Here is a 143,792-nt window from a genome sequence, read left to right on the forward strand (position 1 = left end):
AGACACTAGATTGAGCCAGGACTAATCCACATTTATACATCTTCCATGCAGAAAATCATATGCGAAGACGTTTTTCGTTTAAAATAAATCAATTTTAAATCAATTAAAACTGGCATTTTTTCTACGACACATCATTCCTATTTTCATGACTGTAGAACCACCTTTACATACGATACACACATACATATGTACTACATGTACGTACATATATGCACTCTCACAGAAACGCAAATGACAAAGAACAACTCCGATCAGCCGAGGAATTCAACTGAGAGCAAGTCTTGCATCGATGCGCGGCTTAGGTGCGCTCGTTAACCGTCTACCGATCGCTTTCGTTATCTCGTTCAAAAGCTCTCTTCGCTTCGCACTCGCGCTCGCTCTCGCTCTCTATTGAATATGTTTGCTCACGAGCAGATTAACCAGATAAGAAGCTCATGCGGCCCTATAATGCTCACGCATGTTAATTTTTTTATTTATTATTTATTTATTATTTATCACCACAAAACTCTGAAAGTAACTGCACTTTTATGCATCACATTGTGCAAAGAAATTAATTAATTATAAATGTATTTATAACATTTTCACAGATTTTCTCAGACGCGGATTAACACAACCTTTGGCTCTTTTTATTTGGGAAGTCTCAGCGAATAGTTGCATTCATTTTTGTAAAAATAGTTTGATATTTTTTATTTTGTCATCTCTTTAATCCTTCTTCTGCACATGGTCGAAACCCCACCATTGAATTTTCAACACGAATGAATTTTGCCTGCAGCTATGAAATTCCACTGCAAAAGAGCTTCATGAAAATTCCATTTACAGCATCAAATTATGCAATGACAAATATGAGGGAGCTCTGCGAAAAGCTAAAGCAGGAGCAGCAACAGCAGATCTCCCACTGCCCCCCAACCTCCCATCACTGCTACGACCATCATCATTGTGTCCTTCTGTCCTGCTGCAGTTGGAAAAGTGCCATGTAAAAGGTTAATTTACTTGGAAAATTCTTGAATGCTTATTCTCAACAAATATGCGAGCAATTGTTGAGCTTACTTTTTGAGGGGCGGAATGGGGGTTTGGCTGTCGGTTTTTGGGGGGTACAATGAAAGGGAGACCCCTGGAGTCGGACCCGAACCCGGACCCGGACAACTCCGCTGATTTATCTGCACAAATTGCCAACTGAAATTAATAAGAGAAATCAGTTTACCATTTCCTGTCCACGACAACGACGAAGACGACAACGAGGATGGGGATGAGGACAACGAAAACGACAAAAATACTAGAAAAATGCCAACTAATAGTCCATTGTCGTAGTCTCTCTCTCTCTCTCTCTCTATTCTACGACTGTGGTGGGCTGAGGTCTGGGGGGATTGAGCAGACATTCCAATAACTGTACAACATCCGGTTGCATACACACACACACACAACCAGAGATACAGGACACGGGACACAATGGCAAAAACGTTTCCAATTTCAATGGGGAAATATTTCTATTTCAACATGAAAATATTTTTTAGCAGCCTTTTGTGTCGGATATCTAAACGACTCTTCACCTGACGAGAGAGAGAGCCAAGGAGCGAAGGTGGTGCGGCGTAGGGTGGATTGGGGTGGCTTGGGGTTGGGGAATAACCTACGCCAAGAGAAAAATTCAATCTTAATCCAGTCCGCTCGGCAGGAAATTTTTTATAGACACAAAAGTAACTAAAAAAATATATATATATGTACGATATATATGTGGCAAGGGGAGCGGGCAAAAAAAAAAAATTGATGCCATGCACTTAGACCTGGCTGCTGGCTGCTGGGGACTGGGAGCTGGTAGCTGGAGACTGGAGACTGAGTCTCTCTCTCTATATAATGGAACCAGTGACGTATGCACTTGACTTGACTTGCACATTTGCGGTGTGTGGCAGAAAGCCTCGAGAACTCAATTCGAGCCAAAGCCAAATCCCAAGAAAAATAGTTATTGTTAGAGCAGCGACGACAACGAGGATGGGGCTGAGGGCTGAAGGCTAAGAGAGAGAGCGACTACGGCAGTAAGTAGCTTTATTATAGGATTTTAAGTTATTACAACGAAGGCCCTGGAGGACCTGGCTATATGACACTGCTGCTGCTGCTGCTGCTGGCTGGCTGTAAGGGGTGTGTGGCGGGGTGTGGCTCCACTTTTTGCACTTGAATGCAAGAGAGGCTTAGGCTGCCTTCCCCATGCACAGATACAGATGTGTGCCTGTGCCTGGTCTACAGTCGAATTTGTCAACATGATTTGTAAGGAATTCAATTCGTTTGCTGCTGCTGCTTTTTTTGTGGGATTTCTTTTTTTAATGGACGAGTATTTACATTGAGGTTAAGGCTGGAAGAATTCGAATTACGAGCATGTGGGTCAAAGTTGATAAAGGCACGGAAGGTAATCAATCGGCTACTGAGTTTTACTTATGCCATAGAAAAGGCTACTGGGTTTCGGAGAAAAAATATTCTTCACTTTAATTTTTTGCATTTAATTTTGATGGACTTACAAGCACAGTGGAGCACAGCTAACGACGCCGTTGATGCTGCTAATGAAATACAAAATAGAACCTTTATTTCGCCATTGTAAGTAAGTGCTAGCCGCTCTTTTTACAGCTGCCACCAAAGCCAACATTTTGGACAGTTTGTTGCGCAAAATGTTGGACACTTTTTAGTTGTGCTGCCACTTTGACCCAGTTAATAATTTAGTAGGAATACATTAGCATTGAGCGTGAGTTTTGTTGGTGTCACAATTTGACACTAAGACTAATTTAATGGAAATTCGTCCGAACAGGGAACTTTGGAAAATGTTTTTACGCATATCGTGACACGCGAAGGAGCAGGAGAAAAAGAATAAAAGTCGTCGAGGCATCGGAGCATAGTACGAGTGTTTGGATCATATTTTATCTGACATATGTATCTATTTATATGCAAATGCCACTCCCCCCCCAGAGAGAGAGAATGCCCCTAGAGCTGGCGTGTGTGTCACCTGGACTCTCGACTCAACGCAACTCAACTCATTCTGTGGCAAGTGTGTGCGGCGTGTTCGTGCCAAAGTCAAAGTCGAGCCGAGTGAATTTTCCTTTTGTTGTTTCGACATTCCATGAGCAATAAATCACGGCACATACGCTGCCGCAGGTTGGGTTGCAGAATGCCTGGCAGGGGGGGGGTGGGTGGGTATATTCGGGTAGTAAAAAACTAATAAATCTAAGGCCAATTAATTGACTTAACTGCTGCTGGCAAACCAGACTCCAAGGCACACGGGCACGGGCGCACACAGACTGCACAGGGGCACAGCCAAAGGCGCACCAAAGGGTCGCAATTTATGGCCACACCATCAACTTGAACCCGCACATAATAAATCATAACATTTTACAGATAATAGAAAACCTCACACATGTCCAAGGAAACTTGCTCCGACTACTTCCCCCCCACCCCCACCTCCACCCACACTACGTCTTAACCTGCTACTTCCTGTTGTTGTTTTTGCAATTTTGTTTGCCCGCCGGCCTCAAAAATTTTAATAAACCGCAGAGAGAGAGAGAGAGAGAGAGAGCTGTTGTACCCATGGCAGTGGCAGTGGCAGTGGCAGTACTGGGAATAAAAATTGTTTCACATAATTTATGCCGCCTAAGAGGCAAACTTAGGCAACCCACACCCAAGCAAGGCCCAGTGCCAGGACTAGAGCCAGAGCCAGTGCCAGTGCCAGACAGAAGGATGTGTGTTTCCCAGGATGCGTATCCGGCGGCGCCTTTAGATCAAATCTAACTTTTTCGGTGTGTGTTTCTGTTGGTGCCTTGTGGGTTTTTTCTCTGCATGTTGGAGTGTCGTAGGTGGCCCTGACTTGGGACTTCATTTTAGTTTCATATTTGATTTTCGTTCACTTCATTTACAATTTGTTTGTTTCGTTATGTTTACTGCTGTTTTATTTTTATTTTTGTGCTTGGTGTGTTTTTTTGTTCGAAGTGTTTTAGTTACCGCACAATTTATTCGTAGTATATATACTAATGTACATATGTATATGTACACATTAAGTGTTTCCTTTTGTCTGACTACGGCGAGATTCCTAAGGTAAGTCCATAAAACCGAAATAAGTTTTAAGAGCTGGTGTAGAAAATGTGCTAAAAAGATTTATACCACTGAAAAGTACTGTGAAAAAGCATTCCCATTGAGACTTACGAACAAAAGAACTTTACAAACCCGCAAACTATTCTCGAGAGACAAAAATGACGGGACTAGGCATATTCAAATAGCTTAAGCCAGCTGGTGACGTTTCCAACACTATTTTGCAACTAACCAACACTGAGTAGAATTTAAGACACCTCCCAGGTCATGGAATAAAAATGAATGAAATTATTTGCAGGTCCAAAAACGTATATTTTGAAGTCAAGGAGTGCTAAAAATTAGCGAGCGGTATTCATGCACACTGTTTTCAACCTTAACCAACACTGAAGCATAAATATGTTGGATCAAAAATTAAATTGGGATTACCCTTAACTCATAATTATTTTTGGTGTATCGTTGAGGGGCACTGACTGAGTTGGAACTTATTTTTAACTGATTCCATAATTTTCTATTAATTATAGAAATTATTAAAGAAATTATAGAAATATATAGAAATTATATTCAGGTCCAAATTAGCTAGAAATTAGCTAGCGACATTCATGCACAATGTTTTCAAACCTTAACTAACACTGAAGCACAAATATGTTGGAGTACAAATTAAATAAGTCATAATTATTTTCTGTGTATCGTTCAGGGCCACTGACTGGAACATTGGAAAATATTTTTAACTGATTTCGTAATTTTCTTTCAATTATAGAAATTATAAAGAAATTATAGAAATATATAGAAATTATATTCAGGTCCAAATTAGCTAGAAATTAGCTAGCGAAATTCATGCACACTGTTTTCAAACCTTAACTAACACTGAAGCACAAATATGTTGGAGTACAAATTAAATTGGGGTTACCCTTAAGTCATAATTATTTTTGGTGTATCGTTGAGGGGCACGGACTGAGTTGGAACTTATTTTTAACTGACTTCATAATTTTCTATTAATTATAGCAACCTTTTTTAAGTGCTACTAAGATGCTAGTACTAATAATTAGCTCCAGCTACTGTTGGTTTTGATTCGTTTAGTTTTTAGTTTTTGGTCCGAATTCTTGATAGGTTGAACAAAAACAAAAAGCAAATACAAAATCAAACTGAATGAATTGCAGCAGTGAATCAAAGTCAAATCGAAAGTTTTTTCGGGGGCGTTGCACGAAAGTGTTGCAAGTCCTGGCAACGGAAACTTCCCGTTACGCCTTCGGGGCTGGCCGGGCCCCGCGTGTTTGTCTAGTGGTCTACTGACTCGCTCCTCTTTTCGTGACTATCCTGTCCTATGTCTGGTTCTTCCTCTTTTCGCGACTATCCTGTCCTATGTCTGGTTCTTCCTATTCTCTACTCTAATACGGTGGGCAGCCCGTCGTCCGTCGACAAACCTGCCACGCCCCACGTCTTGTAATGACGTCATTTACATGCTGCAACAGCATTCATTACAAGCGAATGTGGCAGGGTGTCTGTCTGTCTGTTCGTCCGTCCGGTTTTGGAGGTCTAGGCCCGGAGCCTCTGGGCTGCAGAGCAGCGCGGCAATTACATAAATCATCTGAGGGAGGATTTGTAGGCAGACAAACGGAGTTTACATATGATGAAACCGCTCCACGATGTATAAATATAAATATAGATAGAGATAGAGCTATGAGTGAGGATAATAGGGCCTGGAAAGTGATCTAATTTCCGCTTAATATATATTTATATCTCCAGGTAGATAAAACCTATCTAGTACTTTATATATCAAAAGGGATGGAATGCTGGGAAAATATGGTTACATATCCAGGATATAGCCCCTCTATGATTGCATTTCCATTTGGAATTTTCTTTGCAAATTTTGTGCACGGATTGCAATTTGTGTAAAAACTTTTATAGACAGACACATAGACGGGATAATCACTGGCGGAAAAAGCCATCAAGTTCTTTCATTCGTTCGTTCGGTCGTTCATCGAATCGTAAATAAATTATTCCCCTTGATTGATCAACTTTTTGTCGCTGACAACCATAAAGGGGCAGCAGGGGCACAGGACAGAGGGCAACTGATGGGTCGGGCACAGCTAGTGGTGGTGGCAGGGTGGTGGGGGGCTAGTGTAGTGTCATTGTGGCCGAAAATGTCGAGGCAGCCGCTCGTAAACATAAATCCAAGTGACGCTAATTGTTTGTTGCAATTACTGCTGCAGTTGTTGCCACTGTTCAGTTACGTGTGCTGCCCACACAGAAGCAACAGCAGCAGCAACAGCAGCAGCAGCATCAGCTGCCACAGGGATGAGTCGGCATGGTGGCAGAAAGGAGCTGAAATGGGGCATCAGAAGGAGCAGCAATAGTAGTGGCGGGGTGCAGGGAGGAAGCTGTGTTTGCATGCAAATTTTGTTGCATCTGCAGTTGCTGCTGCTGTTGATGCGCTGCTGTTGCTGTTGCAACAGCAAACAATTACTCAAACATTGTTGCAACTGCTGCTGTTGCTGCTGCTGCTGCTGCTGTGGATGCTGCAGCTCGTTGTGCGTGCTAAATGGCGACTACTCTGGCGGCTAATGATAATCACTCAACGCGCCCCCACACCACCCCAGGCGCCACTCACTCACCTCTACTATAATCCGTCAGCCTCTCTTCGGTACATCTCCATCTCTTAATTCCAGCCTTAATTTAGCCGTCCGCTTTGTCAATTGCCTCAGCTAGCAGCTGCCCATAGAGAAAAGAAATCAAAGAAAATATTTAAAATATATTATAAAATATTTAATATTAAATTATTTTTATTATTGAATATTGAAAATTTTAAATATTAAAATATATTAAAAAATTAGAGTAGTGCCAGTAATGCCAGAAGTCCGTTGGCAATGTTTACCCACACTATTTTGTAACTCTAATCAACACTGATTTGATTTAAACATGGCAACCGTTTGTATTGTGTGTCATTTAGTTGTGTATTGGATTTCCCACAAAGTTTTAGTATTTATTTTACGTTCGTAGAGTCAACAGTTTTAGTCAGTTTTCCTTTTTAATATTTCGTGTTTTTTATTGGAAGTTTTCCATAGAGTAGTGTGCAAAGCGTTTTATGTCTCGTGCAGCATAAAATTATTGGTAAGTCAAAAAACAAAGGAATCGAACAAAAATAAATGCCGTACGAAATCAAAGTCGCATTGAAAGTTTTTGTTTGTTGCAAGTCCAAACGAAAACTTTACGTTACGCCATCGAGCTGGCCACCGCGTGCTTTTAGCCATTCTAACCAGCCACAAGGAAACATTTATTATAATTAAATTTATTTACATTTATTTATAACATTGTTTATTATTTATTATTATTATTTATTTATTATTATTTATTATTATTATTTATTTATTTATTTATTATTATTTTTTTATTATAATTATTTTTTTACATTATTAAAAAAACCGTTTATTTCTTATAATTTATTACAATATATAATATTAATATTATATTATTATTATTATAATTATTTGTTTATATTTATTTAAAACATTTACTGTAGATTTTTCTGGCCTAATTTTTAATTTTCATTTCTTTTCAGCTATCAATTTGGAATTCTGTCATTTAAGTCTACCAGACCCTTGTAATCTTAGAGTCATAGATCCAGTAAGTATTGCCTTGTGCCTTTTCGATTCTTGGTTCACTTGACGAGTATTATGCTCCGCCATTCGCTTTTGATGGGATGGTTTATTCCTATTTGAGTTCATTGTGGTGCAATGTTGCCCCCATTTCGTGCAGATTCCTATATCAAGCACATCCTTGAGAGTCTCTCTCTCTCTTTGTGAAGCTCCTTCTGTCCGTCCGTCCGTTCTGCTGTCTTCTCATCTGTCAGCAGAGCCATCAAACAGACCAACAAATCTCCTGCCAGGCCGAGCATAATACTATTTATATGCCATATAATTGGCACTCCATTCCCCCACCTTACCTCTCATCCCCTGTCCCTGTGCTGGTCCTGCCCAGGCCAGAGCACTTGGCAGGCAGAAGATGAATTTCAAGTTTGCATGCCACAGCCCCCAGTCCCCCAGCCCCAGCCCGAGCACGAGCAGCAGCGGCACAGTACAAGGGGCGCCACAAATGGGGCGCATAATGCTCACAATGTGGTGGAGGGAAACTCCACTGCTCCACTGCTCCAACTGGCTGGAGATACACAGCTGGATATAAATCAGAATTAATGCATGGCCATAACAATATCAAATTAATATTTTTGGGAAATGCATGCGACACACACAGAGGAGCAGCAGAGCAGCAGAGAGACAGAGGCAGAGTGGCAGCAGTGGAGACGGATGAGTGGATATATATATATCTATACTATATAGTATATATATACCTAATTATATATAGAATTTATGCCTACCAAATGGCCATTGAATAATTATTTCTAGAGCTCTAGAAATGCCCCCTAAAATAATCATTGGTATACGGAGACAATTGAGCAGTGGCCCTGAACTAGTTCTTTCGCATCATGCAATATGACAATTAAATCTACTACAAAATGCATGGCCATATAAAGAACCCACCCCTCCCCTGTGGTTATTGCACCTTTTAATGCTATACCCATTTAAATTATATGCTCTACGCCCAAATGCTGATGGTGACTAATTTGTATTACCCAAAACCGTACGAGTAACAGACATGAACATAGAGAGAGAGGAAGAGTGTGAGTATGGCTGGGCTGGGAAGTGACTGGCAACTGACTTCCTCGACAATTAAATAAACAGTTCGTAATACGTAACCCACTTGGACCCCCGGAGGAGGCACAACCAACAGCCAACAGAGACCTGCAACAAACACACACATACAGAACTGGGATTGGTACTGGATCCTGGATCCTGGGTTCCTGGGTTCCTCGGCTTTCGTGTGGCAGTTTGCAACTGGAAAGTGATATTAATTATGGGCTTTTGTTGCAGTTGCAGCTTGCTGCTGGCAGCCCAAAACCGCCTGACGCCTGTCGCCTACAACCCAGTAGTCCATGGACTCTGGCCTGAAGGCAGCTTCAAGCCTGGGTTTGGGTTTGGGTTTTGGGTTTTGGGTTCTGCTGCTCATTTCTGGCTCTATGGCTCTATAGCTCGTCACTGATTAAGTGACTTTTGGGCATGACACAACTCTGTGGCTGCTGCTGGGGGGCCGGCACTTAGTCACACACTCAGCCCTCTGCCACAGCCTTCTGTAGTCAAACAAAAATTTTGTAGCAATTAATGGTAAACAAATGTGTGAGTGCACACACATGCAACGAGAGACAAAGCACTTTTAGCCTCATTAGCCTGGCAAACTGATATCGATTCGATGCAATTTTCAATACCATTTTTGTGCCTGTAGCAACGTAAACAAACAATCTGCTAGCATGTGCACCAGCAAGCTCAAGAACAACGGGAACTGCGTGGAAGTGGATCAAGAGAGATCCGTATCCAAGCCAAATTTGGATGAGGCTAAGGCATCAGGATCCGGTGCCGTCGCGGATGCTGGTTGCCCACAAAAGAAGACGTCGATCAAGCGCAGCAAGAGGAGGCTTAAGCCGGTGCCACATATTAACAATGGCTACTTAAATTTTATTAAAAAATTTAGACTGACACACGGAGATTTGCAGCCGCTGGAGTTGATACGGCAAGCGGCCAAGGCCTGGTGCAGGCTGCGCGAATCGCAGAAGAACATTTATCGTCGCATGGTAGGTGGCCAAAAATAAATATATATAAAATAAATAAAAATATCTTTCATAGGCTTGCCCAAAGTCAAGGAATTCCCGCCACAAGAAATGTGGAACAAGCAAGCGCAAAACCAAGAAGCGCAGTTGCAAGCCGGAGAAGGAGGAAGAGAAAAAGCATGAAGAGTAGAAGGAGGAGCGGTTGGGTTACGAGTGGTACGAGGAGTACGAGAGGTACGACGTGTACGAGCAGTAGAAGAGTTACGAGGGGAACGCGTTCGAACGAGGAGTACGAGAAGTACGGGCAGAAGAAGGCCATGCCCCCAAGTTCCGATTGTTCCATTGTGTGTTTCCAATTCCACAATGGTGCGGGAGATGATGCCCGTGAAACGATTTGAAATTTATCAACGCTGTGTGTGTGCCAATTCCATGCAGTCCAAAATTCAATTCGTATTTCCATGTATTTCCCAACAAAATATATATCAAATTATATGTAAAGCTTACAGTTTCTGTGTGTGTTGGTTGTTGGCACGCTACCGGGGGGCAGGCTACAAATGAACAGCCTCAATGAGCCCCAAGTAAAAATGAATGAGCAGCAAATAGCCAATGCAAATGGCGATTTTTATGGATTTATTGCGTAAACACAAATGAACAGAATTATTGGTAGGTTACAGCCAACCAATTCTAGGCGCCCAGGGCTGTGCTTTAGTAATTTTAGACTCAAAGATATGACATCTAGCAATGCCCAAAAGTAGATGAATGATGGAATGGAAAGCTTTTCTTTTCAAATAAAACTACAACATATTGCCCCAGTTAGCGAGTCTGCCCTGAAGTTTCGATCAGCCCACCGAAACTTTCTCTCAACGTTCCAATAATTATTCGCTGCTAATCACTTTGTGGGTGAAAATTGCACCCCAGAGTCATAATGAGTACGAGAAGAACCAGAACCAGAACCAGAGCCACTGGCAGAGGCAGAACCCATCGCGTGAACAGAGTTTGAGTGGCAAGCACTCTGGCATTCAACGTTCAACGCTTAGATACATTTGTATCCACATACATATGTACACGTAGCTGGGTAGTTAACGCGGGGTCCTTGGTGCTCACAGTAGTAGGAGGCAGCAGCAGCAGTCAGCACACGTGTAACGTGTGTTTATGCAGTTGTACGGCTCGGCTCAATGGGCGAAATTCAATTTATTATTCCACTATATGAGCTTTCGCACTTAACTTGCATGAATATATAATGAGCTACGTAGCTACCTACCGTTTCCCCTGTATGGAAATGCTATATGGGAATGGTGCTCTATGGATGATGGTATATAGCCTGAGCCTGAACGCTGAACGCTGAGTGGCTGCTATGCGATAGGCGGAGTAGGCTGGGATGGGGTAGGGGTAGGGGTAGGGTGCTGCTGTTAACGCAGTTGCGTGTTCGAAGCTGTAGAGGGGTAGGGGTACGATTATGGGTGGGTTCTCTGACCTGGCGGCCTGTTGTGAGACGGCTAAATTGAATTATTAATAACACGCAGCGCATTCAATGGAATAGAACAGAGCAAAGCAAAGCAAAGCAAAGGCAGACTCAAGGATGCCTTATATATATCTATAAATATATATACATATACATACATACATATATGCAGACGTGCAGTCGTTTATTGTGGCCGAGACAACCTTGTGGGACCCCACACAAGAAAAAGGGCAACCAAAAGAAAAGGGACTAATCGTAGCCACTTATGACCATAATTTGTCAATTTTCGAAACAATTCCCCAAACTCGCATAAATTGTCTGGCACTGGGTCTGGGACACTGTCATCTTTTGGCTTTTGGCACCCATTACGGCTCATTTCTCTTACTCTGTGGGTGAAAAATGAAAGTGAAACTCCAGTAAAAAAAAAAAAAAAAAAAAAGCATAAAAAAGAAAAAAAAACATCCAAAAGAAAAAAAAAGAAACGCATTTAAATGCCGTTGTACGATGCATAAATTACGCTGAAACGTTGACGTTTTTCACATAAATGTTTAAATGAGTCTCGGAGTTTTTGGGCAGCGCGGAACGGACTCTTTCCGTTTTGAAATGAAAGCCCCGAATGGATTCTCTGGTTTTTGGGGACTTGTTGCTCACTTGCTCTTTCCCTCACCCCTTGAGCCGTGATTGAATCGAAAGCTAGGACCCCCACAAAAAGGAAATTGTATACGTTACGTGGCGGGAGCAGCGTTCTTCGCTTATTCGATTTACACAGATTTATGATGCTTTCAGACAAACACACACAAAAAAACTAAAACAAAAATAATAAAAAAATAAAATGAAATGAAATAAAATATAGTACATTAAATATACCGATAAATGTGCACTCGAAACGAATAACGGACACGTTGGACATTGACTAAATGCTACGGCAAATAAAAATTCACTTAGCTAACAAGAAAGCAAAGACGTACCACAAAATTCTACTCCTCTCTACTCTTCTCTTCTTTCTTTTTTTTTTTTTTTTTTTTTTTTTTTTTGTTTTTTGAGGTAAAAGAAAATCTAAGTAAAATTACCGCCCCCTTTGTGAATTTTGGGCCTGGCAGGCAGATAACTGCCTGCCCAAATGACACACATTAGGGGCCAAAAGGTATATTCGATATGGGCCGAAGGAGCAATATGGCTCCTGGCAAATGGTTATGTGTGTGTGCCGATTCAATTCAAGCTCAATTTCCTTTGATGAAATGTATTTGTGAGTGTGCTGTGGTGTGGTCGTGGTCTGGGGAATCCGTGCCGTACGTGACAGTTGTTCTTAAATAAGCCCCATGACTAAAAATCAGTAGCAGCAAAATGCAGCATGAAAATATGAAAAGTGCGCCACAAAAGTGAGCTCCGAGAGAGAGTCTGCTGGGTTTATACTCCGCTGGTATTCATACGGAAAATTGTTCAATTAATAACAAAAATCCTTTATGGTCAGTTAACCGGGGAACAGCCGACTGGCCGTTAATTAATGCACTTGTCTGTCTGTTCTACTGTCTGTCTCATGCTCCTCCAATCGAATATTTGCCCTCCACTCCTTCCACTTGGTGCTATGATTAATGTTTAATTAAGTTTGCTGCAGACAAAAAAAAAAAAAAAAAAATTGTCCCGCATTGGCAGCCCAGGCAAAAAGGATTACATCATATTTAATCACAGTCATTATTTATAATGATATCGCTTGCACGAGGCATTAAAGGCAGAGCCTCTCAAATATGCCAAAAGTTATCAAAGAGCTCTCTCGCTCTCTCTCTGCGAAGTAAGTTAAATATCACATAAGCGTTATTAAGTGAATTTCATGCGACTCTACGCGCGGATGTTCCACAATTTAATTTCAACGGAAATTCACTAAAGTTCTTACGTAATAAAATTCACTAAAGATGGAAGAATGGTTGTAGCTTGCAACTAAATATGATTTTCATATATGTAAATCAGCTGCCGAGCCATTGAAATCTTCCAACTTGGCAATAGGTTCCCTTTAATTATATTCTTAGTTAACTTACCCTGTAAATACCTTTCCCTTGATACTTCCACTTTCATTTCATTAATTTTATCACATTTTGCAGATCAACAATACTATAAGCCAGCCCTTCCTTCAATCATTTAATCGAAATGGTACCATATTTAATGCCCATATTTGGGAATGCATTCCTGCATTATCCTCCAATGCCCTTACGCAATTTCTGTGTCTGTGTGGGTCTGTTTGTGTGTGTGTGTGCAGAGCAGCTTAAAGTCATCCTTATCGGTGGGGTAAGCCAAAGTGCAGTAGCCGTCGCTCGAGTTGAAGTAAATTAATTAACAATGTTTATTGTTTGCACAATATGCACGAATATTCCAGTTGCAGTTGCCAGTTGCCAGTGTGGCCGTGCTGCTTGTTGTTGCTGTGTTGTTGGTGGTCTCCTTGTTGCTTGCTGTTTCCATCTGTTTCCATCGGTGTTCGTTCAGTTGTGGCTGGCTGGCTGGCTGGCAGTTGTATCTGTCGCTGCTCTCTGCCACTGTCTGTGGCCGCTCTCTCCCTCCGCCTGACTGTTTGTTTGACTGACTGACTGACTGACTGACAGTCAATTTGCAATGGCACTTACATGTTGAGAAATGTTTTACATTATTTGCACATGCTGGCAAATTAAATTAAATCAAATTATTTTGTTTTGTTTCTACAGATGTTGCTGGGCAAAGCAGTCTTCTGATGCTACTGCTGCTGCTACTGCTGCTCATCATCATTATCATATCACGAGCCACAGCCCAAGTCCTTGGGCTCAAATGCAACAATCTGGTTATTGGTAATTGTAAGCTGTTGGGCCAAAAGAGCGAGACTGAGCTGGAGCCGGAGACGGAGACCTGCGGCCAGTTGCATTTAATTATAACCATAATAATTGAGGTTGGCCCTTTGGGAAAACGTTATTGTTGCCTCTTAATGAATAGGAATGCCATAGCTATGCCACAAGCTGATCAATTGGGAGGGACTCGACTGCAAAATATAACATGACAAACCTTAGAAAGGTGAATGACTAGTGCCTGAGATTTTTAGAGTCAATGATGTCATCATTGCGGAGGCGGCTGCCAAAATATAAGCCATGGAGATAAGGCACCCGCTCAAAGCCTGCAGCAGATCACAGAGAGCGAAGCAGAGAGGTGGCTGCTATTAGCAGAGCGAGCCCCGAAGAGAAACCAGAACTAAAGCCAGGGAGAGAGAGAGCACGCCAAGCTGGCTGATAACGAAGACGAGAGAAGAGCGAAAAGTGCTGCCAAGCCACGCGGGCAGAGCACGCACCCGACAGCGAGAGAGCGCGCACCCACATGCATACTTGTGAGCGAGAGAGGCCGATACGAAGTGCCAAGAGCACTAGAGAGATACGGCAGAACTCTACGCGGCAGTGACTGCGACACTAAGCGGACAGAGACCGATCTGGAACAGCCGCCAGAGCGAGAAGGAAGAACGACTAGAGAGGCTTGGCTCTCTAGTGCTCCGCCTCTGTCCAATGGAGCAGCGAAACGAAGAACTGGAAGCAAGAGAAGAAGTCAAATAAACAGGACAGGAATCGACATGCATCGACTTTGCTACATTCGACTTAATCAACATCTAACTAGAACCAAAAATATATTTCAAATTTTCTTGTCAAAATTGCACATTTTTAGTTCGAAAATTCTAAATTATATATACAAATTTTTTGATAAAACGCTTTCAGCACTATGGCCGATTCTGCATGAAGTGATTATAAATTTTATTGTTTTCTTCTATCAGACATTTTTGTTATTCGTAAGTCTTGAGAAGCCACAAAAACAAATGGAGAAATCTTCTTTAAAATATGGAAATCCCTCTCCTGCCCATTCACAGCGCCAAATCCATCCAATCAAGAAGTTGGCCGCTCTGCTTGTACTGCACAACATTTTCCTCTACTATGTGATAAATATGTTTAAGCATTTGGCGCAGGGTAAGTGTTACAGATGGCTTCACTGTACCCACTGTACTTGAATTACCTAACGGAGTTCTCTCTCTCGTTTTGGGCAGCTTCGATTGGATCGGCGGGTCCGGTGAACACCTTCTACTATGTGCCCTTTGTGTATGAGACGCCAGCAGCAGCTGTCGAGTCTGGCGAGGATTGGCATGTGGTGCTGACAACACCCCAATGGCAGTTCTTTGAGTCACTTTTCCGGCATCATTTGGCCCTGTTGCTGCCCTTCAATCTGTCCCTGCTAGTGCCGGTAAGGAAATGCTCTCTCTACTCACACACACACACACCTTCAAACACGAAGCGACACCAAGCAGCGCCAAGCGACAGGCGCCAAGCGGCTCTTCATGTCAAAAGATTTTCTCTCTCTCATTTCAGCACTGCAAAATGGCTTTAATTAGCACTTTGGTGTTGGCATCCAACCTGCTGATGTTCATTTGCTTCACCTCGGCCATCTGCCAGTGGCTGTTGATGTGCGGCCCCTACGGCCTGGTGCCATTGATGCCCATTCTGTGCCTGGGTCCAGTATGCCAAATGCTTGTGTTGGGCTTTCTCCTGGCCCGCATCTGGGTAATGTCACTGGTGCTAATCAATTTTCAAGATGGCAGGCACTTGATGTTTAAAATTTTCATTTCTGTGTACTTTTAGCGAAGTCCTTGGATTGTTTATGATGAAATTTGATTGAGCAAATGCTGATTGTCAGGCAGGGCCTATCTGGCATCGATGCAACCAACCACCTTTGAGGCCAGCACCCATCATAATCAGCACCACAAAAGTTAGCAGCAGCAGCAGCAGCAAATCAAACCAATAAACCAACTGAAGCGAAGCGAACTGATTCCACTCCTCTCAATCTTTATGCCATGCCGAAAATCACTTTCACTGCACAACTGCCAAAACTGCAGGCATTTATGACAGCAGCAGCAGCAGCAGCAGCAGCAGACGAGGAGTACCCAGGGTAGCCCCTTGGGGCAAGCAGCAAAATCGCATAACAAAATTGTTGCTGAAAAGTTGAACAAATATTGAGGTCAGCAAAATGTCGAGCCTCACAACTGCCAGGCAGCAGGCAGCAGGCAGCAGTTGTTGTTGCTGTTGTTGTTGGTGTAAACTGTTTTGTAGCCTTTGGCATAAACTTCTGACACGCTCGGGCACAGTCTGGCACAGTCTGAAGCCTGAATTGAATGCTCCTTCTGCTACTGCAACTGCCACACAGCTACAGCAACTGCTTCAGCTCGAGCTACTGCCCATGACTCTGACTCCGACTCTGGGACTGTGAGGAGTTCGTCCTCCTGCTGTCCTTCTGTGTGGCGGCGGCCTCTTCTGGGCTCATGCAGACCCACAAAAAATATTCAATGAAAATCGGCAGTCGACAGTCCTCTCTTTGTCAATAATAACAAGAAAGGCAAAATGGACTACGCAATTATGTGACGAATTTTGGATACACTTGCAGTAACATTCAACTTAAATGTTGGCTAACTAGCAATGAATATTAAATAACACTATATTTATAGAGGAATATTAGGAGAATTTTTTCAGAGAAACAGAGACAGAGACCGATCCATGATCCGTGCCCTCTGTCTGTGGCAAACATTTTGACATAATCATTATAACCATTTTTCCAGGATATTTTTAAAAAATGAGTTGTTGCTTTTAGCCCTCTACGCCTCGCCACACTACCCGCCGCCTACCCCTGTGTGTTGCATGGCGCATTGCAGACGTCGTTGTTGCCTACGGGCTCCGGTTTCGTTGCCCATGCCCCCTCACCCCAACCGACAGCAGCACTCCGGCTGCCACTATACGTTTTCGGCTCTTATTGAGAAATTGCCGCAAATGCTTTTCGATTTTTCGTTTTTCCTCGCCTCTCTGTACGGGACATGGCTTGGCTTTTCATATTGCATAATTGATTGTGTGTGTGTGTGTGGGGGTGTGTAGGGGTATGTGCGGGTTGCATAAATGCCAAGCAGACGGCATTGTCACCACCCCCACTCAGCAGCTCGAAACCTGAAACCCCAATCCAGATCACCGGCCCCGGCAACCCCAACCCCAACCCCATTGCCATTGCCACTGCCTACATTTATGTACATTTTCAATATGCATTCAGATGCATTTACCATGCATTGATTGCCACAGTTGGCCAGTAACCAGCAACCAGCAACCAGCAACCAGCAACCAGCAACCAGTAACCAGCAACCCATCAACCAGGAACCGGGAACCAGAAAAGAGCATTGCATTTCGCAACAGAACAGGAGCAACAGCATTGCGTGTTGTGTTAACGATTTCTTTGGTAATAATTAAATTGCACAACTTGCTGTGAATTAAATCCACAAAAGCATACAGTGAACACATGCTAAAGTGGAAGACATTTTTTGAAGGTTAGGGGGAATGGAGTTGGGAATGTGTACTATGCAAAAACTGAGCAGATCTTTCCTTTTTTCCATTACTAATAATATTATTATAATATAAATGGGATTTGGGAGAAATTGAGGTATAACAAAAAGCTCATGAAATCCTTTTAAGGTACAAGTTTTACTACTGAAATGCATTGAAGAAGAAATAAAAGACTACCAAATACTCAGACTGCAAAAATGCTAAAAAAAAATAATTTTTTTTAATTTTATGCATACTTTTTAATGCTTTTTTCAGAGGTAGCGCTTCGTTTTTCACATAATGTCCATAATGCGCAAATAACACATCTCAGTCTAAAAATTAAATTTTTAATTAGCTTTCTGCTATGAACCGAACACTCGTACTCGCATATACTGCACTCCATTTGGTCAGAGTAATACTGAGAGGCAAAAGCCAACGGCCAACCCAAACAATATCTTTCATATTTATGCAGAAATTCAATTTTAATGTTTGATTACCGCAGAAATGGACCTGAACTTAAGTTTATTGCAGTGCCATTCAGACAATTGAAGATTGATAACGATTTTTCGAACACTCAGATCAAGGTCTTAACAAATTAATTGATTTTCTATGGAAATCAATCGAACCAAGGCTCAAAGTTTAATCTTAAGATCATCAGTGGGTATATATTGAGGCGTATAAATAGGGAGCCATTTATTCCTCCATCGACAGACTTTCAACGACAGCCTCGAAATGAAATTGCAATTATTGGTGAGCGCAGAGAATTAAATCGCGAAAGACTCTTAATAATTCTAATAAAATATTTTCTTCGGCAGATATTATTCGTTTGCTGTTTGGCGACCACTGCTCTTGCGGCACCAAACTCTGAGGAGGATGAGGAGCAATCCATTTTTGTTCAAGTGTTTCACGAAATATGGAAAGCAAAACTTAAAATTTGTGGAATAATCGGAAATAAATTTGTTGACATGGCCTTTGGAATGGATTCTGATTAGTATGCTGGCAATACGAAAACTCATTATGAAATTCATTATTGATTTTGAGATTTTGTGATTAATAGATCATCAAATAAACATATGTCTACGATTTAAATATATGAATAATCGTGAGCTGCCAAGTAACTCAGTACGGGAAAGATTATATTCTTTATTTGATACACGATTTGTGGCACAACAAAAGATAGTTTTATTTTAACTATAGGCGTCGTTACCTGTCATAATTGTTGCTTTGGCGCCGAATAAAAAATTAAATAACGTTGCTAATTTTTTTATATTTTATGTTCTACGAGTATGCAAATAAAATTCCTTTCATTTGCACACTTGACAACCAATGGACATGGAAAATGCACACGCAGCAGCAGCAGCAGCAGCAGAAGCAGTACTGCCATCGCCTACACACATATCGATGGATATGTGGGTTAACATGCAGATGACACATCAGTTGTGACACTTTTGTTGATTTCCTGTGCAAACTCTGGCTGCAATTTTAAATTCAAATGCAATAATATGTTGGTATTACTTTATAGCAGGCATCCAGATGTATCATCATCATCCGGCCACATCACACTCCACACACACACACACACACACACACAGCCCAAGTAGAGGTCGAGTACGAGTACGAGTGAGAGTATATACCCCGTTATACGTACATATTATTTGTATTTATGTGCATTTTCATTTGATATACATACGAGGAGTACGACGTGCACTATGTACAACAAAAACGGTGCTGGGAGAGCAAGAAAGATTGCAAATTGCTATGTGGAACTCCCACGCGTCTAATAACACGGGGAACAGAACAAGAAACAAGCAGGAAAAAAAAAGTGAAAAGATGTAACTCAGCCAAGTAGACGGTTAGTTGCTCTTTGCTTAAGGAAGTACAATTTAATATAATATAATATAATATAATATAATATAATATAATTATATTATAATATTTTATATATAATTAATGTAATATATTATATAATATATATATATTATATATTTTATATTAATTATATAATATATAATATATATTATTTAATAATTATATAATGATTAATATAATATAATATAATATACATATATATAATATAATATTATGTACAGCATAATTATTTGATTCGGTTAGAAATTAAAATTTACAAGAATGGGATTACCTTCAACAGCAAATAATTTATAATATAATTACATATAAATTACATATTACATAAGATATTATGTTTTATAATTATTATTATTATATTATTATTGTTATATTACTTGTTACAAAATATATGATTATTATTATGTTATTACATTTTAAAAGAGTTTCCTATAGGTATCCTATTTGTAGCTCATCATCATTCTTTTACTACTCTCCCTGACTATTCACAATTCATTCAGATTTTCTTAAATAATTTTAAGTTATATTTCTGTCCATTCCCTATACAAAACTTTATACACTAACAGCTCTCTATTTTTCGCAGTGATTGCACTTCGGTGCACTCTATCGCATGGTTAGTTTACCCTCTGCTGACTGATGTACTCGTAGTACTAGAAAGAGAGCTCGGCGAAAGCTCTCGACGAATCTCAAGTCGTGATATGGCCGCATAGTAACGAGCCACAGCCGTGTCCATAGCTCCCGTAGCCCCCGAAGCCACCGTAGCTCCATAGGCCCCGCCGCCACGTGACTATATAATAATGAGCAGGAGAGGTAGAGCTGGTTGGCAGAACCATCATGTCTCTAAGCAGGAGAAATTTAATTTCTAGCCACCCATACACAGTACACAACCCCGCAGAACCCACTGGTTCTGCCATGCCACACTCCACTCCAACCCACACCTTCGTGCCACATAATTGTGTATTCAAGTAAGAGATATGGCAGTTGAAAGAAGCTCTATCAAGGCGAGACGAAGCGACAGGACGCGACGTGGTGGTGGCGTGGGCGGTGGCGGTGGAGTGCCTGCCAAGAGCTGCCTTAAATTAAGATAATGACATGTGAGGTATCGCCTCCTGGGGTTCTGCTTCCAAATAGAAGTAGAAGGTAAAAGGTAGCAGGCAGTGGAGCTGGTGCTGGAGCTGGAGAGAAGTGCTTGGTGCTTGCTGCTTGGTAAATTGCGATAACATAGAAATGGCCTGAATGGTGGCTCACTTTAAAACACTTAACCCTTGACACAGGAGCGGAACCCAAACCCAAACCAAAGAACACCCATTCCCCAGCTGGCTGGGCCACTGGGGTGAGTCTGGGCACGCACTTTTAAAGCGCAACTTGATGGCAAACTGCCAAAGAGTTTGACTTCCTTGATGGCGTGCGGCGGGGGGGGGGAACTTTGGGTTTGATCGGGGGTGGGGGTGGTGGTTTGAGGAGCACAAATCTAGGACATGCCAATGAGCTGGGCTCTGGGAAATTGAATTTTGTGTGCCTTGGCTCCACGTACATAGTGAATCCACGAGGTTGGATATCAGTGGGGAGTGGGTAGTGGCGGGTATTGGCGGGTAGTGGCGGGTACTGGAAATTGCCTGCATCGGCTTACGGCATCATTATTGGGCTTCTCAATCTGAATGCAAGCCCAGAGTAAAGGCTCAAGTGCTGAAAGACTTGCGCCAGTGCAGTGGCAAAGCGCCTTAACTTACAGATCCCTGTGGAATATTTTTCTTTGCTGTTTAAACTAATAATAAACTACAATAAATTGCATTTAAAAAACTGTAAAAATAAAACTACTTTAGAGATATATTTCTATATTGAATTGTTTGTTTTTTCTGCACAAAACTTCCCATGTTAGTTGTACCTATTGCCGGCTCAATCAATTTATTTTGTAACCTTCAACTGGACTGCTATTTTTGGCCCTACAAAGCTCATCCTACCCATGTGGCCTTTTGGCTTTACTCATCAGAGGACGAGACATTCGTAGACAGGTAATTGCTGTTGATTTCGGGTGGAATGATTATGCTGAATCATTTCCCCCACTCCCCATAATTGACAGGCGACCAAAAGCCCCAAAAAAACAAAACCAAATGTAGCGAAACGAAACGAAAACCCAACGGAAGGATATTCAATAAGCAAATCGATGAAGAACTACGAATATCTATGTATGTGTATATCCTTTTGGCAATCCTTTTCCCCTACACACATGAAAGTAAAACTTAAACAGTGAAATTTTCTTTTGATTGATGCGCAAATCAGCAAATCAATTGGAATGACAAACAAAATAGGGTAAGCATGAAACGAACAGCAAAATGTGGCAAAAGCAAGGGCAAAAACGAAAGAAAATAGGGAGAAGAGTATACAAAAAAATTTGCATTTCAAATGCCCGCAAGGTGGGCAGGGGCATGGGCATGGTCTCCTTTGCTATAAAATATATTTTATGCCACGCAAAAGAAAAAAATGCTTGATTTGTGCAAGAAAAGAAAATATATGCAGACGAGAGCCTGACGTTGTATTACGCATAGAATGGCCAATGTGGTACACCCAGATGCGAGTCACGACAAAATGGTGTAGCCCTGGAGTGGGCTCTGGGGAGACGAAGATTTACTTATTCTCCGGGCAACCTCTGGGTGGGCATCCACAGGGAGTTGCGCGCATACGAGGGACGGGACAGGACGGGACATATACACACAGTCACGCAACGCACTTCTCTGCTTGGCAAGGGGCTGACGAGACACTCAAAATCCTTGCCACGGAATTTACTGTGATGTGTGTGTGTGACGCACAGTGGTGCCGCAGGTGATGATAATGAATTAAATAAAAATTCAAAATATATATATTAATAGTTATAATTATACATTATAGTATTTGCAATATTAATCATTTGGAGAAAACTTTTAAATGTAGAAACAAACAAAAGAAAATAATTTAAAAGATCTTTTCGCATCATCGTATTTTTGAGTGCCTTTTAGAATATTTGTGGGGGAAAATCTGTTCACAGAAAAATATATTTAATAGAAGTCCCCCCGAAACTCTTTAATTTGCAATACCTTTTAATTTGAATAATATTTTAAGAATTTTATAAATAAAATAAAATAAAAAATAAAAATACAATTTAATAATCTCTGATATTTAAGCTGGAATATATATAATGATCCCTTAGTCTCTGATTTAATACAAAAATTCTACAAAATCCATTACCGTTATGGAGTCTCTCGTGCCACTGTGCAGTCGCTGCTTTGTTTTCGCATGTAATGGCATTTTAATTGCACGCTACAGCTCAGCGCAAGTGTCTCTCAATTAAAAGTGTCTGCTTGGCTCAAAACGACATGCTGCCTCCTGCCCTTCAGGGCCCTGGTCCTGCCCACACACACACACACACGCCCACCGCAATCTTGGCGGGTTGGCTGCGTGCAAGGAAGGAAAATGATGTCAGGCCACATGTCGTAATTTGCGCGAACCCGTGGAACGGTTGAAGATCAACGCTCCACGATGGCCGCATCCCGCGAGAGCTCAGTCGTAGGAATCCCATAAAACTGTTAATTATTCAGAGACTGGAGAGAGAGAGAAAGAGAGAGCAGCGTGTCATGCAAGATAAGCAGTCCAGTCAGTCCCTGCCAGTGCCATACAAAATGTCAACATTTTTAAGATAAATTTTAGGCAAATCCCAGAAATAAAAAACTCTCCAATTCTGCTATGGGTGAGAATGCAAATTTGCTAAAAAGCGGCGGGGCGGAGGACACTGCGCCACATCAGCAACCCTTGAGCTTAAGGCAGGAATTGCGACGCGAGAATTGCGGCCTGCAACATCATGCCCCAGAAGACTTTCTCCGTTCCCAAGTGGGCATACGGGCATAATTCTCTCTACTCTATTGGTTTTATTAATTAATTTAATTTATTTCATTGCAGTGGCAATCGGGTTTGACCTCCAGATGGTTCCTGGGCTATCGCTGGCTGCTGGGCATCTTTTTTGGCACGGGCGTCATCAGTTGCTTGGCCAAATATCATCACAATGGTCGCTGGTTCATATATCTGACCGATTGGGGTTTCCTTTTGTGTGGCATTACCAGCGTTAGTGGTGCCATATTGGTGACAATCCATCACTGGCATCCACAGCGAATGGGTGAGCTCGAAATGATATTCTTTGTATTTTGCTATTGCTACCAAATTTTGCTGCTCCTTCAGTACGAAATGGCACAAAAATAAAGGCATATTGGGTGTGCTATTGGATCAATTTAGTATTCGCAAATGTGATTGCTCTGGTGTATTGGACGTGCATCTATCCCTTGGATCGTGATCCCACCAATCCTGCATACTTCACCGATCTCTATAACATCTGGACACATGCCATGCCGCCGATTCTGTTCACCATGGATCATCTGATAGTGGCACAACCAACGCGTCTGCTGCATTTTGTGTATCCCTTGGCCTTTGGCTGGTCATACACGGCATTTACTTTGATATATTATGCCATGGGTGGTTTGGATATGTAAGTGGGATATATATTAAAATGTTATTATAAATAATTCCAGATATTTTTTTTTCTTTTTAATTTACAGCAAGGGTCATCGCTATATCTACAACGTTTTGAACTACAGCAAGCCCAGGCAAGCACTGCTGACCATTGCTCTAATTAGTGGCTCGTCTGTGGTTGTGTCTACCCTGCAATATGGAGTCTATCGGCTGAGGACCTTGCTGGCCCGCAAGCTGGGCAAACTTCAGTGATATTTGTGCTCCCTCAATTCATAATTGCATTAAAGTGAAGCGTGCCAAAACTTAAAAAACACTCTGCACAAAATACCACAGAGAGGCAGGGAAGAAGCAAAAAAAAAAAAAAACATAGATACCCAGTGGTAAAGATATGAAAACAAAATTTTGCTTATTTGTCCCTCTGATATGTCGGTCTTGTTATGTTGTTTACGCCGCTCGCACGTGTCTGGAAAATTAAAAGCTAAGCTCCCACTCCCACTCCCACTCCCACTCTCTCTCTCTCCCACTCTCTCTCTCTGACTGCTTCCAACTTTAGCTTTAGCTGTTTTCCATCGCCGCTCCATGTATCCGCTCCACGTATCTGTCCATCTATCTCTGTGTTTGCTGTATCTAGCTTCAGTTTTATATGCAAAGCTCCAACCTCTCTACCACGCAAAATTTGTTTTGATTAAGTTTCATTCTCATTTCGTTTGACTATTTTGTGTGCATGTTTGTGGCGACGCTTTTTTCCCGGTCATCTTTTTAATATGTTGTGTAATTTGTTTTGATATTCGTTTGGTCTCTCCTTGCAGTTTAGCCCTTGGAGGGGCACACAAAATGATTTCACTGCATGCAAAATTGGTTAACATTTTACAATTCAAATTAAAAGAAATTTTTGTAACATTTTCAGATTTGAATTTAACATTTTTTCAGCGCAGCTTCACACATTTTTTGTTGCTTTTTTTCTCCCCCCCAATTATTCATACACGTTGCCTGCAATTACATTTGCGCATAATGTGGTTGTTGGTGGTACTCCAAGGGGGGGTGGGTATAAGCAACACAACTACAACTACAACAACAACAGTGTGTTGACGCATTGCTGCATTTTTCCACCTGTTCACCCACTCAACCAGCAAGCATCAACCATACACAAATCCACTCTGCAAGCCCCCACACTGCATTAACTTCTGCTTCGATAAATAAACAAGTTGAGCTACTTAAGATTTAAGTTGTTGTTGCAGTTGTTCCCCATGCACCGTGCACCATGCCACATGCCCCATGCCCCATGTCCCAATCCTCGTTCGCGTTCCCGGTCCCGTTATTGTTGTTGCAAGTTTTGCTCCACACAAAATTTATAGTGCATATTTTTTTGCACCCCACCCCGCCCCTCTCAGCAAAGTACAGTAAAGATTCTTTTTAAAATACTTATTCACTGTATTAAAAATCCGCAAACATGTTTTGGGGTTCATTTATTGGCAGCTTTCACTGTTATAGTTAACCCCTTCATTCCGTTACAAAATTTCATATTACGTATACGCTACGTATGCGCATTTCAAGCATGAAACTCTCTTCTGCACAATGCACAGCAGCAGCTGCAGTCGCTGCCGATGCCACTCTGCCGCTGCCGCTGCCACTGCCGCTGCCACTGCCTCTGCCACTGCCTCAGCCTCTTCCCCAGCCTCTGCCCCAGCCACTCCCCAGCCACTGCCTATGCCGCTGCTCAGCGTGTGCGTTGGATAATAATAAACATATAAATGTTTATGTTAAATTAAATTGAATGCAAAAAAGCGGAAATGTAACAAAAAATGGTTGCAAAAAAAAGAAGGAAAAATTGTTTGCGCCTTGTTGGGCGCACCCCGAGAGCAACGGAAACGCTTCAGTTGTTGCAGGGCGACAACTGAGGACAGCAAATTTAAGAAGGCAGAAGCAGAAGCCTCTCATCCTGCCATCATTGGCAAATGCATTTTGGGAGGACGCTTGTTGTCAGGCAAGGCAAAGTGCAGCCATAAATACGTTAACGTTCGATATTTTGTGAGCGTTTTCCAGCTGCAACTATATACAGAGAGAGACAGAGAGGGAGAGAGGGAATACCCGCCAGGGCTAAGTGGCTGCTGCCACACCCACCTTTTTTCATGGCACTAAGCAAAGACATTTTATGGGCGGGCGGGCGGGCGTTCGGGTGCTGGGCCCTGTGCCTGTACTGTCTATGCATTTTGGGGTATAGTTTGGATAGTTACTTACGCTGTGGCCCTGTGGCAGTAAAAAATTTACTAAATTGAAATCACTTAAGCAACTTGATGATGGCCTGGCCAAAGTCTCTGATATTGTTGCCTGCTTCTCACGTCATCAACGGGGTGGGGCAGGGGCAGAATGAAATTTTGGTGCTTGCGTTTTTTGGTGTTAAGTGTATTTTCTGCAAGTAGGCGAAATAGGAGAGGGATCTGGGTATTATGAAGCAATTTATACATTCTTAAAAGGTGAAAAATTTAAATTAAAATTTCTAAGATTATGCCCAGTAATTGTGCCTGTAGGTAGAGCACAAACCATACGACTTCGGCCCTTGGTTTTAAAACAATATTTTGCTTAAACGGTCAGTATTTTCTTACCCCTATACGTTTGACATGTAACTGGAAGTTCGAATAATTTAAGAACTATTTTCTCAATAAGTGTTTGTGAACAAATACACATAAGATGGTCATCTTTGCGCTATTCGCAATTTTAAATTCAATTTTATGGAGTTTTAATATACATACATATGTACAGCACATCTATCTATGTATGTATAACAAAATTATAATAATAAGAATAAATAATTTTTTTTTTATGCTCCCAAAAATTTCTATCCCTTTTTTTTTCTACATTTTTAGATATTTATTTGAATATTTATTTCTTCCTTCAATTTGAAATGAACCTTTCTAAGGTAAATCTCTAGGTCGCTTACCTAAAACAGAATTATTTTTAAGTGTGAAAATTGGTAAGCAATTGCAAAACATTTTAAATAAATAGATACCAAAAAAAAAAACGAAATAATTTCCATCTCATTCTCGAACGTGTTAAATAAAAGAACACAGCACAGCACCATACACCAATCGACTTTGACACCCATCAATTTTGTGGTCAACATGTTTGCTAAATACAGCCGACAGGCAAATTAAAGACACTAGATGTTAAAGTTGATTCATTTATAATTAAAAGGGAAAATGGAAAATGTAAAATATTCATTGATTGGACGAATGACCGAATGGCAGAGCGAAATTAAAGCATATTTCCATGCTCAACTATTTGCACATTGTTCAGATTGAATTGACTGGAATTTGGGTTCTCTCCCACTCTGTTCGGGCCCGCATTGGAAGTTTATTCTTTAACAATGCATTCAAGTGTTAAAATATGTATATGAAATTGATTGGCTGATTAAGCACACACTTTACACGCTCCTCCAACTCCACCCACCATCCACCACACACGCATCTTTATTTCTATTCTTCGTTGGGGCGCCTGTCTGGCCTTGGCATTTTCCTACCACCTACCACCCCTTTTTTTTTTTTGGGCCATGATTTGCTGCGGAAATGACGCAAATAACGCAACAAATTTAAGCCAGTCACAAAAAATTTACAAAAGCACAAACGACAGACAAAACGCAAACACACCTTTCGCTTCGGGTTCGGGCTTGGTTTATTTATGACAATAGGCATGTGAGGAGCCGACCCGACCCGGACCTGGGCCCGACAACAGGATGTTTAATATTATGCCATGGGAAAATAAAGGAAAACACACATACAGACAGACACACACATCCCTGAACACATCCGCCCACGTGCGTAGTGTCCTATTCGGCTCTTCGGTTCCTTTTGTTGTTATAATATTTTGCATAAATTCCGTTTATGTTCGATAGGTTGTAGGGTATGCGGGAATTTGGGTAGAATATGGCAGCGAAAATATTTGAAAATTATGATTATAGAAAATTAGTTCTATGTTTATATTTATTTTGAAGAAATAAGATTTGAAATTTAATCATAGACATCTACCCTGAATAAATTTAAATATTTATAAATATTATTTTAAAAATATATTTCTAATATAATTAAAATTTTAAAAATAAAAATATTTAAAATTAACCAAAATATTTTCTAATAAATAATAACTAGAAAATTTGTATCAAAATTAACAAATTTATTTGTTACCTATTTATTTATTTATTTTTAACAATTTTAATTTAATATTTTTGAGTAAAATTAAAATTCCTAACCATTTTCCAGGTCATTCGCCTGGTCGACTCATCAATTAGCCAATACTTTTTACCCTTTTTGTGTCATTTTGAGAGTGAAATTTAATTGTGCTGCTCATTAATGGCACGTCGCTGTCGCCTGGCCCCCGCCAAAAGCCTGCCGGAAATATGTGATTTCCGGCAATAAATACACATTTGTGCCATATTCAGAAACATGCATACATTTACCTACAAATATATATATATATATATATTCAGGTACTATATAAATACATATATGTAGCTGCGTGTAAATTCTCAATAAATGCAAACCAGACTGAGAAATCCGCACAGATAATTATGTGATGGAAAAGGAAGGAAGGGGTGTGGGTGAAAGCAGCTCCAGAAGACAACAATAAATTCCCACGCATTCGCATGCAGAAATTTATGAGTTTCAATTTAAATTTATAACTTGATTATCACTTTTGCATTTTCTATTTTTGGGGGGGTGGACTTTTTTTCCGTACCGCGTATTACGAGGGTTTGAGGATAAAAGGACAGCTAGAGAGAGAGAGAGAGAGAGAGAGAGAGAGAGAGAGAGAGGGAGGGGAGCAAACAATCATTTGAGCATAAAGCCATAAATCTATGGGCCAATAAGAAGGATTCCAAAGGAGTAATACGAACACACACAAAAACACAGAGGGAAGAATTTCGAGAATAAGCACAAAAAAAAATAAAGGGACAAGCGAAGATGAGGCAGCAGAAAGTCAGCAGATATTATTTGGAACTTGGGTAAATACACTTTCCGGTCAGCCAAGGAAACTAGCAAAATGCACTCACTTTTATGGCGCAAAAATAATTAATATTTGAATAGAATTTAACATATTATTAAGCATATATTTTACACAATAAATAGCCCAGAAAAGACTTTAAACTCATCCCCCAATGGCTTTGATGCCATCACAAAGTTAATCAACTTTTCGGCAGCTAAAGTATATGTATAAATCTTTCAATAATAATGGAGTGGGGGGGGTCTTCGACCAAAGCCGAAGCCAATCAAAGGCAAAACAATAAACAGGCATGACAATAAATAAATAAATAAATAAATGCCCGGACAAAAGACTCACAACGGGCGGCAATGCCAGGAGTCGGGCATCAAGAGTCAGGACTTGAGCCAGTCCACTCGTCCCCCCCCCCCACATAGGATCCTGGATGGGCGAGAATGAGGTCCTGGCACGCAGCAGCGTTTTGTTTTGCGTGAAAGGATAATGACGCGCCCACTTTCCGCCGCCCAATACTCACTTCCCATCCATTCCATTCCCCTTTGCTTTCCTTTGCCTTTCCTTCACTTCACTTGCAAAATGCAAACGACAATATTGAAAGGAAAGGCAAGGAAGGACAACGCCATGGGGACAAGCATAAGGGGATGGGGATGGGGATGGGTATGGGTATGGGAACTGGTCCTGGCTTGTGGTTCAGAAATTGATTGAATGGCGTATTAAATTTAAACCACACACACACACAAACATACACATGCCGTTCCATAAGTAAACATTTATCTTTCCTCCTTCACTTCCCATTTCCCCTTTCCACTTTTCTGTATCTCTGTGTCAGCGTGTGCTATATTTTTTTCTCGTACCCACTTCAATTTAACGGCTACTTAAGTCCATCATTTTGAATATACATAATGCCAAATAACGAATACTGAACACTGAACACTGAATACCAAAGGGAATTCGCGCTGCTTGTCTAATATGCATCAAATGTTAAGTCAAAATGTTAGTGGTAGGGGCATAAAGATAAATCGTATAATAAATATTACAATGTCATTTAAAAAGGAATAGTTTAGCATCTTTTTACAAGAAATGTGGAGAAAAAATATAGCAAGAGGGATTGAGGGAGCAAAATATTAGCAAATTAGATCATGTACGTTTAAAAAAAAGTAAGGAAGAGAGTGGGCCACGCTAGCGAACGATCACCAACCAGCGCCCTTGCAAGGGAGAACGAAGCAAAATGTAAGGCTAAAGGAAACGAAGAGAGCTACTACATACGTGCAGGAAAGGCATAAGTGGGAGTATCACTAATATTAAGAGCGCGGAAAATCGAATAGATGAGCTCAGAATTGAGTAGTGAGGAGAAGTAAAAATCGAGATACGTACATATATGTTCTGTGTGTGAAAAAACGAGTGAATTGTGTTAACTTTAATTTAAATAAGTTAATACCTCTACATTGAATAAAGAAACATTTCAATAAATCTATTGAGTGGAAAAATAATTGCGAAAAGGCTGGCAATGAACATAAATATCTGTACATGCGAAGGCTATACATGATAAGTATACGTTTTTGCCCACATACTCGTACATATGTACTGGCTGGCCTTAGACTAACAACAAAGATAACACCAAAATGGAAATTTAAAAGAGAAATTTAGCCAGAGAAACCAATTTGGTTGTAGGACTGGTAAAGTCGACCACTTCCACTTCTCCATACTCGTATTTAGAATTAGTAATAAAATATAATATACATTACAATATAATATAATAATAATAGTATAATAATTAATTATTATTTATTATTATATTATAATTATACATTTGTATATATATAATTATAATTATAATAATAATAATAATATAAATAATAATAATAATAATAATATATAATAATATTTCATAATTTTTACTCAGAATAAAATTAGGCATTTTTGAGTAATATTCTCAGGTATATGGTGTAGGTATTAAGTAAATATAGAAATTGTAAATTGTAAATGGCAAATGCTAATTTCTATATTAGCTCTCCATTTTATATTAACAATAAATAATGAAAATCCTGCTCAGAAATCTGGCCCCATCAATCCTGCGACTGATTTTTAATTTTTGCACTTTCCGGGTCTTATTTTTTGCCACACTTTTTCAGGTTTTTCGGCGGAGACGCACCTCAAAAATAAATCCAGCCGCGGCCCTTGACCCGTCGCTTCGCTTAGGCGCTGGTCGTAGTACTACTTCCATTTAACGGCTACTTTAATCCATCATTTCAAATTATTATCTTCTCGCCTGCTGTGTCTGTGCTACCTGGTTGGCAAAAGCAAAAGTTGGCAAGTTCCCCGAGCACGCTCTGTTGGCCACGCATCAAATGGGCCTTCAATGGGCATTAAAAGGAGAGTTGATGATGGGGCCAGCAGTCCTGGATAATGAAAGGAATGGAAAAGGCAAGGCAGGGAAAGGGGCATGAAAGGCCCATTAAAAGGCCACCACAGAAAACTGCTGACATCACGACTGACGACGACGACAAGGATGGGAGCATGGGAGGATGGGAGGTTGGGAGGTTGGGAGGCTGAGGCTGACGGCTACTTCGCCGTCGAATTAAAAAGTTGCCTTGATAATCCTTTTGCAAAATAGACGGGATTAAGTAAAATGCTGAGCCGGAAATTTATGCAGGCCAGGTGCTGCGCTGCTGGGTGTGCTGTTCTGCTGCTCTGCTGCTTTGCTGCTGGGGGTTGTGATGCCGTCCAGGTGTTGACCATCAGCGAGTCAGTGCGAGGAGAACTGCGCCATGAGAGCACTTAAAATGTGCCACAGTGTTGCAATAATTACCGTTAAATGCTGGCAGTTTAAAACACTTAAGAGGCAGAGAGGCAGGCAGCAGGCAGGCACTGAGTCGGGAGATTCAATCTGGCACAGCAGGCAAGCTGTCTCTCCCTCTCTCTCTCTGTTATTATCCTTGCAACAGCAGCAGCAGCATCCCGTGGTAAGTCCTTCATGGATTGCGGTGATTTGTAATTTTAAGCAGCGTATGATTAACTTTTCTACGGCCAAAAGGAGCCAGCGACTGCCGGCTGCCACTGCCTGCTGCCGAGTCCTTGCATCCCAATGGTTGAGTAATGACTGGTTGGCTGCATGTCCTGAACAGTTGTTGTGGGGATTTCTATGACATTTACTAAATGGGTTTGTTGTTCCAACAGAAGTTAACAATTAGCTGGCAGGATATACTGCCAAAGGGATACTCTGGCAAGTCGCAGCTGTAGATACACTTGCCAAAATCCTGCTCGTAGCTCCAGCAGAAACGAAACGATAAAGTTACACAATTTTTTAAATGCATTTCGGGGCCAGTTTGGGGTTTGCGCGTCATACGGCAGCGCTCCTCCGTTGCTGTTTTCTGCGCTTGCTGCTTTTTTTCGCGATTAAAAATCCCAATGCATCCCTCTCCAATCTCTCAATTAATTTTGACTTATACCCAAAACTCTTTCAATTACAAATATGCTTTCATGTTGCACACAACCCTAAACTCTGCTCATTGCCAACACTTGCCAACAAAATCAACTTTTTTTGTTCCACATTTTTTTTCAGCTAGTGTTTACTTTGAAAGCGAAATCTGGCCATTAAATTGGCTCGCCAAAATACTAAACTAAATTCAAATTAATGGTAGAGTCGCGGAACGGCGTGCCAATTCCTGGCCAAGCGTTAAGCACATTCCGAGACCCCGCCAGACAAGTGTGTGTGTGTGTTGTGTGTACTCATAGTTTAGCCAACGGGAAAAACATATAAATAAATATGAAAATGAAAATCGCACACACACGAAAAAAAAACCCCCAACCAAATGTGTGTGTTGCTGCTGTCTGAGTGAGCACAAGAGATGCCGTCGACGTGGCAGCAACACGGACTACTGCTCATCCTGCTCCTCCGCCTGCGCCTGCTCCTCCTGGTTCTTGTTGGCACTAAAGTGCCATGCATTTGAAATTTTTAAGCACAACACTGCGTATGATCAACGTATGTATGTATGTATGTGGGTGGTGCGCTAGGTGGAGTGTGGCAGCCTGAATGCTTGAATGTTTGAATGTTTGGCTGTGTTTTGTGGAGCGAGAGGCATGGGGCGTGACTATGTGGCACTGCACATGAAATAATGACAACAGCTATAAAATTTTGTTGGCTTTTTGCGACACAAGAAATGTGGGGGGGGGGGCCACAGCACAGCCAAAAGTGAGCAGTGTTCCAGGCAACAGATTCTGCAAGAAAAAAAAAACTTGAATCTGAAACAGAAACAGAAAAGGCTTGTAATATTTTTTTATTTTATTGTACAGCTGTTTAATGTGCGGCAATCTGTTGTGGCAGCTAAGAGGCTTTTGTTTTCTTAAGGAACTGTAGCAAAAAGCTATAATTTTCTTAGCTTGCAAAATAGCAAAATGAATGGAAAACTCTACAGAAGTGCACTTGAAAAAAACCCTTAAGCCTTCGTCCAATGTCTGAGCCAACTAATTGCCTTACTATTTACAGCCTCGCAATGGATTTAATGAGTAAAAAGAAGCCTCATTTATTATTGTTTGGAAATAAATGAAATAATTAAGAGAATTGTGGTCAAGGGCAGATTAAAATAATAGCAATTGTTCTGCCAGGCAAAAACCAAAGAAATCTTTTCTTGAAAATATGCATTTTATTTGAGGAAAAATTAAAATAAAATAGTAAAACAAAACAAGAAAAAAAAGCTGAAGGTTATAAAAATTTAAAGCAGCCTAAGGGCAGAAGAATCGGCGGACTTGTTGCTTAATTGCGTATTTAATTATAATTAATTATGTAGTAGGATCTGATTTATCTGAGCCATTAATTGCACATCGCAATTCGCAGAGCTTTATTGGAGTTTTGGTTTTTGGGAACACAATTGACTGGCGCATTTGCTCAAGTGGCTTTTTGATGCTCTGCTATGGCTGCTGCTGCTGCTTGTGATTCTGTTACTGCTTCTGCTGTTGATGTTGCTACTGCCACAGATTCTACCGCTGTCTCTGCCTTCTGCCCGTTGTCTCTGCCTTTCTGCCCGCTGCCTCCTGCCCTATGCTTCTGCTTCTGCCTCCTGCCCTATGCTTCTGCCACTTCCACTGCTTCTGTCTCTGCCCCTGCTCTCCAGCGCTGTTGTATGTAGTTTATTTCCCCTTTTCCCGCACTGTCTTGAATTATTATTCATGAGAGCTTTAATTTATGCTGCAGTTAGAATTAGTGAGCTTTTGCATTTTTCGCCATCCCTTTTCCCCCCCAGAACATGTCCATATGTATATGAATTACTTTATGTATCTGAGAGTATCTGTGTCTAAGTATCTATGCATGCATGTATCTGTATGTGTGTGTGTGTGTGTGTGTGTGTGTGTGTGTGAGCCTAAGTATCTCTCTGTGTTTTGGTTGGGTGTTTAGTTTTCGTTACGGAAGTACTTAAAATGGCATTAATACTTTTATGACTTGTGGCCGAGGCAATCTGCGGTCAGGTGGTGCGACCAAATATTCACATTAAATATTCATATCCATTCACAACGTGACTCAGGTGTGTGTGTGTGTGCATATGAATGTTGTGAGTGCACCACACACATGTGGCACATGTAGCATGCATTTGTAATGAACAGATAAGACTGTAAATTAGAGCACAGCTCAGCTCAGCTCGGGACAGGACATGCATACATTTGTTCGAGTTTATTTTGTTAATATATTATTTCCATGGCCTGTGGTAATCAACTTTAATGCAAAATGAATGAAATTTGATTTTAGTCTAAGACTTGCCGGCAATAAGTAGTCTACAATAATTGCACAAAAGTCTTGGATTGTCAGCATTAAGGGGTGGTGGGTGTAGGAGCAGATATTGTAAGTCTGAGTGTAAGCTGTTAACATTTAGGAATGGCTGCAGACACACTTTAAGATTTACTTAATTTAGCAAAAGAAATGTAAAATATTCAACTCCTATTAGAGAGCATTGCCACCCCAACCCCCCATAAAGATTTATCCACTTGGTCTTTTGCTTTTTTCCAGTCCAATTTGATTTGCCCCAAGTCGGTCATTATTTTTCAGCAAAATGTTATTTGCTCCAGCCCCCACTCCCATCTCCTGCTGCTAGGAATTTACATGTTCAATTAGTTTGATAGGCAACAGCAGCAGAGTTTGACTGGTCCAAGAGTTGATAAAAATACTTGACATTTTATTCGAAAATTTATCCCATTTTGATTCACTTTGTCATTGCCCCTGCACCGCCTCCTTGAATCTCACTGGGTCTCTGGTTCTTTGGTATTTTCTGCTTTCTTTTTTTTTTACAATTTTGTTAGCTGCTTATGGCCATTTACTTGTAGCCAATTTCCATTTTAGTTTGAGTGGCAATCAGTGCTGGGATTTGTTTATGGCATTTTCATGTTTATTTTCTTTTTTTTTTGTGTCTCTCTGATTTTTTATCTGTTTGTTTTTCGCTCTCTCTCTCTCTCTCTGTGTAGTGGCGCTATAAATGTGAGTAGCGCTTACCATTTTCAAACAGCTATAAAAAGGAATTTACATATCTCTTGCACTACTACGAGTACTACTCATAATATCTGGGAATATTCTCACACACTCAGTCACTCACGCTTCTGGCTGATTTTCTTTTGGCCATATGCGTGGCATTGCCTAACTGATTTTCGCATACATTTTTGTATGCCGTGGCTGGCTGGCTGGCTGGCTGGCTGCTGCCTTGTTTGAAAACTAATTAAAAGTTTAAATGTTTGTAATTAGCGTCGGAATAAATGTCTGCCTGCCACATTATAAAATTAGTAAATTTTATGCCAAACTTTTTTGGCTGCAGTCAAAATATACATACAAAAGAAAGGGAAAAAATGCCAGCCAGCCACCCACCCACGCAGTCCCCTTTAACCAACGACTGACTGACTTGACTGTCCGTCCCCGCCCCTGTTGACGGCGACTTCGTCGGCTTCCATTTAAGCAATTTTCAGTTGTGTGGTTTTGATGGGTTTTCAGAGGTTTTTTGGTGCTTCCTTTTGGAGTTGGGGCGGACTTTGGTGACGGTATATGAACTTGGAGTTGCACCTATGAAGAAGCTGATGAGTTTTGAAGTCAAGTGGGCTTTTAGGGAGTTTGAAATCAAATGCGTCTAGATTTACTATATTTAAATATTAAAATATATTTTAAATACATTTAATTAATATATTTTAAATATATTTAATATTTGATTTAATATATTAATTTAATTTAATATATTTTGGAACTGATGCTAATGGAGTGCAGGAATTGTGCTGTACAATTGAATAATACACGATAAATGCGTCTAGATTAACTATATTTAAATATTAAAATTAAAATATTAAATATATTTAAATTATGTATATGTAATATAACTTAATATATTTTGGAAGTGATGCTAAAGGAGTGCAGGAATTTTACTGTACAACTGAATAATACACGATAAATGCGTCTAGATTAACTATATTTAAATATTAAAATTTATTTTAAATATATTTAAATTATGTATATGTAATATAATATAATATAATATATTTTGGAACTGATGGTAAAAGAGTGCAGGAATTGTATTGTAAACATTAATAATACACAATTAATGCGTCTGGACTTACTATATTTAAATATTAAAATATATTTTAAATACATTTAATTAATATTAAATATAATATAATATATTTTGGAATATTTAAATTTAAATATATTTAATTAATATATAATATAATATATTTTGGAATATTTCTTCAATTCTTTGTGCTTGCTGACTGAACAATTCCTTGCAAAAGTCACTGAAAATTAAGTAATCTTCTTCTGTCAGCGGTTCTCCAACTATCGCTACTTCCCCATGGGTCTCTGCAGAACGGATTCAATTATAAAAGTGATGCCCGATGCTCCTGCTACATAATCTTGTTTCGTAACCCAAATCAAAATCCAACGCAGCAGCGCCCCCATTCCCCTTGAAATCAGCAACAGCAACTCAACCAAAAAGTCAAACACAAATAATTTTCCATCCTTTTTGGGGGGGCAGGGGAACAAATACAGGTTATTGTTATGCGCAGACCACACCCCCCAATATAACAGTGCTGGGTGGTGGCGGCGGCGGGGGGTAGGTACTTGAGGGTGTGGGTATTCAATCAACAATAAAAACGCACACGCTTAATTAATTTAACCCGAAAAGTCAATCACGCGAAAAGTTGACGAATGACAACGGCAGCGGTAGCGGCGGTGGGCAGCGGCCGTGACACGAACAAAAATGAGAATAACAACAAACAAAAAAAACCAAAAACAGGACAAACCCCAGGGCTGACAGCCCCGCAATCCTTAGCAACCCACCGCCCCCCGCTCTCAAACGAAAAGAAAAATAAGTATGGCACAACCAACAATGACAAACATCGATAACAAGTTGTTTTTGATTTGGTTCGAAAGCATTAAAATAAAACAACAGCAACAACCAAAAACAGAGGGCAAAAAACACAGGAGTGCACAAAGAACACAATCAGAGGTCTGTGTCTGTAGCCTTCGGGGCTGAGAGGACATCACATAAAAAATAACAAGGATGCTGCCGCTGCAGCCCAGGAGGGACACAAAGAACGTTCCCAAAGCCATTTGCATTTCTCAGCGTCTCTGCGTTCGTTATTTTTTTTTTTTTTTTCTCATTTAATGCTGCACTAAAAGTTCACTCAAACGTAAAAAATAAATTGTTTAATATAAAAAAAAAAAAGCAAACACAGAAATAAGGGAATATAAAAAGTTGTCGCTGTTCGACAGCAAAAAGGAGGAACCTCTAGCCCCTGAATCACGAGCGACGGAACACGCGCTAATCTATATTTAGTTTTATTTTTTTTCTTTTGGGTAAAAAGGAAAGCCCATCGTCTGGAATATGGCGTGAAAAATGCCCAGGCAATGGCCTTGGGGAGTATGGAGAGAGACAGCTACTTACTTGGATTGGTGCTATTTATACACTCGTCTAGGATACACTCCAGCGTAGGTGTGAATATTTGTCAGGAAATCCACTTTGAGCTAAGGAAGAGACAGCAAAGTGAAGGAAATCAATGAGTATGAGTGAGCTATGACCTTTGAACTTAATCAAATAACCATGTAACGCTATTTACTAAGATTAGAAGGTAAAAGCAGCCTAATAATCTACCTTCTGGCTGTAGGCTGCTGCTATTCAGTTTTACTTTTTGGTATTTGTGGAACTAGGAAAATTAATTAGGGGAAATTCAATAAAAATTTATCTTATTCGATTTAATGATCCAAAGCCAAAAATAAAATATTAAAAATATTTTTTTTTTTTAATATTTTTTTTTTTCTTCAAGAATTGTCTATTATTTACTATCTACCTTTCAATAAGAATTTATCTTAATCATACATTAAAAGCCAAAAAAAAATATTAAAAATATTATTTATGTTATTTTATTATTTTGTTATTATTATTGTTTTTTTTCTTTAAGAATTTTCAATTATTTACTACCTACCTTTCAACAGGAATTTATCTTATTCGATCATTAAAAGCCAAAAAAAAATAATAAAAATATTTATTATTTTATTTTTAATATTATCTTTTTTCCTTTAAGAATTTACTATTATTAACTTCCTAACTTTCAGTTACTGAATCAGAGAATCAGCATATATATCCACAGGATAACTCTTAAATATTCCTTCATATTCTAGCCTCTTTTTTTGCCTAAATTTCATTCTCTCACTTGAAAATTCGTAAATTTCCGTTTGCAATTTATAAACCCATTCAATTATAAAATCTTTGACTGCAATTCTATGTTCAAAACCATTTAAAATGTTTGGAAACACTTTCAATCTGCTGGCAAATGAGTTTAAATTTCTGTGCGAACTATAAGCCTGCCTCCGCACAGGCACAGGCCACCGACTAAGTAAATGCAGTGCCGCAAACATAAACTCATTAGCCCCAAAATCCCACTCCATGGGGGTTGTGGGTTGTGGGAGGGCTGGGTGTCAGAGTGTTAGATAGGTTGTAGAGTCCAATTGGTCAAATATTCAATATGCGCCAACCGAATGACCGACCAGCTGCAGCAGCAGCACAGAGCAGCATCAGATAAACGCAATGCAGCGTCGCTTAATTAAGGTTTAGTAGTCAGCCTCTTCAGCACCACCCCACCACTCATTGGCACACACACACACACACACACTCCTACACACATGCAGAAACACAGAAACTCAATGTAATTATGTGCTAAGTGCTGGAGGTCCCAGCTTCAGCCTCAGCCTCAACCAAAATTCATTCAATATCGGACAATCGGGCAATCGGACACTCGCACAATGTTCGAAGAACGATTCAGAGTTCTCTGGAATTTAAGCGGGTGGGGCGAGCCGAGCCACTCATTGCCATATCAATAATAATCATCATAGCCCATTTACAATTTCAAACATTCGTAATGGATTTTTGGGTTGTTTTTTGGCTGAAAATGCTGCAATTAGCACAAGAATATGCGAGGGGGCAAGCATTCAGAGATGAAAGGCGATAGCTAAATGTTGCATAAACATTGCATGGAAAGGTGCAGAATATTCTACAGAAATATTCACATTAATAAATCAATTTCTGCGCTGCACACGCGGCCACAAGAACATTCATCGAACAAACGCTTGAAAAATTCAATTTCTTAAATTAAATTTTGTATTTACGAGTATACATATATATTTTTGCTTTTCTTTACCGTGTGCCTGAACACTGCCTGCACATGTGTTTAATTAAACCTATTTTTCTGCTCTTTTGGCCATTTTCTTCAACGGCCTTGCGCCCAACCACAACGCAATCAGCCCACACCACACCCACCACCCACTGGCAGCAGAAAGGATTCGCTGGCTCAGCAGGAGGCAAACCAGAGAACTGCGGGCGGGTTAAATGCCAGGCCGCTGCTGTCGCTCTGCTCTGCTCTGCCCTGCTCTCTCTCTTTCTCTTTCCGTCTCAGTGTTGACCGGAAAAACGCGGGAAATTAAGGATAATGTAATTTATTGATGCATTGTAAAAGTTAAGCTCCCAGCCGCCTGGCGTTGTCGCCTCCGCTGTCTCGTATAAATTACAATTTGACACGAGAAAGGGAAAGGAGAACCGGTATATATTGTACAGCCAAAAAAGGGGGAAACAAAAAATATAAGTGGAGAGTGGAAAATGGAAAGGGTGCGTTGGGCATGCGGGTGCCGCCTCATAATACATTGTGCCCACAATTTTCTGCACAATTAGCAACTTTTTGTTGTCTTCTCTCGCTCTCTCTCCCTCGATTTGCATACATTTCTTTTGCTTACCATTCAGAAATTATTTTATTTTATTATATATAAAATACACTAACACATACACCCACATGTGTATGTGTGTAGTATAAACACTTAAAAACTTTTTATTCCATGCGTCTGCACGTTTCATAATATTTGTAGAGCACTATGAGGGATACGCTCTCATTTTTATATTTTTTTTTTATTCGTGGTTAAATGAAAGTCAAACAGAAAATGTCGAAACTTTACTTTTCCATCAACTGGCTGGCTTGTTGAGTGCCATATAGAAATTAGAAAAATTAATGATGCGCCAAATTAGCTACATTAAGCGAGTTACAATATAAAAAAAAAAGGGAAAGGCTCTATTGAAATAAATCAAATCAACAAAATTAAAGTCAATATATTTATGCAGACTTACTGCCCAATTTAACTCGTTACTCAATCCCAATTAAGAAAACGGAAATTCAATTCATTTGCATTTATCATATTTGTGTTTCACTTTAATTGAACAATATGCGCTAGCTGTTCAGTTCAACTCAGTTATCACTCGATAATTGGAATCACACATCAAACACAAGCACACAATAAAATATATATGCCCAGAGTAATACGAACAATGCGACAGAGAGACAGCCAAGGAGAATGCAAAAACAAAACTTGATATTTACATCGTTAGCTGATTCCTCAAGTGCACAAAGACGCTTACATTATTTAGTAGCAGTAATTATGGTACGTGAGTTGCAACATACTTTGAGGCAGCTTTTTGCTATTGAAATCCAAGATTATTATTATGCCACGCCACATTGTAATTGGTGGCACTCAAAGGCTCAGAAATTATTTGAGCGATGCATTCACTTCTTGGGTTTATTAGCTACGAATATTTTAATATTATAACTTTATTAGCATCCTCTTTCATGGGAAATGATCTGCTAATAGCAATAGAAACTGCTGTGCTATGAGATTACAAAACAAAGGCAATAGAAACAAGTTAAATTTTATAGAAAACTTCTTAACTATTTCTTAAGACTTATTTTATGCAATGCTCTTTAAGCACACCATTTATTTTATACCACTTAAATTGCATTTAAATACGTTATATATTCTACATATTTACCAAATTGTTTGATGCATTCTGTTCTGGCTTTCTGTCTGTTCTTTGCCAGTTTCTGCTGGTTGCTGCTGCCTCTCAGGCCCAATTAACTGTGACAATGGCAATGGAAACAAAGACGACATTTTTGACAGTTTAATTTTGGCGACTGAACACACTCGATTAAGGCAAAGGCAATGGCAAAGGCAAACCTCTTGCACTCTTGTGTGAAACGGAAATTCTTTCTAACCAAACAATCAACACTTGCCAAGTAGAAGAGGCCAGAAGGCAGGCTGGCAGGCGGGCGGGCAGGCAGCAGGCAGCAGGAGGCCACTGTGTGACACTATCACAAACGCACAGGGCAAATACGAGACGTTAGTATGGCTTTCAGCTTTGACCAAACAAACATATTTGCCGAAATGCCTTTGGCTTTAATTTCGCAAGACGTCTTTGGCGTACGGTGGGTGTCACAGGGGTGTCGTTGGGTTGGGGGCATCGCAGGCGCTTGGATCTTATTTTGTCTATTTATATCACAAGTCTATGCCCCGGCCCCCACAGAGTCCGTACGGCTGCCCACAAATCCTCGTGCTGCTGGTCGGGAATGCCGGCAGCTAGTGGCAAGTGTAAGTGTGGCGCATTCCAGGCGTGTGCAAACTGTAAAATAGATGCCCACACACACACACACCCCGAAATTGCAATTGCAGCTTGAAAAACTCACACAAACACACATATGTACATGTATATGGAAGGTTTACAGTGTGGTTCGGTGTCCAAAGCAGCAGAAACTCAGTCGAAGATTAGTTATGCAACACAATCGCATGTAAATTATTTCTAAAATGCCTTTTTAATAAAAAAAAAAAGTTTTTATTGAATTTATAATTTTTATATTTGTTATTTATATTTTTTTATTCTATTTTAGTATTAATGATTGAAATATCGATTTTAAAATCGATATTTTTTCATAAATCAAGTTAAATTTTCGATTAAATAATGATCTAAATTACGCAATCTATTTTAATTGTTTCCTTTGACATTTTAGCAAAATTTTAATACAATTAAATTTAATTAAAATCATCGAAATTTCTTAATCGACAAATATTTGGCTATTAATTAGGAATGTTAGCAATGAGCATAGCAAAAATTTATTGATATATAGGATGATCCTAAAGCTATCCAATTAAGTCATTTCTAATCTTTAACTCCTGATTCGGGTTTATCTTCTTGCCCATTAGTTGGCAAACTATAATAAACTTTCGAAACGCACTGTCCACATACACTCCACACATGCCTAAGCCAGAAATCCTTTTTGGCCTCCTCACACACAGACAAACAACAGACACTCACATACACACACACACACACACATTTGTAGAGAACTAACAAGACGATGCTCTGTGCCACTGCCACCCGCTAGCTTCTTTTGCTGGTGAGCTACGTAGCTTAGCTGGCGGAGATTTATGGGGGAATTCCTAAAAGAAATCCAAGTCAATTACTTGCTTAATTATTTCCTTTGAAATTTATTGATTTCTTTCAGCCCCGTTTCGCCCGAGACCCTCCCCCCGCACAAGGCATGGACTGGAATGGAATGGAATGCTGCTCTCTGCTCAACACGCTTCGTTTGCTATTTGTTTTGTCTTGAAAATCGGCAACTTCCTCGCCACCCTGCACATCATCCAATGCGAAATACTGAGATACACAACAGCAATGAAGGAATTTTTGCTGCTTGAATTTCGCTCTTGGCATTCGACTTACGGATGCTACATCGGATAGTGGGTAGTATTTTAAATGTGACTGAGTTGGAAAATTCGTGACTGCCAGAGGATGCGCTTGTCGCTTAAAGCCAATGAAAATATTTACTTTAATAAAATACAAGTTCAACATAAAATAATTAATAAAGTTATAATTTGTCCATGGCCCAAAGGTGGCAACTAAAACTGAGACCTAAAGCGATTTATAGCCAAAACGAAAAATGAGGGATACGTTGCCGAATATTAAGATGCTCTTAAGAAGAGAGCAGAACATCTCCCAAAAAGATTAGTTTTTTTTATAGAACAAATTCATTGTATTCATACGTTAAAGAATTTTGCATCCTCCAATTTTTTTTACAGTTTAAAAATCTGTTAATAACCTTCAAAAAGAGCAAAAGAAAATATATATTTTCTTTTCATTTAAGAAATCCTCTCCCAAAATGTAAGCGTCAGTAAATAAATAAATAAATAAAGCTGCAGGTCTAAAATGAATTAAACCTTAAACTAAATTGCCTTTTGTCTGGCAATTAAACAATTTAACATATATTTTATTTAAGATTTTGCTTGTCAATCGTTTTCCGTTCAACAGGAAGCTCACATTTTCCCATTGAATGAACTCTGATTAATAAAAATAAATATATATATATATATATATATTCTGTAGAAATTTATTAGGCAATTTTTGTCTTTGGGGCCTGTGCCCTGAAGTGCCCTTTGATGTTTGCTCAACTGTGCGTATGAGTAATATGGATATTGACGTACTCACGCTCGAATAAGTTTTAGTTGGTTAAAAAAAACAACAACATTTTTATGTGAATTGTTGTTATTGTTGTTCAGCTGCTCTCACGAGTGAGTAGTACTCGTATTATTGTTGCTGATGTTTTTGATGTTGAGTTTTCTGGATCCAGAAATTACACACACTCTTCGCTATTTTTCAAGTAGTTCGCTGGCTATGGAGTGGACCGCCCTCAAGTGGTTGGCAAAGCCCCCTTGTGGGCCTTTTTGCAGAGCAATTGAATTCGAGTGTAGAGTGAGCTTCCAGCTCCGAGGGGTATATACAAAATAAAGGATTTTAGCGTGTAAAATAATTCTTTTAGAGTGGGTTTTTTTCTTGCCTGCTCTTGACATTGATATTTACCTCAATTTTACAATACAAAAATTCGCTTAAAAACCAGGAGTTTTTTTTTAAACGTAGCACACGAAAAACTAGTGGCACATTTTTACCCTAACAGAATCCATATTTTCACCTACCATCTATCCACTCTGTGTAGTAGTCACCGAGAATTGTTTAAGCGCAGAGAGAAATTACTTTATTTATTTGCCCTGGTCCCATTGAAAATATTAGCATTTTTTTGGGAGGGAAATTTTTTTATTTGTTTTTTGTTTGGTGTCTGCCCTACGGCAACGGCAACGGCCACAACGAAAATCTCTTTATTGGATTATCCTGCAAAATTTACGCGGCATTAAAAGCAGCCAAACGAGACCCACTTTTCGTGGCATCCACAGCCCCACAGCCCCCCCCCCCAGGGGTGCAGCAGGGTGCGGCTTCAAGGGGTTACGCGCAAGGTAGCCAACGCGCAAACAACAAAACGAAAACGAGCAAAAAAAAAAAACACATTTATTCACATTTTAAAGGTCGTCGGCGCGCTTCCATTAGTCTACAAAAAAGCAGAAAAAATAAAAAATAGAAACCCCCCGCCAGTGGGCCCATTGCAGACGCAATCCCGTAAGCGCCAAAAGCGACAAAAAAGAAATCCATTAGCCTGTCGCATATTTCCAGGACATTGCCTACTTAGAGGAGTTTTAAGTTTTAAGCCCCGCAATGGAGCTGTGAATTTCGTGTTGTGGGCTAAAAGTGAATACAATTCCGAAAGTGTTGCCAAAAAAAATGAACAGAATCAAAGGGATATCCCTTTTGGGGGGGTAGAACAAGCCACAGCATAGGAGTGAGGTGTGATTGAAGAGGTGGTAAACAGATAAGGGGATTCAATGATGGTGTTGGGAGCTTTAAAGAAGGGTTTATCTTTTATTGGAGACAGATAAAGGTTGGAAAAACAATGAAAAGTTAAATTGAGCATCTCCATATGGAATATGAAGGAGTCAATCATTTAATAGACTTTCTTCGATACTTTTTAATTTGGTGTAGCAAAAAATATTACTTTAATATGATTGCTTCCTTTTTTTTAAATAAGGCACATTCATAATTTTCAATGACTTTATAAACACAGAAACGGCTTGTGATTCAGGAACATGACACCATTCATTCAATCATTTTATAGCAAAATTTATCATAGCAATTTCTTTTAGTAATTGAATTTTCTGCTATTGAAATAATTAAATTTAAATGCATCAATATACTTTCTAAGTCATTCCAATAAAGAATAGGTGTGAAAACAATCGATCTAATTTTAGAATTTAATATAACATTTTTGTTTAATAATATTTGAAAAATAAAAATAACTAAAAAATTTAGCTATTTAAATTTTAATTAAAATAAAAATTTGATTTTCGTTAAAAAATAAATTTAAAATTTACTACAGCATTTATTGGACTTTTATGGCTTTTATGGTAATACAAAACTTTGACTTATTTGATGTTCTGAGAAAGTTATAATGGTTTTTGCGCTACCTATAAATCCTATACTATACTTCTTGCCTAAGATGTGCGCATATAGAAAATTCAATCATGCAACTACCATTCTTTTCAACTTAAAATTCAATTGAGCTCTTGGGGTTTTTTTTTCTGCTCCCTTCTCACAGAGATACGCATATCAAACATTCTGTATTGCCCCCTGCCTTGGATAGCGTTATGATTGCATTGATAGGACATCGCACACACACACACGCACACGCACATACACACACACATACAAAAGCGAAAAAAAAGTTAAGTTAAAAAAAGAAAAAACGGAACACAGCAATTCCACTCACAATTCCACTCATATTGTAGTTTCCAGCTGTTTTGCAGCAAACTCTCTCCCGCGATAGGTCGGGCTCTCTCCAACGTCGCCCCCACCCCCTTAGGGCCAGAGCACCAACAAAGCCTCATACAAATTGCCGAGAAATCCTAGCAATGCCAGAGATGCTAACAGGGATCCCAGGACCATGCCGCATACAGGACTTTCTGTGAAGAGTTTTTGCCACAAAAAGAAACGGTTCAGAAAAGTTCCTCAAAACATGCCACACGCATGTTTGTGTGTGTGTATGTGTAGTGTGTGTGTGTGTGGATGGACGTTTGTTTGGCTGCTGCATCAAATTGAAAAATTCTACCCCCCTGCAGCGAGGAGTAGAAGCAGTAGGCAGAGGCACTTCATACAGGAAAAGGTATTCAAATTAATTTGAATGCTTGACATCCAAAAGACTAGACCAATTAAATACTTTTCAAACATTTTTCGAAAAACTATTTTCATAAATTTTTATTTGGCTTTGACTTTTTTAATATATAAATTTGGAATTTTCATCAGAGAACTCTCCAAATAATTTTCGTGAGCGAGTGCTAGATTTTAGTAGAATTTTAACCTACTGAAAATGGTTCCTAAAATAATGTATTTTATATTTTAAGGCCAGAATATTCATCTCTTCCTTAACTGTAGCTTACATCTCCTATATGCCCCCTTTTCGACTGGTACCCATTAGCCGCATTCACAGAACCTTTATTTGGCATGTCAGGGCCAAGAGCGCGTTGCCATACCAACAATAATTCAATATAATTTGGCATAGAAATCAAATAAATGCAAAAAAAAAATAAAAATAATTCAAAAATGTCAAAGCTCAAAAGGAAGACTGTGGGATAACTGGGCGGGGGGGTAGGAGCAAGTACGAGTGGGTGGGGAAGGTCTTTACAACGTCCCAAAACGTTTGCTGTCTATAATAGCCTTCAAATAAGTATGCACGTAATATAGGGAAGTTTTATTTTATATATGTACTCGCACACGAGCATGTACAGATCGTTTGCATATGTACGAGCACTATATATATATATATGTATGTATATGGTAAATACAACAAAATATATCAGTTGTGGCGGAATCAAAATGCAAATGCATGTTCTGCATATTTAATGCGTGACAAAAAATACAAATCAAATCAAAACATTTGCATGCAAAATGCAACGATAATTCGCATACCCTGTAAAAATTAATGTCTACTCCTTTTTGTTTTCTGCGCTTATGCATTCTAAAAACTGGCATTAATTTGCTCTAACGATAGCCTACAAAAGATTGTTCAGTGCCGAAACTACCTTTGAAAGTCCAGCCCAAAAATGAAATATAAATATATAAAAATAAAAATAAATATAAATAAAATGTATACCATGAGCAGTGAAGGCAACCCAAAAAAAAAATTCCCTTTGTTGGCCGCAGCTGCATCAACACAATAGAGAGAAAAATTACGTAGCCCTCAGACCCAAAAAAAAAAAACTTGCAACCAAACTGCGGCGGCGGCAGCACCCACAGGCTGCCACTGCTGCTGCTGCTGCCACTCTTCCTCCTTGCCCTAAAAATCACGCATGACAAAATGCCAAAGTGGCAGGCAACAACAATACACAGTGCAAAAATACAACAATCAAATATTCGAAGGAGTTTTCAACGGGTTTTCCAAAGCCCAACCCCGCCCTAACCCCCGCACCCTACCCAGCTGTACGTTTTTCCCTATTTTCGGCCACCAACAGCAATGACTTTTTACAATTTTCATATGAAATGAACCATTAAATTGAATTGGCATTAAAATTATGTGCATGCTGCTGAGCGAAATAGGAAATATATATATGAATATATACAGATACATACATATATATACATATATAGAAAGAGATGAAGTGACGGAGAGAGAGCGAGTGAGAGAGCAGGAAAGAGGTGTGAGAGGGAACAGCTAGAGCGAGTGCTTTTGGCACTTTGCATGCGACTAACCGAAACCCATTCGACTTCAGAGTTATTTGCATTTTTATTACAACAACTGGCAAAAGCAGTTTGAAGAAATGTCTAAAAAAAGGAAGCAAGCAAAAAAAATTTCAAATAAATGTTTGTTAAGTATTTTTGAATTGAGTCTCACACACACGCACACCCATGTGTATGCGTATTAGGTGGAAAATGTGAGTATGAAAAACATTTAGATCCATGCACCTGCTGCTTCTCAGCCGCAACAATAGGCAAGGAGAAAAGCTGTCTCACTCGCTGCTCTCGCTCTCTCTGACAGCGACAGATGTGGGCACAACAAAAGCTTAAGAAATATAGAAAGATAAAAAATACGCAAGGTATACGTCCTCACATTGCAATGTCCAATGCATTGGACTACAAAATGGTAAATAATTGACAGTGAAAAAGAACGAGCTGTCCCTTTGGGTGAAGATTCCTTAACTCATAAGGCTTATTAAAACACCCAAAATAAATTACTTTTTTATCTCAAAAATATATTTAAATGATTTTAAATAAATATAGATGTGTATTTAAAAATATTTTAAATCATTAATTATAGATTTTAATATTATATTATTATTAATACATTATAATTTATTATTATATACTATTTTATTTTATATTATAATATAAATAAATGAATAAATATTTATATATAAATATAAATAATGTAAATAATTGACTGTGAAAAAATACGAGCATGTCCCTTTGGGTGAAGATTCCTTAACTCGTAAGGCTTATTAAAACACCCAAAATAAATTACTATGCTTCTCAAAATGTATTTAAAATATTTTAAATAAATAGAAATATGTATTTAAAAATACTTTTAATCATTACAAATAGATTATAATATTATATTATTGTATACTATTTTATTCTATGTTATAATATTATATATTATAATATAAATAAATAAATAATAAATAATTAAATCATTAATTATAGATTTTAATATTATTATTATTATTATATATTATTTTATTTTATATTTGTATTATATATTATTTTATATATTATTATATATTATATAATTATAATATTATAACATAATATCATGCGCTATGGCAGCTCGTTAAATGCTCTCTAGGAATATAATACATCTGCTTATGATGAAAAGCATTTCCATACCAATTTTTCCTTAACAAAAGAAACGTCTTGAACGTCTGCTTTGGCTTGGCTTTAAATTGTGACACAATAAAACTGCACTTTTGCACGCTTAATATGCTTCACGGAAGAGGCAGCGAAAGAACTCTAGCCAGTCATATCATTAGTCAGACAGCAACAAGATGCTTGGCACAGAAAAAAAAGAAAAGAAAAAAAAATTATCACTGGATAACCCAATGCAACACCAATGCCCGAGGAGAATGCTGCAGCAGCAGGAGCAGGACCAGGAAGAGTGGCAGGAGTAGCAGGAAGAAGCTCTAGCAAAAAGCCGCCATTTTTCTGGCTTGTTTGACAATTGTTGCGGTGCATGGTGCATGGGAACATGGTGCATGGGGCATGGAACATGGCCGCCATTCATCGTCCGTTCGTGCGGAGCAGCAGCCGGAAGCAGCGGCAGATGTTGAACGTGACCATGATAACGATTCCATTGCAAGCCCAAAGAGAGAGCGAGTCCAGAGTAAGGACTATGGGAGCCGTTCCCGGGAGGGGACTGCTACTCCTCCATCCAACCACTAATGCGGTGCTAGTTGTTATAGCTGTTGTTCGACTCAAAGAGGCATGCAATGCAAGTTGTTATAGTTAGCTGACTCTTGTGGTGCGTGCACTTGCCAAGTTTTACCCATCCCAAATCCCACTTCCCTCTCTCTCGGTCAGCGGCGACACTGTCAAATGAACTTTTCGCTGGCACAACTTTTCAATGAAAAATTTAAGATACAACATTTTAAGTGTCATCTCTGTGTGTAGTGTATACCAGGGTATTCTTTAAATTGTTCCACCTTTTGCACGCACCATTGAAAAGCCCTCAAAAAAGAACTTGAAAGGATTCACGACTCAGCAGCAGCAGCAGCAGCAGCAGACAGACAAAGACAAAGCAGCAGCAGTTTTTTTTTTTTTCGTTTTACCTTCCCCGGCTAATTGTTTTCGCCACGCTGGGTGTGAAAATTGGAAAATGTCTCTGACGGCTCACGCTGGAAAGGTGGAAATCGGAGCTCGCTTCGTTGCTTCTCTGCCAGACGTTAGGCAGCGCCCCTTTGATGGGGCGGCGCTCGCGCCTAATTAGCAACGAGCCGTCACAAATTGTTTTGTTAATTAAATAATGACAAAACATAAAAAGGATTTCGCATTTTCTCATTTATCGTTCACACACACACACACACACAGAGAAAGGGTTCAAGTGGCATCGAACCCAATTGGCAGAAAGACAGACACTCAAGGTGTGGGCAATGGCAATGCAAAGGTGAATAAGTGATTGCATTCAGTGTTCGAAAGGCAAGAAAAAATACTTTTAAAATTTTACAAATCACTTAAGAAATTTAATTTTATTTTAAGATTTAATTTAAATTTAATTTAAGATTTAATTTCAATTTAATTTAAGATTTTTCATTTAATTAAATTTAATTGTGGAAAATAAATAAAATAAATAAACAATAAAAAATAAATAGATAATAAAAAATAAATAATTAATAAAAATAAATAATTAATAAAAATAAATAAATAATAAAAATAAATAAATAATAATAAATAAAATAAAATCAATTGTCCTGCCTTTGCTCTTTTTATTTTGAAGTAACATCTTCATAATGTTTTCATTAAATATCCCTAGACTCTCCTTAAAATCTAAGCCACCATAACAACCCTTTTGGCCGTGCATTCCGAGTGACCAAATGGGACAGACTTTACCCCCTCGCCAACATTGAGAAATTAAAAATTCCGAACCAATAAACTGCACTACCAAAACAGTCAGCTGACTCTTTCCGGAGACCCCAATTCCGTACGAGTATTTTTCCTTTTGCTGGCAATGGCAAATTTTATGGCAGCTGCAGTGCAAATATGCAGAGGAAGGAGGCGGTGCCCCCAAAAAATCGTAACCGTTCGTCCCGCTGTTGCGCGGGTCATTAGAGACACGCCGCCGCCATGACGTTGCATGGCTTTGCACGACTTTCCACGAGCCACTCATAAAATGCAAACAGTCAGGCAGACACCGAACGATGTCAAGTCAGGCAGTCAGAAAAGGCAAAACTGCGAAATGCAAACCACAATTGATGGCCCAGCAAAATGCGTGAGGATAAAGAGACAAAGGGCGAAGCCAAACAAACAAACAAAAACTTTCAGTTTTGCTGCAGCTTAAGCGGAAAATGTACCGCGGTTTAAGTGAAAAAATTAAGGAATGCTATGGACTTGATTTGGGTATTAATTGATTTTATTTGGAAGAGGTTAAGCGCTTGAATATGCCTAAGAGATTGAATGGTGAAAGGGTATGCCAAAAGCAGTCACTGCTGCCACCCCTGACTATGCAGCGCTTTTCTGTAGAGTTCCAGGGCATTATTGCAGTATGACATGCTCTGATATTTTGCAATCATAATCTGCTATTGCATTACTTAAAGAAGAAAGTCATATATGCATATGCCCTGACATTACATTGCTTCAAATAATTCCCGCACTTCAATGTTTGTTTCTCAGAGCGAAAATTATAAATCCATTATATGAAACTGTACTTTTCGCACACACACACACAAAACGCACATACAATGAGCAAAAAAACAACACAAAAAAAAAACACAAGAGAACGCATTAAATTTTAGAGGCGTATGCGCGTGTGGCCATAAAAACCAAATGGCGAACGAAAGCAAAGCAAAGCCAAGGAATGGAATGGAATGAAAGAAGGAAGTGAGAAATAAAGTGAACAGCCAAAATTACAAAAAAAAAAAAACAAAATGGATAGCAATTGAAGCATTTTCAAGGCAGAGAGACAGGCATTCTATTTTGCATTGGAATATGGAAAATTTTGCACCCAAAAAAATATGCAACAAAAAAAAAGGCAGAGAAAATGACCTTTTCATTGAATACTTTTTGATTTGCAAATTCTCTACGCTGTTTGCGTGAAGAGCGTGCCACCAGAGCGCAAGAGAGTCACTCAATTAGCGTAATCGAGAGGTAAATCTCCAAAGCAAATGCCCGCCAAACAGAATCATTTTCAATTAACACTCAGCCTGTGGCGCAATTTATGAGATTTATCCACCAATATATATAGTTTTGAGGGGAAAAACTTTGTTTTATGTGCTTCGTGGCTTTGGCAGAGAGTCCGCAAATAAACATTTGGGTAATCACAGCTCACAGTTTTGTCCCATTGCCATGTTATGCAAAAGTTGTAAACGACAACGACAAGGACTCAGTGTCCTAGTCCTAGTCCTAGTCGTAGTCCAAGCTTCTGAAAATCCTGTTTTATGTCTGGTGTGGCCACCGCCACCAGCAACTCTGGTGCTCTGATGCTCTGGAAAAAGTTGCCGCAGTAATAAAGGAGATTACCTTACACATAACATGTGAGTGGCGAGCCGAGACCGGGACAGGAGACCCTCTGGAGTAAAAGATTTTTGCTGGGGAAGAGACACGGCTAAAATGATTTCTGGTTTAGCCACAAAAGCCAAAAGGAGCCTTTGAGGCGGTCGACATGGACACATGGACCTGCCCTGTCCGCTGCAGCCTCTGGGCGCCGTCCCCCCAAAAATAAGTTAGGGCTAAACTGCAGCAGCAGCAGCAGCAGCAGCAGCAGCAGCAGCAGGGAAATGCAGTCAAATGTGCCGAAAAATTGCTAAAAACCGAAAAACTTTCTGATTTTACGGATGAACATTAGCCCCCAAAAAGAGAGCGAGGGGTGGGTGGGGGTGGAGAGGTTGCTGATCCGGGGCCAAAGTTTCAAACATTACAATAGAATTAATAAAATGAAATGAACTTTAAAACTTGCATTTAAATGTGTTAAAATTATGCAAATTTTGTTTTTGTTTTAAAAGCCTTGAAAGGGAAGGGGTTAAAGGAAATGGCCATGGAAATACTATAAAGAATAGATGCGGCCCAAGCGACACCGCGAGATATATGCATGTTGAGCTCCTATGGCAGGTAAACTTCACCGAAATATTCCCCAAAAATATCTGTATAAAAAAAAAAAGCAATAATCATTAAGCCAGCAGCTTGTGCTCTGGCATGTTCCTCAAGCACTTGGGCCAAGAATTCGCCTGAACAGGTAACACAAAAACAAAAAATTTCATTTTGCACATTGAAAATTCCTTCAACTCTTCTTGAACTTAAATTGTGAGATTCATTTGCTCATCTTGGTCGGGGGGGCTGCTCTCTGTGGGCAATGGCCAAGTTGCACTTACACTTTTCTCATTACGCACACACAGGCACACACACACACACAGATACTGTGGACTATGTGGCACACTTGGGCCCATTGTTCCTTATTTTTTGGGGGGCAAAAGTAGCAGCAGCAGCACTTGGATGTGGAACCAGCAGCAGCAGCTATGGAAAACAACACAAATTGTTATGATAAAAGTTTTTATCAAGTTTTCGTTTCGTTTTTGTGTGTCGTGTCGTCATCGTCTTGGACTTGGTCTTGCTCTTGGTCTTGCTCTTGGTCTTGCCTCTTCGTCTGGGCTCTGGCTCTCACTCTAGCTATGCCGTTGATTTTTCCTATAGAAGATAAGGGAAAACTGGGGCCAGAAGCTGGCAGCGTCAAGGGGTGTCTTGTCTCACTCTGGACCACTGGAAAATGCATAAAACAATGCCTTCGGGCGACCAAGGCTGGATGGGTGGGGTGATTTTGTGTCTCATAAAATTTTAACTACTTGCCAAAATACTGCTAACTGGTAAAACTTTAAGCCAAAAATCATTAAGTCTGCAGAAGAATTGTGTGTTTCGGTGGGGCCGTAGAGCTGTGGCTTCACTCGCTAGATGAGTGTGTGTGTGTGTTTCCTGGGGGGCGGGAGGGTAGCTGGGGGGCAGCGCGTGTGTTGTTGGGGTTTTGTGCATCTTGCGGCCAAGAAGTTGTTGGCTTGTTTTATGCTGCAAAATTGGTTGCATGGCCATTTTGCGGTGTGGGCTGCAAGCGCTCTCCACTTCCACTTCCTCTTCCTCTACTTCTTTTTTGTTCTTCTTGGTCTTTGTCATTATGACTGGACCTTGGGGACAATATCCTTTGGCTGGACGCAGTTTCGCAGTGTCCCACCAAATGTACGTAGGGTCCCTCCTTCTCGCTCTTCTCTCTCTCTCTCTCTCTCTCTCTGTGTCGCTTTGCTGGCTGGCACACAACTTTTTAATTGCAATTAAAAACTAAGCAAAAGTCTTGGCCAAGAAAATCTTAAACATTTTCACAGTCTTTCTCTCTCTCCCTCTCTCTCTCTGGCTTTTTGGCTGTTGTGTCCTGCTGCTGCTGCTGTTGCTCCTGTTGGTCCGAAATTAAATGACTGTCGTGCAGTAGTAGACCGACGACAAAAACTTACAGATTGCACATTTTTAGTTTACCTCAGTGTAAAATATATTGCAAGCCACAGCAAAAGTTGACCACGTCAACGGTTAACAGCTCAGGTGGAAGTTGTTAAGCAAAAAGGAGTGGAGAAACCTCTGAGCACAACTGAGATGTAATGAGTTGGGGAAAATAATGCCATGGAGATGGCATGAATATATGAAGCAATGCATGGATACCGCTGCACCTTTAAGTGACGCTTTGCTCATGTTTTTACTTGCTAATTTTTCCTGCACTTTTCTCATTCCTCACTTGATTTGCACCAGCAAGCCCCTTAATGGGACATTGCTACAAAAAATCCCTTGCCATAGACTTAAACCATTCAGCCAAAAGATCATTTATCAAAGACACGCACCTGCCAGCCAATTCACAAGCCAACATGTTCACTAAGCACACACACAATGGCTCTCAAACTGGGTCAAATAAAGCTTTCACCTATATATGCCACCGCTTTACCGATCCAAGCGAGATGGCTTGAAGCGGACGACAGTGTTGGATCGATCCGTTGCTGGTTGCCTGTGAAGTGAAGTCAAGTTCACAATAAAACCATTAAAACCTTGCCCTGTCCCATTCAGTTGGCTGCTAGCACTCGGCTCGTGTGTGTGTTGGCTTCTTCTTGGCAGCAGAGATCCAGCGATTCAGCGATCACTGCGCGGCAAAACAATACGCGCCAACCGATTTTTTGGGGCTAACGCAATAATAATAACGGGTTTTTCGTGGAAGTTTCTGCCAAAAAAAAAAAAAAACCGAAAACAAAAGTGATTTTCCCCCAAAAACAAAAAACTCGTGTGCCCAAACAATTGAATTTCAAGAAGCAAATTAAAATTAAAATAAAATAAAATAAAATACAACAAATTGCTGCATTTTTTGTTTAACATTTGAAATAAAAAGAAATAGCCTTGGTGCCTTGGGGCCTGGAGATCTGGACAAGAGTTTCAATTGAACAACAGAAAATACCAAGCTAAAGTGCCGGTTCAAAGCGGTTAAAACCCGCCAGTTACTTTACATTTGAACAACAACTTTAACCACCAGCACAGCTGCAAGAGCAACAGCAACAAACAGTCAGACAGACAGACAGACAGACAGACACACAACAGAGAAACAAACAGCAAAAACTCCAACAACAACAACTGTAAATAAGCATAAAATTAATTGTCGCCCAAGTGAAGTGAACCGAAGACTGAAGTGAACGTGCAAGAAGAAGAATAAGGAAAAAAAACCCACTGAAACAGAAGAAGAAACAGGTAAATCACCAATAAATCCATTCAAGGAAGTGTTGCTACGGATCATGCAAATTATACAGTGCGCAGCAAAACTGTAAGGGTATCCGAACTATAAACAAAGATCAACAGAAAGTATTGAATTTATAGAGGGATTGCCTAAGTATTAGAAATAATCCCCATTAATAAAAACGTAAAATGGCTAATATTTAAATTAAATACCGCAACAAGTTTTAAAAGTTTTTCAAACATGAAGGGGACATCATTGGTTAATCCAAACCAAAATTTATAAACGGTTTAAGTATAGCGTATAAACATACAAATGAGTCAAAGAGGTACTTACCGAAGTGCCTAAATTAAGAAACAATTGAAATCACAGAACAACTATTTTTAAGTTCACTTAAAACATTCGAAAAGAAAAACCTTTTAAAATTCTCTCAATAGTTTTCCATTAATTTAAGTTTAGTTGGTCAAATGTATGCCCAAAAAAAATCCTACCCTATGTTAGGGCATTCCAACATTCGCATTTCATAAAATTCCATACAAATGGAACTTTTTGGTATCCCCCCACCAACCGATGCTCTTTCAAACGATGACGTATACGCAGTGTAGACACAAAAACTCATAAATATATGCATATAAATCTGTATAGATATATGTATTTATTTTTGTGATTCGTCTAACGCTTCGATCGTTACCGTCTATTTGTTTTGGCAGCCAGCAGCGCAACAAGCTGGTCATATTTAAAAAACACGTTTTTGCATACTAATGCGCCGCCTCTGACGGTAGTCGCTGTCGGTAGTTTCGATTCAAGTGTTTGTTGACTCTGAGCGAAGGTAAAGTTTGCATGGACTTTTCATGCTACCATTCATTTGAATATGCAAGTATTTGTTAAAGCAGACAAAGCATTAAATAAATGCACAGAACTTTTAAAATAAATACATGTATCAAAGATATTAATATCAGGAAGAAAGGTAATTATTTAAAAGGAACAACCCTTTGGAAAGAATAAAAGCTGGTATCAAGTTACAGAAGAATTTCCCCTAATATTTAATAACCTAATTTTATAGCCCAAAACGATTTTTAAACAATTTTTGTAGCGTTCGTAAAAGTTATCTATTGATTTTAAGGTAGCAAAATATCGGCTACAAAATCTGCAGAAATTAGAGAAATTATTTTACAAATTTAAACAAAAAACAATAAAGTTGATTTTTGTTGTTGTAGAACTCCATTTAGTTGCGTGTCTTCTTTATACTTCTAGACCCTTCTTTTCTGACACAAAACAAAGCCGATCGTACATTAAAAACCAGTTAAAACTGCTCTTAACTCACCTGAACCAGCTGCTTGACATTCATGACGTCACTTGAGACATTCTCTTAATTCTCCAGTTATACTCCTCCAACTCCAAGAACTCTCGACAAAATTATAAGAAGAATAGATCTTGTCTCTGGACTGAGTCATCTCATCCTCAAATAGGCTGGGGAGGGGGAAACTTTTTTTGTAGAACACTTTTAACGAGCAACGAGAAAACCAGTTTTATTCTGAAAATAAATGAAATAAAACAAAATAATGAAAATAATTTAAAGCGGATTTAGACGTCAATTTGTTCGGGGATTTTTTTTTTTTGTATGTGTTTGCCACAATTTGCGTGCGGTGAATAATTTTACAACAATTTCATGTGAATATTTAATGAATCAGAATTGAAGATGAGTTTTAATAGCTGTCAAAAAAAAATGCCTTTACGTGACATTTTTGGGTACTCTCTTTCAATTGGAAGCCGACTAAGTCTGTGCATTTCTCAACTTTCTTTATTTTGTGCGATAAGATTTATCACTGATGAGATACGATTTTTAATTAGGATTGTAACCGTTCTGTTATCTACATTTTTGCACATCAATCTGTCAACCAACTGCATTTAAAACTCAAGACATACGAATATAACCAGCGAGACAATCTGTTGCAGCATTCGTCATTAGATTTTGTGTTCATAAAAATTTTACGATTATTATAGAGCGTAGAGGAGTGTGGCGTAGAATAAAAAGAACTTAAAATCATTAAAAAAGGTGTTACCCTTTTATATTTTCATCTGACAAACCACTTTAAACCTCTGTTGTAATTATCAAAGATTGTGTTACATTTTCTCAGAATTAATAGAATAGTTTTCAAGTTGTTAGCACATAAATAAAGATATTTAATTGGAATTATTCCCACAACATGTAAACAAGTAGTGAAATATCCCCCGCCAATTCCCAACCAATTTATGCATTCCATCAGTCCACTATTCTGTGTGACTCACAGAGTAGTAGAAAATTAATTGGACAAACCCTCATAAATATTTTCGATCGCGAAATGTGCATACTTCTCCGTAAAATCAATAATTGCGAATTAATATAAACGAAACGTGTCAATATTTCGCGTTAATTGTCAACCGGCTGCACAGTCAAAGCGAACATTTTGGGTACACAAATGGCAGATAATATATCTCCGATTTTTATTACTTCAGCCAATTAACAACTCTCAGGCTAGTAAATCAAACAAGCTGCAAAGTGACTAAATAAAGCAATAAATTGTAGCTCTATTTAAGGTTTTAGGCGGTTTCCTTTGGTAAAATGTTTGCTGAAGAAATTAAATCTTTAGTATACGAATTTTTACAGTCTTAATAATTGTTTTATGTGCATGCTATCTGCTCTTAATTTGTTGCAATTTTTCTATGGCTTGACAACAGATACTCGTGCAACAAATCTGTCTAAAAGTCTATATAAACCTCGCTCAACACACATAGAAAATGTAATCAGCAGTCACTAAAGAATTATCTGAATTTCCTTCACCAAGTTATAGCCACGCAGATATCTAATACATAAACGCCTTGGCAAGTACCTATTTCGAGTTAAAAATCTCTTGCATTATCTATGCCAGACGGACAATAAATTGCAGTATCTAAAGGGCCAATACACGTCTGTCACTCTCTCTCTCTCTCTCTCTGTATATGTGTCTAACCATTCGCCTAACCTTATCTGTAGCTCGTGACAGTGACATCATTTCTTATCTTTAAGATCATTTGGGGTTTATCTGATTGTCACTTATACAGCTTCATGCATCTACTCTCAACTGAGTGAAAAAAATCATATCACAATAGAAATTCCCATTCAGTTGTACTTGAAAATTCGCAGCTAATAGAACGGTTTTGACTGTATTTGGCAGGAAAATATGGATACATTGCAACAGAATCACCAGAATCCGGGCTTTGTGGGCGACGATGGACGCAGCACAGCGAGCACTGTGGTGATATCGGTAAGCGGTTTGGCCTACAATACCCCTGAAAATAACCTATGACCCAACTAATCATCGCTTTTCCGTAGTCCAACAGTCCGGGTACGGCTGCGGCTCGCGATAATGCCGACCACGAGGCAGGAGCAGCCAAATTGCCCGAGGAACGCGCCACCTGGGGCAAGGGCATGGAGTTCCTAATGTCCTGCATCGCCATGTCCGTGGGCCTCGGCAATGTCTGGCGATTCCCCTTCACCGCTCTGGACAATGGCGGCGGTGCCTTCCTCATACCATATCTCATTGTGCTGTTTCTGATTGGCAAACCGATTTACTATCTGGAAATGGTAATTGGTCAGTTTTCCAGTCGCGGTTCAGTAAAGGTTTTCGATTTGTGTCCGGCGATGAAAGGTAAGCGGTCGGTCTGTGAATGTTCACTTTTTGTTTGAGTTCGAGGTTGCTATGCTCTTGCGGGAACCATTATACAAAAATAAGTGATAACTGTCTATCGATAATTATCGATTGCAAGCGATTATTTCGGAGATTTATAGAATATATGCAGTTTAATAAGTAGATGGATTTATAAGGGAAAATATCAGTTATATTTTTTTTCGATATTTATCGATTTTTATCGATTTTTTGTTAATTTAGGTATAAAAAACCTGGGATTAAGTGAATATTTATATTTTATAGGATTCGAAAGATGTGTAGTATGCTTAGGAAAGTTACAGCGATATCTTTTGATCGATAATTATCGATTTAAATTAATTTCTAGAATTATTAATGAAAGAAAAACCATTTGACTTGTTCTAGAGCTATAGACCTAAAAGAAAATCATATTACCCCTCAAGCAAGAGCATAGCAACCAAAGAACAGAAGCTGAACTACGTGCATCATCATTTGTGCTCATCAACCCATCCTCGAAACCGCATCTCGTACTCGTATAGGTGTTGGAATTGGTCAGGTTGTGTCCATATCCATGGTGACCACCTACTATGTCGCCATAATGGGCATAACCCTGCGTTATTTGTACGAATCGTTTCGCTCGCCATTGCCCTGGTCCGAGTGCCGCTCCGAATGGCAGTCCGCCTGTGTCGCCTCCAGTCTGGGCAACACCTCCAAATTGGCCAATAACCGAATGGATATGGATATGCCTCAACAGCTACCGGTGGCATCCGCCGAGCTGTACTTTCTGTAAGTGGTTTGTATTGTCGTTTGCCGTTGTTGGTTGCTGTTTGCTGTTGTTGGTTGGTGTTCGGTCACGGTCTCGGTCTCGGGTTCGTTGTCATTATTGTTGGTGGTCCTTCTGCTGCTGATGTTGTTGTGTGTGTTGTGTTTTTGGGCATGTTTTCTGCTGCTCTGTGGGTGGGTGGGTGGCTGGCTGCATTGTGGGGTAATCTTATCGCGCGACACTGCTGTACTCTGGTGAAATCCCAGCAGCCAGACTCAACTCAAGTTTATGGTAGCATTCGTTCGCTTTATTGGCATGCGGCACTAATTGAATGGAGTACCATCCACGCAAATATGGCGCCTAAATTGCCATTAATTGAGGGCGGGATACTGGGGGATACTGGGGGATACTGCATACTGCAATCGGTCGATGCGATTGCAACAGCCACAAAACAGACAAAACATCATCAGAGGGTTCAGTGACAGTTGCTCCAATTGGCAAACATCATCAGCATCGTCCACAGTAGTGGAGGTTCTTCGAAGATTGAATTACTCAATCACTGTACACAGTATAGCCTTAGCCTTAACCTTGTTTCACGTTGGCAGAGTGATTGCTTGAGTTGAGTAAATGCAAGAAAGTATTCCATTATGTGCACCTATCTTAATGGTAATTGATTCAGTGATAAATCTTTCCCATTGACTAGTTCTTTGGCAGATCATTTTAAGAGGCTTGAATTATTTATTAATGGTTCTTTATAATTATAGTAGTAATTATACAGCCTTTCTTTATTTGTTTCTTTTTCATTGATGGCTCAGATTTATTATTTATTATTATTTATTTATTATTATTATTTATTATCTTATTTTGGAAGCCTTTTTCTATTCCTAAGGCCGATCAGAGTTTTAAGATCTTAATGCAGATTATTCATGCAAAACAATCTACTTGTTCGAGCTCTCATGTTTCTTTCCATTAAAAAGCAATAAATGAGAAAAGAAAATTTATTGTTTGATCCATCATCAGCCTAATCTTTGGCTCACTTTAGAAGCTCCATTTCTCAGGGTCTATTTTTCATAACAATGCACCAAAAGTAACTGACAAACTGACAACTGAATAACTAAAGATTTGTACCTAAAAATAGTTTTAAAAAATTGTTTAAACTAAAAACTTGTATGCTATAATTTTCTACCCTAACTATTTCCTTCCTGCTTTCTTTCCCTTATACTGCCATTGTCTTTAAACATTAACTAAAACATCCCGAAACGCATCTCTCTCTCTCTCTCTCTGTCTCATTTGATTTGTATCTTTAAAACTCTTTCTACTTTCTGTATCTGTTATCCGTAAGGTGTTGGAATCGGTCAGGCACTGCAGGTGTTTATGCTCAGCACATACTATGCCGCATTGGTATCGATAATTGGCCGATACTTTTATGAATCATTCCGCAATCCACTGCCCTGGGCCACATGCCACGAGGAGTGGGGCAGCAACTGCATTGATTCCGCCCCCGATGCACGTAATTGGCTACCAAAAGACACACAAGATGATGAACAAACAAATTACACAATTAATGAGGCAAATCAGCGGGTTCGCACCAGTTCGGAATGGTATTTTGTGTAAGTGGGAGGGGGTGATGGTTCCTATCCTATCCTAACAATTATTCAATTTTTGGTGTTGGTTTGTACTTAATGATTTTGCCTTTAATTTTGGTACACTTTCAATTGCATCTTTAGCAAGGAGGTGCTGCACGAGAAGCCCGACATTATCGATGGCATTGGCCTGCCCAACTGGGAGTTGGTTATTGGCTTATTCATCGCCTGGCTGTGCGTCTTCCTCATCATTCGGCGCGGCGTCAAGAGCTCCGGCAAGGCCTCCTACTTCCTGGCCATCTTCCCCTATGTGATCATGGGTATTCTGCTCATTCGTGCCGTTACTCTGCCGGGCGCCGCCGATGGCATTCTGTACTTCATCAAGCCGCAGTGGGGCAAGATCCTGGATCCGAAAGTGTGGTATGCCGCCGTCACGCAATGCTTTTACTCGCTCTCCGTGTGCTTTGGCAACATCATCATGTACTCGTCGTTCAACAAATTCGGCCATAATGTGCATCGGGATGCGGCGATTGTCACGGGCCTGGATACGATCACATCACTGCTGGCGGGTTTCACCATCTTCGGCATACTCGGCCACCTGGCCCACGAGATCGGCACCGATGACATTGGCACTGTGGTGAAGGGCGGCGCTGGCCTCGCCTTCATCTCGTATCCGGATGCCATTGCAAAGTTCAAACAGCTGCCGCAGATTTTCTCGGTGCTGTTCTTCCTGATGCTGTTCGTGCTGGGCATCGGCTCGAATATTGCCATGACATCCTGCTCGGTGACGGCCATCAGAGATCGTTTTCCACACTTTAAGCAATGGCAGTGTTCGCTGTTTATAGCCATCATTAGCTTTGCCATTGGCCTGATGTACATAACGCCGGTAAGATAATGCCAAATAGTTCATGGACTTAATTGAATAATTTAATTAATTTCTCTCTTTCTATGTTAGGGCGGACAATATATGCTGACGTTGGTGGACTTTTTTGGTGCCTCAATGATTGCTCTGGTGCTGGGCATTGCTGAGCTCTACACCATTGGCTGGATCTATGGCACTGATCGCCTGTGCAAGGACATTGAGTTCATGCTGGGCCGCAAAGTGGGCCTCTATTGGCGACTCTGCTGGAGCATAGTCACCCCACTGATTATGACCGTTATTCTGATCTACTTCTATGCCACCTATGAACCACTGACCTACAACGATCAAATTTATCCAAGCTGGGCGTACAGTAAGTGCCACGTCCCTTTCTCTTGACAGCTCCACTCAATGCTCGCATTTTCTTCACAGGCATTGGCTGGACCATCACTGCGTTTGGCATTCTGCAGCTGCCCGTTTGGATGATTGTGGCCATTGTCCGGTATCCGGGCCGTACTTTGGGTCAGAAAATCTCGGGCGCTTTCACACCAACGAAAGATTGGGGTCCCCGCGATCCCCTGCTGCGGGAACAGTATAACAAGGAGATTGAAAACGAACTGACACCGAAACGGGGTCAGGGCGTTTGGGCCGCCATTAAGCAGAATATTTTTGGCTAGCCAGCAGCTGGAGCGATACATATTCAGAGCGAGAGCGCTACGACTATTGTAAATAATTTTGTGTATGCCTGTATAATTTTTAAGTTGTGAAAAAGAATATATAAAAAGATCTTTGATAGCTCTTAAGTCTGCCAATAAAGTGAATAAGTGTGTAAAAATGTTGCTTTTGGTGTAAGGACTGATAAAGACAAAAGAGTATACGGATTCTAGCAAAGATTTGATGATCCCAAAAGTCAGAGAAGCTTTAATATTTGCTGCTTGAACTTAAAGCTCCGTAATAAAGCTTAAAGCATGTACAGTTTTTCAGTTATTATTTTATTATTTATTTAATTATTATTAATATTATATTTATTATTTATTATATATTTATTTTACAGTTCAAACAATCAATTAATCAATTTATGAATTAGGTCTCACGCACACTAATAAGCTGATAGCGCAGCTTAGCGCTCACCTACACACTAGCTGAAAGCGCAACTGAAAGCGGAGCCGAAAAAATGAAATGCACTGCACCAGTGCAAGTGAGCATTGCATTGCTGCTTAGCTGAGCTGAAAGCTCTCCCAATGATCAATGTGTTTGCGTTTATCAGCAAGCTGATTCAGCTCCGCTGTCAACTAGTGTGTGAGTGGCGCTAAAAAGCTTCATCGCAAGTTAAACACTGATCTGATGGCAATACATATGTCTGAATATTGATATATTATCTGAAACTTAATGCAATAAACTTTAGCTGTAGAGTGCGCGCGAGCGAGTCATCTTATTGATGACGAATAGTAGAATTTCGAATCTTATCTTATCCAATATAATCTAATCAGCGCATTCGTTTTCGCACTGCATTACTGCCTGACTAATTGGCCTTACAATTGCTTGAAAGAAGTACAAAATCGATCGAGCTCGCATGAACATTAAATTGAATTAATTACAACACGAATTAAAGTGAGTTTATGGAACATAAAGAATTCAAATATCCATTCAATCAACGCATCCATCCATTCCGCGCACAGAAATCGAGCAAACAAAAATGAGCGAAAATGTGAAGAATAAAATCGACGACATCGACAACATCGTCGCGGACATGAGCAACCTCTGCATGAACGAACTCTACTCGGACGTGGTGTTTTTCGTGGAGGATCAGCGGCTGCCTGGCCACCGCAACATTCTGGCGGCGCGCAGTGAGTACTTTCGCGCCATGCTCTATGCCGTCATGGTCGAGTATAAGGAACAGGAAGTTTGGCTGGATGTGCCGCTCAAAGCCTTCAAGCTAATCCTGAGCTATATGTAGGGCACGCTGCCCCTCTCCACATTGGACGTGGATACCATTATCGATGTGCTCGCTGTGGCCCATCTGTACGTATTGCTGACACTCGTCTCGGCCATAACCAAACATATAGCCAATATTCTGGCCGTGCCAAATGTGTGCATCATACTGGAAGCAGCACGCCGATGCAGTCTGGACGAGCTGACCCACGACTGCTACAACTTCATGGACCGCAATGTAGCCGAACTACTAGAACATCGCACCTTCACACTTCTGTCAAAGGAATCACTTGAGGAATTTCTACGGTACCACAAATCCCTTGTACCCGAAGTGGACATTTTTCGGTCTGTATGCAAATGGAAGGACAGCAATCCGAACGTCGACATGACGACGATAGTCTCGCAAATACGTTTACCCCTCATGAGTATCTACGATCTGTTGCATTCGGTGCGTGACTCTGGCATCGTTTCAGCGGAAGAAATACTCTCCGCCATGATTCAAATGATGCACGTGAAGAATCTGACCTACCGCAGCGTCCTATTACCGCGTGTGGATGTAGCATCTGAAGAGTATCTTGCGCGCTGGACTAATAGCAACAGTGAACTATTCATCCAGCTTAATAAGTATTACATAATCAACTTTATTGGTAACTTTCAGTGCGATATGGAACATGGAAAAAATGGTTTCGAAGTGAAAGTCTCTGACGACAATGTACAATGGGATTGGGTGGGAACTAGACATGGCAAAGACTTGGAGGATATCCACTTCAGGGATCGTTCCGTTCGATACATTCGCGTTGGGTCTATTAATTCATTTGATTTTGACCTATTTAAGCTGAGTGCTATGCACAAGAGTGACTGTTTGTCAGTGCTGCCCAGAAATGAGCGCCGACCTCCATTCTCACAGACGGCCCCTGCCAAGCCTAAAGAGTGATTATTATAATTTATTGAATAATTTAGACTTAAATAAACAATTGTAACCATTAGCAGATAGTTGCTGATCCTCTTCAATAAATAAATAATAAATAAACAATAAATAAAATAAATAAAACTGTGCATAAACAGGAAATATTACTGAATAAAATAGGTACTCATCGCACAGTCGATAGCTATACATTTATTTGATGCAGGATTTCCATCCAGTAAAAATACAACGACTGTTTCCAAGTGAATATAATGTCTCTTGCGACAAATAAAAAAGGGATTGCGTGGGCAAAAGATTTGAAAACAAAATTGCAAAATATATATACTTCACGGGTCGTACCGTTCGCTCCATTCGCTGTCAGAAATGTGATTTATACTCATTTAATCGGGAAGATTTTCAAACTGCAGGCTTTGTGTATACAAAAAATAGTAGATATATGTTCCAAGATCGTCAAATAAACGAAAATTCCATTGTATACCCAAATTAAAGTATATAATTTTTGGCACCTTGATTAACTCTTAACTTAAATCAAGTTTATTTCCAGCTACCAAAAAAGAGAGAAAGAGAGAGAGAGAAAGAAAGATAGAGAGAGATATATATGTATATATACATATATACCGGAAGTTGGCGTATCTTATCCACTCACCTAATCTCCAGGTTGCTGCCACTTTCATTTGCAGCGCATTGGAACGGCCATTGCCACCGCAAATTGACCGCAACATTTGACAATTTTCGGCATCGGCATCGGCATTTGGCAAATCCGCCACAAAAACCAGTAGACAGGACAGTAGAGAGGGGCCAGGCTACAGAGCTGAAAGAGAAGGGAAAGAAAGAGAGAGAGAGAGAGAGATTGAGAGCAAATCAAGAGAAATGTTATGTACTTTGTCTCTGTTACGGTTCCAAATCAAACAATGGGGCGCAGTTGGCAAGTAAGGACATTGGGTACCACCACCCAACCCCCCCGAAAATAGACATTCGCCAGACCCCCCGCCCACCGGTCACTGTCAGCGCTCCACTCCGGAAACGTTGGGTCCGACATCTTAGAGATAATTGCTTTGATAAGGCCTCCCCACCGCCATCGTTCTTCTCACCGCTGGGTAGTCCGTAAACATTTTTTATAAATGTCGCCAAATATTTACATGTCGCAGGGATTGTAAAGCTTCTCCATGGCTTGGGATTTTCTTTCTTTTTTTTTCTTTTCTTTTCCTTTTTTTTTTTTTCCCTCCAATCTCTCACTCTCACACTCTTGCTGTCTCTGTCTCTGTCTATTGCCCACTTTTTACAATGGCCCGCATTTGGCCCTGCGGCTTGACTTTACCGATTGTCTGTCCCACCGTCTGTCTTTTGGTCTGAACGTCTGGCCATGGCCTGGCCTCCTGGTCGTGGCTTCCTGGCCGGCGATACCCGGACGTTGCCGTTGCCATTGCCGCCGCGTTGCTGGAAACCGCATAAAAGTCATTGTCACAGCAAATGGATTAATTTTCGCGGCACATTGTCATATACACCTCTCTTTTGCACGCTCACACCATTCATCTATCTCTCTCTCACTCGCACCTCTCTCTCTCTCTGTGCTGGCCAATCGTTTGTCTCTTTTACGCCCGGTCTCTAGTAATTCTTTTTTTTTTTATAAATAAATTAAAAAGCCTGGTCAGTGGTTCAGTAGAGGATGGTAATGGTTATGGGGGGCGGGTATGATATGCTGGCTGGGTGGGTGTGGGTTTGGCATTGTGGCATTTACCGCAACAATAATTACGTTTTTGGGGTTTTGGGTTTTTGGATCCTGTGTTGCTGTGCTGCTCTGGATGCTGGCACGGAAGTGTATAATGTTGCTAAGTAGTTGCGGTTTATTTGTTCTGCTTGTTGTTGCTGGTTGACATTCTCCCTTTTTGTTTTTGTTTTTTTGCTACATTTTTCTCTCCACATTTGTCCCCCTCACTTTTCATCTCTTCTTGCACTTCTGCTTGTTGTTGTTGTTGTTTCGTGTTCCGTAATTATCATGAAAGGCAACAGGAGGTTTATTTCATGCCGTAAATGCCACATAATTAAGTTTTGTTTTGCTGTTTCCCAAAATAAGAATAGAATTGTATTTTTCTTATTTATGCAAAGTACTTTTTCCAAGAGGGGGAAACAAAAAAAAAAAACCAGCGAGAGATTAACTGCAAAATTTGTTAAGGGAATTGTAGAGTTTTTATTTTTGGCAGGGGAATATAATGTGAATTTTATTTAAATGGTTAACAATTTATTTAATTTTAATGGCCAGCCAATTCAATTAGTTACCCAAAGTTTGAAGTTTCCATCATTTCTGCTCTCTATTATTTCTGGCATAATTCCCCAATTTAAATGTAACGATTCGTAGATTTTTTGTAGAATTATTTGGCAGCTGTAGTTTATTTTGTTCCATTTTCTGCCTCTGGTCCTGGACTCGAAACAAATGGACTTATAGTTGGGGTTTGGTTCTCTTCTGTTTCTGTTTCTATTTCTGTTTCTTCAATTTTTCTTTCTCGCTTCACGGGCTCTTTGGGCAACGATAAGCGGGTAAAGCAGATGCGTTCGCAATCCGTTCGAAACCTGAAGCCACAATCACAAACGAACAATCGGTAACATTTGTTGCTCGATCGCGTATAAAACCATCTGTCATAGCCGCGTATGCATCCCGTCGTAACGGGTGTCTGATAACACTGGACTAATCGAATTTTGGGACATGGAATATAGATTTTACTGAAGATTATTCAACTTACCAATATCCTCATTAAATCTATAGCCAACCACAAACTGCAGCAAGCAGTAGAAGCAAAAGCTAAGGCAAAACACCCACCGATGATCTGTCCCAGTGAAATTCATCTTTGGTAGTCGCATCAAAAACTCTCAGATACACTTAGCTCCCCCTGGCTAATGCAATTAGCCAAGGCCAATTTCGGCCATGGAAAAACGATTTTCAAACATTTTTCCACTGCCCTCTTCTACTGCTGGCTGTTGTTTCGTTCCGTTTGCCAATCAGTCGAAGTGCCAAAAAAAAACTCGCAAAAACTGCAGGCCCGAGTACCAATACCATACGGTCCGAAGGGTGGAAAACAGCGCCGAAACCAAATAGAATTATATTTAAGTAAAAGCTAAAAAGCACGGCACAGACAGACACCACTGTTACGCTCTTTCTGCTTGGCTCTCCTGCTGTCTTTGTGTCACTGTCTGGCTCTGGCTCTGGCTCTGCCTTGCTCTTATGGCCGTGTTATCTGTTTCCCTGTGCCCACGCACGCATTTGTCTTGCTTCCCTGCATCACGCGGACAAGGACGAGGGCGAAAAATAAAAAATAAAAAACACTAAAACGAAACCCGCACAAAGCTAAGAAACTAAAAGGAGATGAAGCAGTGGCTGAGACTAATCCACAATTGGAGATGGCAGCGTGAGTTTAATTCCATGGAAGGTATGGGCAGGCTCTTGTAAAATCATTCAGCTTTTGTCTTTTACTGTTTTCGAGATTTATTATTATAAAAATTAATTATTTCATAGATTTTAAAATTATTTTGTTTATAATAAAGATATATTTTAGAATTTTTTTTAATTTGAATTGATACCAAAATATTGATTAACGCTCCCATCCCCAAGGAACTTCCTACTCATTCGCACTTCAGCCAAAAGTCTAAAAAAGATTTGCAGCTAGCAGCAGAGAACCAGCATAGAAACAAACCAAAGCAAAGAAGCAAACGAAAAAGGAGTGAAAAAGAGAAAAAAAAAAAAAATGAAATGTTTGCTGGTACGGTACTGTACTGTACTCCTTCTCGTACACCAGGAGTTTTTTGGCAGGAAAAGTAGGGCGCTCATGCGAGGAGCTGCAAATGTGTGCAGTGGGCACACGAGACGGCGATGGCTTTGGTTCTGGTTCGCCTTCATCTTTGCACATTTCGGTTTTTTGCTTATTTTAATTCTTGAATTTTTTTTAAATGTTTCCGCTGTGTTTGATACCCTTTAAGAAGGTATTCTGATTTTTCTAAGAAGATTCCCATTGAAAGAATTTTTGACAAAAAAAAAAGCTATGTCAAGAAAATAATAATAATATAATTTGAATATGTTCCACTCATTTATTTCCCTTTCGTTGCCCTAACCATACATTTCTGACAATAAAAACTTCTCTTCCAGGGTAATTTCGACTTCGCCACACGAAGTTAATCTTCACTTTTCGGCAATGACTGAAAATTTCTATGCATGTAATTTTGCGCGTTAAAAAAAAAGAAGGAAGATTGAAAATGGTGGGGTGTTTAGAGCAGAGCTGACAGGTGGCATGTGCATCATGTGTTTGTGTGTGTGTGTTTTTTTTTTGTGGCCCGAAGATGGCGTTTCTAAAATATGTATGTAGGGGTGTGGGTTGGCAGGTTTTAGTGAAGAATGCAATTGGATGAGCGATAAGCTAAATAAAGTAATTGAATTTTCATGGCATACAGCGCACAAACATACAGACAATCGTGGTTTTTATAGCATATTTTCACTGTGCTTGTTGCTGCAGTAGTTCACTGTAGTCGTAGTGTTACTTTTGGTACTCACTTTACTTTGGTACTCACTTGATACCGCCACCAAAAGGGGCAGTATAAGCAAGGATAATGAAGTTGAGTGCCAGCCAGCGCTACGGTAAACAATTTTCAGTTTATTAACTGTTCACTTTTCAGTTATTTCCGTTGCAAAGTCTTGCCGGCAAAGAAAAAACGAGCCGCTCGCGCATAACACATGTTCGCTGCGCTGATGTTGATGCGCTTTTGAGAGAGAGATTCCAGCAGGCAAGTGAGTGAGCGAGAGAGGGAGCAAGCAAAAAAGCACAAAGCTGTTGCTAGATAAGGTGACGCGCTCGCAGTGTGACACACACTCTCTCTCTCTCATTAAATACATGCGCATACGACTCACATATGCTCGTGTGTAAATGCACTAAAGTGAGTGCGCGCTGCTTGAAAAAAGCTTCTCCCTGAACCACAGACACTTTGGACAATGCAAAGCATTGCTCGGCTGAAGCGATTACAGTTACTTTTTCCGTGTGCGTTGCTCACGCTACAGTGGAACAGATTTGACTATGTGTGTGCAATCTTTACATATTCGTTTACGAAGAGCTGAAATGCCCACCCGCAAGTATTCCAATTCCACTGCACACCCCCTGTAGATTACAGCGTGTCTGTCCAGAACCACTAATCCAGTCAGTCAGTGGAATATAACTATATTTCCGTGGAATAAAGCCAGCAGCACACACACGCCAAGAGCAGCCACAAAAAAACAAAGTTATGGATGGTAGCCACATTCATTGCAATTTTCGTTTGGCCATTGCCAAGCATGGCTTAATAAAGTCCACACATCACTTACGTTCCACATTGCATATCGTGTTGCCAAAAGAGAATGCTGCGGGGGTAGGGTAGGCAGGGTGGCTCTAGTGGGTGTACGTATATTTATGTGATGGAGCGTGCTCGCCTGTGTGTGTGTGTGTGTGTGTGCTTACATACAGTTATGTTATGCGGATTTATTGGGCAACGCGGCGTAAATAAGTTGTTGTATTAACATTTTAAGCTCGCTCAACTGATTTAAGTGACACATAAACCTCTCTTTGCCCCGCTTTCACTTCAGATATCACACTCACTCTCTCTCTCGCTCTCTCTCCCTCTCTCGCTCTCTCCCTCTCTCTCTGTGTGTGTGTGGGCTATCTCTCTTTTTTTCCCCCCATGGTCCTCCATCAGCTTTGTGTTCTACTCTTGTTGTTCTTGTTGTTGTTTTTGTGGATAGCCTCCACTTTTAATTACGTAAACAAAAGCGCGACCAAGCTGCAGAGGGGACAAAAAGATCTCGCAAAAAAAAAAAAAACCATTGATGGTCTGATAAAAGTGATTGCTCATGGTCATTGACATTGCTGGTATATGCTGCAGAGGGTAGTATGGCTACGAGAGGATGTTTGCAACATGGGCCAGAAGGATGTGCGAACAGCAGCAGACTGGCAACTGCGTGCATCCTGTAAGGTGAGCGAAACATCCTTTAAATAATTTTTAAAAAATATACAAAATAAATCAAATCAAATCTATTCCATTATCTGATTTAGAAACGATTGCCCTGCGAGGGTATCTCTATAGCTTCGTCCCTTTGCAGCACTACCCCTTGGTGGCACCTTGTTGTTTTTCGCGTTTGTCCACCAAAACAGCAGCAAAAAGGCCATCCAAGTGGTTAAGCCATTGGGGCGCCTCCATCGAGTGGTTTAGGGTGGTTCGGCCGGGCGGCTGGGGTTATTCGGTGTATGGAGAGGTCCGTGACGTTGAAGCAGCCGCAGCGTTTGTGGTGCGCCACAAGCGGATATGCAGTACCAGGCGAAAACGTCAATGCCCAAAAACCCACTCAAACACAGCCACACACACACACACCCACACACACACACAGAGTCTTATTTGGGCTCATTCCTCGCACCCAACATTGTGGGGGGAGGGGTAGATCGAGGGCGCATTAAATTCTGTTAAATGTTTATAAATAGGCTGCGGTAACCGCTTAAATTTAGCATTGAAAAATATCTCTATTTGGATGCGGCGCAAAACCGCTGCAAAAATTTTTTGGCAGTGGCTAAGCTTTTCGTGGCTTTGGGGGTTCATTTATTCCGAATTTTTGTTTAATTTTCATTTTATTTATTTCTTTAGCTTTTGATTTAGTTTGAGCATTTTTTTTGGTGCAAAAGAAAATTTAAAGGTTATCAAAGTAGGACACGAAAAAACCGTCTAATATGTAAATAGAATATATGTATGTATGTATAAAAAAAAATATATGTATATACATATATATATATATATATATGTATTATATAGTTATATATTATATTATATTTATATATTTATACTTTAATATTATATTTATATATTATATATTATTATATATTATATTTTATTACGCTTATTATTCTTATTGAATATTGAAAGAAATCTTTATGGGGATTTTTATTCATTCCCTATTTATTATACATATTACTAAATGTTCTATATCTTTTACCATATAAGTATCTATAGCGTTCTTATGCACCATCAGTGTGAGAAATCCTCTTGCCTTAAGCCGTTCTACAACGGTTTCAATCAATTAAAACCCACCTTAATGACTCCAAGTCTGCTCGAAGCCTCTCGTACGGTCGCCAAGGCTATTCTTAGGGGTTTAACAGGAGCCTTAAAGCCACCCTCAATAAAGCCCCAATGGACTCTCAAATGCGTTTCCCACGTTCACAGATGGTTTCAAGCCATCTAAGTGGGGTTTAAGCTGCGCTTAAAATTATTCAATATGTGGCAACTAAGCTGAAAGTGGTTCCATATAAGCCAATGGGGGATTCATTAGTATTTGAAGCATACCTTTGTGGCATATCTGTAACGTTTCGCGACTTACAAACGCAACTTAGCATTTAAAAAGCTACCAAAAAATGTGCGCTTTAATTCAATTGAAATATAAAGTTCCACTCTCCAAACACTTTCCCCCATTTTATACTTACTCTTCCACAATTTTTGTTTCCGGCAACAATTTTAGCATTTTGCCCCGCTGCAACAAAGTTGGCCAATATTTGGCCTGGTTCTCTTTTTTCATTAATTTCTCAAATAGAACCTACAATTATTGACTGCAACGGTATGGCTTTGGTTCACTGGCCACGCCCCGTCACTTTAGCTACGGTCGTCGCCCACTCTTGAACGCCAACAAATTCCACTGCTCTGCAGCGACATGCCGGTACCGGGACCCGGGACCTGGGACCTGGGACGTGAACCTCTGGACCCATCCGAAACTTTGGCGAAATAAACATTTGCCAACAAAAACTAAACCAAACCAATGGCGACCACATTGAAACAAATAACGAAAGCAGCAACAGCAACAGCAGCCAACAACAACAACAACAACGGCAACACTGGTTATAGTATCTGCAACATCTGTTTGAACAAATAACCAAAACACGAAATTGGCGAAGCCTCCTCCTGGCCCCTCATTGCGGCAGCGTAACCATTCCTTCCTCCTTTCCATTCGTATTTTTGGAGGCCACGAAATCATCCGTCCTGCGTCCCATCCTGCTATTTTTGGAGTATATACCCCGTCCAGTATTTTTGGTGGCAGCCCCGAAACAGCGCCCGCGATTCCGCCTGTCTAGATGCTGGCAGTTGAATGGTGGAGCAGCTGTGCCGCCTAATCCCTAACCAAAGATAGTTGGACAGGCTGGGAATTACACTAGTCAGGCAGCAAAGTGTCTAAAATTATGGACACGATTTATTATAATCAAAGAAAAGGTATGCAAAAATAACAAATAATAAAGAGATTTTTTTTTTCAATTGTTCACAAATTGTAAATAACTTTAATTTTTGCAAATTTCTGTACTGTAATTTTGATATACAAATTGAAGCCAAAAAATAGAACTAATTTTTCTTTGTAGTGTTGTGGTATTTTCAATCAAAATTGCTAAAAGTTTGGGGCCCATTTCGTCCTTTTAGCCAAACTTGCACAAAAACTTAATTAGGCCTAAAAACTTAAAGATCGATTTTTTTTTTTTTTTTTTAAATTTTTTTTTAAAAATTTTAAAAAAAATTTTTTTTTTTTTCCCTTCGCAATCAAACTGCCCTTCGACCTGGCAAACATGCAAAATATATTAAAGAATATAGTAATCAAAGAAAAGGCATATAAAAATAACATATAACAGATTTATTTTTTTTTAAATTTTGAAATCAACTTGCAATCAAAATACCTTTATTAAGTATACGCCTATATATACCATTATAGAATATAATAATCAAAGAAAAAGGTATATAAAAAACATATAACAGATTTATTTTTTTTTTTTTTGAAGTCAGTTGTTCACAATTGTAATAAACCCACGCCTCACGAAGGTTTTTTTTTAATTTTGAAGTCAGTTGTTCACAAATTGTAAATAAATTTAATTTTTGCAAATTTCTGTACTGTAATTTTGATATACAAATTGTAGCCAAAATCTAGAATTAATTTTTCTTTGTAGTGTAGTGTTATTTTCAATCAAAATTGCTAAAAGTTTGGGGCCCATTTCGTTGACCTTTTAGCCAAACTTGCAATCAAAATACTTATATTAAGTATACGCCAATATAACATATATATATATATATATTTTTATATATAGGTATATACTCCTATCCTTTCTACCTTTTTAATATTCTTAAAGCGAATTGCTCTGGTGGCTTGGTGATTGAGAAATCCCATTTAGCTTGTAATAACAAAATGTCACACAGAAATCAATTAAAATCATTTCCCGTTGAAAATTGTCCATTGGCTGAACCGAAACAGAAGCGACATCCTGCCCATGTGCACCTCACAAAACTTCCCCACAGCAGCTTCACCTCTTCACCGCGCAGGGAACCACCTCATTTGGCATCTGTTGCCACCGTTGTCATTTTGGTCGCAGCCCCCTCCTCCAGCCCCTGGATCAGCCCTCAACAATGTTGTTTTACATTTCCGGTAATAAATATACATTTGACAAAATAATAGAGAAAGCGAGACAGAGAGATCGAACGAGCGAGAGAGAGCGAGAGAGAGAGAGAGGGTGATTGGGTGTAGGAGAGACAGGTGCCATTTGGCCGTTTGCCTGCAAATAATTTTCGCGTTTGGAGCGTGGAGCGTGGGAAATTGGAATATTTTGGAAAATTGTTTGTCGCCAGGTGAGAAACTTTGCGGCATTTCATTTCCTATAATTAATTAATTAATTATTGCTTTGTGAGTTGTGTGTTGATAGCATTGAAAAATTCAAAAGAAAAATAAAAAAATAAATAATACAAAAATTCTATAGACCGAAATGTGTTGGAAATTCTAAACTTGATTAAAATGTGTGCTGTGGATATTACGGTACAGTAGTAGTACAGCACAGTTTTTGGGGTGTGTTAAACAGATTAACAAAAAAAATCGTATAAAAGAATCGCACATACTATGAGCACGAGCCAAAAGTAAAAGAACCAACCGATTGGCAGCCATCCTTCCTCTGTTGCAGCTTTAAATGCGTTTTCATTTGGGTGCATAAGGTGAATGGACAGCAAAAAATCAAAAACGTATAGTAGCCCGATCCAGAACGACAGCCCACCAAAGATATTGCGGCATATGCCTGGGGAGAATTTAACACACGAATTGTTTAGGGTAAGGCTCCTCCTCCTTCCATCAATGCTACATATGTATATACAAAAACCGAATGCTTACTCTTTTTTGTTTTTTTTTGAACTTGTGGCACACGAGTATCTTCTGAAGCTTGTAGCTGCTGCTGCTGCTGCTGCTTGCCTTCAGGATTTAATTTAAAAAATTCCTCGACATCAGCTGTTGGCATATTTGTAAAGAGATCTTCAGGCATTTGGTTGAATGTGTGGGACACTCTGATGATTTGCCAGCGTGGCAACCTGCGTGGCATCACTGTGGGGTTGGGTTTAGCAGCGAGCATCAGAGGGCGTGGCTTTTTGTTAGCTGAGAGCGCTGTACTTACGTCTCGTGTAGCAGCTGACACATCTCGCCTTCCCAATCATTACTGGGATCGGCCATATTTAAATTTGTACTTGTTCAGCTAAATTATCACAATTAAATAAATATAATGTAACACCTTTTGTAGGCTCTATTGTAACTCATTCGATTGGAATCAAAGTGCAAGTATTGTAGGGCATACTTTGACTACGATTTTGTACCCCAAAAAGGTTGTCGTATAATACTCCAAAGTTCTCCAGCACAAGTGGGCGAATGTTAACGATTAAAAATGCTAAGAATTCGCAAAAATTCTCATAACAATTTATGCTCCTTGGGCTGCAATATCGACAACAATTTGTTGCCATTAAAAACAGTTTAATAAACAATTAAGACGCATATGCTGCTGTTTGGTCTGAGAGACAAAATGCTTCAGCATGCTCGTTGGAAGAGGACAAAAGTCTGAGCCGAAGAGGGCCTGTAGCCAACAAATTATTATAGTTCGCCACATATCCTGTTGACATTTAACTGACAGCGCGGTTGAACAAAGGCGACAATGGGTCTGGCAACGGGAAAGGCAAACATGCACAGGGGGTGGTGAAAGGTGGAAAGGTGGAGGCATAAATACACGGGCAGCACCTGAAGCCTGCCCTGAGTCGGAGTCGGGAGGTCCGGGAGTCATAACCATGACCAAAGTCACACGACAACATGGGACACCAACACACACACACACACACACATGCACACACACAAACACGAAACACACATACACGGACACACACGGCTAGCTCCACATCCGGTGACATCCGGTACTTCCTGCTCTATCCCTTGCTCATACTCTCTCTCTCTGTCTCTCTCTCTCTCTCTCTGTCTCTCTCTCTCTCTCTTTATGTGTGATGCAAGTCGGCAGCATTCCTGTGGCCTTGTCACACGTACAACGTGTGCCACTAACAACTGCCCCTTAGCAGCAGCAGCAAGCAAGCAAGCAAGCAGAAAGCAGCGACAGCAACAATCTCACATCATACTTTATGCGCTATGGCAACACTATCACGCCATACACAGACGAACACAGAGAACAGAAAGAGAGGGAGAGCGAGAAATAGCTAGTGAGAGAGAGAGAGAGAGAGAGAGAGTGTTACAAAACTAGCCAGAGATAGAGATGGGTAGATAACTCCAAGTACTGCGATGCTCTTCCCCCAGGGATACCCCCCTAAATGGCTTAGAGATTTGTTGGTTAACATATAAAAAAAAAAAATATCACAGAATTACTGGGCGAAAGATCTTGTAGGGGTAGCCACTTTGCCATCGAAGTGTCTTTGGAAGCAATGCAACAGCCATGAACCAATAAAACTTCACCCAAAGCCATGAAATATCTATGCAGGCGCAAAGCTAGGATAGCCAGCATATAACTATAGCTCTGCCAAAACTTTTTTCAGGGTTTATTATGTAGGATTCTTGTAACAATTATCACAATTATTGTACAATTACTTAACGTAGTGTGACTGTTGATTAAGGGTCAAGGACAGTTTCTATTTACAATTTACTATTTAAAGTTAAATGCTAAAACTAAATATGGGTACAATAAACTCAAAAATTATGGCTACAACATCACAGTTTTACTTGGGATAAAGTGATCTGCCTGTCAGAGAGGTCAGAGAAGTATTTGCCACTGGATCATATTTTAGTTACTTCTTTTTTAACTCTCATTTATCTCCAATATTTCCTAAAAATATCCCAAAATTTCCCTAGAAAGATCACTGCAAGAACTACGTTGCTCTACCCTTTTGGAGACTCTCTTAAATGGTTCTGAAGTTTCTGTTAGCTATCCCCCTGTTCCTTGTGAAAGAGTATAGAGCACATTTTTCTTTTTGAATGCTGATGAAAATTTACAGCTTACTTCTTATGGCTATGGCAATGGGCGCAGGCGGAGGCGGAGGCTGTTTCTCTCTGCTGCTGCTGCTGCTGCTTGTGCTGCCTGTGCCTTTGCCTTTGCCTGTCATGCATCCGTTTGCAGGATGCACGAAATAATTCTGTTTGTGTGGCGCCGCTCACTCCACTGCTCCCCTACTCCGCTGTGTGTGTTGTGTCCTTTCATCAGGCGCGTGTGTAGTTTAGGGCCCTGCCCCGTCCTGTTGGACTGACTGACTGACTTTGCACTTCCTTTTTGGTGCACCCCTGGTCTGGCAATGCAGCCCTGGTGCACAGCGCCCACTCACGCTTGATGTAGTTGGTGGTTTACTACTAATTTGCAACCACATCGTTTGTTTTGTGTGCTGCTGCCCCCACCCACTCCCTCACTCTCTCTCGCCCTCTGCGAGTGTCCTTTGTGTGTGACAAGCTACCAACTCTTCTTCCTACTGCCGGGCTGCTCTGCGACACGTCTGGTGCATTAATTCTTGCATCACAATAGAGCGACGGCTGTGGGTGTGGGTGCTGGGGCTGGGGCTGGGGCTCTCTCTGCTTCGCACACTTTCTGTCAGTTTGCATTGTTATAAATGGTCCTGCTGCTGCTGCTGCTGGTGCTGCTGCTTGTTCCCTTTTTGGAATTTTTAGCGCCCCTTATCAGCTGACGCTTGCATACTTTGTGGCATCTTCAGAAAAGTTGTACAGTTACTCCCTCTCACTCACAGTTTTCCATGTAATTATGGCATACATTGTACAGCAGATTGCAAACTTTGATATTTAAAATTATTAGGGATCTTAGGGCGAGCACTTGCCATAGATACATCTGCTTCGATATGCTGCCACATAAATTGGCATTAAAATGTATTTAGCATGTTAACAAGGCAACCCTGGCAGTTACCAGGCTGCGTTCAGCAGGATTCAGGCTTGCAATAATAAAAGCAAAAATCGACAGAAGCCAGAGTTCATGCCAGAGGAAAAGCCAAGGCACAACAGCAACAAACATAAATATAATTGCATATATATATATCTATATATGTATATACAGTTGTATGGATACAAATATATGCATAAAGGACACGTTGTATGATATAGAAATTGCCTTTATAATCGGCTTACGTTTTCCTGATATGAGAGAGATGCCCAGGCACACAAACAAGCTTAAAATTGTGTTTTATATATGAAAAAAGCTTTGCATTTATTTTCCCCAGTATCATACACACACGCACACATTGTCACACACTGAAAATACATTGGTATATAAAGATTTAACTTATAAATAACATACATTTACATATCCCAGGCATAATGATAATTGGAACAGCTCTCAAGGCTTCTCCCTCACAGTCTGTTTAACATACAAAAAAAATATCTATAGAAATCATGGAATGGGGCATCATGATGACAGCAAATGACAACAACAAATTTGCATATGTATTTTGCTTATGGCAGAAGTATTTAAAATATAATGATTTTTGATTCGAGTTGCAGAGGAAGGGCAGAGTAAGGGCAGAGTAAGGGCAGAGTAAGTGCAGAGTAAGGGAAGAGTGCTCGCACTCTTGTAATTTTAACTTAAATTTTTGCACGTAGAATTCAGATTTAAAACCAATATAAAATATACTATGCCACGTTGTCTACTGTTAAAAAACCCTGAGGTAGCAGCTATGATTCTTACAAAAAGATCATCAGTGGAATCTAACAAATTAGAACTCTAAAAAATTCGAATTGTCCAGAAAATAAAATAAGCCAATTAAATGTATTACTGAGGTACAAAATTAAAATTAAATATTACAAAAACAAAAATAAAAAAATTTAAATTTATAATTTTATTTAAAAATTCAAAATATAAATTTAAAATTTAATTTAAGAATTTAAAATTTAATTTAAAAATTTAAAATTAAAATTTAAAAATTTAAAAATAATTTTAATTTAATTTAAAAAATTTAAAAATTTAATTTAAAAATTTTAAATTTAATCTTATTTAAACGTTTTAATTAAAATTTAAAAATTTCAATTTAAATATATAACTAAAAAAATAATTTAAAAATTAGAAATTTAATTTAAAAATTAGAAATTTAAATTAAAAAGTTTTTCAACGAATTTGTATTGTATCATTTTCTGTAAAAAAAAATGTCCAGAAATTAGAACTTTTTTAGATATAAGAATTACCCCATGAACAAAGTGGATCTATTTTTTTTTTTTTGAGATTCCTGTGTATTTGGTTGCCTCAGTCAGTTGGTAAAAATTAGCACAGACTTCACAGCAACTCTCCGAAATATATTTGTGCAAATTCTGAAAACCCATAAAATATATTTTTTTTTATCATTTCTAAGAAGAATAAACAATAAAAATGCCTGCCATGATTCCTTTCTGAATCAATTAACTGCTTCCCCTTGAATTAATCAGCTTGCAGCATTTTTGATTTATCCTGGCTTAAATAAAGTGCTTAGCTTTCTGCAAACAATTGAAACGTTAAATTTTGCGCCACCCTTCAACTGCATTGAAAAGTTAATCAGAATTAAATGCTTTAGTGCACTAAGTTTTGGCTTTATGCTACATGAATATAGAAACCCATAAATCTCATTCACACAATAGATACCGAGGGAGAGGTAGAGAGAGAGCAGAGAAACGAACTTTCCAGAGCACACTCCTCTCCCCCTCTGTGCATGCTGTCTCTTTCGCAGTCATCTTCCGCATCAACGCGCTAAAATAAAAGCCAGTTACACGCAGTAGTAAGTAGTTCTGCCCCTCCCCAACGAAAGTCCACTGCTTATGTCAAATATGCGCTGTCCCTTCCCCATCCACCCCACCACCCCACCCGTTCATTGAATGCTTTATTTACGCTTCACTTAATTGATTATCAAAAATTTATTGATAACAATTTTCTTCTATGCCATTTGTCGTTGTTGTTGGTGCTGCATTAGCGCAGCAATTTCCCCTCTTTTGCAGTTTTAGCTTGTAAATTAAAATTAATTTGATTTTGCACATTTGTGCGACTAATTGAATGTTGGTTTAATGTTCAAATTAAAACTGCAGCATGACAGTTTATTGGGATTAGAAAAAACCCAATAGTAGTTCAGATAAATCTAGCATTGGGAAATACTATTAGAAACAACAAGGAAACCTTTGCTTAGCTCGTCTCTACAGTTGATATTCCTCTCACTATTCAAAATACGTAAAACTACTGAGCAGCAAACGTAAAAGTACTAAACAAATAAATTCCCATAATCCCGATTCACGATGAATATATTTCGTTTGGTCGCTGATTTGGCACACGTTGTAGCCATTTTAATACTGTTGCATAAAATATGGAAATCTCGTTCGTGTGCGGGCATATCTGGCAAGTCGCAGATACTGTTTGCCATCGTCTACTTTATGCGCTATTTGGATATCCTAACCACATACGTGAGCCTCTATAATTCGATCATGAAATTGCTGTTCTTGATTGCTTCGGGAGCTACGCTGTATTTGATTTATCGCAAGTTTAAGGCCACATACGATCACAATCATGACTCGTTCCGCATTGGATATCTGCTGGTGCCCTGTGCCCTGCTTTCGCTTTTCTTCAATCACGAACTTGCCGTACTGGAGGTGCTGTGGACATTTTCAATTTACCTGGAATCGGTGGCCATTTTGCCGCAACTATTTATGGTGGCCAAAACGGGCGAAGCTGAATCCATAACGAGCCATTATCTATTTGCTCTGGGCTCGTATCGTGCGCTGTATGTATGCAATTGGATTTATCGCTTCATCGCCGAGTCGCATTTCGATTTAATTGCCATCATCTCTGGCATTGTTCAAACCATTCTATACTGCGATTTTTTCTATCTGTACATCACCAAAGTACTGCAGAGCAGACAACTAAAACTGCCCACATAATTGAAAGACTTTTACAATGATTACAAAACACACAATAAACAAACAAACAAAACAATTCAAGGAAGTTGGGGAGCGCAGGAAAGGCTGAGGCTGTGGCATGGACTGGGCAATTTTTCGGATTTTATTGATATATAAAAAATCATTAAATTCATTGTAATGAAATTAATAAATGCATAATGCAAATATCTATCCAAAAATCACTTGTATTGCATTTACCATAATTTATGGCTGCTCCTTTCACGCACATATACCCCTGTTGCAGCAGGGTATAATTATAGCTGAATCGTCTCCTGTAAGCTTACGATTCTTGAGCCAGAAAGTTGCAGGTTTCTTTTGTAATTGAATGCTTTAACTTAATCCCTCTATACCCAGACAGGCACAACCCTTAAACCAGCTCCCTTAGCACCACCCCCACCCTTATCCAACTATTCAAACTAATTAAACAATTTCTGTTGTTTCGTTGTCATTTTCCATGGCTTTGTTTTCCATCACATTGAAAAGTCATTTTGCCTTTGGTTTTGTCTTCGTTTTTGCCTTCATTTTACCTTCATTTTTGTGTTTGTTTTGTGTGTGTGTTTTTTTTTTAGTGACTCAACTTACAACAAATCAACACATTAAGTTGCAAGCAGTTGAGTCATAGTGGGCAGCCACACAAGCCAAAAAAAACAGTTTGACGAACTGAATGGAACCTAATGGGCGCTACAAAAAATTCGAGTTGTTGGGTTCTTCTTTTTAATGATTTTTGACGGACATTAGCTATAGTTGTTCGCTCCCAGAGAGAGATCTTTCCAGTCACCAGTCCAGTATAAGTAAAAAATAAATTATAAATAAATAATAAATAAACAATAAATATATTTTTTGTTTCCCACTCATACGATCCATGGCTGTGTCTTTTAAGCGCTGCTTTCAGCTGCCTTTTTCATTAGGTTTTTATCAGCTTTATCACTCTTTTCTTCGGTCTCTCTTTCTTCTCTCTCTCTCTCTCTCTCTCTGTGTCGAGTAGGTGCTCTCAACGAGTCGAATCAGCTGGCTTAGTGCAATTTAATGCACAATTGCTTGGGTTTAACCTACGACCCCCCAAAGTACAGTGCCAGACGCCCCACCCACAGCTACGCCGCCCCATCCACAGCTCCGCCGCCACCGCCCAGAGCATGTTTTGTCTTTAGTGGACGCTGCACAGAGGCGGCTGGTGGGGGTGTGTGTCGTCTGTTCTTGTTGCTCCTGTTGCCGATGTTGTTGTCGTCTAGTCACGTCTGCTGATGACAAGCGTCTGTTGTGCAGCACAAGGCACACACACCCCCTCCGACTCACCACTACCACTACCCCTCCACAGTGATATTGAATGTCCTGTGACTCTTAGCCTGGGTCCTGGGGTCTGTCCAGGCGTTTGCGTTGCGCTGCATGGCGCATTTTCCAACGCCATTGTCCTGCTGTAGGTACTATTTTTGTGTCGCACAATTTACTGCACTTCCTGGGCAGCACAGCACACAACAACAACAAAAACAAAAGTAAAGGGAAAAGAATATCTACCATAGAGCAACGGTACGAATGTACACCAGAGACAGCAGAGGATCTGCAGCTGGAGCTGCAGCCGACGACAAACTTGAATGGGGTGGGGCGAGGGCGAGGGGCAGCGAGCGCGCATTGTCTCGATAATTACCCATGTCCCCTGGTGTGGCAGGCAGCCATGTGACTGCCGACTGCCGACTGGCGACTGCCAACTGGGTGACCCTTGGCCCCGTTTTCTATCTATCAACAACTTTTTCCCCGAAACAAAAGTTGGGCACGTTTCGCCACAGACAACAAAAGAGAGACAGAGAGAGTGAGAGAGAGAAATGGGGAACCCTTGCTCGATACTCGGGCAATTGGCAAACGTATTGCCCGTGCAAGGACATGTCAAAAAATATATACGAGTACGAGTGCGAGTACAGTCACTCCCTTGCTCGATGGGCTACTTCAAACAGCTTAAAGAGTGATGTCCTCTGCGCTGTGATTTGAAATGTCGAGACATTCGAGGGCCTGCGACACACAGCTTGAGTGTCCAACTCGAATCAGAAATGTGAAACAATTTTCAAAGGGGGAAAACTTCAAAATGTATGCTGAACATCGATCATAATTATAGCCAGAATGAAAAAATTTTTTTTTTTTTTTTTCCCCCCCCCCCCCCCCCCCGCCCCACCCCCTTTTTTTTCTTTCCCCCCCCCCCCCCCCCCCCCCCCGCGGGCCCCCCCCCGGCCCCCCGAGGGGGGGGAGAAAGGGAAAAAACCCAATTTATTTTTTATAATAAATATTTTTTTTTTTTTATTTTTTTTTTTTATATAAAAAAAAAAAAAAAAAAAATTTTTTTTTTTTTTTTTTTTTTTTTTTTTTTTAAAAAAAAAAAAAAATAATAAAAAAATTTTATTTTGTCTTTGAGGGGCCCTTTTTTTTTTTAAGGTTTATTGTAAACAATTATCACAGATAATTAAGTACAATTACTTTACGTACTGTTACTGTTGATTACAAATTTTTTTAAGGGTCAGGGACAATTTCTATTTACTATTTATTGTTTTAAGTTAAGTGCGGGTCCAACGGACAAAAGATGAAAACTCTGCATAAAAGCTGAAAATTTATAATATTCTAATAATCTATTATCTATATAATATAATCTATATATTATAATATTATAAATTGTAATATGAATAATTTGGTAGTTAAATGAATTTAAAAAATGTTCTGATTTTCTGTTTTACTGTTTCCTTTTAAAATTAAATTAAATTAAATTGTTATCGGAGAAATACCAGCTCCAAAAGACTACTCTTAAATATATGTAGTACATATTATTAACCTGTCATAAGACAGACGTCTTCTCGCTAATTAAATCTTAAACTCGTTTTTATATTTCGTTATAATTTTTGCCCTATTTACCCTACTAGCTATTTAAATAACAATAATATTTCTGACTATTTTTATTATTATTTAATATTTTAAAAGGACTAATAGAAATGTACAAAATTAGATTCATATAAAAAAAAATATTTCCATATTTACCGCTTATTTTTAGGGGTATAACTGACTAACAAATGAGCACAAAAAACCCTTACACGAAAATATTCTGATAAAATGATTAAGGAAAAATTCATGCATTTCCTGCTACAGTCCGAAAAAAAAGTACACTCCCTTTCAGCTATCGTTGGCCCCCAGGCCAAGCAAAGAAAATATTTGTATAGCTCCTAAGCTGACAATTTTAACTACTTTCCAAAGGCACAAATTAAAAACGACACATAAAACTCTCAGCTTGTTATTGTACATTTTGAAGGAGAAAAACTCCAACCGAAAACTCATTTCAAATATCCAAATGTGTACCACTTTAAAGTCAAGGACAAATGGCAACAAAATAAATATTGAATATGAAACAGAAACCAACCGAATCCTCTACAGAGAACATCACACAGGCGGCGGCGGCGGCGAGGACCAACCACAAGACACTGACACGGAATAGCCATAAACATAAATCTCTGGCATTTAGCTGGGGCAAAAATAAAATCAGGCAACAGCAGCAGCAGCAGCACACAGAACCCACTAACCGTCTAAACGTTGGATTAGGTTAGGGATGAAACGGAAATGGGAAACAACTGGGAAACTGGGAGCTGCTGGAAATGGTGCTGCTGCTGTTGCTGGTGCTTCTGCTGGTGCTGTTGCTGTTGCTGATGATGAAACACGGCAACGAAATTCAATTGTTTTTGCAGCACAACAATTTAATTTGACACGTACTTTTAATGTGCAGAGTTCTCTCTCTGGGATATGGGGTGCCGTGCCCCAGGAAGACACACGCACACCACACACAGTGTGTGTGTGTGTGTGTGTGTAGTCCACAAATTGAATTTAGATACAATTTCCTGTGACTGCGTGACTCTGCCGCGCCTAAGCCCCCCACACAGTTTCGGTGACTGCTGTGACCCACCCCCCAGTTGGTAGCAGATTCGTGTCTGTGCTGCCCATTTTCCATTGGCAATTAAACCAGCAAAATACAAAAAAAAAAGACGAGTATGGTTATGGGTGCGACAACAATAAATAAGCAATTTATATGCACAAATGCATTTATCGAGCGTGAAAAGATGCCATGAATGAAAGGCTGTAGAACACACTGGGGAGTAGAATTAATATATATATATATATATATATTGGGAGACCTTTAAAGAGCATAAAAATTGCACAAACGATTGCCAGCTGACGCTATTAATTATATTCACCACTTCGATCAGAAAAAGTCTACAACAAAAAGTGCATTAAGTACGTCACATTTTTTGTAATAAATGTTATAAAATTGGAGAAATTTAAAGGCGAACGGCGGATGCTCTTTAGGGCATGAGAGAGACTATTGTGGAATTATTGAAAGTGTTTAAAGACAGCAAAACAGCTGTTGTGCCTACATCCGAATGCCCTATTGACAGGTCACAGGTAAATGTTAATTGAAAATGTAATTTAGTTTCGCCTGAAACGAGGCTTTTCCCTAACTGCAGTTAGGGCAACCAAAGTGTCTGCTCTATCATTCAACTGTTTCGAACTGACTTTTTTTGTATATGCATTTGCATTTTTCTTTGTCTTTCTTTCAGTTTTTTGCTCCTGGCCCCAGGCGCGCAACAATTCAATATTTGCCTAAAAAATTTACGAGGCGTGACAGGATGGCGTGGACTCTGCTGTGGACACGGCGTTTTTTTTTTTTTTTCTGTTGTTGCTGCATGCAAATGCGACGCATGGCGTTATTAATTCTCTCGCTGAGTAGCCGTTGAGTCGCCAGAGTCGCCCCCCTCAGTGCCTAGGCCCCAAGGCCTTGCCACATGCAATCGTATATAAAAAAAAAAAAAGGAAAACAACTGCATGTCCGGCTGCTTCACAAATTGCCCTCAAAATGGGTGGTGATGTGGTGCTGCGGGGGAATGTTGTATAAAAATAAAGAAAGAAATGTTTATGAAAATATTTTGTTACATTTCCGCGTGTGGGAAGTGGGTGAGTATTTTTGTTGCCAGCAAGCAGTAACAGTAACGTGAGAAATGGGCAATTGCGGAATGCGCTTCACTTAATAATTACTATTGTTATTGGTTGTTGGAAAGCAAAAACAAAAAAAATCGAATACTAATTGAAAATCATTTGTTGGAATTTCTGGATGGTATGGGCAGCGAGTTCCTGTGGGGACTTTGATGCAGAGATAATCGGAATCAATATTCATACGCTTATTATTTTTTCAGATGGTGTTTCTGATTTCCATACGAAGTTTGTGCATGCGAAAATATGTGTATAATATTATAAATATAAATAAAGGCAAAATATAAATAAATATAATATAAGAAAATATTCAGAACTATTTTTTCAGTGTAAAATATTATAAATATAAATAAATGCAAAATATAAATAAATATTATAGTATAAGAAAATATTCAGAACTATTCTTTAGTATATAATACTATAAATATAAATAAATGCAAAATATAAATAAATAAAATATAAGAAACTATTCAGAACTATTCTTTCAGTGTCATTTGAATTAAAACAAAGTTAAAGCTCACCTGTTGCACGGCTCTTTGAACACCTGTCTTTCTACTGGGCATTTCAGTGTCGAATCGAAAGCCTTTCAACTGGAATTAGACAAAATGATTGCATGTTAATTAAATGCAAAACTTTTAATGGTTTGGGCAAGTGCATAAAATCGATTGAGTACACAAAAGACCGGGGAAAGGTTGTTAAATTTAATAGAATAAGAAAAGAGATGAACAGTCAGAGGGTGAAATGTTACTTAAATTTTATAATTTATTCATTGCGTGTAAAGTGGGACGCCATGGAAATTATAATGAGCCTACATACCACACCTCCTGTATGCATCAGTCTTTAAAAATGAGGCAAGAAAACGTTGCTGATAAAACAAATAAATAATTGAGTAGCTGCACATCTGACTACCTCCCTGACTGAGTCACTGCGTCAATGAATTTTCCCCCAATAGTAAAAACTGAATAGATACTCGCATTTGAGCATAAAACTAACTTAAATATTAGTTTTGTTTGTTTTTTAATTTTATTTTGTTATTTTTTTGTGGGTTGAGCAGCTGCTGCCAGCGGCGTTGCCTGCCACACGTTGCAAAATTAATCACGAACGGGACGGAGGCACTTTGAAGTTGTTTTTGGACAGGCCAGGCCAACCTCCCCCATTATGACAAACGGCAGCGATGGCAGATGGTGCCACACACACACACACACAATGCATGTCATGCAAATTATGAAAGTTTTATGGTTGGACAAATAGACAGACCGACAGACAGTCGTACCCTGGAAAGGAAAGGCAGAGAGAGAGAGAGAGAGAATGAGAAGCAAACTAACTAATAAAGAGAAACAAATTCAAGTTGATCTCTCCTGCTCTCTCTCTCTCTCTACCTCTCGCTTTCAGCTGTCTGCTTCTTGAGTTGGTTTCATTTTTCAAAAAACTTGTCAAAATAAGTTTTATTGTTTATGATAAACAAAACAATACTCGTACAATGGCAATTGCATTTAGACGGGGGGGCCCAAAATCTACCCATAGAAAAACGAAATATATATTTATTTATTTCTGCAACGTAACTGGACTCCTTTTGCCCCCACACCAATGGAAAAGTTGGTTCCACTTTCATTTTCCATCTCCCTCCCTCGCTCTCTCTCTCTCACTCTCTCTCTCTCTGTTGCTCATTTGCTCTGTCCTGCTTGCTCTCTCGCTGGCTGTCTCTCTCTGGGTGAAACTTTTAATTTTCCAAACACGTTCCGGACAAATGAAAATAGCAGCCATCTCTATGCTTGTTCTTCTCACTCCTTTTTGGTATCCTGTAATAGTGGGGCATAGGAAAGGGTATGCTGGCAGGCTGAGGGTTTTCTTGTAACAGAGAGAGAGAGGGAGTAAATTCAAAGGCTGTATGTAGTCCACTAGATGTCAGAGATCGCGCATTAAATTCCTCTGTGGTATGCACAATTTTCAAGCTATTATAATTATATTTAAATGTCTCAAATATAAAATATACTCAGCAAGCATCATCTTGATTGGCGCAAATAATGAGTAAAAATTATAATTTAAATCCCTTAAATCCTTTAAAATTATTTCTCACTTATTTTAAACTAATTTAAATCCATGCTAAACGGTATCCTTTAGCCTTCAAGTGAACTTCAGCAAGATACAAGAGCTGGGGTAGCTGAGGAGGTGCAAGCTAAACTTCTAGTTTCAGTTTCCAGAGTATCGAATTCGTTGGACATCCATCCCCCATCCGCAGCACACACGCCGCACGAATTGTCTGTGCAAACATATGGAATAGAATCCAGAGAATTGGAAACGTGGAATTGTCGACGTTCTCGTTGACCACCCATCCGTAGACCCACCCACACTAAGCGCATGACTTCACTTGCCTTCTGTGGTGGGGGGAAAGTCTCTTATTTTTTTTATTTTTGGCTGGGGTGGGTCATCCCAGCGGATAGTTAAAGTGTCCAAAACGATTTAGTGGAGGCATGTGGAGGTTATGGCATAGTGTGTGTGTGTGTGTGTGTGTGTGTGCTTGCTGCGTGAAGTACGAGTACTCACTGGGAATAATGGAGTGCCGCCTGGGCTTACGAGTATTCCATGTTCCGGCTAAAGAGATTGGTTTCGGTGTGGGTTGGGGCGAGCGAAAAAAGTGTCCCCTTAGAGCTGCACAAAGTGATTTGTTGCACCACAGCAAATTCCTAACATTGTCTGGAGAATTTTTGTGGCATCATTTAAGGATTAACTTCTTTAATGGCATAATTATGGTGTTTTTTCTTTACTTCTGAAAATTCATTTTAATTCATTTTTACCTTCCAGCTAAACATTTCAAATCTCTCTCTAAACACTTCCCACGCGCACATCCCAAAATAAAATTCACTAAAAATTCCCAAGCATTCAATTAGGCCCCGACAAAAATTTGATATCTACAACGGTAAAATGTTTACACGGCGGGCAGCGTAACCCAAAAAATGTTGCAGCAAAATTTGCATTGGTGCGGAAATTGGGTGGCATGGCTGGTGGGCCGTTTTCAAAGGCAAACACACCCCACGCGCCTGGATAAATAGTTAGATAGAGAACTCGACAGAGAGACGGGGAGAGGGAGTGCTGGCCACGCCTCCTGCCCACCCAAAAAACCCTTTGTGTGTGTGTGTGTGTGTGTGTACAAAACGCAATATGCTCAACATGTTGGCAAACTTTCACAACTGTTAAGGTAAATATTACATACGGCAAAACGTGAATGCCTTAAAATAACAAAACGTTAAAGCAAACGCAAATGAAGGCCGCGCGCGTGTTTTGGCAGAGGGGGTAGGGGTAGAGTCGGCGCAGGTGTGCCATCCACCACCACACAGGGTGTTTAATAAGTTTTTGGTACGACAACAGAGGACAAGATTTAGTAGCTAAATATATCAGCAAAGAATAAGCCTTGAGCTGCAGCATCTTGGGATTTTAATATATCTAAAAGAAAAAATGTATTTATTATTAATTATTTATTTATTTTATTTATAAATTCTATTTATTTATTTTTATCTATTTTATTTATAAATTCTATTTATTTATTTAATTTAGGAATGCAATTTATCTATTTTATTTATGAATTCTATTAATTTATTTTATTTTTAAATTATATTTGTTTATTTAATTTATAAATTCTATTTTTTTATTTTATTTATAATAATAATTGTTTATTTAATTTATAAATTCTATTTATTTATTTAATTTGGGAATGCAATTTTTCTATTTTATTTATAAATTCTAATTATTTATTGCTTTATTTTTGTATTAATTATTATTATTATCGGCTGAATGTATAAGCATATTAAGAACTATTTTTATTTATTATTTTATATATTTATTTAAAGGTTTCTTTAACCAACCTCGATTATTCTTTCATTAAATTCCACAAATCCAATTGAATTTTTTTTACCAGACTTTGCACATTCAAGTTTCCATTTGACCCTCGAATTTTCACAGTTTTCCACGCGACATTGGTGCTAATCACATGTAGTGGTCGTGGTCGGTGGTCATGTGGCAGGCAGCAGTGGCAGTGGCATTGTGAAGAGTACCATTGGCAGTTTGCAGTTGCAGTGGCAATAACTGCGGAGCCAGTTGCAGTAATCGCCTCTTTGTTGCAATATCAATTTCAATGTACATTCAAATTCAAATGTGCTCCCCCTCCCCCAGCCAACCCACCATCTAGTAAGAGCAAAGTGGGCAGGGAGTGTCTGTAAAACCATTGCCTGAAGAGGGTATGGTTGGGGTGTTGTGTTTTTGGAGTGTCTGAAAGCCCCCGCCTAACTCCAGGCAAAGGTCAGAGTGGACCTACCAATGGGTTCTTTTATTTTTTAGCAGCAATTTTCTTTTACAATTTTTTTTGTTTGTTTCTGTCGAGGCCAAATGCAATGCTTTCAAAGCATTGGGGGCATGTGGCATGGCATATTAGTAAAAAAAAAAACACTAATAGTAAAAAAGAGAAACAAAAAATGCGTATGTATCGGTATCTTTATCTGGATCTGCATCTCTTGTGTATGTGTGTGTGTGTGCTTCAGGCGGAAAAATTGAAAATGCTTTTTTGCAAAAGCTTCGTCTAGCAGCAGTTTTGGGTGCCCTGGACCTGGACCTGTACCTCTTCACGCTCTCTGGTCCAATTCGGATTTGATGCATTTACATTTGCACCTGTGCTACACACACAGAGAGAGAGAGAGTGGGACAGAGAGTGGGGGAGAGGGGAACAGAGAGTGGGGAGAGAAAGACGCAGCCTGGGTTGTAAGCTTAAGTGCCATTACATGCAATTGAGTCGAGTTTGAGTCGAGTTCTGGTCTGGTCTGCTTCGCTCTGTTCTGCTCTGGCCTGCTCTGCCCTGTGTGCAGCTCGTGTTTTTCGGCATTTGCTCCATAAGAGCATAATGCATATTTAAGCATATTTTGTAGTCTACTTTTACGGGCAGTTGGAAAAACGTCGCTTCAAGCTTGCTTCACCTCTCCTTCTCCGTCTCTACCTTTAGCTCTGACAAAAGTGCACTTCATCTAGACAATTTGTTGGGCGGTTTGTTTTTTTTTTTTAGTATTTGGTATGGCCTGTAAGTGGGTAGATTATGTGCTGGCAAAGTTGTGACTGCTGCTGCTCCCATCAAAAAAAAAACACACACACAAGAAAATTGTGTTATTATAATTGCTTCATTAAACGACATTTGATGTGAGTATGTGATGTGGCATGAAGACATTTTTTGTGTTACAATGTCTGTTCTAATATTTAACTATTTTTTGTACATGGGATATATTGGAAAATAGCTTTGCGGGCCAAGGAGCACGTGACACAGGGGACACCGCATACTATTATGCAGTGACTTTAGCAGGCACTCCCGACAGAAGATATGTCCACATGTGGTTGCCATTGCTGGCAAATTTTTCAGATATTTTAAGCAATGGCGACAACGTGTAGCGCGTATGTTTTGCTCAGCTGAACGCTGGCGTTCCTGCTGCTCCTCATCCTCCTCTTTGTCGTCATTGCCGTCGCCGCCCGTCAAGTCAATTGTCTCTGCGGACCGGGCTAATGGGTTAATAACAGTATTCCCATTGTTTGCCATGCTGTTTGAAATTCTATTTGCCAAATTGATTTCTTTTGGGATTTCTATTGAATCGAAATTGGTTTGATTTAATTTTAGACACAAAAAGCAAGGTTAGCATATGACAAAAATAATGATAAATGTAATCGTACGGAATGCAGTGCACACCTCTGGTCACACCACTGGCCGCTAGAAGAATATATGACATTTTTTTGCTAGCAAAAAAAAAACACCGCGCGAACAGAATCAGGGTTGATATTCGTATGAAACCGATAAGAAATTTGTTCGGGCAGATCAACAAAAAAGTGGTCGGTATGTACTGGAAAAGTATCCGAAGGTATTTGCTGGTATTGCTGGTATTTTTTTACTCCCCCTGGAAAGTAATATCAATTTGATATATTTTGCCAGCAAACACCAAGAAAACATTGCAATATGAGAGCAAAAAACCAAATGAAATATTTAAAAAATATAAAGACAAATATAAATATATAATATAAATATATATATATATAATATATAAATATAATATAAATATAAATATATAAAGACAAATATAATCTTATTAATGCAGCATTATAAAAAGGAAAATTGTATGGATAATATAATATATTATTTTTATTCATAAATATAAAACAAATATTGTTTTCAAAACAGTTTTTCTTCACGTGGGCCGCCATCTGCTGCTTCTTAGCTAGAACTGGCCACTAGAAGAATATATGACATTTGTTTGCTAGCTAACAGGATCTGAATGCTAGGCTTTAAGGAAAATACATGAGAGAAAAACATAATTTGATAGGCTCACGGCAGAGACTTTATAATAGTTCCAGTATACGTACGAGTACGTATGTATGCGGGTCGCTCTCTGAGACTCTCTCTCTGCACTGACATTTATCTGTGTGTGTTTATCCGCTCACAATAATTGGGTACATCATTTTCTTATATATATTTTTTAGGCATAAAATCAAACATCTCTTATAGACGAGGCGACGAATGCTACCCACACTTTTATTTATATTTATTTATATGATTTACATATATTAATTAACTGATTTTGCCAAACATTTTGAGTAACTTTACGAACGAAAAAATCAACAAAAAAAAAAAAAATAAAACAATAAAACCAATTAAAACCACGAAAAACATTAAACAGTTGAATATTTAAAAATATATTCGATAGAATTGTGTATTGTTCAGAGGCTTCCTGCACAGGGGACAACAGCAATATATCTTCACCGATTTTCTCAGGCACTTGAAGCAGAAGAGATGTCCGCATACGGTGACCACTGAACATTTGCCGTGCAGGTGTTCAAAGCAAATGGGACAGACGCAGGCATTGTCGCATTGCTTTTTCGAATTAGCAACAATATCTTCATCGTCGCTGTCCGCCGTCAAATCAATTTGTGGAATATGCTGACGAAATATAATTGTTCGAGTCTTTGGAATTGTCTTCTGTTCGCCGTTTGACATTTTCGTTGAAGTTCTGGCCAATGGCAACGGCAGCGGCAGCTTTATAACTTTCAAACTCTATTAAAATGTATTTTTCGTTTTTTGGAATGCAATTTTGTTTTTAATGTTTCAGTTGCTGGGATTTTTGGGACACTGATAGACAAATCACAGACATGGCTACTTTGTTTTGGTTATGGCATTAGTTTGGAACCAAAATTTATGCCCGATCAAATATACTTTTGAATTAAATGTCAATGATTGTGAAGCTATTGTGTCTGTCTTACGTTTTGTCATTAATATTGTTTAGTTTTTGTGAAAAGTTGCATATTGTGCGGTTAAAAGTATTTAAGAACGTATAAAGGTTGTAATTTTTATTGGTTTTTACGCGTTTTTGCTTGGGTAAGTGCGGCCGAACTATTATATATTTCGTGGGCCGAACCTTTTTAACAAGGTTCGAAAGAAAATGTAGTTGTGGCTCTGCAAAAGAATGAGAGTAAAAAGAAGCAGCTACAGTGCAATATTAATAGTTCGGCCGCATAGCTATTGCAGCCATTGATCCGTGGTCGGCACGCAGACACTCACATATTTTTTGCAGTGCCGCTGCGGCCGAAGCCGCACGAAGCTGTTACGCTGCCACGTGCTCTTTTACGACGCTGTCTGCACATTAAGAAAATATCTAGAAAACCTAACAACTTGTAACTCTTTCAGTATGCTGGAGTACCGTATGCCCAGAATGCCCCTAACGATGTCCTATGCCTTGAGCGAGGCTCTGACCGTGGCCGATGCTAGCCCCAGCTCGAATGAGGCGCAACAGCAGCAGAAACAAAAGCAGCAGGACGTTGAGCGCGCGTTCAACAACTTGCAGGCTCTCGCCCAACTGAGACTGAACAATGAACGCTTCCAGCTGCCGCCAGCTGACACCGCGCCTGGCAGCCAGCAAGCTCTCAATTCATCAGGCGAGGGTTTCCATGGCCCGATGATGCTTGGGCCCGCCGTTCACAGCAAGGCCACGCCCATGGCGATCATACACAAATTCGGCTCCCTGGGCTCGGGCAAGGAACAGTTGAATCTGCCGCATGGCTTTTGCCTGGGCCGCCACGAGGAGATCATTGTCGCCGATACCAACAATCATCGCATCGCCGTGTTTGACAAAATGGGCGGCCTGCAGTTTCAGTTTGGCGATACCGGCAAGCAGAATGGCCAACTCTACTATCCCCGCAAGGTGGCCGTCAGCCAGCGCAATGGCAACTTTGTGGTCTGCGATCGCGGCAGTGAGCGCTCACGCATGCAAATCTTCACACAATGCGGCACCTTTATGCTCAAGATTGCCATAAGATTTATGGACATTGTCTCGGGACTGGCCGTCACTGCGCAGGGTCACATTGTGGCCGTTGATAGCGTTTCGCCCACTGTCTTTGTGATATCGGAGGAGGGCCTATTGCTGCACTGGTTCGACTGCAGTGACTTTGTGCGCGAACCCTCGGACATAGCCATACGCGATAATCTGTTCTATATCTGCGATATGAAGGGCCATGCCGTTGCCGTGTTCCAGGAGAATGGCCAATTTCTGCATCGCATTGGCAACGAGAAGGTCTCCTGCTTTCCCATGGGCATTGAGCTGTCCAGCGCTGGGGATATTCTCATTGGTGATTCGCATGGCAATCGCTTTCATGTGACCTGCTATGGCCGCGATGGTGTGCTCAAGTCCATGTTTGAGTGTCCCCAGCTGAATGTTTCGCGTTGCTGCGGCTTGAAGATCACCGGCGAGGGTTATGTCATCACACTGGCCAAGAACAATCATCAAGTACTGATGCTGGATACGCTATATGTTCAGTGATCCAGCCCCGAAAGCAGCCGCGAAAATTATTTAGCTTATTGTAGAATAAAATCTATATGATCCCAGCTTGTAAATCATTTTCCCCTTTTCGGTGGTTGCAGCATTGAAGGGAGCTTGGCGTGGGGGCCAAGAACTTTTGCCAGCCCCCACCCCGTAAATGTAACTTGTAACATGACTGAATAAACACAATTTTCTTCTGTTTTGCTGGTTCGTTCGTTCGTTGGTTCGTTTGTCAACAATTCAATTCATCAAGCCCCAGAAGTTTTACCTGTAAGAGCGATAGATATACCCACCCGCATATATAGTAGTAGAGTGGTGGGTGGTGGGGTTGGTAGGGGTTGGTAGAACCGTTTCGTTTCGTTACTTTGCTGTTTCTCTATTTTCTTTAACTAAAATACCCTTGAGAGTTTTCTTCTACCTTTTTTTCTTTTCTTTTCTTTATTTGATCATCTTAGCTGCCACTTGCAGTGGCACACACAAATACCAGACAGACAGACAGACGCACAGACAGATACCGAGGAGGACACCCAGGATACGACCAACTGACTGACATCCTTGACTTGCTGCTAGACTTTTACTTTTGGCTTTGGCAAACATGTGGGTGGGCTGGCTTCTCTGTGTCTCTGTGTGTGTGTGTGTGTGTGTGTGTGTGTGTGTGTGTGCGTCTGAGGCACAGAAAAGTTTGCCAACTTATATTGAAAAATGTTGTTAACACGCAAAAGTTTTTTTTTCTGCACGTTTACACAGAACCCCAGACCCCCCAGCAGCATCCCAGGAGAGAGAGAGAGAACTACAACAAAATCAAGCTAAACAAGTGGAATTCAATAACTGGACACACACACACACACACACACACACACACAACACACAGCACACACACAGCGCACACACAGCAACGAAGTGCAAACAAAATAACCAAAAAGCTGCTGCTGCTGTTAAAGTGCTCGGAAAGGGCAACTTGGTGGGGTGGGGGCCAAAGATTTGAATAGAATCTGCGAATGTTTTCCTTTTACCTGGAGAGACAACAAGAGACAGCACACAGAAGACAGAGAGCGAAAGAGAGACAGAGGAGAGAGACATTGTGTATGGGCAAAACCTCTCGAATGAGAGGGCCCTGTATAAATATTTACCTGAGGTTAAGAGCATCGACCATTTGCAGGTAGGAAGGGAATTTCAATGAGCTCGCTCCTTAGAAAAAAGAAGAAGTTCGAAGCTGTGGGCTCCCCTTTTTTTGGGTATGTGTGTGTGTGTTTGTCTGTGTGCGTTAATTCAATTTGTGAAAAGTTTTTTTTTTTTTATGTGAATTCCTTTTGGTTAATTCTATTTGCTTTCAAGCTGGGGGGGACACTACATCAATGCAAGGATATACATAGCAAGTATTAGTCGTAGAGTCCAAGATAAGATGGTGTGGTATGGAGCGGACAGAACTGCGACTGTGGTACAGTAAATACTGTGGCTAAGGCGTTGGCTGCCTCTTCCAGAACTATGCTGTGGCCTCCATGATCACAGCCTCAATCCAATTATTTCTATAGCCTAAGTAGCAACAATTTCCTACACTTTGCAGAAGCTTAAATCCTCTGAGGTGCCTGCTACAGGAAGTTGAGAGCTTCCTGTTAAAATACAAGCAAAATTAAAATAAATAAAAAGAATTAATTAAATAAAACGCCAAAACAAAAACCCCAAATGAAACCTTAGCTTATGTAACATTTTTTAAAATTCGGAAGGCAGATAGAAAAAACTATTAAACAACGCAAAGAAAAACAAAGGAAAAGCTTTCTTTAACGAAACAAAAAAAAAACCCAAAAATCAAATACCATAAATCTCCATCTACCATCGATTTTCTACGATTTTTTCCGAATGCGACTGAAACTCAATTCTGCTGCATTGTTGGTAAATAATTTACACATAATTTAACACAAACTTGACATCGATGTTGGTTTTCTGGTTGTCTTCTGGGCTGCTTCTGCCTCTGCTTCTGTTCTTCTTTTATTTTTTGGTAGATTTTTGTTTGGGTTTGTGTCGTTGACATTTGCTGCCAGTTTGTCGCGTGCTTCTACAGGGTATTTCTAAGGGCTGCGAGTGTGTTGTATATGCGAGCAGGTTTGTATACAAAATAAAAGGCAAGAAATGAGACATTTAATTGTTTAAAACATAAATAAATGACTATATTAATAGCTCTTTAAAGCCAATTAAAATTAGTCTAAATATTCTATATGCAATTAAAATTATAGGTTATCCCCTAGCCTTAACATGCGCAACTGTACATTTCAACTGTACATTTCATGCATGGCTTTGCTTTGCTTTGTTTTGTTGCTTTGCTTAAATTATTTACCATATTATCAAACGTGACGTCGGCTTGGGGTAGGGGTAGAGAAAAGATACAAACACGCTCTGCTCTGCTGGTATTTCTCAAGTGTTGCACGTAGCCGTAGCCGCAGAGCCGCAAGTCGGGGCAGACAGCGAGACGGCAAGAGACAAAAGTGAGGGGAACAGTGGAAGTATATTGCAATCCGTTAAATTTGCAGCTACATCATAAATTTATAAAAAGAATACTAGCAGCAACAGGAGCGAAAGAAAATCGCATTTGTTCCAGACGACAATTTAAATGCTCTATGCAAGAAAAAACATTTGGGCCAAGATCTTCAGAAGTATTTAATTTTAATTGGTTGATTTAAAGAACTTTTATAATTTCTAACAATAGTGACACAAAATCTACATGTAATGTTTATTTTATTACCATCAGAAAAAATACCCTCAAAGAGGTTCCAAAAATTAATAGAATATTTATTTAAATTTCTGCGAGAGGTATCCAACTTTTATACAACTTTACCAACCATTTTGAAAATCTTATTCTGCCCGCAAAGGGTATTCCCGTTGTTCCCCCTCAATATGCAACTCCATTCTAAAGAAATTCCCCATCAGATTTCCGCTCGAGCAAAACAAAAGCCAAAAGCAGAGCAACAACATTTTCATATGCTGATGAGACAGGAATATTCGTCGTATTCATTCCCTTTCCTTTTTTTTTGTATACCCTCAATCCTCCGCTATATGCAGGGATTTTTTTGTGTGTAGCTTTTTCCCCTTGTGGAAAGCTAATCATGATTTGCAATTTAATTTGTTTGCATTCGCGTGCGTGGCGCAAATAAATTGATGTCATACGCCACCAGCCACGCCTTCAGTTTTTCACGCTGTGGTTTGTGTAACGCTTTTAAAGTGGAAATACAACATTTTTTTGTGTGTTGTATAAAACACGTCAAAGAGCAAGGGTATACTCGAAGAACAGGAAGAGGTAGAATTTCATGGCCATAAAGTTTTTTGATATGTAATCTAGTTTAGATTAATAAATAATTATTATAAAATATAAAATATTATAAATATTATATTATAAAAAAATTAATATTTTTCCCCTCAATATGCAACTCCATGCAACTCTAGAGCAACAAAATTCATATGCTGATGAGACAGGAATATTTGCCGTATTCGTTCCCTTCCCTTTTTTTGTATATATTATTTTTATTATTATTATTATATTATTATATTATATTATTAATATTATAAAAACAACATAGAGTATAATTAATTCAATTTTTAATCACATTTCAAGCTGAACTTTAACTACCAGGTATTCCTGTGTCGGTACCATCATTAGCATTATTTTATTACATTATTTTTTGTCACTGGTTACAGCTAGGATACAGCGAGTATGTGTCGCTGGCTACGCTTCGTTTGGTTTTCCACACACACACACACACACAACACACACATTTTCATTTTGTAATTATTTACATATTTGATCACGTATACGCCCCACCGTGAAACAAAACCAGAACTTTGGTGTTTCCGTGCTGTTTCGTGATGTGCTGCAAATAATTTGATTTCTTCCTCAGTTTTCGCTATTGAAACGCGTTAATTCGAGGATGACACTTGACACCCTTTGCTGGTTGTTTAGGGATAAATTATATATATTGCGAAATTATTAAACCAAAGCAAAGCGGGGAAATTATATCGCGTTTGAGGTGATAAATGTCTAAATAATTGATTTGTGTTCATTATAAATCATTTGGAAAAACAATTATGGGTCCTTTGTTGATGCAATTAGAAGGCATAATTTTATGAAACTGTAAGGGAATAAACTGTGGAATAAAAAATGAAAGGAACGTACTTTCGAATTTTTTATGACAAAAAAATAAGTAATTCTTTAACTTAATATTTCGGAATGCTGCTGGAAGTTGCTGCCTTTCTTGCCGTGTGTAACCTTGCTCGTAATAGTTTTTACAAAGCTTAAATTTTCGTACAAATTAATAATCGTTGTTTAAATAAAACTCTCCAAATAATATCTAATACAATTTATTTTCCGTTCAAATATTTTATTTTTGCTTTAATGATTAAGCCTTACAAATTTGTATATTTATGAAAAAAAAACAAACTCTATTAGGACATTGCAAATTTATTATATCAGCTATTTTTAAATAATAAATATTAATAAAATAAACATATATAAATGAAAATTGTAAGCAGATTTTAATTAAATATTGGAGCATTTTCTAAGCTCAAATAATAGAATATTATTTTATATTATTATAGCCCTATGTGTACTTTGTTGTTGATTTCTAGAAAAGTTTTCAACTCATTTTCTATATTTATAATGCTCATTTTTTGTATACCTCCTGTGTAGCCAATTGCCATTGTTGTAGACAAGCCCTTTGTGTCCGCCAATTAAAACTGATAATTATCAACAAGAATCGCTTACAAAGTCTTTTGCTACATTACTCATACGTAGCGTTGTCTCCGGAGCAAATCACAGGTAAACCAAAACCAAAACCACACACAGCTGCATCCGCTCAACGGGCACCCCAAAGGCAGAGACAGCGAAACAAACAGAGAGCGGAGATAGATGGATATCGATGCTTGCTTGATGCTGGACCCATGGACCATGGCAGGTACAGGAACAGGGTCGGTGATGGGGATGGGATGGGGACAAGGACAGGCAGTAGTGTACCGGGAGGAAGTCGAACCATTTACGAATGCTCAAAAAGCAATTTAAAATGATTTACGTTTCCGAGGAGTGAGAACAGAGACTCCTGTGTGTGTGTGTGTGTGTGTGTGTGCACTACAATGTGTGGTTGTGTGTGCAGCGGAAGGAGTGAGCAGGCAACGAACAACGAACGATTTCTAGTTTGGCAGTTAATTACAATCGGTTCTCGTCTCTCTCGCACTTTGTCTCTCCCCTCTCCCTGGAACTCTAATCGTGAATTAATAAAGTGCCAGTCAGTGTTAGATTTATGACACAAAACATCACAACGGATATCGAGACAAACCGTTCTGTGAGTGAGAAAACTCTGCCAATGATGGAGTGTTCCACTTCACTCGTGCCGCTCTCGTATCTGTCGAAGGCTCTTCAAAAAACAACATTTTCCAGGCGACTACAATGAAAATTGCCCACTTGAATTACGTGCACTTGAGACCAAAAAAGGCTTTAAAAAGGCAATTCTAGGGGCGGGTCTGTGGGTGGTCTGTGGGCATGTCTAGACTCGGTTAATACCTTTAATTGTAGCTGGAACAGAGGACAAATGACACACAAGTATTGTCACTCTGTCTGCGAAAGTTGCACAGGCCATACAATATACCCCTTTTCACTGTACGTGTATGCAGGGTATATAAAGAAGAAAAAAAAAAAGGCAGTAGGAAAATGCACTTGAAAATTAGAGATGGGTTGGAGCTGAAGCTGGGACTGGGGTGAAAGCTGCGCCTTCTACTCTGCCCCTGCACTAAACGGCAAAGTGTGCGGCCCATTGTTGAGGGCTGCCATACAATTTGACTTCCTTATCGCACGCTTTCAAGTGCCAATACAACAGCAGCGGCTTCGTCTCCGGCACTGGCACTGGCACCGCCGGCGGCTCCAATGAGAACTTCAATTTGCAGCAGCTACTGCTGCTGCCGGCAGCTACAGAGCAGCTCCTGTTCTACGACAATGAGCTGTGCTCGAAGAAAGCTCAATGACGACGACGACGACAACGAAGACGAGGAGCACGGAGCATGGAGGACTTGGGGGGACAGACATCAACAACGCATTTGATTTATCAAAAAGCTAAAGAAAAGAATAAAGCGGAAAGCTGGCAAAAGTGGCAACCGGCAAAAGCGCAAATCACTTCCGTGTGAAAAGGCCAACAAAAGGAAGGAGCAGCAGCAGCAGCAGCAAGAGCAGCAGCAACTGAATAGCTACAAAAAGAGAATGAGAGTGTGATCAGGTTTCCGTTCCAAGGGCTAACCAGACAAGACACTGAGACATGGCTGAGAGCATGTTTATGACTTGGAATTTATTGCAATTGATACCCCGAGAGCAGAGTCAGCTCTCTCTGCCTCTCTCGTCAAGTATAGTGGCTAATGCCTAAGGGCTAATAAAATGTTCAGCAGTTCTTGCTTATCGCCTTTGAAAAGTGCACTTTATGGAGCATGTTTTAAGTGTTTCCAAACACAGAGTAAAGTCACTCTTCCATTTAGGCAATTTTCACTGTATCTGCAAAATGCAATTGCCAATAAGATGCCGTGTGCCTGGCCTTCGTTTGCATTTGCAGTGCCAAACAAACAAACAAAAAAATATAACAAAACAAAAAACAAAACAAAAAGAAAAAGAAAGCCGAACAACAAAATTTACCGCATGAAATTTGCTCAATACTCACGTCTTTTGGGGTAGCTTTTTGCCCATAGTTTTTGTACTTTTCAAAAGTTAAAAATGCTCTTACAACGGGTATAATAATTGGGGTCAGCTATTTTGCAGTATCTGCCAAAAATTTTCGAAGGCAATAATGTAATCTATAATAAATTAGATTAGATTAAAATTAGATTAAATTTATTAGAAGATTTTCGTAATTTTAATTATTAAAAAATTGTTTTTTGTTTATCGAATGTTTAATCAGATTTAATAACTTTAAACCAAAATTCGAACTAGCTAAATAATTTTATTAAAGATTTTTCTATTATTAAAATTATTAATATTAATATATTTATATTAAAATATTTATTTAAATAATATAATTTATATAATATAATAATAATATATATATAATAGATAATATTTATAATAAAGATAAATGAATTTATTCGAATACTTTTGTAACATTAATTTATTTTAGAATACTTATTAAAAAATTATTTTGTTCAGCGAAAATTTAATCTAATTAAATAACTTTAAAAAAGTTCGAACTTGGTAAATAATTTTTTTTTAAGATTTTTGTATTAATAAAAGTGTTAATATTAATTTATTTATATTCAAATGTATTTTAATAATAAAGAACTTGCCTTAAATTAAATGTAAAATTATTCCCATAAAATATAGTCGAATTTTTGTATGAAATGCATTTAGATTTTTGACTGATTCTTCTTTAAGGGTATCTAAGATTTCGGTGCCTGAATATATGTACATATCAGATATATTTCTTGGTTGTTCTTTGCAGAGTTGTTGTTGTATTGTATATTGCCTCATGTTTGTTGCATTGTCTGGCGGAGGCAGCGATGCAAAAACAACATCACATAAATCTTCATAAGGAACTTGGAGCAAGGACGAAGCGAGAGAAGAACGAACGGAGTGGAGTGTAGTGGAACCACAGCCTCTCGGTTTTCTGGGTTAGTTTACCGTTACCTGAGAAGAGCCATTTGCTTTTGGCTTTCCCTCGCTCCCCTCGTTCTCCTCGTTACCCCGCTTTCCACCACTATTGTTTACCCTTTACTCTTTGCTGGCTCTCCTCTAGCTACGTGTCTCGTTCTCGCTACGCTTAGTGCTAATTTTTTGCACGCCTCTCGTCTGTAAATAAAACACGTTGCCAATGGCACGCCTCCCGCCCGTCGCCCCAAAAGATAGAACAAGACAGACGCACAGCAAGCCAGAGAGCGGGAAAGAGACAGGTAGGGATTCCTCACACACACACACAAGCACACACACAATAGGCGCCATAATTCAACATAAAATAATGCACAGACCCCCACCCCACCAGAGTGAAAGAGAGAGAGGAACCTCCCCACTATTCTGGATTGCGAAGAATAAAAAGTGTTCAGGAGTTTTTACCCAAGTGGCTGCTGGAAAATGTTCTTTTAGTTTGCCCTGCATTCGAGGCAGTGGCAAATATTAATGGGCGAATTAAAGACACTCGAGAAAAACCAGGTGGAACCACCCCCTGGCTCAAGGTACTCGGTACTTTTGGTAGTAATTTACGAAGCTTAATTTAAAAAGAAATTTAATGGGGCTAAGTCCAAAGTTTGTGTTAGTTTTCTTTTGTTTCGTTTGTCAGAATCAATCGCAATCAAATGGCCAAAAAATTAAAGACAAATTAAAAATTAAAGACATTTAAAAATAAATATAAATCAAAATAAAAAATAATATAAATAATATAAATCAAAATAAATAATAAAATAATAAATAAAAATAAATAAATAAAATAAAAATAAAAATTATAGACAAATTAAAAATTACTTAAAAGACATTTAAAAATAAATATAAATCAAAATAAATAATTAAATAATAAATAAAAATAAATAAATAAATAAAATAAAATTATAATAAAAAATAAACATTAAAGACAAATTAAAAATTACTTAGAGAAATTTAAAAATTTAAAAATATATAATTCCCAACGCTGGAAACATAATATCTGGATCCAGCCAACACTTTTTTGGCAATCTCCATACACCACAAATTATGGCCAAGACGCGAATGCTCAACAGTTGTGGTCCAGGCAGGCATATGCAGAGAGTATCTCCTCTATCCGCATCTAATTTGCATTCGACGAATGCTGTGACGTTCCCCACCCAAACAAAACAAAAAAGGGAACCAACAAATAGAACTACAAAACAAAACAAAACGAACGGCAAGGCAAACGGAATACAACGGTTGAAATACCGAACCGAATAGAGGAAAAAAAAAACGGCCGAAAAACTTTTCTTATTTCGCATGAAAAATGCAAAACTTTTTTAATATGCAAAAAAAGTTAAATTTCATTTAAATCAAGATTGCAGCAGCAGCCAGACGACTGATGCGACGACGACGCGGCTACGGCGATGCTGTTGCTGATGGATCTCCTTTTCTGTATGCTGTAAGTGATGGTTTTCATCTGTTTAATTCTTTGCTGAAATTCAGCAGGAAAATCCCACTCAGCGCTGCACTTTCTTTTAATATTTGACTTAAGCTGCTTGTTGCACAGCTTTTCGGTTGTTGCACAGCTGTTGATTGATGGCAATGCATAAAGCGCATTTATTTAATGCATAAATATGGCCATTGAAAGGGTTTTTATTGGTGTGTTGGGTTCGTTCGGCAGAGCTTGGAGTGTCTTCATGTCAGGGTATATTTTGGAAAACTGTTTATGGGCGCTAAAATGTAGCAGAATGCCTAAGTTTCCCTATGGCAACACCAATCTCCATTAAAGCTCTACCTGGACACAAATTGTGCCATCAATTTACAAATACATGTATGTAGGTAGTGAGTGCATTCAGGCAGAAGCAATGCATTGCAGGGGGGTTCTGGTTACACCTAGCTATGTGTGTGGCTATTTTTGCACTGAGCTTTTACCGGTCCAGCATCCAGAGTGCATACCTTTCCCGAGCAAGTGTTAAAAGATGCCATAGCAACAATCACGAACATAGCTATAACATTTACCTATTCCTAGCACCAGCAGCAGCAATATGGAAATGTTTTAATTAAATTACACAGAGCTTGGCGCAATATTCCAGCAATGGGATTCTCATAATTCGCGCATGTGAAATATTATGAAAATTATAGTGAAAACAAATCTAGAAATCTGCAAAGATTTTTACTTTGTCAGAACTCTTATCTGTTGAAGGAATATTAAAACCAAAAACAATTAATCTATTTTCTGACTAATTTGAATCAAAAGTTCAAGTTTCTTATCAGTCGTAGACGTATCTGTAGAGCTCTGCTCTAATGTGAGACAGGCATTCGAATGCTGATAAGAATTGTATTAATTAATATTTTGTGTATTTAAGGGCAGCAGTACTCGGGCTGTGACTAGAACGACTTGACTGTAGACATGAACTAAAGATTAAACGTAATAAGATTCAAGAAACTTCACATAAATAACACCTGGGAACGTTGTGAGCCGCAGCAAGCACCGCGGCTCTACTTATAAACCCGATTCTCAATATAAAAAAAAATATGTCAACATAATTTCGCTACTTTCCCCCAAGCGACTCCTTTAAGCGTTTGCATGCTTTGCATGTTTGAATTTTACCTTCACTCAATTGAAATTTTGACGAAATTTCAGCGATTGCTGATTTTAGAATTGACATTTTGGACTTGGTTTGGATTTTGTGTTGGGTTGGGTTGGGGTCAACAACAGTGCAGTAAATTTGGCTGCCCGGAGAGTTTTATAGACAAACAAAAGGACGCTGCAGCGTCGAATATTGCAGTGCGTGCTGCATGCCACAATTTTCCACCATAACCACAAAACGCTAGAAAATTCTTTCGCTGTTTTGGTATTTTCTGTCCCCCCTATTCTCTCTCTATATAGCTATTTCTGGCCACCCCAGTACACGTAGCTGCCGCGCATGGAATTCATTTATTGCAACTGCCGCACGCTGTTCGAGTGGTGGGGGGCATGCCATGGCATGGCACTGCAGCAATACAAACAATTCGCTTATTGAGCAATAATTGCCGCAACGCAAAATTATGCATGGGGAAATGGCAACGACATTAACCCTACGCTTTGGAAATAGATGGAAAATAACCATTAAATTGGTGTCTATACACGCACACAAATTTTGACAGTTTTTTTTTGTGGTTTTTGTTTGGTATGTCACAGAAACTTTGATGATAAATTGTGGCATTTGAAATATTTGATGCAAATTTAAAGAAATTTAAGCTGAAAAAATCAAAGGTTAAGCTGCGAGCTGCTGCTCTTTTGATGCTCTAATTTTGTGCTAGGATTAGAGAAATTTAAGACTAGAGACTACACCGATTAAAAATAGCCCTGAAATTTTAATATTTTTCATCCAAGAGTGGTTGTATTAAAATTGAATATTTTTCACTTACATTTTTGTATACATAAATTGGACATAAAAAATAATATAAACATAGTTCAAATACATACAAAAAATATTTAATTTCATTTAATATGGAATATTTAAAATAAAAAGTTTTTTCTTTTGATTTTAAAACAAACATTTGGAAATCAATCCATACTAATATTCAATTTAAATATGAAACATATTAAACTACAAATTTAATATATTATAGTTATTTTTAAGTGCTTTGTATTTAGATTATATATGACCGTATTAAAAAGGAATTAATATTTGAATCAAAGTGAATTCTATTTAATTTTACCTTGTTTGTATTTAAAAATCGCATTTTAAATTCAAATAAGATTGTAGTTATTTTTACTATGCCTTTTTTCTATCAGTGCAGAGATGGTTCCTTAGCAGACTAGACAAAGAAATAAGTTTTGTTGCCCCCTCCAGCAAGAAGGTGAAAAGATTTTACCTTGCGACTGCTAACGCTTGATTTTCCATCCTTCTCTCAGCTCACTTGTCACTCGTCAGTTCTTTCCACCGACTTGGCGGACATTTTAGGCTCATTTTCCAACCCCCACCCGCTACACTCTAGCGTGCATAAAAAGCCCGAAAAAAAAAATAAAGAGAAGCTGCTGTTACATCAAAGTGCTGGCTGCACCACTTGAGTTAGGTGCAAAAGCAATTACGCGCATTGACTTTGTAATTAAAATCGATTTTCATCAAGTTTTACTGCCAACCAAAGCGCTTTTGATTTCCACACACAGACACACGCATGCCACATGCAGCTGGCAGTTTGGGGCAGTGGGGCAGAGGCACCTACTGAAACAGTCCGTTTTTGTGTCTGCTGCAACTGCTGTTTTGCGGCAATTTTGATTAGAAATTCGGCACGTACCCGCTTCACTCTTTTCTCTGGGCAAATTAATCCTGGCCCTAGCCCTAGTTCTGTCTCTCTGCTTCAGCAGATTCACCACTCAATGCCTCCGAACCCAACGAACCCATCAGCCATCCCGAAACACTTGTCGGACACCGACCATCATCGTCATCGTCAGTTCTTTTGGCTGTTAGGCCCCCCCACACCCCCCCCGGAAACTATTGATGTAGCAGGGAAATGTGTCCTGCGACCTCCTGCTATGCATTTGGAAGAGGCATTTGATGAGGCATTTGTCCGTCGCCTTGTTTTTGCCTATGAAATTTTCATAAAATTTCTAGAGACAGGGAAAATTGCTTATGGAAAATATGGCAAAATGAATGTAACCTACTGGTTTGTATATCCATTTTCTCCATTCAATTTAAAGCTTCTTATTCTTCAAGACTCAACAGAATATATATATATATCTACTTACCGCTTTCTTGCTTAAGCTGCTGCATTGCCACAAAAGGAAACGCACAAAAAAGTAAAGAAGTCAAGTCAACATTGACCATGTGCCTGGTGCTTAATTATTGCCATATTTCCAGGCCATACAATGAGAGAAATCTGTGAAAATAAAATGATAATTGCATACAGAAATTGCATTTCATTTCGTATATATATATATATTATAGATTCTTTTTCGTTTTATTACTTTTAATGGCGCGGCGCGGGGCACAGGCACAAGAAAAGAATAAAAAATAATAATAAAATATATATGTATATGTGTATGTACGTGCCATGTGCCAGTTTCATTTGATGCATTGTGCCAACAATTCAATTGAATTAAATTTTACGCCATTACGCGAAGAGAGGCTCCGGCGACATGGGACCCATCCACACAGTTCCAGTTCCATTCCATCCATCGAATGACGACATACAAGTCACGACTGCCTGCCTGCCAGCACCGTGTCCACTGCACACATGTGTAATCTGTTTGCCAATATTAAAATATTCATTCACCTTAATTGTCAACGGCCGAGCAGGACCAAAGGACAGCAGAGCACAGCACAAGGACAGGGACCAGAACCCACAGCCCAGACTCGGACTTCGGATACGCGGCCTCAAACTCTGAGCGTCACAACCGCGCCGAGAATCTCTCCCTTTTGCTCTCTACGCTGCTCCGTCTCGTTTTCTATATATATCTCTCGCACACCCACACACACAAATAATAACTTGATCTCTGTTGAGTTGTCAGCAGAACATCACGAAAATTGTAACGAGCAGCATACCCAAAAACAAAAAACAAAAAAAAACTTTTGCTGGTTACTTTTACTTTTTTTTTGGTTTTTGATGCCCTATATAAAGCAAGGTATATTTGTTATTTGGAAATATGTATCTCACAAATTTAGATTGTTTTAAATTTATTAAAAATAAAATTTCACTGGAGTATAGCTAGCTGTAAAAGAGAGAGCAAGGGAGTGCGCTCTCTTTGAGCTTGAAAAAACTTAACCTTCACTGCTAAGCCTACAGGGTAAATAAATAAATAATAGATAACAAATAATACAATATATAAATAAATAATAATAATAAATAATAAATAAATAAAAAAAAATAATAATAATAATAAAATAAAAATAATAAAAAATAAATAATAATAAAAAATAATAAATAAAAAAAAAATAATAATAGTAAAATAAATAAATGAATTCCATTCCTTAGTATTTACAGGGCATGCAGCAGCACTTGTTTGGTTTGTTCCATTTGAATGTTTCGTGTGCGAAAAATTCGCCACCCACACACGCGCATCCGCAGATATTCGCACTCCCACACACACACACAAATACTATAGTACTAACACACACGGACACAACACAAACTCTGCTCTTCCTGTGTTTTTGTTGTTCCTTTTTTTATTTATCTGCTTTCGTTGTGCTTTTCATGGCTGCTGCCATAGAATGGGGCAGCAGAGGTACTGTGGGTAGAATGGCTGGGGTCCAGGGTCCAGGGTCCCAGGGTCCATACAACAATTGTAATCACTGGGAATCAGCATGTTTCACATACCAACACGAAAATCTGTCGAACATAAAAAGCAAAAATGCTGCTGCTGCTGCCCAACCAAGCACCATGCCACCCACCCCACCATCAGCGCCGCATAAAATAAAACTGTTGAAGGTGCAAGTCCATGGAACTGGCAGGAGGAACTGTGCGTATGCGTAATGTGTGTGTGTGTTTGTGTGTGCCTGTGTGGGCAACACAAAGTGCTGTGCTCTACGGAAACAAAAATAAAATGTGGATAGCGGTGGTGGGGTCGGGACTTTTGCGGGTAACCGACGCTGTAGATACACTTCGAGATGCATTTTTCTAAAAATAATTATTCAAAGGGGTGAAGAAGTATTCTAGGCTCAACAGCAGATACAAGATACTCGTGCCTTGATTTAAAAAGAATATTTCAAAATTCTCAAATTCTCAAATTTAAAGTTTAAATGTTCAACATTAAATAATTTTCATTTAATCTTCTTGTTAAAATCATAATACCCCTCGAAAAGTGTACAATACAGCCTTGGTTTCTCTCGTTGTATGCCACGCCCATTGAGCCATGCCTACACGCATTTCCACCTTTTGCGTTTCCGCATATGAAAATTCAATTTGCTTTTCAATATTTGTCTGTATTTTCCCTCCCTCTCTCACTCTCTCTCAGTCTGTCTCTTTCTCTGTCTCTAGGCTCTTTTTTTGTCCATCTCCTGCCTTCGTTTTGCGTTCTCTACTTTTTTTGTCGACATTTAAATTTCATTCCGAGTTGTTGTAATTAATGATTTTTATGTATTGCAATAAAAGCGCCAATTGTTTGGCCAATGCGACAGGGCTAAAAGGTGGAACTTAAATGGGGGGATGTGCAAAAGGAACACCCATTTTCCGCGAGGGGGGTGGAGAGTGTGGGAAAACGTTTCTTCCAATTAGGCTTGGTCGCCCTCAAAGGGGGCACTTTACATTTTTGGATGGATTTAAGTGGGGGAAAATGGTGGAAAATATCATCAAACCAATAGGGAACGTGCAGTAGAATCCTGAAGAGCGGACATAAATGTATTTCCAAGGAACGACATTTAAAAACGAAAAAAAATCAAAGTTTAATTCATCGACTGAGCACTGAGAAGCCTTTGAGCCTTTGAGCCTTTGGTATGTATAAATGAATCAGTTGAAACCTGGATTTCTTTCCCCATTTAAAAAAAAAGCCAGACTATTTCCAGATATTTTTTTTAATAAAATTTTGATTAAATAAACCCGCCAATAAATTTCGAAACTAAATGAACCCTTCAAACACTTCATGAACGACTTCTTTAACAGCGCCTGACACTCAAAAGGAATATATAAATAGTTTAAAACAATGCCTACATTCAAACTGCAGTGCGGCGGCAGTCGCATTCAATTGATTTTAATGGCATTTAAAACTGTCTGCTAATGCGGCATATTTCCAATTACATAAAATGCCCGTCATTAAGGCACACCAAAATAAGTTGCCTTAATGCAAAGGCCAACAGCTGTGATAAATATTATTAATAGTAATCCAGCAAAAACAACAGAAAAAAACAGCAAACAAATACAACAAAATACTCCCTTGCAATCGTATAACAAAGCAAATAATATTAATAATCATTTCCCTGTGGAAACCGCAACATTGAAAAGCGGTTCGGGTATTTCGAATACATTTAGCACATAATTCACAAGCAATTTAAATGCAGAACAGAAGCAGAAGCAACTCCCCTAGCTGCACCCACCCCACCCCCAAAAACAATTCTCTCTATGCATCATTTGTTTGCAATGCCCACACCGACCGCAAAAATATTTATTCGTATACGTTTACGTTTACGTTTATATTTATACATTTTTTTTTAACACGATTTTTTTCAATTTTTGCGCACATTTTTTCCCCCTGGCCTGTCAAACGATTTGCAAAATAAAAAAAAATATAAACAAACTGACTGGGCGTACCGTTAACAATTGCATTTGCAGTTCTTCTGTTTTCTGTTTGCGTGTTCTGCGCGGTTCTTCTACATTTTTGGAATACCCTGTAATTGCAAAAAATAATTCGCGATATTTTATGAGAGATTTAGGGGAGTTTTTAAGCAATTAAAATATTGCCAGATCAGGTGAATCTTCTGAGTAGCATTTAGGGTACAAGGGCGAAGCAATTTTTATGGCTCTCTCTCTCTCTCTGTTTGTGTCCAGCTGAAGGCACTCTCCAGCAGCTGATCGACTCGTATATTCTTATCCTATACTCCCCCTCAATACCAGGGTATGCACTTTGTCGATTAACTCTGCCCTCTCGCCGGCTGTTGTTTTAAGCGTTAAATTTAATTACTCGCCAATGGCTGTTAAAAACTATAAAAATTCATGTATGTGTTGGTAGGTGGTGAACGTGTGCGTGATAGGGGGAAAACGCATTCCTGCGGAATATAGAAATTTGAACAGCTGCTGCCTCAAATAAGCAAACAGTCAAGAGAGAAAAGTTATAGTAAATATATTGCTCCGTTGGAAATAGTTTTTCTATTAACCAAAACATAAATATTTCAATATATCAAATATGAATATGTATATTCCCAAAAAAAAATATATACACATATATGCAATTGTGTGCATGGCAAAAGGAATCGAAACCGCAATTAATTAAAAACTATTTTTATTTGTCATTTGATTTGATTTTGTTTTTTTTTTTTGTTTTTCATCGATTTTTGGCATATTGTACCATACATGTATTTTTTGTGCCATTTTTTATGCTTAGAAATAAAAATAGGAAATGTCTGCTATTTTTAATTGTTACAAATTGTTGCAAGCATTTAGATTTAAATTTATGAATATTTTAATTGACTGAGAAAATATCTGTGCTGTAGAATCTATCAGTTAGTTTTATTTCCGATAAATTTCTGCCTTTAAATATTTTTAAACACATGGATTTTAATTTACACAACAAAAGAGAAAGTCAAATAATAATTGTATTCATTTCAATTTGTATGATTTATATAGTTTGGCAAGGTTTAATTATAAATTTATTTTACATTTTAATAATACAAACAAATATCCGTAATTCAAATAGACGAATGTTGAATGTGTAATATTTACCAGGCGAATTGAGTGTGTAAATATATTAATAGCCCCTGGGTGTGATTTCTTTGTAGTTCCAGGCAATGGTTAGGTAGTACAAATAGCCCCTATAACATTGTCGCTTTCAATTACATGGGCTGGCAGATTTATGGCTTGATTTGATTTGATTTTCGGCGGGGGTAAAAACTCTCTGCTTATCGCGGTGGTCAAATGTTTGCCGGACACGCATTTGGTTTTAATTAATTTAACACGAAATCATTGAGGCGATATTTCCGAAGTTAAGCGCAGCCCCAGGCCCGTCATCGAATGGCTTATTGACATGCCACACACACACACACACACACACAGAGTCGAGTGGCAACAATAGTACAATGGGTGGCATAAATCTTAAAGAAGGGCATGGTCCTGCTTACATCTAAATCAATTTTATCGCAAAATTTAGTTAATTGAGTGAACAATAATTATTTTAATCAATTAAGGGGATTACCACGCTGCCTATCTGTTCAACCAAATGTATGAATATTAATTATGAAATAAAGTGAGAGTATTTATTTATGCCACAGCATGCAAACGTCCAGCCAAATAATAAAACTAAAAGAAAATTTCAGGTTTTCTTTTTACGTTGAAAAATTTTCAATTTAAATTTTCAGTTGCAATCTTTTCGGCTTGTTAACGGCCATTTACGGAGTGAAAACTTTTACGGCAGCCAGCCAGCGCCGCCCTACCACTTGGAGCTTCAGTTTTTGGTCTATTTCCAAAGTGTTTATGCGGCTACAAAATGAAGCAAAAGCAAAGTTTTTCTTGACAAACTTTACTTCTTTTTTTTTTTTTGGTCACAGGAGAAACTTGTGCAGTTGGCTGGCAGGGGAAGGCGTGGCGGCGGGGCTTTTTGAGCAAAAACCAAAACATTTTCCATAAATTTAAAATTGCAAATTTTTTTTTGTCAGAAACCAAATAAAAAGAAAGAAATATCTATATCGAGAAGTTTCTTGCTTTGCCATACAGTTAGCCACAAATCAATAAGGCCCAGTAGCAGCACTCCCCGTACCCCTCAAAGACAATTGAGTTGTGTGTCCTTGTTGGTGGATGGGGGGTGGGTACAGACATTAGATAAATAGGCACATGGCACGGAATACTGACCCAAGCAGCGTAGGCAGCCTAGACCGGACCGGACCGGACCGGACCCCAAGCACATTGCAACGTTCGTTGAAACGTTGATGGCAATGTCTTAATTGATTTAACACGAAATCAGTCAAACGATAATCGAAAATTGCTACGCAAACTGTTTGATTACATGCAATGTGCCGGGGCGGTTCGGTTTGCTTCGAAGGGTATGTGATGGGGGGGTGGGTGGGGTAAAGGTGGACAGAGAATCCGCCGCACAATTGACCCATCCATCCACAATCCACTCAACCCAACCAGCAAGCCAGCCAGCCAGCCAGCCACCCAGCCAGCCAGCCACCCAGCCAGCCAGCCCACTGCTCATCCGTTTCAACTACGCTTCAATGCTGACGGAGGAATTGACAGAGTTATAATGCCCTTACCAACAGTAGGGTATTAGTGTTTCGAGCAGAACTTTGGCCAGGCAGGCAAAAGCCTCAAAAGTTTTTTATTTATTTATTTATTTATTTATTTATGCAATAAATCTTTGAATATTCCCAAAGTTTTTGTTTTTAAGACAATCCAAAAATAAAATAAAAAATAAAAAAATAAAAAAATTAATAAATAAAATAAATAAAACTCTTTTAAATCTAATAAAAATGTTTGGGTAACTTGTAAGAGTATCAACACCTTCGTCTTTCCCAAATTGTAGTCTTGCTTTCTTGTTCGCTTTTCGGTCGATTTTCGGGGGGACATAATTGAATTTCCTAAATTACAACCGTTAGTTTCTGCGGCTAGGGGTGGTGCGTGGTAGGCGTGGCCATGGCTATGGCTCGTATGAGCAATTGTTGTAATTGTGTGAATTTTCCTTGCTTATCATTCATAATCGCACCAGCCTACCCCGTGCCCGCCTGCTCCAACCATCATACAACATTGAATTACAGTTTTCCGAGTTGCTTATCGTTGGGCTTTACATTCGATTTGGCAATGAACTGGCCGCGGCCGCTGCTGCCGTGCTGCCAGTGTTGACTAATGCCCGTTAATTAGTCAACTGTGTTGGTTCTGTTTTTTTTTTTTGTTTCCTTTCTACTAGCACTATTTGCTTGGTGGTTGTTGCGCCTAATGTTGGATAATTTATATTTATTTTTGGTTATTTATTTGCCATGTGCAAATAGTGGGCGGTTCTGAATGAGTGCTCACTGAATAATTTCTTTATGCGGGTCGTATATCTCTACAGAGAGAGTAAGAGAGAGTGGGAAGGAAAGTGGTGGGGGACTGGAACTGATTATAATGGAAATTGATGAAGTGTTTTTGTTTGCACGGAAATGTTCCGATAAGTTTCTTTATGGGGTTATATTTGTCAGAAATATTTGGGTTCACTTATAGGATTTATTTGTCTTAGGGAAAGGTAAGTAATTTCTAGATATTTTTGGATGTGTGTCTTAGAGAATAATTACAAATAAATTATAGCAGAAAAAAATAAAAATTTATACCATGACAATGTGACCCTTTTCTACTACTACTACTAGAAGATACGCAGGATAGATACATCGATATATACAATGTATATAGGTTTATAATTCTCCGAAGTGTAAAATATTCTGTAATAATATCCTCCACAGGAAACTGCTTAAAAGTTCTTCCCTACAGCCAGATCTGATGATGTGCGACCTTCTGGAGCCTACACTTAAAATCAAAATATAAGCATCCAAAATGGAACTATTTTATTTATTTGCCCAGGGCTATCGGCTCGCCCTTACTATAATTTTTAAATTCAAATGGAACTAATTCCTAACTTATGTTTGTTAAAACATTTCACATTCCACATTCCCCAATTACTTTACTGCTCATGAATAATCCTTGCGTAAAGGCTGAAATAAAATGCAAATCCGAAATTTCGTAGCATACTTTTTTGGGCAGCCAAATTGCATAATTTCATATCGGCAACGCGGTACATCCGATATGTATGTGTATTGGTGTTGCTGGTGGTCAGATATGAACAATTATGCATGCATAAACAAAATGCTCATTTTGGAATAGTGCGACCACATCGCACCCCCCCCCCCAGTGTTTACCCACACATATACATATACATATCGATGCGTGGAATGGCAGTGTCCGGGGGCGAAATTCGTGTGCAAGTTGGCACTTAACCTTTCTGTCTCTGTCTTCCACGCACACATGCACTGTCGCTGTCGCTGTATCTGTCTCTGTTGTGCGTTTGCAATTGAATTGCCAATGAGGCAAAAGTGCCATCATATGAATTAATGAGCAGACGCCTTGGAAACAACAATAACCACATTAAAGCGAGAAACAGAGACACAGAAAGGCAGAGAGCGAGAGATGCAGATACAGATACTGAGCCAGAGAGACAGAGATACAGAGACACACAGAGCATCGTGTGGGGAAGGAGAGAAGAATGGCACTATTGAGTGTGATAATCCGCAGGCCTTTTTGCTTTCGCTTTCTCCTTTCACTTTGTGCGTGTGAAATATTCATGCACTGCATATGTCTCTCTCTCTCTCTCTCTCTCTCTCTCTCTGTGTGTCTCCCAGGTGCGTGTGTGTGATGGCTCTGTTTCTTTCGCATAATGCTGCACAGCAATTTTCTCTCTTTTCGACCAGAAAACAACTTGACCAACCTCTGGCCTGTGTGTCATTGGGGAAAATGGCAACAAGATGATGTCTAATCAACTTCATCATTTGTGGGCGGGGGAGTAACCCATCGCCCACAGCACCAGACAGAGCTGAACCGAATGTATCATCCATTGGCTGTGACTGGGAGAGTCACTGAAAATGCGCCGCATGGAAATGAAAAATACTTCGAAATTGAGTCACTTTTGTTTATGTAGTTCCAGATCGGAAATAATTTCTAGCATAAATGATATAATTTTATCGATTTATTGATGAGTTTTTTGTATTGTTTGAGAGCAAAAATTAATACGCCTCTTATATTTTTAGTCTTAAAATTATAATATTAATATTATAATTATTAGTAATAATATTAATATAATAAGTAAAAATATAATAATTATTAGTAATAATATTAATAATATAAATAAATAATAATAAATAAATAAATATAAATACATAATAAAATTATTTAAAAAAGAAAGTGTCAAATAGTTTGGTATTAAGACAAATTAAAAATTATATAATTTTTCTGCTTATTTAATTTAAGGCATATTAATTTTTTTGATTATAAAATAATTTTAGGGCAGAAAATGATATATATTATAAATATTATAGTTATATATTATTCTAGATTATTATATATACTATAATTATTATATAAAAAATTATATAGTTTTTCTGCTTATTTAATTTAAGGTACATTTAACATTATTTTTTTAATTATAAAATAATTTTAGGGCAGAAAATTATATACATATATTATTATTATAGATTATTATATATATTATAATTATTATATAAAAAGTTATATGATTTTTCAAGTTATTTAATTTATTTATTTAACATTAATTTTTTCATTATGAAATAATTTTAGGGTTGAAAATGTTTCTCAAAGTAGCAACTTCCGCAGCATCTTTTCCATCTCTAAACCTTGCTACCATATCATTTCACATTGATTGAATTGTTTGGTCTACAAATGCGTTTGGCTTATACATATTTACGATATATCCCCGTACATTGATATGTACTTACATATGTACATATGTATGTATGTCAGTGGGAGAATAGGTCAAGTGAGTCACAACACATAGCGAGACATTTGGGGAGACGTAATCGTCCAGACTTATTTTACCTACTGTATAGTCACGCCCCCTCCCTACACCACCAACACTCGAATACAACGCGTGAAAAGGGGGGAGACAACGAGCAGGAATATAAGATTCATGCATAAAATTATAATAAATCATGGTACGCAATAAATATGGAATTCAGCGAGTGAGAGAGAAGATTCCACATTGCGTCTGCCCCTGTCGCTGTCCCTTTCCCTGTTCTGCCCTGCCCCTGCCCATATGGGTACGTGGGCGTCGATAAGCTGCCCGAAAAACGGCTAAACATAATCGAAAACGCGTTCTGGCTCTGCTCTGTGCTGTGCTGTGCCCTTTCCCATTTCTAGCAGCCCCATTCCCCAATTTCGTTTTCATTCTGCGTTTTTGTATTTAAATATAAATGAAAATGTTTTGCAGCCTGATTGCGGCATATTTTGACGCAGCCCAGAGGGCGTCAGACTGGCAAAAGTCTTGGGGTGTCGGGGAACGGTTTGCTCCTTTCTCCATTTGGCTTTCCCTTTGATAAAATCACGTACTGAGCTTCCTGAGGCACAGTGTGGCACTCTCCAAAAAAGGCTTAAGCCTTAAGTTTTGCGCCGCCAACAAAAGGAAGGAAGCGTTTGCCTCTTTTTGTGTGTTGTGTCTGTGCCTCAAGTGTCGTTGTCGTTGTCGTTGTCGCTGGTTGCTTTGGTTGTTGTTGTCAATGCGTCACTGGAAACCCATCCTAGAGCTCAACTCCTCTCATCCCATCGCATCCTATCCCAGCGCCATTGTGGCACTTGAGATGGTTCTGAAGTGTTGAGATATAAGCAGTTTATAGGACTTTATAAAGTCACATGTGTGCCACGGCACCAACCGAGTGCATTCAATGAAGTCGAAGAAGACTTTTGCCAGCCATTTCATGGATGTTTAGCCATGTCCCACGCTCCCACGCCCATCTGCCCTGCTTATTGAAAATGCCGCTAAGTAACCGTTCAATTTCATGCCCGACTGCCACCAGGTGAGGTCAGATGGGGGCTATATTCAAAAGTTTGCTGGGGCCAGGAAACCAGCAGGAAAAGAGTGAAATTAAGCGAGAAGAAAGCTGCAATTTCCACTGGATTTGCATTCGCTTTTTTCAGCTCATTCTTTCAAAAATTAGGAAAACAATTAAATAATATTTAAGCGAAATAATAATTGAAATTAGCTTTAATAAATTATTCAATGTTTAAGAAAAATAATATTTTAATAATAATAAAATCATTCTCCAAAATTTTAAAACCTAAATTTTAAATTAAATAAAATATTCAATATTTAAGCAAAATAATATTTGAGAAACATTTTCAAAATTTATAAAGCACAAGTTTGAAATTAAATAAAATATTCAATATTTAAGGAGAATAAAAACATTCTCAAAATTTGTAAATTAAATTAAAATTGAAATTAACTTAAATAAAATATTAAATATTTAAGCAAAATTATATTTTAAAAACATTCTCAAAATTGTAAAGCATAAATTTGAAGTTAAATTACATAAAATATTAAATATTTAAGGAAAATAATCTTTTAAAAGCACTCACAAAATTTGCAAAAGCATAATAGATCGATGACCGCTTTAAGGATGTTTTTTACACCAATATAAATATTTTCAAATAATTTATTTATTTACTCCGATTCAATTCTTGCTCTCTTTTCACTTATATAATATTTAATTGCTAAATACATATTCTCTGGCATAGCAATCGTTAATGTACCTCTGGCAGCCCTCGCTTATCACACATGAATAACCTATATACCTGTACATAGATATACATATATTTTATATATGTATTAATGATTTTGAAACCATATATGCCAGCGTCACAATCTTGTGCTAAACGCATTCGCAAACAAAACGTCGCTTGTTTCCCGTGCTCGACGATGGGTGAAATGTTAAACAAGTCCGCGCGCGGAATCGTGAGGTGCCTTTGCAATTTCGCATAATGAAGCAAAACAATGGACCACACAACGAGTCGAACATGCCGCCTAAGGGGAGGATATACATATGTATATGTACCTATATACCTATCCATATCTAGCAAAAAGTCAAACAAATTTAAGTACTTTTATGCGCCATAAGAGCCACCTGATAGAAATCTTTTATTTGAACAGGGCATAAAGATACAGACAGAGGACCGAGGACAGAGACAGCCGTACTGCCGTACTGCCGTCCCTTCTGCTGCTGCAGGCACACCCTTTTATCTACAATCTGCACTGCACATCTGACTAAATGCACGGCGTCTTTCGTATCAGCGCGCTTTGTGCGATTTATGAATTAACTTTTTTTTCTTCTTTTATTTTGGAATGAATGAATGAAGTCAACTTGCAAAACACACACACACAGCCGCACACCCACACACACAACCCAATCCACAGCTTTTGAGTACGAAAAGAAGATGGAAGAGACATGGTAAATCCTTACAAATGCTGTTGCCCCAGACATATGTGCAGTGGGAGAGAGAAGAAAGAAAGCAAAGCCAGTGCCAAAGCAAAAGCGATTCCACTGCAATTGCAAACAAAGCAGAAAGCACCGCCCATGGATTCTCTTCTCTTTCTGCTGCAATGAGACTAGGGGATATTCTTTTTTCCCTTTTTTTTTTGCAATGGCATTTAAATAAAGTGAAACGAAGGCGGAGATGATGCATCAAAACAAAGTGGGGGATGCTCTACCGAAATAAAACAGAACAAATGTTTGGAGAGGCACGTAAAAAATAATACACACTAAAGTGTCGTTTTAAAGAAAAAAATAATAAAAATAAACACAAAAGAATGTAAAAATGGTTTTATATATTATGAAAATTATTTTAAATATTAAATAATATATATGAAATATATAAAATATATAATTAAAAAATAAACACAAAAGAATGTACAAATGGTTTAATATAGTATGCAAATTATTTTAAATATTAAATAATATATATAAAATATATATAATATAAAAAAAAAAAATAAACATAAAAGAATGTACAAATGGTTTAATATATTATGAAAATTATTTAAAATGTTAAATAATATATTTAAAATATATATAATATAGTATACAAAATAAACATAAAATTATTGAAAATATTTACAAACATTTTAAAATTTTCATAAAATCAATGAACACTTTTTTGTGCTTGCCAAAATTCTCTTCATAAATTTCATAATTCATAAAATCAGCACAATCCCCACAGCAGATATGCAATTTCAGATACGCTGCCGTAGCGCATAAACCCCTCAACCCACCCCAAATCTGTAGAGAATTCTGAGCGTAGAAATTTGCAGATTGCTTGGCGCTGATAAATGGCAGCTCATGTCTTTGAGGCAGCGTCCCTACTCCGGTTGCAATCCACCCCCACCATGCGGCCACGTCAGTGCATCTACCTACGCGGTACACGCTACACAACCCCCATACCCAGCCCCCTGCCTATGCTATAGCCCACACCAACGTTTTTGCATTGCATATCATATTAGTTGAACTTTTGTGCTTACAATACTCGCATTTCTGTGTGTCTGTGTGTGTGTTCTCCTTGGTTCTCTGCGCTTGCGAGTCTTTAATTGAAATGCCTCTCAGACTAACGAGTGACTTGAGCTGCACACGTTTTGTTTTGACATAATTTCCACTTGCCTGCAAAAGTGCCTGCATTATGCAACGAAACAGGGGGGGAGAGAGCAGAGCAGGGGAGAGCGGCCGCCCATTTCTCCGGGTTTTTGGTTTTCTTTTGAGCACATATTTGCTGATTGCATATAGATAGGATTTATCTAGTGAGTATTTACAGAGAGATTGCCAGATGGATTGCCAGTTGGGGTATTTTCCAGTGTGTGTGTGTGTGTGTGTGTGTGGCTTGATGAATGCGGCACATCACAGACATAAATGCCAAATCGAAATGGATACAAGCTTCAATTGGTGTTTATTAATGGGCAACAATTTTTTGAGAGATAAAGTTAGCAAGACCTCAATTTTCCGTTTGCTGCCATGAGTACATTTCTATGCTAATGAGTCTGCCACAGCGCCCTCAGACACACAAGCTCACCCAAGCAGAGCACCAAGCCCAAGCACCAAGCTCAAGCCTAACCCACAAAGTCGACTCATCTCTGGCCATTTGCTATATATATATATATATAGTATGAGTTACAGTTGTTAGAGTCATGCACTTAGCATTGAGTTTTGCCTATCAATAGCGTCACTGATAAGAGCCACACTGTGAGAGGCCATGAGAGTGCAATTTCTCATTCAGCCCACTGTCTAAATATTAATTTCATCAACTCCATCAAAGTGCAAAAGTCATGACAGACAACAGCAACAGCAAACAACAACAACAAAAACAACTCTCAAGAGTCATAATCATGCGAATGTCAAAGTTAATGCCGTCTCTGGCATTAAATTGCCGAAAAAAAAACCCAAGCATCAGAAATATGAGTGGTAGAAGAAGAAAAAAAAGAAGAGAATAAGCAGAAGCAGAAGCAGAAACAGAGTTCATCATTTTATGGGCTGTCATTGTTGGGAATTGCTTTCGAGGTTTGAGTGGGTTTTTTCTTATTTTTTTTTTGTTAGCAGCCTTTGTCTGCGCTTTGCGTTTAAGTGATTTGACGCCTCTCATCATACCCCATCGGGGGGTATAGCAATGGCCTATGCTTTGTCATTTTTCTCGCGCCAAAACCAAAAAAAAGAAAGAAATATATAAAAGATAATATTATCTACTGCAGTGGTTTTTTTCTGCATGCATGAGTATTTATGTGGCTATATTGTTTTAGCTTTTCTTTATTTTTTTCGGGTTTATCTGCATTCTAATTCAATGAATCTGTGGTTGGGGTGGTCATATATCATTATTTTGCAGCATAATATGCAGCAAAACATCAATGTGCATGGCAGCATGGTGATTTTTAATTAAGATTAAATGGCAGGCTAAGGGATAAATACATTGATTTGGTAGGGTTATATTACCAACTAAGATGGCCATAATGAAAAGCTATTGCCAATCCAAAATTATTTATTTATTTGGTCTGTAGCACTAAGAGCTATAAGAATTAGATAAATTCATTGGTTAAAATTAAATAAATAAATAAATATAATAAAATAAAAAGTAAAATTAATAAAACTAATAGTCGTATTAGTTTTAATATTTAATCTTTAAATTATTGATTTTAATTTATATTAATAAATAATAAATAAAAAATAATGTAATAATAATATAAATATAAATATTTAATAATTTAATAATTTTTATTCTGTTTTATTTTATTTGTATGTATATTTGCTTATTTAATTATTAATTTTTGTCTATTTTTACTTTTATTTATTATTTTTATCTTTTCTATGTTTTTTATGTCTTTTGTGTATTTTTATTTATAAGCTAAAAGCCTGCCTAAATTTCTAAAAATTCCCACAAAAGTATTTTAAAATTTGTTGTGTTTATCAAAGTAGCTTGGAAAACATAGAAATTTCCCATCCATTAAAATAGAATCATTTCAAAACAACAACAAAAATTATCGCTTACAAAATAAATAGTAACAGTTTTTTTGGACCTTCAATAATGTCGAAATTTAATCCCTTCAATGAGCAACGCAATCACAAGTCACCCGAAGTGGAATCTCTGCATAAAATCAGTGGCAGTTCCATCGAATCCATGTATCAGGATGTGAATGCAGCCACAATGGCAGCAAATAGGGAGCTGCTCAAGTCGCTGATAATTCCCGAGCTGCAGGGCCGCATGGACATGTTCTCCAGAGAGATACTTAAACTGAAAAACACATTGGACTCCAATAGACAAAACATGGCAGAAATAAACGATGATATAGCGGACATATATTTGACCATGTATCAGATCTACAGGCGATTTGAAAAGCACGATAGAAAGACGGCGAAAACAAGCAAGAAGGAACGTGTCAGATTTGCAGAGGCAGAAGCTAGGAAGCAGGCAGAAGAAAGAGTCTCTGAAATACCAGAAAAAGTGGCGCCACCGGATCGCCATCAAGGCGGACAACAGTCGGAGCTTCGAGCTTCGCACTCCGACACACAGCTGCAGAGAGGCGTACACTTTGCGTCTGTGGTGGATCTGGAGAGAATTGAAAAGCGGCAGTTCCTCAAAAATATGCTTTTCTATAAGAAATCGAAATTTACCATCAATCTAAATCGGAATCATGTGTACTTCCCGGAGCTGGTGAAAGTATTAACTGACATCAAACAATTGGCAGAGACTTCCAGTTCCAGTTCGACTTCCAGTGCCACTTCCACTGCCACTTCCACTGTCACTTCCACTGCCACTTCCACTTCCACTACATTATCTTCATCCGAAACTGACCTTCAATAGAATTTGGTTTAAATACAACAGAAAATAAAATAAACTCAACTACAGTTTAAAGTGTGATTACACCCGAAAGCTAACCCTGATGACTTCCTTACACGTTTTTTCTCTTCATCTGCAATTGCTGCCCTCCCCTCTGGTTCTCTCTCGGTTCAGTTCGTTTCAATTGCTTTGTAAACAAAACAAAGTGCAAATTTATGTGGTAAACCCACTTGAAAAAGGAACCTTTTTTGTGTGAGAGCAGCAGGGCAATGCAAAGCTTTGATTGTTACTTGAAATGTATCTGCCAGGTGTAGCTGTATCTGTAGTACGGGCTGTGCAGCCCCCACTCGTAGCTGGTAGCTGTTCTGTGTGTGTGTGTGTGTGGCAAAGTGGCAAGTCAGGTGCGTTAGCTGCTGTGCTTGCCTCTTCCATTCCATTAGCCTCAAGTTTAAAGCATTTTTAAAGTCGATATTTGCATTTGATTTTGAGCTGTAAGGAGACGTCGCATTATCATGGGCTTTGGATTAGAGGGTGGATGGGAATATCTGCTGCTCCTCCTCCTGCTCCAAGCGATAAGTTCGGGCCAGAGCTCTACACCATTTCTTTCTAATATCTAATCTGCTGATTGCATTGCAGCTAACCATAACCCATAGCTATAGTCCCCATTGTCTTGGCCTAAACGGGGTTAATTCGATTATGGTGCAGCACACAATCGTTGGGGGGGGAGTAAAAACACACACTTCTTAATTGATTGTGTGGCAAAGGTTTTTGCCCGCCCAACGAGATTAATTGATGAATGGCAAACCGATGGAGACCGACCCCCGGATGGACTCGCTCTCTCTCTCACTCTGATGTCACAGACAATTCAAAACTCTCAGTCTATTGGCTGCCATTGTGTGCTGTCCTTTTTTTTACTGCTGGCAAGTTGTGTGCACTCAAAATAATAGACCAGAGCCAAAGCAAAATAGAACAGAGGATCCACCAGAGAGCACAAATACAACAAAGAATTGGGAGTGGGTGAGGGTGGGGGGTGTGGTGGCAGGTAGAAGGAGTCTTGTGTTTGTGTTTGTGGATCTCTCTGACTGTGTCTCTGTGCTCTCTCTCTGTGTAATGGCAGCGTTTACTCAATTTTTAGTACATAGTAAACGTATTTCTTTTATGGCCCCGTAGGTTATTTGTGTATGTGTATGGGAAGAGCGAAACAATTCCAGCAAAAATATATATACACATGTATATATCCCCATCCCTGACACAATAAACGAAGTTCGTTTCCTGAGTGGCCATTTTACTGCGAGGCCTTTCCACATGGAGTGCCACAGTCAGAGCCACAGTCAGTGCCCCTCTTGGACCATCCTTTCTAAGTAAATATTCGCACACAAATATGATGAAGTATAGCAGTGGGTGGGGAGAGGGGGGCAGTCTCGGATTGCTGCTACTGGTTTGCTTTTAATTGCTTTCAAGTAAACATAGAAGAATGGCTGCTGCTGCTGTCCAGCCCCGCTTGCTTTTAGCACAAAATGGGAACATAAATATAATTGCCAGGTTGGGTTAAGGGTTTGGGCTTGGCTTTAAAATTGCAAGACTTTCGACTTTAGGCCATATGTGGCTCTAGATTTGTGTTTGTGTGTGTGTATTGACTTTGTTTGTTTATGTGAGTGTGTGTGTGTGTGAGTGTGCACTCTGCCGTAGGTGTCATTTAATTTAATGCCACGATTTGGCAGCTTACATATTTACTACTCGCTCTTCCCCCCTCTCTCACTCTCTCTGTCTCTCTGACACTTTGATTATTGTGGTCGAGCTCCATTGTTGGCGCCAGCACTTGATTTGATTATTAAACTGTTCAGCAGAATTTTCACAACTATTTTTCACATAAAAAACTATAAATAATGCCCTAACGTACCCTAAAAAATTAAATTAAAATTTAAGAACAATTTTCAATTAAATTAAATTATTAAAAAATATTTATTATTAAAATTATTATTAAATTATTATTAATATTAAAATATTATTTATATTTATTTATTTTTATTTTATTTATTTTTTTGCAAAAATCCAAAAAAAACCAAAGTTTTGCTGTCAAGTGTCGCCGTATTTGCACAAACCCGCAGTGTGAATGATTTTTTTTTGTTGTGTATAAATCAAAGGAGAAGCAGCTAAGGGTGGGGGGGGGAAGCTGGCCTGTGCCAGCTGCATTAGGCCATAAATTTGCCAAAAAGTAAACAGTTAACATTTTATTGTGTTCTTTACTGCTCGGCGCCCCCGCCGCCATTCGACGACTGTTTTAAATAATTATTTAACATTTTACATTTTACATTGTTTAGCTCGCTCGCGTTTCTCCCCACTATCATGCGGGTGTGCAGGCAGTGGGGTAGGGGGCACTGCTCTGCTTTTGTTTGTTGTAAAGATTTGCACGATTTGCATTTGTGCCAAAACGATTCATGAATGATTCATGTGTTCGCCAGACCAGAAGCAGATGTCGACAATACTCCCAAGCCCACCCTCACCCCACCCCAAATACCAAGCCACGGGACTCTTCGATTCGATTTATACAATGGAAGGGACGTGCCGTGGGTAGGCAGAAAGGGTACTGATAAAATGCTTTAAAGAGTTTTCCGTTTGAAAAAGTTTTCTGGTTTTTAAATAAAATAAAATTAAATTTTAACAAATTAAAAAACTATTTTTATTTTAATTTTAATTTTTTATTTAACAATGGATTTGCATTTGCGTCAAATTATTAAAAAAAAATTAAAATAAAATTTTTTTTTTTATATTATATATTATTATATTATTTATAATATTATTATTATATATATTATTATTATTATATATATTATTATTATTATTTTATTTAAGAGTTATAATAAAAATTAAAAATTAATTTTTTTAATTAGCTAATTAATTTTTATTTTGCATAATTTTTAACGGCGTCTGACATAAATTCCAAGGGCTAAGGAAAATCTTTCATAGACACTCCAAAAACTGAGCACGTCCTGTTTTAAATGCCATAGAACCTACATACATAAAAATAGATTCCCAATAGAAGCAATGCCGTACCTTAGAATGAATTCAGAGGTACCGCCCGTACAGTCGCTCGCTGTCGCCTCTGAATCCATACGTGTGGGCCGCATGCGTTCGAATGCCACAAACATCATTGATCATGGCATAAGGCCGAAGTTATCGAAGCTACCGATTGGCCAGAATATGAACAGAACCAAATACAGGCTGACAGAGGATGACAAAACCATGTGGGTGACCACCGCCACAGAGGTAATTGGAGTGCAAAAGAAATACATACAACAAATGGGCATGGATATGGATAATTATTTTAATCCCCAGTTTCCCGACAAACAGAAACATATTAAAACCGTTGGGCAGTTAGATAAAAAAGTATCGAAGCCGCCAAAACTTGCCACAATACCTGAAGAACCAGAAGCGGAACAGGCTTGTGCCCTTGAGTTGCTGCAATCTGCGGATTTTATCAATGCTGTGGAGCTGCAAAGCGGCGCTCAAGCCGCCAATGCTGTCAGGGAGTGTCTGATGAATCGTCAAAGCGAGGCCGATAGCAGCAAATGGTGTCGAAAGAGCCTGCGACGGCTGCAGGAAGTCACAGGACCAGACACTGTTACGCCCATCGATAATGCCCAGGCTTTGCATCGTGTTCGATCATCTGTGGGTGGCAGCCATTTCTTTAAATCTAAGAAAGAAATTGGTGCTCTTAACAACAAGAAAAAGCCATTTTCACCCAAAGAGCAATTGCGGAAAGAAAATGCTGTAGGCATGGAGACAATTATGAACGATGGGAAAATGTCTCTGTCCACATGCGATGCTATAAAAGATTTAAATGCGATGAAGGACACCCAGTCGAAAAGCTCAAGTTCAACTGAATATTCAAACGATATTTCAGTTATATATGAAAATGATGATTTTAAGCTGAGTACGGAAACCACAACGTCTCAATCCGATGGATATTTTGCCATAGAAAAGAAGAAGAAATGCCGCAAGAAGCAATACAAGAGCCGTTCAAAGGTAAGCTTTTACCTTGATAACAATAAACTAATTAAATCTTACAGCTAAAATCTTTGCACCGCAGTTCAGGGAAAATGCTAATATTGAACCAAAGATAGTTACAGGGGGGGACTACTCGGTGACTACCCAATCAACAACTGATACCGAAAAATCACATGCCAACGATTTAAACAACAAGAAAAATATGTTGAAGCCTTTAAAAATAATGCAGAATATTTTGTTTGGGCAAGGCGATGACTCCTTGGACACTCCAACTAAACCTAAAGACAACGGCGCGGAGCAGATCGAAGCTTCATTGCAGTTTGCAGATCGCTCCAAAAGCAATGATAAATTCAATTGCCTAAAGCTATTCCAGTCAAAGCGCACCGTCAGCTATCTAGTTTGGGCTCCAACAATATGTGTGCTAGCCATTTTGTTTCTGGCATTGGCGCTGTGTGTGCGCTTCATATTTGTGGAGCCGGATCCACCATATTGGCAAAAGCTGCTAAAATTTATTTACCAAAAGTTAATGAAAATCTAAGTTAACATATATATTTTTTATTAGATCCAAAAATATATTTATTTACTTCAACCAAAACAAACACCAAGAGACACCAAACCAAAACAAAGCAACCCTTGACTTTGGTGTTAAATATTCACCAACCAAAAATCATTACCGATAAAATTACCGCCCAACGTAAGTAATATATTTTTGTTGCAATTTTTTAAACTTAATTTTAATGTTCTAATCGATCCTACTGGGTAAGTGCATGGCTCAGTTAATTCTAGGCCACATATAGCGAGCGATAATATTACATATGTGCACCGAGACATCACGCGACAAAGTGCACGAAAAATAAGTGAGAAAACGAAAGTATAAAGTGAAGTACTACAACATTTGCGAGGCAACAAAACTAGCGACAATACCCGAAGATACAGAAGTGCTGCCAACGCGCAATAGATCTGCGATGAACCCAACAAATGGGCAATATCTCAGTGCCAACGATGCACGTTTAAAGGTAATTAATAAATCTCAGCTCACATATATAAAATAAAATACATTTTTTTAAATTTAAATCTGCAGTTAAAGAAAAAATCAAAGATGAACACTACAGATGAAAACAATCCAAGCGCTGCCAACGATGCACGTTTAAAGGTAAATAATCTCAGTCCACATTTAATAAAATAAAATAAATTTTTTTATTTGCAAAATTTAAATCTGCAGCTCAAGAAAAAATCAAAGATGGAGCCTACAGATGAAAACAATCCAAGCGCTGCCAAAACAGCCAAAGATGCGCGTTTAAAGGTTATTTTCTCTCAGTGCAAAAATGTATTTATTCTTTTAATTGAAATCTTTAAATCTGCAGCTTAAGAAAAATTCAAAAATCAAACGGCAGATCCAGCAAAATTCAAAGATGCATCCGCAGATCAAGCCAATTTCAAAGATCCAATGGGTTTCCATTGTGCGGCATCCGAGACCAAAGTTTGCTCTAATCTTAGAAAAACCAGAAAAAGAAAAAGCTTTGTGCGGCGAATTGTTAGTTAATGCTGCCATTCCAGCTCCAAAAAGATATAAATTAATGAGTAGAAACCATGCAAAGCACGGCCTAACCCGAAAGGACAAGCTAATGACTGTGTTGGGTGCAGTTTTATTCATCTTATGGGTACTATTTATGAGCTGCTGGACGCCGAAGCCACCAAGTCAAAACTTTTGGTAACCATTCTGGACATATTTATTCAACAAAATATTTATTTATATTTTATATTTAGTTTATATTTTGTTAGATTAAATGTTGTTGTGCAAACCAAAATTGTGGTTCATTTATTCCAAGCAGTCTCCTGCTTAAATATTTAGTAACCTTTATCGCTTTTTTTCTTTCTTTTTTTTTTGAATGGATTTGCCACGTCTTTTACTTCTCCAAATGGAGATGAAGATGGAGCGGACTATTGGTTGGGGTAGTCCACTGGCTGCCAATCGTGCCAGTCAGCGTCAGCAAATGCAAATTTAATGGTCTATGAAAAGGTAGACCAGGCAAATGCTTTTAACCACATCCGTTGCTATTAGCTCCAAAGGAGCAATGGTGGGGGCAGGGCGGAATGGTATGGGCATGGTTGGTCTGAATAACAATGGAAAATGACGCCAGTGGAAAATGTGAAAATCAATGCGCATTAGTGATTGGTGTTTATTTCATCTTATTCTGGCTGGAGAGCGCTAGAGAGAAAAATGGGCAGCAGTGCGCTGAATTTTACATTAGCTTCAGTTCGCCTCCAGGGCTATGCGCTATGGCCCATCAAACCGCATAACTGTGTCGCATTCGAACACCCAAAATCAATTGCTTAGCTCTGAGATATCGCTGGGAAAATGAAGCTACTAAAAAGTGTGACCCAAAGCAGTTTAAATCTTCAACAAATAGTCGATTTTTGTGCATCAATCAACACAGAGGATACAAAGATACAGAGATACATAAATACATAGATACACAGATACACAGAAACATAGATACATAAATACATAGATATGCATAGATATTGTATTGTTGGTCTGACTAACATTTAGTCTAATGGCATTGCTTAGTTCCGCCGACAAATATGAGCTAAAAAAAAAAAAAGAAACCTGCACAAATGATGACTGTGGCTGTAGTATGGGGGGGATATATGTGGGGGATGGTAGCTCGGGGTATATTCTGATGGAATTGAAGTGGATTTGTTTGTGTCGCTCTCTCTCTCTCTCTCTCTCTCTATCTTTTTCTTGTGGCATTTCCTGCCGTGTTGTGTACTGTCCTGTCCTGTCCTGTCATTCGTGCATGCAATTCAAAGCATAGACATAGATACACACACACACACACACAGAGACACAGAAATACTCACCCAAAAGCACACTCATCCGAGGGGCAATGCATTCAAGCGCAAATTAAGCTTGACAAGCAAAAATTAAACTGTGTATCTCAGTGTGTGTGCGTGTGTGTGTGTGTGTGTATGTCTCTATAAATATTTCCGCACATGTCTCTCTGTATTTCTGAATGATGTGTGCATGTCCCCCCCCCCGCCACACCACAGTGTATGTGTGTGTCTCTGCTTGTTTGGCAAAATATAATTTCTTCAATGTTCAGTTCATTAAACAGAGCAAACCAACTTGGAAAAGCACTTACCAATGAATAGATTTTCAGATACAGCTGGAATAGCACCAGATATATATACAGAACGAGTGAGAGAGAGCTGCGAATACAGTGAGTGCAAATAAATATTCAAATTAGGAAATGGAAGACCAAAAAAAAGTGTTCAAACTACTTCAGAGCAGCACATAATATTAAATATAAATATTTGATACAAATTATATTGTATTTTAATAGGTACCTATTTGAAACTGAAGAACTCATCATTTCTTTCGAATTTTGCGAATTTTCTTTGGCTTTTGTTTGCTAGATTTTAAAAGCTGTCTCAAATAAATTTTCAACGAATCCTTGAGAAAAGTCCTGGAACTGTCAAAACGGCTAGACCAACACCATTGCGAACGGCATATAAAACGGAACTTATTCTGAGATTTTTTCATTTCTCTGATTTATTTTACGAGATTGCCATACGGGGGGCTATCTACCCTAGACAAATATCAAAAAATATGATAATAAATAAATAAAAAAATAAATATTAAATGAGTACAAATTAATATTAATAAAAATAAAATAAAATAATAAAAATTGTTTAAATGAGCACATAAAATACATTAAATATTTGATACAATTAATATTGCATTTTGATAGCTCTTCATTTATACTTAATCGTAGACACAGCAGCTACAAGAAATTTCTTACGCTTTTGGTTGCTAGATATTAAAAGCTGTCTTAAACAGAACGTTCAATAAGCCCTGGGCAAATGCCTGGAACTGTTGAATGCCAACAGCAAGTTCATCGCGATCCGCCTACAATAATTGCAGTTATTCAGAGAGTTTTCCAATATGCTCTAATTATAATAATCTTTATCATACCCTTCCCCTGAATTATCCCTTAAAATTATAGCCAGTAAGATATACCTGTACCTACAATCCTCTAGTTTTTTTTTATTTTTTTTCGTATATCCCTTTTTTTTCCATTAAATTTAATCATAGCTTATATTAGCAGATAGTTGCTAAGCCTCTTCAAAAAATAAAAATAAAAATAGAGTCTCAGTAAAAAAGCACTGATGAGGCTACCATATTGGGCGCTATTTTCCCCAGAATAAATATATTTTCAGCAGCTTTTGGTGATCCATTCGCAGCCATAGCCAAAGGTTTAATTTGGTTTATTAACTCACCCGTAGATCATTTCCCTGCTAGCGCTCAAACCTCTGCAGATGTTCAACTAAGTAGAGATACCCAACAAAAAAAAAAACACAAAACAAAAAAACATCGAATCTGTGTTGCAGAATTTATCCCAATTAAAAGCATTTCCCCATTGGCTTCGCCAAAAATTGTCGTGTTTGAAAGTGGATTTTCCACCGAAAAATACGGAATAGATTGGTCCGCGGGGCCTAAATCAATTGCCAGCATCGAATAGAACACTGCCACGCTATTTCCTGGCCATGCCAGCCCATCCTGCAGCCATATTTCGTGCCATTTTTATGAGGCATAGGCGAACAAAAAAATTGCCTATGCAGAGAGAGAGAGTCGAGTCGAGAGTTGAGAGTCGATGTCCATGGTACATGGTCCATGGTCCATGGAGAATTCCATGCGACGCTGAACGCTGTCAACAATCACGAACCAATTGTCTATAAATACCAGCAGCGTTAAAGCAAACCCACTCACAGAGTGGAGGATCCAGTCGATGTCGAGTCGATGCCACCACCAAACGCACAGTCTCTCTGGGCTCCCCGTGATACTGGGGACCCTTGTCATCCTATTGGCTCTGGTGTGGGGTGGTGTGGGTTGTGGGGTGTGTGGTGTCGGGTGGCTTCGACTTCCGCTCTGTCGTTTTTCATTACATCGCATGTAACTTCCGGTTTGTTAAAGCGACACGCACTGTGCTCTTGTGCCTGTGCCTGTGCCTGTGCCTTTGCCGTTGCCTGTGCCTTTGCCTCTCTCCTACACTCGTTGTTATGGCTGCTGACATCCGTGCAAACAGTACGAAACGAATGAGCCAATGTCCTGCGGATGTGCCAAAAATCGTGTCAGCTAGTTATTCGATATTCTTCTCTGTCATAAAATCTCTTGTATTATCTTTAACACAAGAACCTCCTTCAAGTACAGTCACTGGGCAGTGACCCCATTACACTATCGATAGGTGCAGAGCGCTGCCAGCATCACGTTGTCATCTCTAGTAGCAACGCACATAACGTACCGGAATCGTCATTGAGCAGGCTTGGCTTTGACTCTCTGGCCGTAGACTGCCGCCACTGTCCACACTACCGCCGGATCGACTGTTTGTCCGCACGTTTAGAACTGGAAATGACAAATTCACTGTAGGTGGGCCGCCGGCCGCCCATCGCCCCATCGCCCCATCGACTGCTCGCCTGCTTGCTCTTCGCTCTCCGCTTAACTCCTGCAACACGTTTGCGACTCAGCAAACACCATCATCAATTTCCGTGGGGAAATCACACAAAATTTTTGCACAAACAAAATGTTTGGTTGTCGGTGGGGTCCCAGGTCCAGTACGCTCCCATTCGAGCAGACCAGCCCAGCGTCCAGCTTTCTGCTATTGAAAAAAATATACCAAATGGCCACGAATTTTTGCATGTGAACACTGGCTGCTGCGGTGAGTGTGTGGGCGGTGTGGGGTGGTTTCGGTTGGTGTGGGGTTTATCTTCGGTACGCCGGCGTTTGGTTTTCGTTTTTAGAGCTTAGTCCGTGGGCGGCTATATCGACATGTTGAGGTGGAATATTGCAATGAAAGTAACTAAATCTGGATTTGTCTTCATTAAGGCAGGTTCCCCTTTTTTTTTGTACCAATTGAATTGTTGAAGAACGGGATTTTTCTGCTGGTACTTGGACTCAATAAATGGTCAAAAGGCTGTGTGAGAATGAATGTTGGGTGTTTTTTTTTTTTTGATAAATAAATAAGAGTTTCAGATAATTTTGATCCATAACATTAATCAATGAATGAACCTGTGACTAAAAAGGGAAGGTCAATTAATTTCTAGTTATTATTATTAGTTTTCATTTTTCATTAATTTTTTTTATTATTTATTATTTTCTTTTTATTTTTCTTTTGAATTCATTTATTTATTTTATTTTTTTTTTGTATTGTATTTTATTTTGAATTAAATAATTTTATTATTATTTTTTTGTTAGTGTTTTTTACCAATTTTCATATATTAAATAATTATTGCTTATGTATTTTATTTGTCTATTCTATTCTATTCTAGTTTACTATTTTTTTTAGTGTTATTCACCAATTTTCATATTTTACATAATTATTGTCTATGCATTTTATTTTTCTTTTCCATTCGCGAATCAAAAATTTTGTATTTCTTTACTATTATTATTCTGTTTAAATATTTAATTTTTCTTTTGAATTGATTAATTTATTTCGAATTTTTAATTCATTTTTTATTTAGATATATTAATAAAATATCATAATTAAGTTTCCACTACCAGTGTAGCCCACAACTTTTCAAGAAAATTCCAAAAATTGTCACACATTTTTCTAAAAGATTCCGCCACTATTTTAAAAGCTCTTCAGCCAGTAGCTACTTTAATCTACAAAACAGTTAAACAATCTTCAATAAAAACTTTGCCAAGTCTCTCATAAGAAATCTGCCTTTAAGTCGAAAGTTTAGTTGACCCACAGTTAACGCCCAGACGACACTGTCCACCCCACCCACGCATTGGGCCATTACTTGCAGTCAAGTCGAGAAGAAGTCCCCTCTCGAAACTGTTGCCCAATTAGCCACAATTTCGTCTCATTTGTTGCACTCACTTGTGGGCAGGGGTCAGAGCACTCCTCAAATTATGATGTGGGGATGAAGAGAGATTTCGGTTTATATCTTTTATTGCAGCTCTTTCGAATGTTGTTTGTTATTGTGGGTAATAAGTAAAAGTGGTTCAGGTTCTGGTCCAGGTTCTGGTCCCACCGTATAATTTGCGTAACATAAAACTTTCAAAAAGTCATCAAAAGTTTATGCAGACGGAAACCACCTAAGTAGGGGGGCGGAGGACAACGACAACAACCCACCAACAGCCTTGTTTTCTCCCTCACATTTCCCGAGTATTTTCCATGTTGTTTTTTGCATATGTTAACAGGGTAAATTTTTCAACGCTTTGCAAAGTTATGGAAAACTTTTTAAAGCCTTCTTTCCAGGATCTTTAATGCAGCAACAGCAACAGCAGCAGCAGTAGTGCTCGGGGAAATACAGAGGTGTTTGAGCTAATTAGCCAATGCCCCCCAATGGGCGCAAAAAAAGCGCACTAAAAGTAAACTCGATTCGATGCTATCGAGTTGCGCTTTCTTTTGCCCCCGCTGTCCAGGCCATTTCCCTGTCCCTCCGGCTGCTTATTTCTGCTTCGTTTACTCCTGCCGCGCGTTGTAATTGCAAAAGTTTATCTTTATCTCGGCCACAGCAGCAGCAGCAGGAGCAGTGGCAGCAGCAGCGCGGTAGCAACATCAGCCACTAAAGCGGCAAATGGTCACATTAAAGTAATTACATCCAATGCTCTTTCTCTCTCTCTCGCTCTGCTCTCATGCAAAGCTGCTGCTGCCGCTGCTGATGTTACTCGAGATGTAACCAAAGGCGAACAAGAAACCGCTAGTAGAGATTACGTAGAGTATTGCGGCTAAAGGATGCTCATTAAAAAATTTAATAAATAAAATAAAAATAATAAATAAATAAATCATAATAATAAAAAATAAAAATAAAATAAAAAAATTAAAATAAATAAAAATAAAAAAATAAATAAAATAATAAAATAATTGTATATAAACATAAAATAATATTTACAATTAATACTCTCGGAGAATATCTCTTGGTATAAATTCTGAAATGTAAATACAAATATTTAAATTTTCTGAGATTTTTTTCTCTGTGTGCAAAATCTGAAAATTCATTGTTATATTTTTTAGTCTTTTGGATGATATTATTTGGTATTATTTATCCTTTAAAAACAATGGAAAAGTAGATAAAATATTTATATATATAATTCTATTTTAATTTTTCAATTTTTATAATACTTAAAAAAAGTGAAAATTTTCAATTATAATTATAAAATAAAAATAAATAGAAATAAAATAAAAATTATTATTATAAAAATTTAAAATACAAACTATAATAATAAAAATATTATAAGAGTAATTCCAAATTATTTTACTAAATATAAAATATTAATATTTATTTCATAATTTCTTTTATACAAACTATAAGTCTTACGATTCCTGATTTTTTCCCTCTATTCCACTCAAATACCCAAGTGCACAAAAGTCACTGTTGTAGCCCAATAAATCTCAAAAACAATATACCCTTGTGCTGCACAGCGTACCCCGTATAAAAGGGCAAGTTCTTCGAATTAGTCTTGGCCCTACGCTAATTTGATACCAGAAACCAGCAACGCAAGGTTCAGCGAAATAAAAACAGCAACAAAATGTACTGCTGATGATTCCCTTTCCCCCTCCACCCCCCCAGATGCCCCAAGGGATTTTCTCAGGTGGATTTGTGGATCCGATTTCGTGATAATCAATCAATTCGTGTACCTTAAAATCGCTTTAATCAAAGCACGAATTCTGTTGCTTTATTTCTCTTGCTCTCGCACAAAACCACACGAATGAGAGATGAAGAAAGAATGAAAGAAATTGGCTGCACAGAACGAAACGAAAACCATTTGAAAGCTCGTTGACTTGTTTACTCCTTGGCCTGGTTTATTACCAAACTCTCACACTCGTTCTGCTTCGATGACAGGTCCGGTCCAGCAGCAGCAGCAGCAGCAGCAGTAGCAGCAGCAGTAGCTGTGCCCATAGCCAGGGCCATCGCACTTAAGAAGATTAAAGACTATTCGTTAGTTGGAACACTGCACACTGCAGGCATTGCAGGCATTGCAGGCACTGCAGGTCCTAGGTCCATTCGCGCTTTGCCTTGCCCTGCCCTGCCTTGCCTTGCCTCAACTTTCCATTTTCCGATGCGACTTTTCGCGGTCTGCGTCTCCATCTGCCTCTGACTCTGGACTGTTGGCAGCAGCCGGTGACAACTTCATTTGTTTGTGGCGTCTTTTACAATCAGCCCTAAAAGCCACAAAAGCCGAATTGCTTTTTATGCATCTCTCTCTCTCTCACACACCACGCTTTTCTTTCTTTCTTTTATGGCTCCAGCCTTAGCCAGCCCCAGTCCTTGATCGATCTACTGCTGGCGTAGGCGATTCTTAAATTATGTCTAAAATTAGAGAAAAATATTCGCTTACCTCTGGCTGCTCTTCGGGTGCCTTAAACATGGCACTCAACTCTCGCGGATCGTTTGAAAGAAAATGTTTATTGCGCTCTTGCAGCGTCTCCGCTTCCTGGGCACATTTCCGCAGTTTCTCACGATCTTGCTTGCTCAATAATACATTCCTTTTATCATTCACCTCCAGCTTTTTGTATATGTAATGCAAATCCAGAAATATATCTGCCAAATCCTTATTCATTTCGTACATATTCAGTTTGCACGACTCGAGTTCGGTTCTCATTGTTTGTAGCTTTTCGGCAAGGGCATTCGGGCTCTGCAATTGAGCCATAACCTTTGGCATGATGAAGCTCATGATGGCCTCTTTATTGGTGGCATCAAAGCGCCTGATTGACTTCAGTTCCCTTAAGCATTGTGCCACAAGTTTCTCCATTTGTGGATCAGCATTTGAGCCTTGCTGCGAGCAGTCGTCGATGAAGCTGGCGCTTAATTCATTTAGCTCTTCGTTGGGACTGAGGCTTGGCCTTGGTTCGTTTGAGTTTGTTGGCAAATTGTCATCCATTGTTTTTGGCAAATTTTCATTAATTTTGGACATGTCGAAAGAGTTTTTATAACTAGAAAATTTCAAATGGAAAATAGTGAGTGCTCGAATGAATTGTTTCCCAGCCTGCTGTGAACTACAAAAATGTTGTTAGCGCTTCAAAAAATATAAAAAATGAATTTTCTACCAATATTCCCATAGATTGTATGCCCTAAAAACAATTAAATAATTTTGAAGTAGTATCAAACCATAATCCTAAAAATTCCCAAAAACTTAAAACGCTTTTTGCAATAATAAAAATCAACTGAGTAATTTCATCTTTTGCAGTTCGAAAACCAATCGCTTCACCCCATGCATACCTCCCCACCCAAACAGCATCCATTTCAAATAAAATGCCAGAGATGGTGTACAAAAGGGGGTTGGTGGGGGGGGGTCGCAGAATGACGGGATGGCAAATCAACAGCGCCAAATTCAATTGCAAATAGTGAAACACATTGTTCTCGTGTCTCACTGTTTCGTTGACAATTTTTTAGTTTTTATTATTTTTCGCCCCACGATTCGAGGAATGCAAAAAAAAAAATATATATATATGTATAGCGAAAAGGGAGAGTACGTTGGCAGCAGGGGGGGATGAGGCGGAGGGTGAGAAATCGAGAAGAGACATCGACGACGCTATGGGAATTTATTGAAAATGCTTCGATTTATGTTTAGTGCGATATTTGCATTTTGGCTGACGAACGGGAGGCAGAGGCAGCAGCAGCAGGAGCTGCAGAGCTTCGGCGACAAATGCAACAGAAATATGTTTTCAGTATTGTGACAGCACCCAAAGGGGATAATGGTGGATGGGGTGGTAGAGTGCGCGGGTACTGGGAGGGGGGGGATAGACAAGGGAATGCAATCATTGTTCGAGATTGCATCAGAGTGCTTGCTGGTTCGCTGCGAAAACCTTGAGCTAAATTTTTGTACTTTTCGCAAATAAATGAAAGTTATCGAAAATCAAACCAAAAAAAAAAAAATGAATCCAAGTGAAGCGATTCCAATCTTTAATATTCATTAAAGCCATAAGTGAGGTGTTGATAAAAAAAATGTTTGCTGTTGCAAATTCAAGTTCTATTTTATTTATTTAATTTATTTGTTTTTTATTTATTATCTATTTGTTATTTATATATTATTTATTTATTATATATTTCTTATTTATTATAATTTATTTATTTATTATTTATTATAATTTATTTATTTATTATAATTTATTTATTTAATAATATTTTCTATGAGAGAAGTAAAACAAATTCAAATCGAAACGTTTGCAATTTTATACTAAAGCTTATGCCTTTATTTCCCACTCTTATATTTCAGTTGCATATCCCTGGCACTCTTATACGGGGCCTTGCTTTAGCCGGCCGTCGTGTGCCACGGCTGTTGCTCTACTTTTGGCTTCGTGTTTTCAGCCGAACCTACCAAACTGGCCTGGTCCTACCGCAACCAAAAACTTGGTCAACATTATTTGCTCGCCTCTCTCTCTCTCTCTATGCGTCTCTCTTCGTTGCTCCATATTCAGCAATAGAGAGAGAGAGAGTGAGAGAGAGTGTGTCTCCAAGTGACTGATTCGCTCTCTTAAAGGACTCGTGTCGTGCCCCGCTGTCACTTCGTTTTGTGCCAGTTTGAGTTTATGTCTTCATCGTATTGGCGGTCTGCTGTAAATTTATTTACATGCCGGTCAGGCTTTGCTTCCCCTTTTTGTTTTGGTGGAGTGGTGGAGTATGCTCTATAAATTAAGCATAAATCAGTTGCACGGCAAACCATTTGATTTCATTTGACGGAAAACTCTGCACCCCCCTTTACGCACCCCTCATCCACTCAACTCAGATTTTCAAGTGACATTTCTCTTTGTCTCACGTAGAGCGCTCCATGCATGGCTGGGCTTAAAGGCCGAAACGCATCAAGCAATTGATGAGTGGAGTGTCCGGCTGTTGGTATCATGGGGGGGATCTAGGGGTCGCAGCGGTGCTTGTCACGAAATTGATAAGCAAATAGCCATTTAATGGGCTTGAACTGAATACAACGAGTAATCGAAATGATTAGCCGTGAATGAGGTTAACGCTGGATTGAGGTTTGAGGCTACAACTATTGTTGTCTAGCGTTTTGCCCCTGATTTGTATATTTTTTGTAAGTCGTTTAAAGAGCTCCACGCATCAATCGATATATTTTATGGCACACTTACAACTAAGAGCGGGGTTTGGCTGTGCATCGTCTTGTTTGATGATGCAGTGCCTTACATTGTTAACCAAAACACACAACTTGTGGGCTCATAAAATCAGGTGGAATGTGTTACACACTCGATAAAGATATTAACTTATTTTTGGAGAGAATTTTTTGTATGCCCAAGTTATAGACTTTAACAGGGATTATTGTTTTATAGCTTTTTTAGAGCTGCAAGTCATTCTGCTTCCTGTATATAAAGAGGTTCCAGTGAAGAATAAAAGATATCTCCTATTTAAGTATCAAATAATGTAAATATTTGTATGGGTAAAATATTCTACATTATTCAAATATTCTACATTATTCTACAAATCGTAGAAAAAATCTTAATAGACTATAATTTTAGAGCTGCAAGTCATTCTCCTTCTTGTATGTATAGAAGTTCCAGTGAAGAATAAAAGATATCTCCTATTTAACTTTCAAATAATGTAAATATTTGATATAGTAAAAATATTATAAATTATTCCACAAATATTCTACAGTATTCCACAAATATTCTGCATTATTCTGCAAATATCCTACATTATTCCACAAATATTCTTCATTATTCAACAAATATTCTACATTATTCTACAAATATTCTAACATTATTCCACAAATATTCTACATTATTCTACAAATATTCTTTATATTCTAAAAATCGTAGAAAAAATATATTAATCGACTAAAATCGCATTGCGGTTTTTTAATTTAAAAAAATATATATGCAAATTCTAAGTATAAGGAGCGATCGACTTATCTCGCCTACAGCCTAATTTTTGGTCTCGTGCAAAGTACGTTCAAAAGACTCTCATTTGTCGCACAGTGTTATTATGCGCCAATAAATTACCTTTAAGCTTAATGTCTGCCCACGCTGGCTTCGCCAACAGATTGAAGGGCATGCCACGCCACTCAAAACATCACCCACACAAATATAAACCACCCATATACATATACTGCAGCAGATACACACACACACACACACACACACACTTGTTAACCCCATACTAGCCAATGGCTGGGGGGTGGGGGGATGGGCTTGGGGTTTTGTAGCAACATTTTGCCACGTCATAGAAAATACGCAATAAAATCAAATCATGCTCGAAAATTTGATGAATATTCATGACATTAAAAGCTCTTGAATTATTAACGAGTAGAAGATATTCAGTTTTGGGCCAAATGCGCCACTGTAAAAGCACTTGGCCAGGACATAGTACTCTCTCCACTCTCTCTACTCCTCCATACTCATGCATATTCCACATGCCCCCCCCATAGCCAGCTACCGAGCCACATCACCATCCATCGATGAGGGGGTTTTTCGAAACTGTTCAATTATGAATTTTTGACAATGTCGTGGGGTGGAGCGGGGCCAGTGGATGATTCCGAGTCGAGTCTGTGAGGCAAAAAGGTGCAAAATAGGCAAAAATGTGTACAGGAAGAGAGAGAGAGGAGTGAGAGAGAGAGAGATAAAGGGGAGAGCTGCTAACAACCCTTAAATGGGCCTGATGGGCGGCATTGGAATCAACCCAACCTGACATCCCACACACACCTTATGTGCGAGTGTGTTGAAGTGTCATTGAAAATGTCTTTGGCAGAGTGCAAGTGCAACCGACTGGGGCACAAAGGCAAGGCAATGCACAGACCAAACAAAACAAAACAAAAAAAGCAAAAAAGCAAAAAAGGAAAAGGGCAATGCAAGGCAATGCAAGTGAAAGTGCCAACAAAGGCCCTGATTAGACGATGAAAGCGACAAAAAGCAGATGGCAGGACTGAATGCATGTTAATTGAGGACTGAGCAGGATGAAGACAAAGCGTAAAAGGGACATCTGTAAAAGATGTATATCCTGCACCTGGACCTGGACCTGTGTGTCTTATCTGTGCGGGGAAACTACGATTTTTGCACACGAAAAAATTCTTGAAAATTAGCACAAGTGAAAATGGAAATGAAATTGCTTACAGCCAGGACCTTTGTTACTCTTTCCCTTCCAGACAACCATTTTTCTTTCCTGCTGACACTGCAGAAAAAAAAAAAATTATGAAAACAAAACAAATTTGTTTTTGCCCAATTTTCCATTTGGTATTTTTCCTCGCTGCTGCTTTGACCCAAAAACAAAAATGTGAAACTGTCTAGACATGCCCCACACATATTTGGAAACGTGAAAAGGGCTTCAATACCCTTAACCTTTTGTTAGCTCCATTGATTTTTGGCAATTATGGGGCAAACAACAAAATATACACAACATTTTATGGGAATTAAGCGCAGAAGTGCTGCTGCTCGGCTGTGTTGACGGGTTTGCATCGCAGTGCGGAAAGGCTAACAATCATAAATGACAATTTACAATCAAATTGGAATTTTATTTACGAATATTGGCAGTAGGGTAGGGCTGTGGGCTGCTCAGACAAAGGTTAATTGACAGATCAACGCAAAAATGTCAATAAAAAAAAAATAAAACAAATCCTTTCTTCCCACACGAATCGTATTAAATCAATGGAAATTAGTTTAAAAATATGCTGACATTATTTTACCATCAAAAGCAATGATATTTCGCTAGCTTAAAGTTCAATCTCCATTGGTATGCCCTTCAACCCACTCACAGGCCAATCCATGCCCAATGTCCAACCAAAAGGACATTCTTTAAGCGCAGAGAGCGCGGGCAGTAACCATAAAAGAAAAACATAATGACCAACAAAAAAAGTGGCACATAAAAAACGAAATCAAATTATTACTTAATTATTCTTAAACGCCTATTACCGCAAGGACACAGCTGTTGCTGTTGCTGTTGCTGTTGCTGCTGCTGTTAGCCGTTGCCTTGTGGCTCTAGAGACAGTCAAGGAGGGAGAGGGCACTCTCCCTTATCTGTGTATCGGGAGAGAAATGTTGATTTCATTACAAAATAAATAAGGGGCGACAACAAAAACAGCAACAACAGCAGCAGCAGCAAAATATTTGTAACTCGGACTAAATTGGTCACGTCTCTCAGGGTCTTTCAGGTAGTATAAAGCGGATATTGTAAAATTAAATTGATTCTCGTTTGCCCTCCCCTCCCTCCCCAGCCACGCAGCTGCTTGTGTTTTTTACAGATTTTTCTTTTGCAAACATAATGGAAAAACCGCATACACAATGTGTACACACTGGGCGGATGGGCATTGTGTGTGTAGAGAATAAATAAATATAAATGCTTGTTCATCATTCTCATTTTCATCAAGACAGAGAAAGAACGTTAGATATTTACGTGACAGATTAGTGAGTGATAGATAGATGGAGTGGCAGTGGCAGTGGCAGAGGCTGAGTAGAGGGGAAGACAATTTCTCATTTTATTTTTAATAAATTTCAAATGAATTTCAAAAGCTTTAAGCCATCTCCGAGCGACAGCAAGGGCTTGTAACAAAAGGGCAGGCTGCAAATGTCAAAAGATTAGAGTTGATTTCAAGCTTAAAGTTGGTATATTGAAATAGATATATTGAAATATAAGCATGGCAGCTGCTCTACCCTCTAACCATAAGACTGATACACCCGCATAAGGTTTCCAATTAGAAGCCACCAAACATAAACAGCTAATTCCATTTTCCTTGCAGAGCAGCTCTCTCTCTCTCTCTCTCTCTGTGTTCCGCCGCTCAATCCCATCCAATCGAATTCTATTTGGTCGCTGTCAACAAGCCCGTAAAAAAAATACTACAAAAACCTGGGGGAAACGCAGAAACAGACGAGAGAAAAACAACGTGAAAAACACTTGCAGAAATGAAACAGGGGGATGGCGAGTGCGCAACAATATGTTGCAATTGTCTAGCAGCGGAGTAGTAACAAAAGTGAAATTCTAACATCACGTAGCAGGATGTGCAGCAGCAGCACAACACAACACGAAAAACAGCAACAGCAAAAGTGAAGTAAAAACAACAGAGAGCAAAAAAAAAAAAGCAAGAGCCAGAACCAGTACCAGTACCCAGGATACACGTATGAGTCCGTGGCAGGACATAACGCTTGGTGGCTGGCCAGGCTTATGATACGCGCATATCTGCTCTATATTTCTGTATCTGTAGCTGTAGCTGTATCTATGGGCGGTGGGTATGGTGCTGGCCATCGCTGTTGCCCTGACAATCGCAATCACAACAAGAAGCGGCAGCAACTGCAAGGAGCGTGGTACGAAGTCGTGGCAGCAGCAGTATCCCGATAATTGGTACAACGGGAATGAGCTGCTCCTCACATGGCAATATGAGACATAGACAGCGCTGTGCGAAAAAAACTGAAGAATTTCCAGTGAATAAAAAACGAAGTTTGAAT

The 143,792-nt window shown here is 39.0% G+C and overlaps 11 protein-coding genes and 1 long non-coding RNA gene across 19 annotated transcripts; 8 read left to right on the plus strand and 4 right to left on the minus strand.

Annotated features, from left to right (window-relative positions):
- Nucleotides 1–6,689: 6,689 nt before the first annotated feature.
- On the minus strand, nucleotides 6,690–57,041 carry LOC121403934. Its single transcript, XR_005967563.1, has 3 exons — nucleotides 56,838–57,041; nucleotides 37,771–37,850; nucleotides 6,690–6,768 (listed from the first exon to the last, which is right to left on the minus strand). It is a non-coding gene; the product is annotated as an uncharacterized LOC121403934 (long non-coding RNA).
- On the plus strand, nucleotides 9,365–9,973 carry LOC111074237 (protamine-like). The gene is made up of 2 exons (XM_022366962.2): nucleotides 9,365–9,736; nucleotides 9,789–9,973. The coding sequence occupies exons 1-2, from the start codon at nucleotides 9,416–9,418 to the stop codon at nucleotides 9,900–9,902; spliced, it is 435 nt and encodes a 144-aa protein (XP_022222654.2). The 5' UTR covers nucleotides 9,365–9,415; the 3' UTR covers nucleotides 9,903–9,973.
- On the plus strand, nucleotides 14,734–15,982 carry LOC111074236. The gene is made up of 5 exons (XM_022366961.2): nucleotides 14,734–14,961; nucleotides 15,040–15,136; nucleotides 15,214–15,407; nucleotides 15,533–15,724; nucleotides 15,803–15,982. Exons 1-5 carry the CDS (start codon nucleotides 14,749–14,751, stop codon nucleotides 15,833–15,835), a joined length of 729 nt encoding a protein of 242 aa, XP_022222653.2. The 5' UTR covers nucleotides 14,734–14,748; the 3' UTR covers nucleotides 15,836–15,982.
- On the plus strand, nucleotides 23,028–24,366 carry LOC111074235 (protein rolling stone). The gene is made up of 4 exons (XM_022366960.2): nucleotides 23,028–23,245; nucleotides 23,315–23,528; nucleotides 23,591–23,894; nucleotides 23,965–24,366. The coding sequence occupies exons 1-4, from the start codon at nucleotides 23,102–23,104 to the stop codon at nucleotides 24,128–24,130; spliced, it is 828 nt and encodes a 275-aa protein (XP_022222652.2). The 5' UTR covers nucleotides 23,028–23,101; the 3' UTR covers nucleotides 24,131–24,366.
- Nucleotides 55,058–63,306, plus strand: LOC111074215 (sodium-dependent nutrient amino acid transporter 1). 2 transcript variants are annotated; one of them, XM_022366935.2, is made up of 7 exons: nucleotides 55,058–55,530; nucleotides 58,708–58,797; nucleotides 58,866–59,181; nucleotides 59,718–59,964; nucleotides 61,669–62,410; nucleotides 62,480–62,756; nucleotides 62,816–63,306. In XM_022366935.2, exons 2-7 carry the CDS (start codon nucleotides 58,714–58,716, stop codon nucleotides 63,058–63,060), a joined length of 1,911 nt encoding a protein of 636 aa, XP_022222627.2. In that variant the 5' UTR covers nucleotides 55,058–55,530; nucleotides 58,708–58,713; the 3' UTR covers nucleotides 63,061–63,306. The 2 variants fall into 2 exon arrangements, with proteins under 2 accessions (XP_022222627.2, XP_022222626.2); XM_022366934.2 differs by lacking the exon at nucleotides 59,718–59,964 and adding an exon at nucleotides 61,284–61,551 and having other exon boundaries at nucleotides 55,060–55,530; nucleotides 62,816–63,304.
- Nucleotides 63,307–63,918: 612 nt separating this feature from the next.
- LOC121403933 (BTB/POZ domain-containing protein 9-like) lies at nucleotides 63,919–64,346 on the plus strand. Its single transcript, XM_041592248.1, has 2 exons — nucleotides 63,919–63,994; nucleotides 64,063–64,346. Exon 2 carries the CDS (start codon nucleotides 64,080–64,082, stop codon nucleotides 64,338–64,340), a length of 261 nt encoding a protein of 86 aa, XP_041448182.1. The 5' UTR covers nucleotides 63,919–63,994; nucleotides 64,063–64,079; the 3' UTR covers nucleotides 64,341–64,346.
- A 3,111-nt stretch (nucleotides 64,347–67,457) lies between these two features.
- On the minus strand, nucleotides 67,458–68,096 carry LOC111074241. The gene is made up of 2 exons (XM_022366966.2): nucleotides 67,979–68,096; nucleotides 67,458–67,923 (listed from the first exon to the last, which is right to left on the minus strand). The coding sequence occupies exons 1-2, from the start codon at nucleotides 68,094–68,096 to the stop codon at nucleotides 67,628–67,630; spliced, it is 414 nt and encodes a 137-aa protein (XP_022222658.1). The 3' UTR covers nucleotides 67,458–67,627.
- Nucleotides 68,097–74,122: 6,026 nt separating this feature from the next.
- LOC111074234 lies at nucleotides 74,123–75,855 on the minus strand. The gene is made up of 3 exons (XM_022366959.2): nucleotides 75,692–75,855; nucleotides 75,415–75,621; nucleotides 74,123–75,322 (listed from the first exon to the last, which is right to left on the minus strand). The coding sequence occupies exons 1-3, from the start codon at nucleotides 75,729–75,731 to the stop codon at nucleotides 75,114–75,116; spliced, it is 456 nt and encodes a 151-aa protein (XP_022222651.2). The 5' UTR covers nucleotides 75,732–75,855; the 3' UTR covers nucleotides 74,123–75,113.
- A 4,835-nt stretch (nucleotides 75,856–80,690) lies between these two features.
- Nucleotides 80,691–81,610, plus strand: LOC111074233 (ER lumen protein-retaining receptor-like). The gene has a single exon (XM_022366958.2). The coding sequence runs from the start codon at nucleotides 80,806–80,808 to the stop codon at nucleotides 81,442–81,444; it is 639 nt and encodes a 212-aa protein (XP_022222650.1). The 5' UTR covers nucleotides 80,691–80,805; the 3' UTR covers nucleotides 81,445–81,610.
- Nucleotides 81,611–93,703: 12,093 nt separating this feature from the next.
- Nucleotides 93,704–95,385, plus strand: LOC111074223 (B-box type zinc finger protein ncl-1-like). 2 transcript variants are annotated; one of them, XM_022366944.2, is made up of 2 exons: nucleotides 93,704–93,862; nucleotides 94,172–95,385. In XM_022366944.2, exon 2 carries the CDS (start codon nucleotides 94,173–94,175, stop codon nucleotides 95,298–95,300), a length of 1,128 nt encoding a protein of 375 aa, XP_022222636.2. In that variant the 5' UTR covers nucleotides 93,704–93,862; nucleotide 94,172; the 3' UTR covers nucleotides 95,301–95,385. The 2 variants fall into 2 exon arrangements, with proteins under 2 accessions (XP_022222636.2, XP_022222635.2); XM_022366943.2 differs by having other exon boundaries at nucleotides 93,704–93,824; nucleotides 94,172–95,380.
- A 30,994-nt stretch (nucleotides 95,386–126,379) lies between these two features.
- On the plus strand, nucleotides 126,380–129,206 carry LOC111082061. 5 transcript variants are annotated; one of them, XM_022378238.2, is made up of 7 exons: nucleotides 126,380–126,663; nucleotides 126,748–127,422; nucleotides 127,487–128,098; nucleotides 128,169–128,420; nucleotides 128,486–128,557; nucleotides 128,627–128,707; nucleotides 128,769–129,206. In XM_022378238.2, exons 1-3 carry the CDS (start codon nucleotides 126,442–126,444, stop codon nucleotides 127,940–127,942), a joined length of 1,353 nt encoding a protein of 450 aa, XP_022233930.2. In that variant the 5' UTR covers nucleotides 126,380–126,441; the 3' UTR covers nucleotides 127,943–128,098; nucleotides 128,169–128,420; nucleotides 128,486–128,557; nucleotides 128,627–128,707; nucleotides 128,769–129,206. The 5 variants fall into 5 exon arrangements, with proteins under 5 accessions (XP_022233930.2, XP_041448255.1, XP_041448256.1 ...); XM_022378237.2 differs by having other exon boundaries at nucleotides 126,381–126,663; nucleotides 126,733–127,422; XM_041592321.1 differs by having other exon boundaries at nucleotides 126,380–127,422.
- A 6,843-nt stretch (nucleotides 129,207–136,049) lies between these two features.
- LOC111074225 lies at nucleotides 136,050–137,417 on the minus strand. 2 transcript variants are annotated; one of them, XM_022366947.2, is made up of 2 exons: nucleotides 136,754–137,417; nucleotides 136,050–136,698 (listed from the first exon to the last, which is right to left on the minus strand). In XM_022366947.2, exons 1-2 carry the CDS (start codon nucleotides 137,327–137,329, stop codon nucleotides 136,693–136,695), a joined length of 582 nt encoding a protein of 193 aa, XP_022222639.2. In that variant the 5' UTR covers nucleotides 137,330–137,417; the 3' UTR covers nucleotides 136,050–136,692. The 2 variants fall into 2 exon arrangements, with proteins under 2 accessions (XP_022222639.2, XP_022222640.2); XM_022366948.2 differs by having other exon boundaries at nucleotides 136,050–136,695; nucleotides 136,754–137,416.
- Nucleotides 137,418–143,792: the final 6,375 nt, after the last annotated feature.

Source organism: Drosophila obscura, unplaced genomic scaffold, assembly GCF_018151105.1.
Source record: "Drosophila obscura isolate BZ-5 IFL unplaced genomic scaffold, ASM1815110v1 contig_179, whole genome shotgun sequence".
Taxonomy (NCBI): domain Eukaryota; kingdom Metazoa; phylum Arthropoda; class Insecta; order Diptera; family Drosophilidae; genus Drosophila; species Drosophila obscura.

Bases quoted from the DNA above. Each gene is read 5' to 3' on its own strand.
- LOC111074237 (XM_022366962.2), top strand. From the start codon at position 9,416: ATGTGCACCAGCAAGCTCAAGAACAACGGGAACTGCGTGGAAGTGGAT. The intron at 9,737-9,788 runs GTAGGTGGCCAA...TATCTTTCATAG, and splicing joins AGAACATTTATCGTCGCATG to GCTTGCCCAAAGTCAAGGAA.
- LOC111074236 (XM_022366961.2), top strand. From the start codon at position 14,749: ATGCATCGACTTTGCTACATTCGACTTAATCAACATCTAACTAGAACC. The intron at 14,962-15,039 runs GTAAGTCTTGAG...GCCCATTCACAG, and splicing joins ATCAGACATTTTTGTTATTC to CGCCAAATCCATCCAATCAA. The intron at 15,408-15,532 runs GTAAGGAAATGC...CTCTCATTTCAG, and splicing joins ATCTGTCCCTGCTAGTGCCG to CACTGCAAAATGGCTTTAAT.
- LOC111074235 (XM_022366960.2), top strand. From the start codon at position 23,102: ATGGGTGAGAATGCAAATTTGCTAAAAAGCGGCGGGGCGGAGGACACT. The intron at 23,529-23,590 runs GTGAGCTCGAAA...CTGCTCCTTCAG, and splicing joins CTGGCATCCACAGCGAATGG to TACGAAATGGCACAAAAATA. The intron at 23,895-23,964 runs GTAAGTGGGATA...TTTAATTTACAG, and splicing joins GCCATGGGTGGTTTGGATAT to CAAGGGTCATCGCTATATCT.
- LOC111074215 (XM_022366934.2), top strand. From the start codon at position 58,714: ATGGATACATTGCAACAGAATCACCAGAATCCGGGCTTTGTGGGCGAC. The intron at 58,798-58,865 runs GTAAGCGGTTTG...GCTTTTCCGTAG, and splicing joins CGAGCACTGTGGTGATATCG to TCCAACAGTCCGGGTACGGC. The intron at 59,182-61,283 runs GTAAGCGGTCGG...GTTATCCGTAAG, and splicing joins TTTGTGTCCGGCGATGAAAG to GTGTTGGAATCGGTCAGGCA.
- LOC121403933 (XM_041592248.1), top strand. From the start codon at position 64,080: ATGAGCGAAAATGTGAAGAATAAAATCGACGACATCGACAACATCGTC.
- LOC111074241 (XM_022366966.2), bottom strand. From the start codon at position 68,096: ATGCGACTACCAAAGATGAATTTCACTGGGACAGATCATCGGTGGGTG. The intron at 67,924-67,978 runs GTAAGTTGAATA...AAATTCGATTAG, and splicing joins TAGATTTAATGAGGATATTG to TCCAGTGTTATCAGACACCC.
- LOC111074234 (XM_022366959.2), bottom strand. From the start codon at position 75,731: ATGATTGGGAAGGCGAGATGTGTCAGCTGCTACACGAGAC. The intron at 75,622-75,691 runs GTAAGTACAGCG...CCAACCCCACAG, and splicing joins TGTCAGCTGCTACACGAGAC to TGATGCCACGCAGGTTGCCA. The intron at 75,323-75,414 runs GTAAGCATTCGG...AATTCTCCCCAG, and splicing joins TCAAAAAAAAACAAAAAAGA to GCATATGCCGCAATATCTTT.
- LOC111074233 (XM_022366958.2), top strand. From the start codon at position 80,806: ATGAATATATTTCGTTTGGTCGCTGATTTGGCACACGTTGTAGCCATT.
- LOC111074223 (XM_022366944.2), top strand. From the start codon at position 94,173: ATGCTGGAGTACCGTATGCCCAGAATGCCCCTAACGATGTCCTATGCC.
- LOC111082061 (XM_041592321.1), top strand. From the start codon at position 126,442: ATGCCGTACCTTAGAATGAATTCAGAGGTACCGCCCGTACAGTCGCTC. The intron at 127,423-127,486 runs GTAAGCTTTTAC...TTTGCACCGCAG, and splicing joins AATACAAGAGCCGTTCAAAG to TTCAGGGAAAATGCTAATAT.
- LOC111074225 (XM_022366947.2), bottom strand. From the start codon at position 137,329: ATGTCCAAAATTAATGAAAATTTGCCAAAAACAATGGATGACAATTTG.